This window comes from Ranitomeya variabilis, chromosome 4 (assembly GCF_051348905.1).
Source record: "Ranitomeya variabilis isolate aRanVar5 chromosome 4, aRanVar5.hap1, whole genome shotgun sequence".
Classification (NCBI taxonomy): Eukaryota; Metazoa; Chordata; class Amphibia; order Anura; family Dendrobatidae; genus Ranitomeya; species Ranitomeya variabilis.
In genome coordinates this window covers 106,062,517-106,206,695 of record NC_135235.1, presented here as the reverse complement: position 1 = coordinate 106,206,695, position 144,179 = coordinate 106,062,517, and the positions used below count along the sequence as shown (strand labels likewise).

At 44.9% G+C, this 144,179-nt stretch overlaps 1 protein-coding gene across 8 annotated transcripts; it reads right to left on the bottom strand.

Annotated features, from left to right (window-relative positions):
- Positions 1-24,823: 24,823 nt before the first annotated feature.
- Positions 24,824-118,816, bottom strand: ANXA7 (annexin A7). Of its 8 annotated transcripts, none has more exons than XM_077259044.1 (14): positions 118,665-118,804; positions 61,750-61,801; positions 60,879-61,038; positions 45,166-45,447; positions 44,418-44,458; positions 44,248-44,265; positions 42,465-42,570; positions 42,276-42,370; positions 40,010-40,123; positions 39,030-39,200; positions 34,647-34,817; positions 33,632-33,707; positions 30,343-30,455; positions 24,824-25,289 (listed from the first exon to the last, which is right to left on the bottom strand). In XM_077259044.1, the coding sequence occupies exons 2-14, from the start codon at positions 61,798-61,800 to the stop codon at positions 25,167-25,169; spliced, it is 1,521 nt and encodes a 506-aa protein (XP_077115159.1). In that variant the 5' UTR covers position 61,801; positions 118,665-118,804; the 3' UTR covers positions 24,824-25,166. The 8 variants fall into 8 exon arrangements, with proteins under 8 accessions (XP_077115159.1, XP_077115160.1, XP_077115162.1 ...); XM_077259045.1 differs by lacking the exon at positions 118,665-118,804 and adding an exon at positions 118,251-118,568; XM_077259047.1 differs by lacking the exon at positions 118,665-118,804 and adding an exon at positions 118,298-118,566.
- Between the last annotated feature and the right edge of the window lie 25,363 nt (positions 118,817-144,179).

The following is a 144,179-nucleotide window of genomic DNA, read 5'->3' as shown; positions in this document are numbered from 1 at the left end:
GTTATGGGCTACTTATATACGGTATAATATTGGGTGATTGTGTTCTAATTTATCCTGGAAATTTTTTTCAACAGCAAGTTTTATTTAGGTAATACATTTCCTCCATAATACATTGCAAAGCATGGCGTTTGTTTTGACTGGCACAGTGTTACTCTTTAGTTACAACAATTGGAACTAATGTCTGAATAAAAAGTGCCGAACACCAAATACAATCTGCCATTGCTCGGTAGCCTGCACAATATTCTTTGTGCCCCTTGAGTTGATATGATGCATACTTTCCTGCACATTTTGACTGTGGTCTCTCAGAGCAGGACAATCGTCTTAAAGACTAGATGCATTAATTTAAATGGAGTGCATCCTCCCGTTGGTGCTCCTCCACAGATTCTGAAAGTTTTCTTCTGTGCCCCTCTGTTCTAAAGTTCTGCCCCCCTGGTATGAAGTTCTGCACCTGAGGTACAAAATACAAACGTTCTCTTCAACTGGGCGAATGCCACAGAACATTTTTGTGGTAATTTTTGCTTTTTCTCTATCGCTCACTAATCAAAACACAGCCATGTCACAGAAGGATAAATCAAACTCCCATAAGGATGTCCTGTGGTATATGCATAGCTGAACATGGAGCTGAAAATTTCAGTTGCAGTCCGGCTTTGCATGTTCTCTGGAGGCGAGATTTGTCTTATGACCGTTCTCAGAACTCCAACACCCACGGCCCTTCCTACTGGTGTAGCGCTCCACATTGTCAAAGGAAGTACTTGCAACAAGAGGCTGAGCCAGGCTGCAGCTGTGACCTCTGAGGGCATTTGTTTTTTCTCCTGTATAAGCATGGTCTAACAGGCTCAGTCGGTAAGACACTGACGATTCTCAGGCACTGCAGTAGACGAGTACTGCAATGCACGAGACCAGCGATTTAGAAGTAAAAATGTATTCATGTCCTACAGTGGGGCAAAATTAAAAAGTAAAAGTTAAATGGTAAAAAACACAAAACAAACGATACATAATTGGTAGTGATGAGCGAGTGTACTCGTTGCTCAGGTTTTCCCGATCTTTTGTCCAATCTTAAAACATTTTGTGATGCAGTTTGTGGGTTAAAATGCTCATTATGGGGTTTAGTTTGCCAAATGGAATCACTTGTGGTTGTTTCTGATATTTTTGGCACCTCAGAGGCTCTGCAAATGCAACACGATATCCAAATTTGCGTTCCAAAAATTAAATAGTGCTCTTTGCTTTCCGAGTGTTTCCATGTGCCCAAATATTAGTTTTTGACCACATATGTGGTATCACTGTGTTCAGGACAAATTGTGTAACAAATTATGGGGTCCGGTTTGCCCTATTACCACTTGTGTAAATTACAGATTTTGGTTCCATAACTATATTTAGTGTAAACTAGTGATGAACGAACGTGCTGGGATAACGTGTTATCCGACTATAATATATTTGCGTCCCTGCAGCTGCATGCTTTGCGGCGGTAGACAACCGCAACACATGCAAGGATTGCCAAACAAACATGCTTGGCTCATCACTAGTGGAAACACCTTAGGGGCCCTGCAAATGAGACATGGCATCTGCAGTCTTTCTGCCAAATTTGTCTTCCAAAATTCAAATGATGCTTCTTCCCTTTTTCAAAACAGGTTTCTGACCACAAGTGAGGTATCAACATACTCTCAATCACGTGTGTAACAAATTGTGGGGTCCATTTTATTGTGAGGTCCCTCCTAAAAGTTAAAAAATTGGGGCTAAAGCAACATTTTAGGGGAAAATTTTCAATTTCTATTTTTTCCATTTCACTTTGCATTAATACCTGTGTAGCACATGAAGGGTTAACATTTCCTGACAGCAGTTTCTATGTATTTGAGGGGAGCGGTGTTTAAGCCCTTCACTCGCCAAGCCTGTTTTCACCTACATGACCAGGCCAAATTTTATCATTCTGGCAAGTGCCACTTTGTGGTACAGGAAAAAATATGTATCTTTGTACCATGTTAGCCAGTAGATTCAAAAATACTAACATTTGAGAATCCTCAGTGGTTGATACCATCTTTCCAGTAAGGCTACTTTCACACTTCCGTCTTTCAGCTCCCGTCACAATCCGTCGTTTTTTGAGAATGCAAGATCCTGCAAAAAAATTAGCAGGATCCTGCATTTTCCCATAGACTTGTACTAGCGACGGATCACGACGGATGGCCACACGTCGCATCCGTCGTGCGACGAATCCGTCATGTTTTGGCGGACCGTCGTCTGGAAAATACGTTCAATGTAACGTTTTTTTTGTCTGCGTCAGGAAAACGTGTAGTGATGGATCCTGCGTCATACGTCGTTCACTAGCATGGAAGCCTATGGACGCAGGATCGGTTGCACACTGGAATCCAGCGACGGATCCAGTTTTTCCCCTGTGAGCATGCCCGGAAGGATTTTCAAGTCTGGGAAAAATCTCTCTCTCTCTCATACGTCATTACACTGGATGCGTCGCACACTTTTTTCACTACTTTCATGACGTCCGTCGATCCGTCATTTTGCTGCACTACGACGGACACAAATAAAAAGAAGTGTGAAAGTAGCCTTAGCCATTATAAAGGTAACAAACTGCAAGCTTTCAAGACTACTCAGGTCTCCATCAAGGATAGAATAACACAAAATCTGAAGTCACAGATTTATGCACAGGAATAAAGCCCCCGTCACACTAAGCGAGGTCGCTAGCGAGATCGCTGCTGAGTCACAAGTTTTGTGACGCAACAGCGACCTCAGTAGCGATCTCGCTATGTTTGACACGTAGCAGCGACCAGGCCCCTGCTGTGAGATCGCTGGTCGTGTCGGAATGGCCTGGACCTTTTTTTGATCGTTGAGGTCCCGCTGGGTAGCACACATCGTTGTGTTTGACACCTTACCAACGACCTCGTTGACTACAACGTCACACAGGACGTCCCTCATCGAGGTCTGAATCGTCATAATAGCTGCCATGTGACATCGTTGTACAGGTCGCCGCATCGCTGCTGCGTCGTTGGGAAGATCTCACTGTTTGACATCTCACCAGCGACCACATAGCGACGCAGCAACGATCCCTGACAGGTCGTATAGTTGTCGGGATCGCTTTAGCGTCGCTAAGTGTGACGGGGCCTTTAGGCAATAGATTTGACGTGAAGAACAATCGGTAGGGGAGAAACAGTGGTAGCGGTAAATATTGGAACTGTTCATGGATAAGGAGTGTGAAAGTTTTTTATTGTCCTGTGATTAAGGTCTGGTCCATCATTGTGATGCCTCCAAATTGTTTAAGGAGCACGTTCCTTAGTTTGTGTAGAAAGACCTAAATCCATGCGACACATTCATTCCTGCACGAGTGTGTCAAGGGATGTCATAAGTTTATATTCCCAGATTCTTCTGTCTCTGAGACATGAAGTTACCTTTTTAATACAAGTAATTCCATGTTCATGATGCTGTGATCAGAGATACAAAAATGTTTGGCCACATGCAGATCTTTTTTTTTTTTTTTTTGAGCAGAAAAAGGAGGAAAATCCAGCTTCCAAAAAATTCCTAATTCCATTCGGATGAAATCACATAAAAGTAACAGACAACGCATTTCAGACAACAGCTTGTTCTTTCTCAGCTTTTTCTCAAATCCGACTGGATTTGCTTTATTCACAATAAATTTGGAATTTTTTGGAAGCTGGATTTTCCTTTTTTTGCGCCACTTGATGACTACACGATATCCATGCTTCCCCACAACACATGCCTAACAGGTGAGCTGGTTTTTCTACTGTTAGATCTATTTTTTTTCTTTTATTGTGTGGCGATGAGAATTCATCCTAGTTCTAAGCTTTTGCCATCTCCCCCATACAGACCCCCAGCTGGATATTTGGTATTTATAATCAAGTACACTACATTAGATGTGATGCAGCTGAAAGTACCTGGGATCTTGTAGTCCTGATGTGAGTTGGGATCTTTTATTTTATACATGGTCATTATAAGTGGACAGGTTTTACGTTTTTCTGGTTGCAGGGAAAGGTTCCTGTAGCTGTTGAGAAGATGATGCTTTAGATTTGGGGACTGGCTAAAACACGAGTGGGAGATATGGAAATATAGATTGTATTCAGGCAACTTTTTGCAATAAAGGTTGTAGCTTCTGTGCAGTTCCCCTTAGCGCCTCCAGATTTGAATTGTAGGTGATGACTAGAGGCACCAGGTTGCTTTCTTGTTTAGTTTTGCAATGTAGAAGGTGATTCCTTGATATTCTTGTGGCTCTTGCAATCTGGTTTTCAATTGTTCTTGGATGGTAGCCCTGGTTCAAAAAGTTTTTTCTGAGGCCACCAAGGTGTTTTTGTCTGTCCATTGGGTTGGAACATAACCTGTTGTATCTGATTGCTTGACTGTAGACAATTTGTGGTTTGGATGGAAACTGTCCCATTTAAGGTATATTGGATGGTCAATTGGCCCCTCCTCCACCAATGAAGTCAGCGCAGGTGGAGACAGAGAGCGGACAGGTGAGGTGTGGCCCGTGGACCTCTGTCTTCCAGCCCCTCGGCTGTCTCGTTCCGTGGGACAGACTAAGACAGCCAAAGGGCCGGATGTGGCTCGCGGGCCACACTTTGCCCAGGTCTGGCCTAAACTGTGGAGACTCATGCACGACCCTATTTTGGAAACTAGTCCTCTCAAGGAATGTATCTAGATGTGTGGTGAGCACCTTGAATCCCAAGGTCTTTCACAGAATTGTACAAAGTTGATCTGTGGAAAACAAAAATTCCCATCAAAATGTTTTTACCTCCAAATTTTCACATTGATAGCAGGATAAAATTTACCCCAAAACTTGTGCAATTTCTCCTGAGTATACAGATAACCTATATGTGATTGAAAACTACACTTGAGCTCAGAAGGGAAGAAGCAACATATTGGACTTCAGATTTTGCTTGCTTGGTTTGAGGGTGCCATGTTCACTGAGCCCCTGAGGTGCCAGAACAACAAACACCTCATATGTGAAGTAATTTTACAAACTACACACCCAATGAATTCATCTAGGGGTGCAGTTATCATATTGTCACCACAGGTGTGTCACACAATTTTTAATTTTTACCACCAAAATTTTGTTTCAGCCCCAGATTTTACATTTTCACATGGGAAGTGTAAAAATAGTACCAAAACTTGTCCCACAATTTCTACTGAACGTGGCAATACCAAATATGTGGCTGTACAGTACTGCTTAGCCATACAGTACTGCTTAGCCGCACAGTGAGACACGAGAGGGACGGAGCGCTATTTGCATCCAGGAGTGCAGATTTTATTGGAATAGTTTGCAGACTCCATATACAGAGCCCCTAAGTGCTTGAAGAGCAAAATCCTCCCTGAAGTGACCGCATTTTGGAAATTATACCCCTTTGGCAATTTGTCTACAGATGTAGCAATGATTTTGACTCAATGGGTGTTTTCCAGAAACAAGTAGTAGTGGATGTTACTGAGGGAAAATTGCAAACTGCCATTGTAGTACAAGTACGTTGTAGTGACCAGTACATCATGCCCAGCTTGTGCTTCTGGAGCCCAGCAACTGTAAATTGGGCGGGCTCTCTTCGCTACAGAAATGCCAAACATGGGGATGCTAAATGTGGTTTATACACATTGTGGGGCTGAGGAGGGGAGCACAGAATTTGTTGCTTTTCTTTTGGGGGACAAGGAGCCATTGCACTTTTCCAGAGCCTTTGTGCTACTAGTAACGTAGAAACGCCCTTTATTTCCATTGACGGATGACAGACCAGAGTGGGGGCTTTTTTTGTGGATTGATTTTGAACATTTTACACATTTTGAATCACCTTTATCCGACGCTCTATGGTGAGCACTTCGGGTTTCCATCTTAATCTCTCAGTGACGTGATTTCAGATGAAACCCTGAGGGACCCATTCACTATAATGAGGCAGCAGAGTTACTCTGGACTCAGTCTGTCATCTGTTCAGCGTTGTACTTCTTCAGAAGTGCACAAAACTGTGGCTGACCGCCCTTTTATGCATGCTAAACAAGACAGACTCCGCTGGATCACAGCCCAGACGGCGTCCACAGTGACCCTATCTGCCTCTTTAAAGAGAATCTTCCACCTGGGGTTTCGTCTGAATATTATTTATTTTTTTTCCCAGAGATTTACATGGAAACCCTGATGTAAGCGCTCAGTGCAGGGTAAATGTGACCGAGCCTTACTAAGATCTTTGGGAGGCAGAATGAACAAATCAACAGCAGGTGATTGTTGAAGAATTGGTTTCATTTATTTTCGACACCGTTCCTCATGCGATGTAAGTGATTTGGTGACCTTATTTCATTTGGGTTGGTGCAATTGCAGCGATACCAGACTTTTATTGGGTTTTTATGTTTGGCTGCTATCGCACACTAAAAGATATTTCTATTTATGCAAAATGAGTTTGTGCTTCACCATATTTGAGAGCTATAATGTTTCCATATTTCGGCCAGCAGAGTCATGTGAGGACTTGTTTATTGTGGGATAAGTTGATGTTTTTATTGCTACCATTTTCAAGAACATGACTTTATGTTCTGGAGCTTTTACACAAACTTTTATAGTAATTTTTACTTTATTCTGAGAGTTAAAAAAAATAAAAAAATTTGTCAGCTGATGGAACTGTATGGTTGCTTGTTTTTGCAGGACAAGATGACTAGAGATACCATTTTTATTTACATTAGTCTTTTATATATTTTTTTTTTATTCCACTTTTTGTTAAAGCATCGTTTTTTGCCTCTTTTTTTTACTGAAGAGGTCAGCTAGTTACATTTTTAGGGTACGTTTCCACGTTCAATACTTGCTGCAGATTGGATGCTACATCCAGCCGCATTGTACAATCTGCAGCAGCCAGATGTTACAGCATAGTGGAGACGGGATTCCATAAAATCCCATCCACTATGTGATCAAAGATGCAGGTGGCAGACCTGCATATACGCACATGTGGCGCGTCTTCATAGTCCGCAGCATGTCTTTATGTTGCGGAGACGCTTAGTCTCGGCAAGATAAATAGCACCATCCTATGTTTAGGAGACGGTGATTGTGCATGTGTTCAATGAACACATGCGGAATCACCACTCATACAAAAGCCAGCAGCACTTTTAACGGAGTAGGTATCTGCTGCGTCCAAAGCGCTGCCTTAACGGAATGTGGAAACATATACCTTTAGACGAGCAGATACTAAAATGTGTACTTTACTTTTTTTTTTTCATAAAAATACAATTTTTTTTTAAATCAAAATAAAATTAAGTACAAGTTTGTATGTTCTCTGTGTTTGCGTGGGTTTCCTCTGGGTACTCTGGTTTCCTCCCACATTCCAAAGACATACTGATAGGGACTTTAGATTGTTAGCCCCAACACAGACAGTGACGATAATGTGTGCAAACTGTAAAGCGCTGCGGAATATGTTAGCACTATATATAAAAGATTATTATTATTAAGTTAATCCCAGTATGAGACTCACTTTTTGCAGTCTGATCATAGTTATAAAGCATTGCTATGCTTTGTGACGGTCAGTGCTGCACTGACACAGTTCTATGCACACATCAGTTGTGCTCAAGTTTACATACCCTGGCAGAATTTTTTGCTTTCTTGGTTTTTTTTCAGAGAATATGAATGATAACACCAAAACTTTTTCTTCCCTCATGGTTAGTGGTTGGCGAAGCCATTTATTGTCAAACTACTGTGTTTTCTCTTTTTAAATCATAATGACAACCCAAAACATCCAAATGACCCTGATCAAAAGTTCACATACCCTGGTGATTTTGGCCTGATAACATGCACAGAAATTGACACGAAGGGGTTTGAATGGCTACTAAAGGTAACATCCTCTCCTGTGACCTGTTTGCTTGTAATCTGTGTATGTGTTTAAAAGCTGAGTGAATTTCTGTGATCCACACAGACTTTTGCATCTTTCATCCAGCCACTGATGTTTCTGGATTCTGGATTGTGAGTCACAGGGAAAGCAAAAGAATTGTCAAAGGATCTACAGGAAAAGGTAGTTGAACTGCATAAACAGGAAAAGGATACAAAAAGATATCCAAGGAATTGATAATGACAGTCAGCGGCGTTTAAACGGTGATTAACAAAAAGAAAATTGGGGGGCTCTGTAAAAATAAAACCACAGTCAGGTATACCAACAAAAATGCCATCCACAACTGCCAGGAAAATGGTTTGGGATACAATGAAAAACCCACAAATAACATCAGCTGAAATACAGAATTCTCTGAAAACTAGCGGTGTGGCTGTTTCAAGCTGCACAAAAAGGAGGCACATGAAGAAAAATGGGCTGCATGGTCGAGTCACCAGAAGAAAGCCATTACTGAGAAAATGCCACAAAGTATCTCGCCTACAATATGCAAAACAGCACAGAGACAAGCCTCAAAACTTCTGGAACAAGGTAATTTGGAGTGATGAGACCAAAAAAAATTGAACTTTTTGGCCACAACCATAAATGTTACATTTGGGGAGAGGTCAACAAGGCCTATGATGAAAGGAACACCATTATTACTGTAAAGCACGGAGGTGGATCGCTGATGGTTTGGAGATGTGTGAGCTACAAAGGCACAGGAAACTTGGTCAAAATTGAAGTAAGGATGAATGCAGCACATTATCAGCAAATACTGGAGGCAAATTTGTACCCATCAGCCCCGAAGCTGTGCATGGGACATACTTGGAAGTTCCAACATGAAAACGATCCAAAACACAAAGCCAAATCGACCTGTCATTGGCTACAGCAGAACAAAGTGAAGCTTCTGGAGTGGCCACCTCTGGCTCAATGATATTGAGGTCAGGAGACTCTCTGGGGAGATGTCAAGCACGCAGTTTATGCTAGACAGCCCAGGAATTTACAGGAACTGGAGGCTTTTGCCAAGAAGAGTGGGCAGCTTTACCATCTGAGAAAATAAAGAACCTCATCCACAGCTGCCACAAAACTTCAAGCTGTCATTGATGTTAGAGGGGGTAATACACGGTATTAACCCCTTCACCCCAAAGCCTGTTTTCACCTAAGTGACACGGCCAATTTTTACAATTTTGACCACTGTCATTTTATGAGGTCATAACTCTGAAACGCTTCAACGGATCCTGGTGATTCTGAGATTGTTTTCTCGTGACATATTATACTTTGATAGTGGTAAAACTTCTTCGATATGACTTGCATTTATTTGTGAAAAAAACAGAAATTTGTCGAAAATTATGAAAATTTAGCAATTTTCTAATTTTTCGTTTTTATGCCCTTAAATTAGGCTGGTTTCACACTTGCGTTTTTGTCTGCAGCGTTTTTTGCACAAAAAAACGCATGCGTTTTTTCCCCCTATATTTAACATTGAAAACGCATGCGGTTTTTTTTGTATGCGTTTGGTCGCGTTTTCAAACGCATGCGGTTTTTTTCTGCATGCGTTCATTTTCAAAAATGCTACCTGTAGTATTTTTTTGCGCGTTTTTTTTGCCGCGAAAAAACGCATGCATTTTTTCGCGCCAAAAAATGCATTGCTGTCTATGTAAACGCATGCGTTTTTAAGCATATGCGTTTGTTTGCGTTAAAAACGCATGCGTTTTTAACGCAAAAAAAACAAAACACACTGAAAAGCCACCCACCTCAAGGTGATAAAGGGATCCAAACCCTAACTCTATCCCTAACCTCACCCCTAACCGTTTAATGAACATTTTCTGACAGTCATAGTGCCACGTATTTAAGTGCCACGTATCACGTATTTCAGTGCCACGTATTTAAGTGCCACGTATCACGTATTTAAGTGCCACGTATTTAAGTGCCACGTATTTAAGTGCCACGTATCACCTATTTAAGTGCCACGTATTTAAGTGCCACGTATCACCTATTTAAGTGCCACGTATTTAAGTGCCACGTATTTAAGTGCCACATATTTCAGTTGCACGTATTTCAGTGCCATGTATTTTAGTAACGGTTAGGGTTAGGGTTTTCTTGTGTTTTTCTTTAAAAACGCATGCGTCTAAAAAACGCATGCGTTTTACCGCGTTTACATGCGTTTTTTCACACATGCGTTTTTTTAAAAAACGCATGCAGATAAAAACGCAAGTGTAAAACCAGCCTTAGAGAGTTATATCACATAATATAGTTAATAAACAACATTTCCCACATGTCTGCTTTACATCAGCACAATTTTGGAAACATAATTTTTTTTTGTTAGGGAGTTATAAGGGTTAAAAGTTGACCAGCGATTTCTCATTTTTGCAACAAAATTTGCAAAACCATTTTTTTTACGGACCACCTCACACTTGAAGTGACTTTGAGGGGTCTATATGACAGAAAATGTCCAAAAGTGACACCATTCTAAAAACTGCACCCCTCAAGGTACTCTAAACCACATTCAAAAAGTTTATTAACCCTTCAGGTGCTTCACAGGAATTTTTGGAATGTTTAAAAAAAATTGAACATTTAACTTTTTTTTCACAAAATTTTTACTTCAGATCCAATTTGTTTTATTTTACCAAGGGTAACAGGAGAAATTGGACCAAAAAAGTCGTTGTACAATTTGTCCTGAGTACGCCGATACCCCACATGTTGGGGTAAACCATTGATTGGGCACATGGCAGAGCTCGGAAGGGAAGGAGCGCCATTTGACTTTTCAATGCAAAATTGGCTGGAATTGAGATCGGAACCCATGTCGTGTTTGGAGAGCCCCTGACGTGCCTAAACAGTGGAAACCCCCACAAGTGACACCATTTTGGAAAGTAGACCCTCTAAGGAACTAATCTAGATGTGTGGTGAGCACTTATAAACTTCTGTGAAGCACTTGGAGGTTCAAATGTAGAGCCGTAAAAAAAATTAATATTAATTTTCACAAAAAAATGATCTTTTTGCCCCAAATTTTTTATTTTCCCAAGGGTAGCAGGATAAATTGGACCCCAAAAGTTGTTGTGCAATTTGTCCTGAGTACGCTGATACTTCATATATGGGGATAAACCACTGTTTGGGCGCATGGCAGAGCTCGGAAGGGAAGGAGCGCCATTTGACTTTTCAATGCAAAATTGGCTGGAATTGAGATCGGAACCCATGTCGTGTTTGGAGAGCCCCTGACGTGCCTAAACAGTGGAAACCCCCACAAGTGACACCATTTTGGAAAGAAGACCCCCTAAGGAACTTATTTAGATGTGTGGTGAGCACTTTTAACCCCCAGTTGTTTCACTAAAGTTTAGAATGTAGCGCTGTGAAAATTAAAAAAATCTTTTTTTCTTTCCACAAAATGATGTTTTAGCCCGCAATTTTTTTCCCCCACGGGTAACAGGAGAAATTGGACCACAAAAGTTATTGTCCAATTTGTCCTGAGTACGCTGATACCCCATACATTGGGGGGAACCACTGTTTGGGCGCACGGCAGAGCTCGGAAGGGAAGGAGCGCCGTTTGAAATGCAGACTTAGATGGATTGGTCTGCAGGTGTCATGTTGCATTTGCAGAGCCCCTGATGTACCTAAACAGTAGAAACCCCCCACAAGTGACCCCATATTGGAAACTAGACCCCCCACGGAACTTATCTAGATGTGTTGTGAGAACTTTGAACCAACAAGTGTTTCACTACAGTTTATCACGCAGAGCCGTGAAAATAAAAAATATTTTTTTTCCACGAAAATTATATTTTAGCCCCCATGTTTTTATTTTCCCAAGGGTAAGGCTGGTTTCACACTTGCGTTTTTATCTGCATGCGTTTTTTAAAAAAACGCATGTGTGAAAAAACGCATGTAAACGCGGTAAAACGCATGCGTTTTTTAGACGCATGCGTTTATAGAAAAACAAGAAAAAAACAAAAAACCCTAACCCTACCCCTAACCCTACCCCTAACCTGAAATATGTGGCACTGAAATACGTGGCACTGAAATACGTTTATATACGTATATAAGTGCCACGATATTTCAGTGGCCACGTATTTAAGTGCCACGTATTTAAGTGCCACGTATTTAAGTGCCACGTATTTAAGTGCCACGTATTTCACGTAAATATCGTGGCACTGAAATGACGTGGCACTGAAATACGTGGCACTGAAATACGTTCCACTGAAATACGTTTATATACGTATATACGTATATAAGTGCCACGATATTTCAGTGGCCACGTATTTAAGTGCCACGTATTTAAGTGCCACGTATTTAAGTGCCACGTATTTAAGTGCCACGTATTTAAGTGCCACGTATTTCACGTAAATATCGTGGCACTGAAATACGTGGCACTGAAATACGTGGCACTGAAATACGTTTATATACGTATATACGTATATAAGTGCCACGATATTTCAGTGGCCACGTATTTAAGTGCCACGTATTTAAGTGCCACGTATTTAAGTGCCACGTATTTAAGTGCCACGTATTTCACGTAAATATCGTGGCACTGAAATGACGTGGCACTGAAATACGTGGCACTGAAATACGTGGCACTGAAATACGTGGCACTGAAATACGTTTATATACGTATATACGTATATAAGTGCCACGATATTTCAGTGGCCACGTATTTAAGTGCCACGTATTTAAGTGCCACGTATTTCACGTAAATATCGTGGCACTGAAATGACGTGGCACTGAAATACGTGGCACTGAAATACGTGGCACTGAAATACGTGGCACTGAAATACGTGGCACTGAAATACGTTTATATACGTATATACGTATATAAGTGCCACGATATTTCAGTGGCCACGTATTTAAGTGCCACGTATTTAAGTGCCACGTATTTAAGTGCCACGTATTTAAGTGCCACGTATTTAAGTGCCACGTATTTCACGTAAATATCGTGGCACTGAAATGACGTGGCACTGAAATACGTGGCACTGAAATACGTGGCACTGAAATACGTGGCACTGAAATACGTGGCACTATGACTGTCAGAAAATGTTCATTAAACGGTTAGGGATGAGTTTAGGGGTAGGGTTAGGGTTTGGATCCCTTTATCACCTTAATGGTGGTGGGTGACTTTTCAGTGTGTGTTCTGTTTTTTTTCTATAAAAACGCATGCGTTTTTAACGCAAACGCGTTGAGATCGGACGCCATGTCGCGTTTGGAGAGCCCCTGATGTGCCTAAACAGTGAAAACTCCCCAATTCTAACTGAAACCCTAACCCCAACCCTAACCCTAGTCCTAACCCTAGCGCTACTTTCACACTAGCGTTTTTTTGCATACGTCGCAATGCGTCGTTTTGGCGAAAAAACGCATCCTGCAAAGTCATCTGCAGGATGCGTTTTTTCCCCATAGACTAACATTAGCGACGTAATGACACACGTCGCAAGCGTCGTGCGACGGTTGCGTCGTGTTGTGGCGGACCGCCGGCAGCAAAAAACGTTACATGTAACTTTTTTTGTGCCGACGGTCCACCATTTCCAACCGCGCATGCGCGGCTGGAACTCCGCCCCCACCTCCCCGCACCTCACAATGGGGCAGCGGATGCGTGGAAAAACAGCATCCGCTGCCCCCGTTGTGCGGCGCTTGCACAGCATGCGTCGGTACGTCGGGCCGACGCAGCGCGACAGCCCCGTACCAACGCTATTGTGAAAGTAACCTAACGGGAAAATGGAAATATATTTTTTTAAATTTTATTATTTTTCCCTAACTAAGGGGGTGATGAAGGGGGATTTGATTTACTTATATAGCGTTTTTTGGGCGGATTTTTATGGTTGGCAGCCATCACACACTAAAAGACGCTTTTTATTGCAAAAAATAGTTTTTGCATCACCACATTTTGAGAGCTATAATTTTTCCATATTTTGGTCCACAGAGTCATGTGAGATGTTGTTTTTTGCGGGACGAGTTGACGTTTTTATTGGTACCATTTTCGGGTACATGACATTTTTTGATCGCTTTTTATTCCGATTTTTGGGAGGCGGAATGAACAAAAACCAGCAATTCCTGAAATTCTTTTAGGGGGGGTGTTTATACCGTTCCGCGTTTGGTAAAAAGGATAAAGCAGTTTTATTCTTCGGGTCAGTACGATTACAGCGATACCTCATTTATGTAATTTTTTTCATGTTTTGGCGCTTTTACACAATAAAAACTATTTTATATAAAAAAATAATTGTTTTTGCATCGCTTTATTCTGAGAGCTATAACTTTTTTATTTTTCTGCTGATGATGCTGTATGGCGGCTTTTTTTTTGCGGGACAAGATGACGTTTTCAGCGGTACCATGGTTATTTATATCCGTCTTTTTGATCGCGTGTTATTCCACTTTTTGTTTGGCGGTATGAGAATAAAGCGTTGTTTTTTGCCTCGTTTTTTTTTTTTTTTTTTTTTTTTACGGTGTTTACTGAAGGGGTTAACTAGTGATATAGTTTTATAGGTGGGGTCGTTACGGACGCGGCGATACTAAATATGTGTACTTTTATTGTGTGGTGTTTTTTTTATTTAGATAAAGAAATGTATTTATGGGAATATATTTATTTTTTTTCTTTATTTAGGAATTTTTTTTTTTTTTTTACACATGTGGAAAATTTTTTTTTTTTACTTTGTCCCAGGGGGGGACATCACAGATCGGTGATCTGATAGTGTGCACAGCACTCTATCAGATCATCGATCTGACAGGCACATTGCAGAGGCTTGCCGGTGCCTGCTATGAGGAATTCTCAGCAGACGCCGGCAAGCAGGGTCATCTTATGACCCGGAAGGAGTCCCGCGGCCATCTTGGATCCGGGGACTCCTTCCAGGTCACCGGAGCAGCGCGATCTCATCGCGCTGCTCCGGTGGGAGAGCGCAGGGATCCCCCTCTATGCCGCTGTCACTATTGACAGCGGCATCAGAGGGGTTAAATGCCCGCGATCGGCGACAGCGCCGATCGTGGGCATTGCTGCGGGGTGTCAGCTGTCATATACAGCTGACACCCGCACCCGATCACCGCGGCGCTCAGCGTGAGACCGCGGTGATCGGGGCGCCGTACTAGTACTGCGGCTGGCACTAATGCAGTGCCGGCAGCGCCGTACTAGTACGGCGCATGTCACGAAGGGGTTAAGAAATGGGGTATGTGAACTTTTGATCAGGGTCATTTGGATGTTTTGGGTTGTCATGATTTAGAAAGAGAAAACACAGTAGCTAGACAATAAATGGCTTCATCCAACCACTAACCATGAGTGGAGAAAAAGTTTGTGTTATCATTTATATTCTCTAAAGAAAGGCCAAGAAAGCAAGAATTCTGCCGGGGTATTAAACTTTTCAGCACAAATAATACGAGTCTCAATTTTTGTTTTGAACTGAAATTAACTTTCCAGTTCACCATCCTGACAGCACCATTGGAGGACGTCCTTCTTACCCTCAGTGGGACAGGAACAAGCGGTTAAAAGGACCCTCCCCACTCTACCCACCCGTGTTTTTCCTGTCCCACTGTGGGAATCCCTCCGACGGTGCTGTGCAGATGGTGGGAATCGGGGGGCCCAGCCTTTCCCTTTCCTGCCGCAAGACATCTGCGGATGATACCTGTTGTGGGGGGTCCCTCAGCCTCCCCAGTGCAGCGCTGCTCCTGGGGTCGGGTCCGTCTCCTCCGCTCAGGGGGCTCTCGGTCCGGGCACTTTCTGCCAGGGGGGGGGGGGGGGGGGGGTGAGTGCGGCGGCCAATTCCAGCATGCGGCTGCAGCGTTCCCCAGAGTCCGCTTCCAGGTGGTCACTTCCGGGTCCAGTGGCCGCGTCACTTCCGACTGCAACACTTCTGGTCGCGGCAGCGTGGGAGCATGGCGCCGGCAGCAGCGCCGGCCTCGGGGAGGCATTACAGCACGGTAAACCGCAGCGGCAGAAAGGAGGGCAGGATCAACCAGGTAAATCCTATATAAATATCTTAAGGGGGTCTTAATGCCGCCGGTCATCCTGACAAAGGGAGCACTCGGCTATATGGTTAGAACTGTCCTCACTATGGAGGAAACAGCCAGTAGGCTATACTAAGCCATACCACAATGCTCACCCCTCCCCCTACTTCCCTATCTACAAGGTGTATCTATGTATTTCTATCTATCCTAGGCAGAGCCTCTTATCCCCGTACCCGAAAGGAAAAAAAAAAAAAAAAAAATCAGGGAAAAAGTAAATGCCCGATATGTGCTGCTAAATTTCCAGAAAATTGGCGGAAGCCACTATGCAAGTCGTGCACATCTAAAATTGTGGGTGATGAACAGACTGCATTATTAGCCAGTATGAGGACAATGATTCATCAAGAGGTTCAGGCATCCATCTCAAGCTTGAATCTTCCCCAGACAAGCCAGTCGGAACCGCAAACATCACGGAAAAGGCCAAGAGAGTCTAGTCCCTCTTCCGAAGGAGAGATTTCGGAGGATTCAGACCAGGAGGAAAGAGACGGATCATTGGGCAGAGGGAAGAGAAATCTCTTCTCGGCGGCAGATACAGATGAGCTTCTTCATGCAGTTCATAACACCCTGCAGTTACAGGACACGCCAGAGGAGACCTCGATCCAGGATGAAATGTTTGGCAGATTACATGCCCAGGTCACAAAGGTTTTTCCAGTCAACAATCACATCTGTTCCATGATACTAGAAGAATGGCAGGAAGCGGAGAAGAGACTAGTAGGTCTCAAGGACCTCTATGGTTACAATGGAGAAGCATCGCCGACCTCCGTTCATGTGACGGGGGTCGGCGATGCGCTCATATCCGGCCGCCCGGCCGGATGCGGTAGTTAAATGCCGCTGTCTGCGTTTGACAGCGGCATTTAACTAGTTAATAGCGGTGGGTGAATCGCGATTTCACCCGCCGCTATTGCGGGCACATGTCAGCTGTTCAAAACAGCTGACATGTCCCGGCTTTGATGCGGGCTCACCGCGGAGCCCTGCATCAAAGCAGGGGAGCTGACCTCGGACGTACTATCCCGTCCGAGGTCAGTAAGGGGTTAAAACTGCCTTCCTGATTGCCATCACGTCAGCTAAAAGATTGGGGGAGATGCAGGCTCTTTCCACTCAAGACTATCCTTGTCGTCAAAGATCTGAAGATATGGGTCCTAAAGGTACCGTCACACTAGGCGATATCGCCAGCAATCCGTGACGTTGCAGCGACCTGGATGGCGATATCGCTGTATTTGACACGCAGCAGCGATCTGGATCCCGCTGTGAAATTGCTGGTCGCTGCTAGAAGGTCTGCACATTATTTGGTCGCTAGGTCGCCGTGTATCGCCGTGTTTGACAGCAAAAGCGACGATACCAGCGATATTTTACACTGGTAACCAGGGTAAACATCGGGTTACTAAGCGCAGGGCCGCGCTTAGTAACCCGATGTTTACCCTGGTTACCAGCGTAAAAGTTAAAAAAACAAACAGTACATGCTCACCTGCGCGTCCCCCAGCCTCTGCTTCCTGACACTAAAGCGCCGGCCCTAAACTGAAAGTGAAAGCAACAGCGGTGACGTCACCGCTGTGCTGTTAGTGCCGGAGCTCAGTCAGCGTCAGGATGCAGAGGCTGGGGGACGCGCAGGTGAGCATGTACTGTTTGTTTTTTTAACTTTTACGCTGGTAACCAGGGTAAACATCGGGTTACTAAGCGCGGCCCTGCGCTTAGCAACCCGATGTTTACCCTGGTTACCCGGGGACCTCGGCATCGCTGGTCGCTGGAGAGCGGTCTGTGTGACAGCTCTCCAGCGACCACACAGCGACGCTGCAGCGATCGGCATTGCTGTCGCTATCGCTGCAGCGTCGCTTAGTGTGACGGTACCTTAAGACTTAACCCAGCCTTCCTCCCCAAGGTAGTGTCCTCAACAAATATAAATCAGGAGATAATCCTTCCCTCATTCTGCCAACACCCTAGAAACACAAAGGAAGGGGTCTACCATAACCTTGACGTTAGGGAGACTGTTCTAAAATACCTGGGGGCGACGGAAGGTTGGAGACGAGACACTAACTTGTTCATACAGTACGGGGGTCCAAATAGAGGTTGCAAGGCAGCAAAATCAACCATTGCTAGGTGGATCAAAACTATGATAAACCTAGCATATACAGACCAAGGGAAAGATCCCCCGGATATTCTTAGAGCCCATTCAACCCGAGCTATCTCTACATCATGGGCGGAGAAAGGGGGATCCTCAGCTGAGCAAATTTGTAGGGCAGCGACTTGGACAAGTCTTTCTACCTTTGCTAGACACTAGAAATTAATGTCGCATCAGATCAGTTAGCTTTTGGTAGAAAAGTCTTACATGCAGTAGTCCCACCCTAGTTTAACATCCTTTGGTATTTCTCCAATGGTGCTGTCAGGTGGTGAACTGGAAAACGGTAATTAGTCTTTTAACGGTAATTGTATTTCCAGGAATCCACCTGACAGCACTACTAGTTCCCTCCCACTGCAAGTTTATACTATTGACTAATGTGATGTAACATTGGTATATGACTGTTAATAAACTCTTTTTGCATCCATCCAGATGTGGTACTTAGAAAATCACTGGTGGGTGGAGTGGGGAGGGTCCTTTTAACTGCTTGTTGTTCCTGTCCCACTGAGGGTAAGAAGGACGTCCTCCAATGGTGCAGTCAGGATGGATTCCTGGAAATACAATTACCGGTAAGACTAATTACCGTTTTCTGATATTCTAATTTTGTTAGAAGTACCTGCAAGTTTTCAAATAAATCTTCAGCAAACAGCCCAGTAAGTGCTACATCACTGGAATCAGGGTCTCTGGCCTTACTTCATGCAGCTCTTAGTGACAGGGTGAGGTATATTAAAGGGAATTTGTCATCATCAGTGGTTATTATTTAAAAAAAAAAAAAAAAGTGGCACTCATCAGTCCCTTTAAAATCCAACTTTATTATTCAAGACATCACATTTTAAAACTGCCCAGGGAGATTGAGACACATGCCTGCCTGCATTTCAATGGGTTCTGGTGTGGAGGATGGAGGGGACAACCCACTTATCTGCAAACCTACCTCCCACACACAGCTGTATCCTAATTTCCCAGGGACAAATAAACAATATAGACAGTCACAATTTAAAATAAAACATGTATACATTCGTAAAAATACTGACATGTCAAACTTGTCATTAAACCCCATAGGATGACTCTCTCCTAAAAGGAGTAATTCATGATGATTACCTCCCTGTTTAGGGAGTGGTTGCTTAGTAAGTGGGTTGTCCACTCCAAGACCCAAAATGGCCATCGTCTGTCCTGTGTGTCTCACTCTCCCCTGCGGCCAGTTTTAAAGTTGAGTAATAAAGTTGGATCTTAAAAGGACCGGTGAGTGTCACCTTTTTTTTTCTTTTTTTAATCTACATGGACTTGGCTTGGTGAGCACCCAGTACCTGTTGTCGTGTGCTCTGTCGAGTTATATCGTAATATACGGAATCACACAGGTTTTTTGGTGCCGGCTTACAATCTGTTTTCACAATTATCAGGTATTCGATACAGATATTGATATTTATTGACTACAGAAAGTCTGCATGTAAAAAATGTTTCCCCAAGTTTTATAAAAATGAGTTTATGCTAATGGGAGGGTATATTTAGAGTTTTTTTGTTTGCTTTTTTGTTTTGTTTTTAAAGGACAGAGTTGGATTAGTACAATATGGTGAAAAGAAAAAAAAAAAAAAACATTCCTGCACTTTTGACAGACATTTTTTGATTGGTGAGTAGTGCAAGGAATTTTTTGATCAAGAACCTAAGTATACTCGTTAGTCACGAATGTAATTTTATGCATTTTCTTGTTCTTCAGCAAAATTTCAGTGAAGGCATCATAACCGCAAAGTAGTAAGTAGGTTCTGGTGAGGCAGTAAACCCTTTGTTCAAGGAACATGCACCCATTTTATTTTTGATTCATCCAGTTAGGGTATGTCCATACATACCGAAACTGCTACAGATTTTTAAGCCAAAATCTGCAGCAGTTTACAGTGTAGGGAAAGTGGGTGAGAACTGAATTCTCATACACAGACTGCGAGTATTTTTCCTTTCAGAATTTTATTTTTTTTTAATAGGCAAGAATATAAAGTTTGTTGATTTAAAATTGCAGCTTTATTGTGGAATCTCCTCAATTGGTACAATGAGGAAGGCAAAAGCTGTATTTAGATTTTTTATAAATGGTCTGTAAGGTTTTAACATCCATCCAAGAAATGTATGTATTTCTGCTCTAAATAAAGAGGGAATTTAATCCAGCTCACCAATGCTGCAGCAACAAATAAATTCTCTGGAGCCCAGAATGTGGCCACTGCCATGGACATCCAACAGAAATATGAAGCGGGGGTCCAGCTCAGAATATTAAAATTTCAAGCTTTACAGAAGTGCATTCAAAATCATGGTGACAGAAAAAAACAAAACCGCATAGAGCACCTACTCGTTCTGGTGCGTGCAAGTGCTGCCAGAAACAGCCTGTGCATGCAGATGATTTTCTGATGTCACCATGATTTTTAAATGCACTTCTATAAAGCTTGAAATGTTACTCTGGCTGAGCTGGACTCCATATTTCTATTCTCCGACCGTGACAGATACACAGCTGAGTTATAAGTTCAATTTCAGAAACCCTCCAGCATGTGCCTGCGATTTTCTTCCCAGAAGAAGACCCCAGCGGCTCGGGGGACTTCACACAGTGTTGCAGGGACACCGGACGTACCGGGGGACCCCATTTCTCTCTCCTCTGATGTGCGATCACATCAGAGGAGAGAGAAAGTGCAGCGCCCCAGAGTCCTGGTCGTTGCAGTACTGTGGCTCCGCCACTAAGGGGAGCTATGGTACGTCTGATGGTACTGAAGGAGTTCATCTGATCAGGTATCACAGACACCAATACATTTCACCGCCGGGCCTCCAGGGGGAGCTAAGGGTTCTATTCATTAGGCCACTCACACACTGGTAAAACTGGGGGTCAGGCAGGAAGTTAGACAGAAAGCTGACTGGGTTGGAACCAGGCAACACCTTGTGGCAGAAGGTGTTGCGGGAGAAGATTCGGTAGGGTCTCTGTCAGGGGTGGGATCCTGACAGAGGCTTGACAACTTGAGCGAACGCAACGGGACCGTGCCTGCTCAGGATAGCGGCGGTGCCCAAGAAGGGATTGGAAGCGAGATAGATTGTGCTGAGTGAGAAACGAGATCAAAGCAACAAGGAGAATACCAGTAGGGGTCGTGCTGTAAGACCGAGGCAACATCCTACTGAGGCGCACAACCGGCGGTCGGAACGCCGAGGGAGTATTACATTATTCAGCTTCAAGCAATACTCTAAACCAACGGCAGGACAGTCAGTCTAAGGCGGGCTGTCTCAACTACATCACCTATGCAGTCTTGGGGGGCAACTTGAGGAGAGGGGCGACTCTAGGGTCCCGGAAGAGCTCCGAGCCTACCCGTCATACGGGTGCCGTCCTAACCGTAACACCAGGGAGGGACGGAGGAATAGCAGAACATCATCTAATCGAGTTGTGAGGGAACTTAAGAAACGGACACAACAGTTGTGGGGACTTTCCGTAAGCACAGCAGGGAAGGACCGCAACACACAGCGCTAGGAGGTAGGCGCAGATTTCCACCTGTTAAGAGAACTCTGGAGGTGCCATTGGACCGGCCGGACTTGCGCAGCCTGGTTATCCGGACTGAGGACCCAGAGACCTTCAGTAAAGAGGTAAAGAGACTGCAACCTGGTGTCCTCGTTATTTATTGCACCACACCACTACAGCCTCGCCACCACCATCATCCATCATATCTATCACCGTATGCCCCTCCAGCAGGGTCACGGACCGGGCCTAGCCACCGTGACAACCCCAGAGCAGAGACTCAGAGGCCCGGTACCGGGTACCCCTCGGCCCTGCGGCAGTGGGAGCGCTACAAAATTAAATGGGAAATCAGACATTTGCGGTCGCCGTTATACCGTTAAGGCTGGAGTCACACTGCAGTGAGATACGGCCGAGTCTCGCAGATTAAAAACAAGCTCTGGCACCGGCACTCTGGAGCGGAGCGTGCGGCTCCATGTTTTGCTATGCGGCCACACGCTCCGCTCCGGAGTGCCGGTGCCAGAGCTTGGTTTTAACCTGCAAGACTCGGCCGTATCTCGCCGTGTGTGATCCCGGCCTAATAACGGCGATCGCAGCACTGGGGTCAGTAAAAACCAACCCAAATCATGTTCTCTGGGGTCTCAGCTACCCCTGGTAGCAGATACCCTGGAGAAATTCCGACGCTGGAGGGCGCTATATCCTTATTTCTAAGCGCCGTTAAAAAGCGTCGCTGAGTAATAAGTACCCTTAACGGCTGCCATTAAAATGGTGTATCGTTGGTCGTTAAGTGATTGTTTAATTATTATGTAGAAGGTGTCATCCACTTCCTTATGCAAGACTTAAGCGGGAAGAAGAAAAAAAATCTTGATTTTTTGAAAGGAAACAAAATTAGTCATCGCAAGGGTTGAATTGAATTTTCATAGATTGACTTGTTTCATTTTGATTTAATTAATTCAGGTGAGACTGCATTGGAACCCTAAGGTGAAGATGTCCTTATTCCTCGCATTCCTACGATTCCAATGGATATGCCATTTCAAAGTGAGATTACAATTCCCAATTCGACTGGCGTTTGTAATCACCATCAGCAAAGCTCAGGGCAAATCTTTAGAACACGCAGCGTATAATCCGTGTCTAGATTTAAAGCGCACAATTCTAAAGTCGGCAAACAAGACAGACACTCTATATCTACACAAACAAAAAATATTGTATACCCACAAGCATAGTAAAATTAAACATTTTTATTTTTTTCCCCCATTTCACCAGACTGAGCCACAGCAACGTGTGGCCGGGTACAGCTTGTTTATTAATAAAAATCTGATTAAAAAAAAAAGCCCAGATCTTAAAAATCAGGAACAGAACAGACATTTCATAACTTTCCCAAATTATTAAAATATATTCAGAACATCCTGCATTGTACTACTGTACCAATTTATTATATATTTTAGGAGTCTGTCCATTTTATACCGAGACAGACTCCACCAAAATGGACACTGAAAAATTAAAACATTATGGGCAGGGCTGTGGAGTCAGTCAATGGAGCAGTGTGACTTTTTGCGGCGATGGGGAAAAAAAAAAAAAAAAAAAAAAAGGCAAAACTAACTTTGGCGTTCTTGATTTTATTCCGTTTGTAGTGCTTACCGATTGGGTTAATAATTTTTACATTTTGATTGATCAGACTTTTCTCAACATGGCAATACCATTTTTTTTTTTTTTAATGCGGGAAAAGGGGAGTCAGTCATTTGAACATTTTTTTTTTTTCTTTAAAAATACTTTTCACTATACATGTTAGTCCTCTCAGGGGGACTTGAATCTGCGATCACCTGATCGCTTGTTCTAGATGCAGCGATACCACAGCATTGCTGCATATAGTGAAAATCAGTCTCCTTTCAAATCCGGCCACAAGCAGGGTTTCCATGGAGTTCCATAATGACAAGCATGGAAGTCTTCCACAAACACCCTGCTGTTACAGCAACCAGCGGTTACTTAACGGGTGCACCAATGGTTGCATTGAATGAGGCCACTCGAATTTGCATTAGGTGCTCGAGTGACATGTTAAGAGTCCCTGCGACCGCATCTTTTGCGGCTGTTAGCCACAAAACATGCGAGGATTTTCCAACAGCCATAAACATGAGGCCGCAGGGACTCGAACATGTCACTTGAGCACCCGTGATACTCGGTGCATACCCAGCACCCTAGGCAAACTCGAGCAACGAGCACTTGTGCTCATCATAAAGCCCCTTCCACACACCTAATTTTTTTTAAAGGCTAGACTAATGCGTACGTGTTCTATGGTGCTGTTCACATGTACTTTTTTCATTGGTATATAAATATTGGTCTGCAAATAAAGACAGACATGTCACATTCGGATCCAATTTGAGGATCAAAATAATCCAATCAAGTCAATTGGTCTGTGAAAACAAAAAAATAGACGTCATAGTGACAAATGACACTTGTGATGTAATCCGCTGCCCATTTCCACATGGCACATGTTTTGGAAGGCAGAAACATGACTATACAAATTTTTGGTCCCCCCTAGAGAGCTATGAATGGGGAATGTAGATGATAAGACTGAGCTATTGTAATGTGAATATATAAAATGGCTATTTTGAGTCCATTTTGTAATATACTGAACGCATTCAGACCATTGCAGAGCAGCATTTCTTGTCATACATTTACAGACAGACAATGCTCATTGTGACACAATCCTGAGAACTGTTTATTTATTGTCTGAAGACCTTTGAGGTTACAAACAGTTTTAAGTTTGTTGGTTATTGTAAAACAAGGTTTATTTAACCTCTGTCTGTGGTAGTTTTATCTAACCCTTGTGGGCTTTTATGTATCTATGGGTTTATGGCTCATTGTCTGATGATTCCATGGTATCTGTCTCATCCCACCTTGAAAGCTGGCCACTTGAAGGGCGGGATGAAACCAGAGTTACACATAGTGAAAATCACTATATAAGACCAGAAAAACATGACTAAGACAGAAGCATAAGCTGGTGTACCTGTACTTACATGTGTACAGTGTTGTGATACCTGCATAATTGGGGACGCCCATGCAGTGTTGTGAATTTTCCAGGGGTTCTCTGTCTTGGTGTTGCTTCTCTGATTTTCCAGACGGATGATGTTTAAAAGCTCCTTGGTGACGGATGATGTGAGTATATGTACTTAATCATTATATGTATTTAATCCTTATATGTACGTAATCATTATATGAATTTAATCCTTATACTGTATGTACTTTGTATCTTAAAATATACAAAGCTGTATGCAATCATACTATTCAATCATATTATTCCTTTAATTTTGTACTTTGAAATAAAATTGCGTTATATCGCAAGTAGTAGCCTTCTTTAAAGCCGTATCCGAACCTTAGTGTTAAAAATTTGGCAATACAGCTATTGATTATACTGAGGTGACATGATGGTTATTACCAGAAATTAGTACAAAGCAAAGGCAAGTGTAGGTAGAAAACAATAAGGGATAAACATTTATTCGTGCAATATGCAGATTTTATATGAATTATGCAGAGTATGGGAATACATGATAACATTCTAGTTTTAAGTACAGAGTGTAATATTTCTCAAAGGGACAAATACTAGAAATGCCTAAAATGTGTCCAATTTCCTGGTAATGGACAAGACTGAGAAAATCCCAGGAAAAGTGGTTTTATAAATGTTTGATGGGTAATAAGACACTATACATACACGATCACCTGCTACCCGCCTCCTGTACAGACACCTTCAGAACCATTATAAAACATATAAACCCATAATCGCCAGCACACTGCAGTGACAGGATGGACACTATTGACCAGTAATGGCAAGCAGCATCTTTCTGTAGTCTCCACTGGTATCACCTGCGATCATGGAGGCAAGGCTCTTTTGGTACATTTGTGCAAAGGCTTGTTTTATCTGCACAAGATCAATCTGAAAAGACAAAAGATTTGGAGAGTCAAGACCAGCTGCAATATCGCAATGCAAATAATTGTGACCCAAACCAGCATCAAGGATACAGTCATGGACAAAAGTATTGACACCCCTGCAATTCTGTCAGATAATACTCAGTTCCTTCCTGAAAATGATTGCAAACACATTCTTTGGTATTATCTTCATTTTATTTGTCTTTGTCTTAAATGGTAAAACACAAAAAGAATTGCCCTAAAGGCAAATTGGAGATAATTCCACAACAAACATAGAAAAGGGGGTGGACAAAAGTATTGGCACCGTTTGAAAAATCATGTGATGCTTCTCTAATTTGTGTAATTAACAGCACCTGTAACTTACCTGTGGCACCTAACAGGTGTTGGCAATAACTAAATCACACTTGCAGCCAGTTGACATGGATTAAAGTTGACTCAACCTCTGTCCTGTGTCCTTGTGTGTACCACATTGAGCATGGAGAAAAGAAAGAAGACCAAAGAACTGTCTGAGGACTTGAGAAACCAAATTGTGAGGAAGCATGAGCAATCTCAAGGCTACAAGTCCATCTCCAAAGACCTGAATGTTCCTGTGTCTACCGTGCGCAGTGTCACCAAGAAGTTTAAAGTCCATGGCACTGTGGCTAACCTCCCTAGATGTGGACGGAAAAGAAAAATTGACAAGAGATTTCAACGCAAGATTGTGCGGATGTTGGATAAAGAACCTCAACTAACATCCAAACAAGTTCAAGCTGCCCTGCAGTCCAAGGCTACAACAGTGTCAACCCGTACTATCCGTCGGCGTCTGAATGAAAAGGGACTGTATGGTAGGAGACCCAGGAAGACCCCACTTCTTACCCCGAGACATAAAAAAGCCAGGCTGGAGTTTGACAAAACTTACCTGAAAAAGCCTAAAACGTTTTGGAAGAATGTTCTCTGGTCAGATGAGACAAAAGTAGAGCTTTTTGGGCAAAGGCATCAACATAGAGTTTACAGGAGAAAAAAGAGGCATTCAAAGAAAAGAACACGGGCCCTACAGTCAAACATGGCGGAGGTTCCCTGATGTTTTGGGGTTGCTTTGCTGCCTCTGGCATTGGACTGCTTGACCGTGTGCATGGCATTATGAAGTCTGAAGACTACCAACAAATTTTGCGGCATAATGTTGGGCCCAGAGTGAGAAAGCTGGGTCTCCCTCAGAGGTCATGGGTCTTCCAGCAGGACAATGACCCAAAACACACTTCAAAAAACACTAGAAAATGGTTTGAGAGAAAGCACTGGAGACTTCTAAGGTGGCCAGCAATGAATCCAGACCTGAATCCCATAGAACACCTGTGGAGAGATCTAAATATGGCAGTTTGGAGAAAACACCCTTCAAATATCAGGGACCTGGAGCAGTTTGCCAAAGAAGAATGGTCTAAAATTCCAGCAGAGCATTGTAAGAATCTCATTGATGGTTACCGGAAGCGGTTGGTCGCAGTTATTTTGGCTAAAGGTTGTGCAACCAAGTATTAGGCTGAGGGTGCCAATACTTTTGTCTGGCCCATTTTTGGAGTTTTGTGTGAAATGATCAATGTTTTGCTTTTTGCTTCATTCTCTTTTGTGTTTTTTCATTTAAGACAAATTAAATGAAGATAATAATACCGAAGAATTTGTGTTTGCAATAATTTTCAGGAAGAAACTGAGTATTATCTGACAGAATTGCAGGGGTGTCAATACTTTTGGCCATGACTGTATGGAGGATGCAAGAAAGAAACAAACATTACACCCTGATGCAAAATGCATAATGCCACCCATAAGTATAAAGTACTGGGTCTGAGGGTGAGTGCGCGTCAGTGAAGTCCTTCCAGCAAAGGGTTAACCTATTATAGGAAAATTAAATTTTTTGTTACATTTCGAGCTACTGCTTAGTGGCCTAGGTGTACATTGTGGTTTCCTTCCTGCCCATTTGTGGGGCTGTTCAAAGCATTTAGGCTGCGTTTCCATGTTGAGCATTTGATAGGTGCCAAAAATCTGCACTATTAGGTGACTTGTGGTTTTTTGAGTGGGATTTCTATACATGTGGTTTTATCGAGTTTTTCATGCTGTCGTTTGTCTCTTTTTGGTGTGTTAGGTTTCTAATGGTTTGTCATACTTCTTGGCTTGGACTAACTTTATTGATACAGATGTGCGGTTTACATGCATTTACAATGCGCTTCCATAGCCATATGCAGATTTTTACCAATGCAATTCTGTGGGAAAAATCTGCACATAACACTCAGCGTACCCAAAAGAGACTGACATGTTGAAATACACACTGCAGGTCAGTTTACACAGGATACTGTATTTTGCAAATTATAAAAACGCACCCAAAATTCTAAGGCAGAACCTAAGAAAACTATATATTTTTTTTAAACTGTGGTGCGTCTTCTAATCTGGTTTTTACGGTAGCTTACCTGGGGGTGGGAGAGCTGGGGCATGGTTGGTGCTGCAGGAAGCTGGAGTCGGCGGAGGCAGGGGATTCTGTGGACCCCAGGCTGGTAGGAGGTGGTGTTCGGTGGTGCAGAGGCTCTGCCGAAATTTTGTGAAAGCCTGGACCCCTGCACTTTCCATGCAGTAAACTCCAGGAAAATGGCAGTCAAGATTTTGGTGCAGAGATCTCAATCTGCGCATGTGCTGCCTCCAGTGGCTTTTTTTTTTTTTTTGAGGCCCACCGCAGGGAAATGAATGGGAGGTGAGCGGACGCAGACGTTTTGCAAAAGCCGAGGGCTCTCCGCATCGCCCCCACTCCCAACAGCTTGCTAGGATTTATATTGTTCCGCTCATTTTATTCCTTTCTATGCATTATGTACGGAGCATGCGCAGCAAGTTTAATTTTCAGTTATCTTAGCATTTCTTCTGGTGATCCTTTCTCCCTCTATGGGTTGTGTACGGAATGTGCATACGCGGAGTAATGATCTTCTTAGCCATCTTGGCACTCCTCTGTAAATCTTCTTCCGTGGATCTAATTGCTTCTTTGTGAATGGAAGATGCGCCTGTGCAGTAACCACTTTCGCAGCCATCTTTGTACTCCTTGGTTAAAACCATCCTGTTTACCTCATTTCCGGCACTTAGAACGCCGGTATGTTACCTTGTGCCATTATGACATGCCGTCTACCCACAGCTGATGTAGGTTCATTCTATTTGGTATGTAACATTTGTGTGTGTAAATATATATATATATATATATATATATATATATATATATATATATATATATATATATATATATATATATAGTAGTCAGATAATCATTGCGGTACTTGCTCCTGACGAAGCCACTTCGATAGCGATACGCGTTGGGCCTCACACGCCCCCTGGACCTCTAGGTGATAGGTATTATGGTCATGTTCTCTGGGTTGTGCTATTTTACAGCATTTCCCGGCTGTGTATGGCACAGAGCTATTGAACTTGGCTTTGTGCTAATTGTATTGTGTATTTCTTATGCGCATAGCCATATAGTCCTTGGGATAGACTTTGTGTATGATTTCAATGGGCGATCTCTGCTCAAATACTTTGACACCTTCAGGGTTGGTTTGTTGATCTCATGATTTGGGCTCACTTAGTAAATCCATTATCCTGCAATTTTTCCTATTGGACACTTAATTGTCATCCAATGATTCTGGTATCAACTAGCAGCGAGAGACTTGTTTGCATATCATGTGAAGTATTGTTATTATCTTTAATCATGCTGCAAGCTGTGCCATACCAGTGTATATATGTATGATCAGTTTAGCAGTGGTATTTTTCTAAGAGGATTATTCATATTCAGAGAGCCTTCTAATAAATACCATCTTGGGCTAGCCTTATTTCTACATTTCTATATTTACGACAAGCGTATTCTCTGACTCATTGTCTCTTTAGTATACCACTGTATGATAACGTATTTATTTGTATATTGCTTCCTATCACAACTATGTCCAGGGGGGTGGTTTCCAATCTGGAACCCATGATTAGGTTCAGTTTTTAATTGATTTTAAATGTGTGGTGTTTTTGGTTGACTAAAAATTTATATATTTTTGTATAATTCATAGTGGTGGTCCCTATTATATAGCCTGACGCTTTGTGTCTGTTTTTCCGTACTCTATTAGGCTACGTTCACATTTGCGTTGTGCGCCGCAGCGTCGGCGCCACAGCGCACAACGCAAACAAAAACGCAGCAAAACGCATGCACAACGCTGCGTTTTGCGCCACATGCGTCCTTTTTTTAATTGATTTTGGACGCAGCAAAAATGCAACTTGCTGCGTCCTCTGCGCCCGGACGCAGGCGCCGCAGCGACGCAAAACGCAAGTGTGACGCATGTCCATGCGCCCCCATGTTAAATATAGGGGCGCATGACGCATGCGGCGCCGCTGCGGCGCCCGCCGCTAATGTGAACGTAGCCTTAAATGTCATGCTGTGGGTTGACCCCCCTTTTTGCGGCTCTTATGTTTTGATGGTGCCCTCCACTTTCTTTTTGTCCACTCCCAACAGCTTCCTGCAGCAGCGACGACCTTGCCTCACGTGACCCCGCTCCACGGCCATTTTATTTAAAAAACATTTGTTTCCTTATAGTCCGCAAAATACAGTAATTACGGGGCAGATTTAAAACTGCACAAGTTTAACGACTGTACATTATTCTAAATCTACTTTGTATACCAGTGGGTACAATCACAATGGCACAGTATAGCTATAGTATTACTACACAGTAACTTACTGTTATTTAAAGACTGTGGTCGCATTATTGAAAGTGAAGATTGTGCAGTTGATCTTTTAAAGACCTTACAAAATTAACCATTATTCTACATATCAATCTATGCATCTATGATAAAGGCTGATCACAGTCGAAATGTTGCCACACCATATGTGCTCTTAAAAGTCCACTTTTTCCTACCAGTTTTTGGAGTGCTGCCTGCCTTTTTTATTGCTATCATTACTACAGATAGGGAGCCTTGAATCCATGATTTATATCTATGGTGCTGTTCCAATTCTTTGCCGCCTGTCTACTAATTTATACCACCTTTGTAAAATGAAATGCATATATGTTCTTATCAAATCGTATACATACCTCACTGCGGGTTACGACGACCCTGATCAAAGTAGAGTCTTTGGTACCTGCTCCTTTCATGGCCTTATAAAGTCTCTCGGCAAAATAGGCTTGACGGTTTATGGCGCATTGCACTGTAAAGAGATACAAAGAGCACTGAGACACAGGAACGGCTGCAGCAGCAGGGTGGATTTTACACTGTCAGCTGCTCAATGTTAACAGAAAATTTTCTATTCACAGACTACAGGGAAAAACAAAAACACAAGAGGATAAAAAAGTATACACTTAGCCGGGCTGATTCGCTGTGAACTAGTGTTGTGGGTTCAAGGTTGAGACACCTGCTACGTCTGTGCAAGACTTTTTGTACAAATTGATAAATTTGCCATGGGTGAATGAAGTGTTACAATGTTTTAAGCCAAATACACAACTTTTTAGCATGTATGACAAAAGGTTAAGTGATATTAATCTTTTGGTGTCAAGTATGACCCTTATTGACTGGTTTTATAAAAGGCACGGAGGCTGGAACACGTCCATTTATTTGTAACCATTTTTAACATGAACAAAGTCACAATTTACACAATTCTAATTGTACGACTTGAAACATGGGTCTCTTTTCTAAACATTGGGAAGCAAGATTTCCCCCCCCCCCCCCCCCCAAGGTAAGGTAATCACAAAATAACTTCTTGTTCAAAACCCAGTTCTTGCTGCGTATGCATTTTTTAATTTTTTTTACTTCAATACAGATTGTGATACGGAGAAAAAGAAAATGATAATGTTGCAGTTTCAAAAATTTTAGTTTTCAGCAAGCTCATTATCAGCGGAAGGATTACAATGACCAGGCACACCTCTATTCACAGCTGATCGCCCAAGATCGACCAAGCACAACAAGTGGTCAAAGCTGACCATCGTCCCTCCACCTCATTCACAAAGCCTAAAATAATGGTTAAGTATGGGGCACTTCCCAAAAGTATCAATCCAAAACCAAACAAGGAAGCATAAGCCAATGTAAAATGCAAAAAATTTAATTCTAAAAGTAAATGAGAAAAAAAAAAGTGGAGACACCAATACAACAAAAAGACTGCCTACCAGATACATTTTAAGTTCCTAATAATCAAAATTACTCATAAAAGGAACAAAGAAAGCCTGATCAAAAATAGGATACCTTGACAGTGAAATGAAGAAAATGTATACACTGCTCAAAAAAAATAAAGGGAACACTAAAATAACAATATAACTCCAAGTAAATCAAACTTCTGTGAAATCAAACTGTCCACTTAGGAAGCAACACTGATTGCCAATAAATTCCATCTGTTGTCTATTCCATTTGCACAAGAGCATGTGAAATTGATTGTCAATCATCAAGACACACTCAATAAAGGAGTGGTTCTGCAGGTGCCGTACTGCCCTCCATGTGCTCGCCAGAGGTAGCCTGACTGCCATTAGGTACCGAGATGAGATCCTCAGACCCCTTGTGAGACCATATGCTGGTGCGGTTAGCCCTGGGTTCCTCCTAATGCAGGACAATGCCAGACCTCATGTGGCTGGAGTGTGTCAGCAGTTCCTGCAAGATGAACGCATTGAAGCTATGGACTGGCCCGCCTGTGCCCTAGACCTAAATCCGATTGAACATATCTGGGACATCATGTCTCGCACCTTCCACCAAGGTCACGTTGCACCACAGACTGTCCAGGAGTTGGCGGATGCTTTAGTCCAGGTCTGGGAGGAGATCCATCAGGAGACAATACGCCGCCTCATCAGGAGTATGCCCAGGTGTTGTAGGGAGATCATATAGGCACGTGGAGGCCACACACACTACTGAGCATCATTTCCTTGTCTTGAGGCATTTCCACTGAAGTTGGATCAGCCTGTAATTTGATTTTCCACTTTGATTTTGAGCATCATTCCAACTCCAGACCTCCGTGGGATATTAGTTGTGATTTACGTTGATAATTTTTAGGTTTTATTGTTCTCAACACATTCCACTATGTAATGAATAAAGATTTACAACTGGAATATTTCACTCAGTGATATCTAGGATGTGGGATTTTAGTTTTCCCTTTATTTTTTTGAGCAGTGTATATTAAAGGTGCACATTGCATCCAAAGAAGCAGAATATACAGTCACATCCAAAATTAGGTTACAATCTGTTCAGGTGCACATTACATCCTAAAGGTCAGAGTATGTGATCACATCCAGAAATAATTTAGCCATCAAATCAAGGTTAATCCTAATTCTGCCTGATATAAACTGCTAAGCAAAATATAATTATTTATTGTAAGTACATATGCTGTATAAAGTGTATAGTGCTTTAAACAGATGTGCCTAAACAGGCTACAAATGGCTGCAAGAGCATAAGAATGCGTGTGTATCAGAATCAACTGACAAATAGCCAACGTAACTATAGCAGCAAGAGTATAGCGCATAAGTATAGCAGCAGAGTTAAATACAATGCATTATCAGCGGTAAGGTGCATAGGCTGATAGAAGGGGTTAGATAACCTAGTAGCGCAATGCAGAGTCCCGACGCGCATTTTGCATGCTGCTTCTTCCAAAATTTGGTACGTAATTTCACCAGAGTTCGTTATTACCCCATATGTGGTCGGATACTACCCTTCAGTCACAGTAGGAGGCTCAGAAGAGAAGGAGCGCCATGTGAGAGTGCATATTTGTCCTGGAATGGTTTGCAGGTCTCATTTCACATTGGCAGAGCCTCTAAGGTGTCAGTACAGCAGATTCCCCCCCATAAGTGACCCCATTTTACAAATTACATCCGTTAAAATTATCTAGCAGTGCAGTGAACATATTAACACTACATCTGTTTCACAAAATTTTACACCATTGGGTGATTAAGCAAAAATAATCACCAACTGTAAAATGCAACCCACTCCTCTGCCACAGCCTCCCCCCCCCCCCCCACCAAAGCCAGAGCCAGGTACATCCGGACTATAGGGCACATACCCCACTTTCAAATAAAAATTATTTAAAGTACATGGGTTGCTATTAAGGTCATAAAGTTCTCCTTTTTGCAATTCTTATATACTCCTTGATCATCTTTATATAGCATGCGGTGCTCTGCTTCTCGTTTTTAATTGCATATTATCTCCTTTTTTCTATTTTAATCTGGTCTTGATTGGTGTAGGTTTTTTTTATGTATCACACTACTGCCTACAACTGATACTCCATGGTGTCTGAAGAGGTAACAATCATTCACTTCACAATTTTAATCACCCTCCATGCATCAGTCACATATCAAGAGTAATTTTTTTTTTTACTGGATTTACTATAAAAGTACCTTAGATGTTTTTACATACCGATTGCTTTTAATCCATCTTCTATGTGTCCAGAGAATTCTCTTCCTATGGCACTTACTAAGTCACGCTTTGAAATCTGTAACAGATCATGAAGTTAGCTTTATAAAAAAAAAAATAATTTGTTATATTAATGGACATAAAGTTTACCCTTGGCACAAATACCTTTTGAGTTGTAAAAAAATATTATTATTAACATCACTCTGCATTGGCTCAGACTGACATTTATAAAATGTCCTTATTGGGTATGCAAGTGTTTCAGTAGTAACAAATTTTCACTTATATTTTTTTCCTCCTTGATACTTTGTGTAATCTTTTTCACTTGTCATGTTTTGGCCCCTTTCACACAGTTTTTTGCCATCAGTTGCAATCCGTTGAATTTTGAAAAAAAACAGATCCAGCGACTGATGCCGCCAGTTTTTTTTTTGTTTTCTCATAGTCTTGTATTAGCGATGGATTGCGACTGATGGCCTCACGTTTCATCCGTCGTTTGCCGGATCCGTCGAAAATTGTTTGTCCAGCGGCCGGAGACAACGGACAGAGTAACTTTTTTTGTCTCCGTAAAAGAAAACGGACAGCGACGGATCCATCGCCGTGCATCATTTGCTAGAATGGAAGACTATGGCGCCAGATCCGTCAAATGACGGAATCCGGTGACGGATTCCATTTTTGTTTTGTTTTTTAACTGAGCATGCTCCGCTTTTTTCGAATCCAATCAGCCTGATCCGCTAGTCGGATCCATCAAAAAAAAAAAACAAAAAACGAATCTGTCGCATCAGTTTTTCACAATCTGCGACGGATCCGACGTGCCAACGGATTGTGACTGACTGCAAAAAAACTGATGTGTGAAATGGGCCTTTATCCGATAGTCCCAAGAACAAACTGCACTTAAAGTATGCCCGATTTATTTTTCACTAATAAGTTATAGAACGTAGAGTCGAAAATCCAGTCTACTGGTTGAATGATTTGCAAATACACTGATCATGTAATTAAATCTTTGACACAAACATTTACTTACTCTGGCATATGCGTCTGCCACAGCCTTCAACTGTGGGAAGCTGCGACTTGCCAGCACCAAATTAAAGGAAGACTCATCTGTTCCCATTTTTCCTTCACCAGCTTGGTAAAGACGCTGGGCATCTTGCTCAGCTTGTTGCACATTAACAGTCTGGCTTTCATCTCTATTTCCCTAAGGGAAGAGATTAGATCATTTAGAAAACAGCATCTAAAGTGTTGTTATATCAGGCAAAGAAAACAAAACCAAAAAATGAGCAAAAAACATGAAGTGACAGGTTATGTTGCCTTTTTTTTGTTTAACCACTTAGTGACAGAGCCAATTTGGTACTTAATGACCGAGCCAATTTTTTCAATTCTGACCACTGTCACTTTATGAGGTTATAGCTCTGGAACGCTTTAACGGATCCCGCTGATTCTGAGATTATTTTTTGTGACATATTGTACTTCATGTTAGTGGTAACATTTCTTCGATATTACTTGCGATTATTTATTAAAAAACGGAAATATGGCGAAAATTTTTAAAATTTTGCAATTTTCAAACTTTCTGATTTAAGGGCATAAAAATACAGATATGTCACAAAAAATAGTTAATAAATCAGCACAATTTTGGAAACAAATTTTTTTTTCGTTAGGGAGTTATAAGGGTTAAAAGTTGACCAGCAATTTCTCATTTTTACAACACCATTTTTTTTTTTTATTATTATTTTTTTTAGGGACCACATCACATTTGAAGTCATTTTGAGGGGTCTATATGATAGAAAATAAACAAGTGTGACACCATTCTAAAAACTGCACCCCTCAAGGTGCTCAAAACCACATTCAAGAAGTTTATTAACCCTTTATGTGCTTCACAGGAACTGAAACAATGTGGAAGGAAAAAATGAACATTTAACTTTTTTTCGCAAACATTTTACTTCAGAACCATTTTTTTTTTATTTTCACAAGTGTAAAAACAGAAATTTAACCATAAATTTTGTTGTGCAATTTCTCCTGAACACGCCAATACCCCATATGTGGGGGTAAACCACTGTTTGGGCGCACCGCAGAGCTTGGAAGAGAATGAGCACCGTTTGACTTTTTCAATGCAGAATTGGCTTGAATTGAGATCGGACGCCATGTCGCGTTTGGAGAGCCCCTGATGTGCCTAAACAGTGGAAACCCCCCACAAGTGACACCATTTTGGAAACTAGACCCCTTAAGGAACTTATCTAGATGTGTGGTGAGCACTTTAAATCCCCAAATGCTTCACAGAAGTTTATAATGTAGAGCCATGAAAAAAATATATTTTTTCCACAAAAATGATCTTTTCACCCCCAAATTTTTACTTTCACAAGGGTAACAGGAGAAATTGGACCCCAAAATTTATTGTGCAATTTATGCTGAGTAGGCCGATTCCCCATATGTGGGGGTAAACCACTGTTTGGGCGCATGGCATAGCTCGGAAGGGAAGGAGAGCAGTTTTGGAATGCAGACTTTGATAGAATGCTCTGCGGGTGTTTTGTTGCGTTTGCAGAGCCCCTGATGTACCTAAACAGTAGAAACCCCCACAAGTAACCCCATTTTGGAAACTAGACCCCCCAAGGAACTTATCTAGATGTGTGGTGAGAACTTTGAATGCTCAAGTGCTTCACAGAAGTTTATAATGCAGAGTTGTGAAAATAAAAAAAAAAATTTTTCCCACAAAAAAGATTTTTTTAGCCCCTAAGTTTTTATTTTCACAAGGGTAACGGGATAAATTGGACAACTTTTGGGGTCCAATTTCTCCTGAGTACGCTGATAAGCCATATGTGGGGGTAAACCACTGTTTGGGCGCACGGCAGAGCTCAGAAGGGAGGGAGCACCATTTGACTGAGCGCAAAATTGGCTGTGGCGTTTAGAGACCCCCTGATGTACCTAAACAGTGGAAACCCCCCCCAATTCTAACTCCATCCCTAACCCCAACACACCCCTAACCCTAATCCCAACCCTAACGATAATCACAACCCTAACCCCAAAACAACCCTAATCCCAACCATAAACCTAATCAGAACCCCAAGTCCAACACACCCCTAATCCTAATCTCAACCCTGACTTCAGTGCGATCACATCAGAGGACAGAGAATAACACATCGCTTTTTTTTTTTTTTTTTTTTGCGGTCGCCGGTAAACAGTTAATTACCGGCGATCGCAAAACAGAGGTCGGTAAAAACTGACCCCGATCATGTTCTTTGTGGTCTCTGCTACCCCCGGCAGCCGAGACCCCAAAGATCTTCAGGGTGCCGGCCAGCAGGTGCACTTCGCATGCGCCCGCCATTTTTTGGGCGGAACAAGATGGGGGCGCCCATCGGGAGCCACGAGGAGCACCGGGGGAGGCAGGCGAGTATACGGGGGGGGGGGGGGGGAGGGGGGCGGCAATCGGGGACCCCATTTCTCTGTCCTCTGATGTGCGATCACATCGGAGGACAGAGAAATTAAATGGGAAATCGCGTTTTTTGGGGGGTTTTTTTGCGACCGCCGGTTGGTTAAAAAACCCCGAATCATGTTCTCTGGGGTCTCGGCTACCCCCGGTAACCGAGACCTCAGAGAAAATCCGACTCTTGTGGGCGCTAGTCACTTTTTCCGCAGCGCCGTTAATTAACGGCACTGTAGTTTAAGTACCCTTAACTGCCGCCGTTAAAAGGCGTATCAGCAGTCGGTTAAGGGGTTAATAAAAAAAAATTGAACCCCTTAACCCCCAAAGCTTTTCTCGGTTTTGCGTTTTTGTTATTTGCTCCCCTTCTTCCCAGAGCCATAACTTTTTTATTTTTCCATCAATATGGCGATGTGAGGGCTTGTCTTTAGCAGGACGAGTTGCACTTTTGAAAGAAACCATTGGTTTTACCAAGTTGTGTACTAGAAAACGGGAAATAAAATTCCAAGTGGGCTGAAATTGCAAAAAAAGTGCTATCCCACACTTGTTTTACTTGGCTTTTTTACTAGGTTCACTAAATGCTAAAACTGACCTGCCATTATGATTCTCCACGTCATTATGAGTTCATAGACACCTAACATGTCTAGGTTCTTTTGTAATCTAAGTGGTGAAAAAAAAAAATCCAAACTATTAAAAAAAAAAAGTGCCATTTTCCGATACCCGTAGAGTCACCATTTTTCGTGATCTCTGGTCGGGTGAGGGCTTATTTTTTGGGTGCCGAGCTGACGTTTTTAATCATACCATTTTGGTGCAGATACGTTCTTTTGATCGCCCGTTATTGCATTTTAATGCAATGTCGCAGCAACCAAAAAAAACCCCCAGAAACCTAATTTTGGCTTTTTGACTTCTCGCTACGCCGTTTAGATATCAGATTAAAACTTTTTTTTTATTGATATAGCAATTCTGAAAGCGACAATACCAAATGTGTGTGTTTGATTTTACTTGTTTTAGTTTGAATGGGGCAAAGGGGGGATGATTTGAACTTTTATATTTTTTTATTATTTTAACAAATGTATTTATTTTTTAAAGCTTTTGGTATGCTTTAAACATGTGAACATATAAAAACAAATGTTAGGCTAAGAGACAATAGACAAGGGTGCCCAAACACACAGATTTCTTCCCAAGGCCAATGGTCCCCATGACTCCTCCTTGAACACCTCCCAAAGCAGTAGTGGGGCTACAGTAGTTCCAATCTTTATAGCTCGTGCACACTACCACTATTATTCTATGGGGCTGTGCAAATGTCACGTTTTTAATTCAGACCGAGTGATCCAAGAAAAAAAAATAAAAATAAAAAAATAGTAAACATGTCCAATTTGGATCAAACACACGGATCAAAATTGGCAATGCAAGTGTATATGGATCTGTGAAAAACATCAAACTGCAGTGATTAACGATATCCGAGTGCAGTCCGATTGTCACGGAATGGAGAATTTTTTTTCCCCCTCTCCATCTGAAATACTGAGGCCACTCCAATTAGTCTGATCTGAATAAAATTGAACCTATTTTTTTTTTTTTCCCTTCTTCAGATGGAGAGAAAACGGTCTTATGCACCTACCCTTATGCTGAACACTATACCTCCGGAACTCCCCAGCGCTTCTCTTGGGAGAGGAGAGAAGCTTTCCCTCCATTGAGATCCTAATCTTATATACCCCAGAATCCTCCTTCTGGCTGCATGCGTTGGAATACAATGTCAATCATGCCATAGGGTGAAGGAATGTCAGTGCTGATGTACTGAAACATGGCAGTGCTTTGGGGGCACTGTGCCACGTGACGTCAGAACAGTAATACATTGCAGGTGTGAGGGGAGTCTTTGGAAAGTGGAGCAGCAAAGTGACCTGGCCTGCTAATTCCAAGTCAATGCAAGAGGAAAAATAAGAAGTGAAACGGGACAACCCCTTTAAAACAAAGCATTGAGAGAGTTACTCAGCTGACCTGGCACATAGACACTAAAAGCCTCTCAAAATGACCAGAGGTATCAGATCGCACATCCTTCTCAATGTCTCGCCCAAACTCTGACTTGTAACATGCAACAATGTTCCGGATTTCACTATTCGTCCTGCTGCACAAGATCTCAATGAGAACACCTTCCTTCGTTCCTGCTCCCTAGAATAGGGGAAGAAAAAAAGAAACACATTACAAATACAACAAATAAAAACACATGGTTACTTTCACAATGCCTACAAGGGATGATCATGGAGAACCCACAAATTGCATGTAGCAACATTTTAGTGCACCACTCCAGTGTTTGTTTTTCGTTTCCGTGCTGGAGTGGTGTTATTAATCCAAGTTCCCTGATCCTAGTGTTATACTTACCAGCCGTCATCTTGAGCTCTTCCCAGTGCAGTGATCTTGTGACTGCTACACTTCACTGGACGGATGTCACAGGTAACAGTCACAGGTAACAGTCACAAGCTCTCAGTGTAAATCTACGAGAGCCTTGTGCTGGCCTCCTTCTGGCCCTCATTGACTTACACTCAGCTGTGACTTTCGGATAGCCCAGCAAACACTGGAGAGATACAGCAGGTCACAACGTGCACAAGATCACTGCAGCGGTTATAAAAGATGAAGACGGCACCACTCCAACTCTGCAATAAGGAAACACAAAAGTGGTGCAATGGTGCTTAAAAGTGTAACGGTCGTGTCTTTATTATGTGTGACATCTTAAAAGAATTGTCCATGGTCATTAAGGGGTAAATGGTCAAATTTTTAAACTGGTTAAGTATTTCGGTAAGAGTAACAGCTAAAAAACGCAGAAGACATAAGGACACCGCCAGTATCCGGCTAACTGTTATACGTGTGAAGTCAATTGAGATTCATGTACACAGTAACATTTACTCTGCCATGCGCACAGGGACGTAGGCTTTGCCTTTTTAAAAAGGCCGTTGCAATACAAGTGTAACATGTAGCATTACCTTCATGGCATGGTGCAAGCTCCAGGCATCATAATATGTTGGAGGCATAAAGAGTGCGATGATGAGTTCCTCAACATGGCCGCTCAGTTCAGACTTCAAATCTTTAATCAAATCCTACATATATAAAAAAAAATATATATATAACCCTGTGATAAATCATAGTAATAGTGATCAAAGACAAGCATATAGCCAAAGATTCTACACAAATTTAGCCTGCAAACAGCATCACCAGGTTTTGCTTATACAGAATTCGCTCATGTATGCCGCCAGCCCCGGCATCTGGGCGCATCCCACTGTGACGCCCAATGGCCACAAGGTTTTGAAAACAAATAGTTATGCTATTGTGCATTGCAGCGGCCAAAGGTTCAGACGCAAGCAATGAGTGCAATCACTAATTATGCAAAAAAAAAATGAAAAAAAAAACAAACAAACACTTTTCCCACAATGGTGAGCAAAATTAATTATATTGAAGAATGTAATAAGATATTACAAAAAGTAATAGATTGGCCATCAACCTATGGTGCTTTATGAAAAGGGTTACATAAATGAAGGCTGGGTTGGGTGGAGGGTGTAGGACCACTCTCCAAACAAGCGAGAGAAAACAAAAAAAACAAAACCACAGATCTAGCTAAATGAATGTAATCCATCACAGTTTTGTTGTTTTTTTTTTTTGTTAGCCCCTTCCCAACTTAGGATGTACGGATACATCATGGCGATATGGATCACAACATTTAGAAGGCAGGTAGATGGAGGGGGTGCCCTCTCCCCGCCTCTGCAACGTCAATATTGTTTGGTGACCTGGATCATCAGACTAGGGTAAACCTCTCAGAACATGTATAAGATCATTGTCTAAGGCTCGTGTCAATCCCACAGAGGGACCAAGAAAAAAAAAAAAAAAAATTAGATACCACAATTTTTGTATTTTTTTTTTACTGTGTATAGTGCACTTTGTGTGTGTGCGCATACACACACACACACAAAAGTACACATATTGCTAGAAATCAAACATTTCCCTGCATAATAAGATCACAGGCAGCTCTCGGTATCATGGGCCGGGGAAGAACCAACAGTGGGATTCCTGACCCGCACTTGACAGCCTCAGTTATATAAGAGGCTGTCACATTTGGGTCAGGAGACCAGTGGTCAGTCAGTGCATTACAGCCCATACACAGACCGTGATACAGGGATGTATAAATAAGGCCCAACAGAATTCAGTGTTGATTATTCGTGTATCCCCAAAATATACAATACCAACATCAGTCAGCAGGTGGCGTGCTGGACATATACCTTCATCCTATAAATATAAACGTGGACTAAAAGATCAGGTTACAACAAGGTCCTGCGATTCGTCCAGCAGTTTTCTCCTATATTCTAGCCTAAATCTGTAAGTCTATTTTAAAGGTTGCACCAATTTTGGTTTCTTGAAAATGTTGCAAATATTTTGTGACTCTTGGCATAGTTACAACAGTCCTGGAAAATTCCACTAAGTTTTAGAAAAGTGAGCAGGGTAAAGTGCATGCAATGGATTTATAATTAATACCCCAGAAGTGGTGTAAATTACGACAGAATGCTCTCCTGTCCGCGATTCAAGTAACATTTCCGGTGATGCTGCAGAGCGGTTTAAAGACACATGTACTCATAATGACGTTGACCTATCTAAGGCTAGGTGCACACAGTGCTCTCCACTGAGCGCCATGCTGGGGTTTCTGCGAGTTCCCAAAAAAACCGGGATCTGAAGGAAACGGACATGGCCCTGATGGAGTAAGAAATGAAGCCGATGGAGTCACTGGACACGATCTGCCTACGTCCTCACAGTATTCTTCACACATGCACAAAAAAGTGGTCTGCCACATTTTTGTGAAGGTCTGAGAGAGAGAAATGCTGCCAGTAAAAATACGACATTATAGGAGGTTTGGTAACCACATAATCTTACTGACCTGGAAACAACTTCACAATGAACAAAAAAAACAATGGCAGAATTGAGACTTTGTTAATTTTTCTTTCTGGGTCCTTAAAGGGTTAAAACCTTACTTAAATCTAAAAGCACAGAAACGAAATACTCTAGAGCAGGCACAGCAACCATTACCATCACTCCATTATTTGCATAGGAGTTGCTTAAGCAAATGTTTTATTACCAATCTCTCCCACCTGTATTCAAATATTGTTCAGGATGAGCAGGAACCCCTCCCAAAAAAAAAAAATCCCCACCCTGAAGTACAGCGGTGTCCGAGACCCTAGCGGAAAGCTGGTCTCACGGATTGCTTACCTTTCCATAGGCGGTCTTGAACGCCGCCTTAATCTTCTGCCTTTGATCATTAGAACGATTAGAAACAACATCAATTATGGCTTGTTCATCAGTTCCTATATGAAAGGGGAAAAAAAAAAAAAAAATCATATTGTGAGATGTTACGCAGGGAAACACAGGGCTCGGGGCTAAGGAAGATAAAATCCATACCAAATCCCTTCATTGCCTTTCTCAGCTTCTCGGCATCGGCCAGTGCATCAAAATTTGACGCGGCTCTGATAGTCCCCTGGGTGGCAGTCATTGCAGCAGCAAAAGGCTGGAAAATCATTGCCATATATTAGGAGAAGAAGTACAGTAGTGATAAATACAAGACAGATTTTTTATTTTTTTTTAAATCATGAAACACAAAATGTGATGTCTCATAACACTCTGAGATGAGGAGTGTGGAACAGCAAGACCAAACATACAGCCAGCAGACAAATGTAGATGCTGGAGATTTACGGGTCACCAGCTGTACACCCCCTAACCATAAGCCTGGGCCAGTATGCGTCTGGATTATGTGCTGTAGTAAAACCTGGCAGTTTAAAGGGAACCTGTCACCAGGTTATTGCCACCCCATCCGAGATAAGATAATGTAGGGGCTGATATGCCGATTCCAGCGAGGCGTCACTTACTGGGTAGCTTGCTCCATTTTTGATAAGCATTTTATATATACGTAACAGGACTAGCAGATCTCTGAATGCTGAGCTCTGTATAACCCCGCCCACACCACTGATTGGCAGCTTTCAGCCTATGCACTGCAGTGATGAGCGAACATGCCCAGATTACGCGTTATCCTAGTGTCTCGTGTGTGCTCGAATAATGTGTTTGAGTCCCTGTGGCTGCAGGATTCATGGACTTTAGGCGAGGAGTGCCCAACAAACAGGCAAGCAACACGTGTCTAACAGCTGCAAAAAACGTAGCCACAGGGACTCAAACATATTATTCGAGCACACACGAGATACTAGGATAACACCAGCGCATGCTCGCATAACATGCGATATATCAGGGGCACACTCACTCATCACTGTGGGGTTATACAGAAATCATGACTATGGAGGGCTACAGGGCAGCAGTTTACTAGTGAATCTCCAGTGATTTTATCAAAACTACAGCAAACAGCCTAGTAAGTGACAATGCGGGAATCAGAATCTCAGCCTCTACATTATGTTGCGCTCAATCTAGGTGGCAAAAACCTTTTGATAGTTCATTACAACCCATTTAAAAGGGAATCTATCATATTGATGACCTAGTCATGGGAGAGATCATCATCAATATGAGATCAGCAGGGATACAACAGCCCACAATCGGCTGATTGCTCAGTAAATAACTGCTCTGGCAGCAGCAGCGACAGTCTATGGGACTGCCAGAGTCCAGCGCTTGGTTGTTATCGCTCCTTCATTCAGACAGGGCTCTGCAGTAACTGGTTCTTGTGACTGGTGGGGTCCCTGCGGTTAGACCCCCCTTTGATCACACAGTTATCCCAGTTCCATTTAAGCTACACATTGAAAATGATCATTTCAGACACGTATGACAATACAGGATGTTAACTTTCCAAGAAACTCATGAAAATGCACACACAAGTGTGCGTTGAGTGGGGGATATGTGTACTGTACAAATGCTTTCTGAACACAAACATGCAGCTGTATTTTCTATACACTCCCAAAAACCAGTGCACATGACATGCAGTCACCTTGCGCCGACAGGCTCTACACCACATAGGGCATAACGGCATAGAGTCATTAGGAAGACAAAGGAGACATAAGGGAGAATTAGGGGAAGCAAGAAAATTATTGATTTCAACGGGTTTTACAAAGCTCAGCACATTTATAGCACAATAGAGTCAGGCCATTTCACTCTACAAAGCAGAAAGTAGTAAAAAAAAAAGTGTTCATATTGGTGCAGTATGCACGCTGTGATTAAGTAAAGTATGGAGTAGCAATGCATTACATACCTGATATTGAACACTAACCTACAATATGCAATGAAAGCTAGTTTATCTTCTGTTCATTACTTACAGGTTAAAAACAATAAAATTAATATTCACAAAACGCCTGTCAATCTTGCTACAGTCAGCTTGGCTTTTCAAATAATTAAATATTAAGAAAATGGAGATCTACAAACCGCAGGTTGCTGTCCAGGTGCTGGTCCTGATGGAAATCCACCTAAGACAAAAAAAAAGTTAATAGCAATATAGAGTAAAAGAAAATTAAATGTAAATCAGTTCTATATAAAGGTCACACTATAGACATACAGTGACCTAATATCTAATATTGCAGATTTGTTAGAAAAAGCCCATAAAAATCTACAGCACAGCATAGTATAGATGTAACAACCTGCGTGGTCCGTTTGAAGACAAGTTTTACCTTCCTCTTCCTTTTACCCATCATATACGTAGCTCTAGCCAAATGAGGCTATAAAATATTCACGTTCAGAGAAAGGCTGAACCTGCTTGGCTGAGACACTTCTCACATATCATGTAACATGGGCTGCCCACGCTTCACAACTGTCATTATACAGGGTCCTATTTTTTTTTTTTTTTTATTTATTGTAAGTCAGCATATACTCTACTTTTATGGTATGTCCTATACAAAATCTTAAGTGTACAAGTTGGGAAAACCCCTTTAAAAAAGTTCTAACAAATGTTTTCATCAGAAATCTGTACATCAATCCTTTTTTCTGCTCTATGGCAAACCCCCAAATGGAAAAAAAATAAAATAAAAAAATCAGGATGTAAAACAGTTATACAACTGGACTTTGATAACTGTTGCGTTACACAGCTGCATGGTCTTATTAGACTAGACCGCTGGCATCATCTCCTGTAGAATCGGAACTTGTTTTGCAATCATTGTTTATGTAAGAGTCCACCAACCTGGTCCTCCACCTCCATAGTTCTGAGCACCGGGCTGTTGGTATCCGCCATAGCCAGGGGCAGCACCTGGAGGTGCTCCATAGCCACCGGCTGCAGGTGCTCCATATCCCCCAGGTGCTGGAGCTCCGTAGCCACCGGCAGGAGCACCAAAACCAGGCCCACCATACCCAGGAGCACCCTGTGGTGCTCCATAGCCTGGGGCTCCAGGAGGTGCTCCATATCCTGGTGCTTGACCTGGTGCTCCATATCCTGGTGCTTGACCTGGAGCTCCATATCCAGGAGCTAGGGAGAAAAAAAAAAAATAGATTAATAAAAAGTTATTTGTAGTGTACATCACAGGTTAATTCACCACTGTCACGCAGTTATCGACCCGTTTAGCAGCTTTACCGGCATGCTAGTATGTAAAACTTCAGCAAAGGAGATTTTGTAAAAACTATCAAGTTATATTCTAGTGCCTACAATATGCAAATTCCTGCCCAGAGTAATCACCAGCAATGAGTATTTGGGGTGTGCTTTTTCATGTGCCAAAAAAGAGGTTTTATTTATTATTATGCTCACTGAGAGATTACGAGATATATTATATACTAGATGGTGGCCCGATTCTAACGCATCGGGTATTCTAGAATATGTATGCGTAGTGTATTGCGCAGCCCACGCTGTACATTGCGCAGCCCACGCTGTACATTGCGCAGCCCACGCTGTACATTGCGCAGCCCACGCTGTACATTGCGCAGCCCACGCTGTACATTGCGCAGCCCACGCTGTACATTGCGCAGCCCACGCTGTACATTGCGCAGCCCACGCTGTACATTGCGCAGCCCACGCTGTACATTGCGCAGCCCACGCTGTACATTGCGCAGCCCACGCTGTACATTGCGCAGCCCACGCTGTACATTGCGCAGCCCACGCTGTACATTGCGCAGCCCACGCTGTACATTGCGCAGCCCACGCTGTACATTGCGCAGCCCACGCTGTACATTGCGCAGCCCACGCTGTACATTGCGCAGCCCACGCTGTACATTGCGCAGCCCACGCTGTACATTGCGCAGCCCACGTATATAGCAATGTGGGCATGATATCCCTGTTAAAAAAAAAAAAGAATTAAAATAAAAAATAGTTATATACTCACCTTCCGTTGGCTCCTGGATCCAGGAAGCGGTTACCGACGCTCCTCGTGCGCTCCGGACTGAAGAGCGCATTGCAGTCTCGCAAGATGAAGACGTAGCGGTCTCGCGAGACCGCTACGTCATCATTTCGCGAGATTGCAATGCATGAAGCGGTTACCGGAGCGTTGCGAGGAGCGGGAAAGGCGCCGGAAGGTGAGTATATGATGATTTTTTATTTTTTTTATTATTTTTAACATTAGATTTTTTTACTATTTTTTACTATTGAAGCTGCATAGGCAGAGTCAATAGTAAAAAAGTTGGTCACACAGGGTTAATAGCAGCGTTAATGGACTGCGTTACACCGCGGCATAACACGGTCCATTAGCGCTGCCATTAACCCTGTGTGAGAGCTGACTGGAGGGGAGTATGGAGGGAGCACTGACTGCGGGGAGGAAGGAGCGGCCATGTTGCCATCGGAGTGCGCCCGTCGCTGATTGGTCGTGGGCGTGTTGCCACGACCAATCAGCGACTTGGATTTCCATGACAGACAGAGGCCGCGACCAATGAATATCCGTGACAGACAGACGGAAATGACCCTTAGACAATAGAGAGATATATCTACTATATAATTGTCTAAGGGTCACTTCCGTCTTTCTGTCCTTCTGTCTGTCACAGATATTCATTGGTCGCGGCCTCTGTCTGTCATGGAATCTAAGTCGCTGATTGGTCATGGGCGTTTTGCCACGACCAATCAGCGACGCGCACAGTCCGGAAGAAAATGGCCGCTCCTTACTCCCCGCACTCACTGCCCAGCGCCCGCATACACCCCTCCGGTCACCGCTCACACAGGGTTAATAACGGCGGTAACGGACCGCGTTATGCCACGGGTAACGCACTCAGTTACCGCTGCTATTAACCCTGTGTGACCAAGTTTTTTTTACTATTAACGCAGCCTATGCAGCGTCAATAGTAAAAACATCTAATGTCAAAAATAATTTAAAAAAAAAATTAAAAAATGATTATATACTCACCTACGCCACCTTTCCTGCTCCTCGCGATGCAAGCGGCACGTTCCGGTGGCAAGGATGGTCTGGCAGAAGGACCTGCCATGACGTCAAGGTCATGTGACCGCGACGTCATCACAAGTCCTGCGTGCCAAGGACCTGCCGTGACGTCACGGACATGTTTATTTTTTATTTTTTTAACCTGTGTCATACGTGGCTGGGCAATATACTACGTGACTGGCCAATATACTACGTCACTGTGCAATATACTACGTCACTGGCCAATAAACTATGTGGCTCTGTGCTGTATACTACGTCACTGGGCAATATACTACGTAACTGGGCAATATATTATGTGGACATACATATTCTAGAATACCCGATGCGTTAGAATCGGGCCACCATCTAATAAATATATATATATTTTATCTGTATTATATATTACCATTATTATAATAAATAGTATCCTTTACACAAGCCCCACACAATACACATTTAAAAATACCACTTACATAGACATCCAGAGTTTTTAAAAATGAAATTAAATAATGGCCCATTTGGCAAGACATTATTCACCACAGGAGGCATATGCTTTCCTTGCCTCCTCACAAAGTTCCAGCCAGTGAGAAAAATCCCACATTCCTCCTCTTCATCTAGAAAGGAGGAACCTCAGCAAGGCGCCCTACGACCCAAGCAAACCCCTACAGCAATCAATCTCATATGGACTGCACCCCCTGAAAATCAGACTGTTATTCCAGATTTCATGGGCAGTTCTGGGATCCAGTTTGTTGTTACAAGCCTCACTGAAATGGACTTTTTAAAATTCTTTTTCAGCGAGGAAATAAATCTTATGGTGGCCCAGACCAATTTATATGCCCATCAATTTTTTTACCCCAAACCCCTTGTCAGCATGCACCAGATGGACCCCTGTAAGAGCAGCAGAGATGGATTTTTGGGGAATTGTGCTACATATGGGTATAGTGAACAAATATTACTGGAGTACTAATATTCTCTACGGCCATGACAAGGACACGATTTGCAGCGATCCAATAAGGTTTGCATTATAGTGATAATAACATAGTAACATAGTTATTAAGGTTGAAGGAAGACTTTAAGTCCATCTAGTTCAACCCATAGCCTAACCTAACATGCCCTAACATGTTGATCCAGAGGAAGGCAACAAAACCCCATGTGGCAAAGCTCCACATTGGGGAAAAAATTCCTTCCCGACTCCACATACGGCAGTCAGACTAGTTCCCTGGATCAACGCCCTATCAAGGAATCTAGTATATATACCCTGTAACATTATACTTTTCCAGAAAGGTATCCAGGTAAATTTAAGTAATGAATCACTCATTACAACATCATACGGCAGAGAGTTCCATAGTCTCACTGCTCTTACAGTAAAGAACCCGCGTCTGTTATTATGCTTAAACCTTTTTTCCTCCAGACGTAGAGGATGCCCCCTTGTCCCTGTCACCGGTCTATGATTAAAAAGATCATCAGAAAGGTCTTTGTACTGTCCCCTCGCATATTTATACATTAAAATAAGATCACCCCTTAGTCTTCGTTTTTCCAAACTAAACAGCCCCAAGTGTAATAACCTATCTTGGTATTGCAGACCCCCCAGTCCTCTAATAACCTTGGTCGCTCTTCTCTGCACCCGCTCCAGTTCAGCTGTGTCTTTCTTATACACCGGAGACCAGAACTGTGCACAGTATTCTAAGTGTGGTCGAACTAGTGACTTGTATAGAGGTAACATTATGTTCTCCTCATGAGCATCTATGCCTCTTTTAATACATCCCATTATTTTATTTGCCTTTGTAGCAGCTGCCTGACACTGGCCACTGAATATGAGTTTGTCATCCACCCATACTCCCAGGTCTTTTTCATTGACGGTTTTGCCCAGAGTTTTAGAATTAAGCACATAGTTATACATCTTATTACTTCTACCCAAGTGCATGACCTTACATTTATCCCCATTAAAGCTCATTTGCCATTTATCAGCCCAAGCTTCTAGTTTACATAAATCATCCTGTAATATAAAATTGTCCTCCTCTGTATTGATTACCCTGTGCAGGGTCCTCCCCAAGACGATCCTAACTTTGAGATAGTCTATGTAAATTGAGCCAGTAGTTGAACATTTCAGCAGAACATTTGAATTAATGGAATGTGGAAGGAAAAAACAAACATTTAAAAGGAATCTGTTAGCAGGATTTTGCTCAGTAAACTACATTCCATTAATTCCTGTAAAGCACCTGAAGGGCTAATAAACTTTTTGAATGTGGTTTTGAGCACGTTGAGGGGTGCAGTTTTTAGAATGGTGTCACTTATGGGTATTTTCTGTCATATAGTCCCCTCCAAGTTACTTAAGATTTATACTTTTCTTTTTGTAAGGCTGTGTTTCCACAGTCAGGAAACGCTGCGTAGAGCCGCAACGTCAAACACACAGCGTCCAGATGTTACAGCATAATTGAGGGGATGTGAAGAAATCCCGTCTCCACTATGCGTTAAAAGACGCAGGCGGCAGACCCGCGTAAACGGACATGTGGCGAGTCTTTTCAGAACGCAGCATGTCTTTTTACAATGTGGCGATGCTCCGTCGCTGCACCGTAAATTTACCATAGACTATTAGATGCGGTAAAACCGCATCTAATGATTACGCAGTTACTACGCAAGTGACTAAACGCAGCTTACTACGTATGTCTACTAATTTACATACAGTCTTACCTGTCCTGCCGCCGGAAGTCCGCATCCACTGCAGTTCTCGTGGTAAGCTAAGGTCTCGCGATAACTTAGCTTACCGTGAGAACTGCCGTGCACGTGACCGGGGTTATCTCCGGTCACTAGTCTGGCTCGCACGGTCAGCTGATTGTGAGAACGCTGCAGTGTAAGTGATCGCAGGAGAGTTCTCTGGCGATCATCTACAGGCTCTGCTACTGTATGTCTGGATGTCAGGCATCCAGATGTAGCAGAGCTGGACTCGTCGTGGGACACTCGTTATTAAATGGACTACGTCGGATACAGGGAGTATACTGTTGGTTTATTTTTTTTTCTAGGAGAAGGAGGGTGTCGCAGGAATGAGCGTACAATAAAGATGTCAAAACACTGGTGTTTTATTTCATTAAAATACTTTATTCTGCATGTGTTTTATTAACCCTTTCATAACTATAGGATTAGTAATGGTAGGGATCTTATTGACACCTCTACAATACTAAGCCGGCTTAATGTCACGTTACAAAAGGAGACATTAACCCCTTATTACCCCATGCCACCGCTACAGGGCAGTGGGAAGAGAGGCTAAGGGGGAGGGGGGTCCCCCTATTTTTATAGCCAGTAAAGGCTAAATATACAGCTGTGGGCTGATATTCACAGCCTGGGAAGATCCATGGGTGTTAACCCCTTCCCAGGCTACAAACATCCGTCCCCCAGTTGCTGGCTTTCCCTCTCTGGCGCAGAAAATTGCACAGGAGCCCACGAAATTTTTTTTTCTCCAAGGTTATTTATTTTTTTTCTAATTAAACAGATAGTGTTTAAGGCCGGGGTCACACTTGCGAGAAACTCGTCTCAATACCTGGCACTGCCGCCACCACTCGGGAGCGGAGCATTCAGCTGCATAGAAATACATGCAGCCACACACTCCGCCCCCGAGTGCCGGGTATTGAGGTGCGAGACTCGTGCGAGTTTCTTGCAAGTGTGACTGGGGCCTAACGCAGATTTCGTTTGCGTCTTTAGTTAACCCCTTAACGACCGCTGACATGCCTTTTAACGGCAGTCATTAAGGGTACTTAAACCACAGCGCCGTTAATTAACGTTTTTACCGTCCCCGGTTTTGCGATCGCCGGTAATTAACAGTTTACCGACGACCCAAAAAAAAAAAAAAAAAAAACACGGCTTTGCATTTAATTTCTCTCTCCTCTGATGTGATCGAAGAGAGATAGGGTCCCCCGAGCCCCCCACAGTACCTTATGCACCATAAAAGATGTCCCCCTCAGCATGTGCAGATGCGCCTGCCAAAAATCTATCTTACGGCACCCAGCTGCAGAATTTGAAGCCAGATTGGAGTCGGTTTTTACCGACTCCCGGGGCGATCGCCCCCATAAAAGAATCGGGGAGAGAGAGAAAAAGAGAAAAGAAAAAAAAAAGGTTTGTTTTGCATTTTCTCCCCCCCCCCCCCCGAGCCCTCTACGGTACCTTTGTCCCCCGTAGAGGATGTCCCCCGGTCCCCAGCCCTTCTCCTCGGCAGGAAGAAAATGGCGGGCGCATGCGCCGACGCCTGGCAACTAGTGAGAATTTTATAATTGGCTGCTGGGTTTTGGCTACTGTAATAGGTCCTATCACAGTGATCAAAACCCTTAATGTTTGATAAACATGGCAGCACTTGGGCTGTACCTCTGTTCTCTCCTTGTAGTTGTTCTGCGAGAGAAGAGAGAAACTACAGTTGAAGTGCTGCCCTGTCAGTGACAAAAAATTTTTATTTTTTTTATTTTTTAGGGTTACACATATTAGGGTTAAGGTTACACATATTAGGGTTATGCATACTAGGGTTACACATATTAGGGTTAAGGTTACACATATTAGGGTTAGCAGAGGAAAAACAAAATGGCCCGCAGAACTTTCAGCGTGGAGCAAGCTTTACAGCCTGCTTTGCTTCGGCAGTGAAACAATCTGCCTCTGAAGCTGAGCAGCTTTCAGACAGTGATGACGACTCTTCCTCCACGGGATCCCCCAGCCCGGTGGTAGTGGAGTCGGTCGTCACTGCTGAAGCTTCAGAGGCAGGACCAAGTACCGCAGTTCCCCCCCCCCGCTGTGGTATAACGACACCTCATTTTCCCCTCAAATTCCCCCTTTTTCTGCAGCCCCTGGAATAAGAGTAGATGTCGCCAATTTTTTTCCAAATTTTCATTAGCCCCGAAGTCCTGCAATTAATCGTCCACCAAACAAACCTATATGCCCGACAATATATTTCCCCAAAACCCACTGCTTTTCATTCCCATTCCTGGATCCCCACAAATGTCCCTGAAATTAAAAAATTCTTAGGCTTCACCCTGAATATGGGCTTAGTAAAAAACAAACAAAAACAAAAACAAAAAAAAAAAAAAAAACACACACCACACTCCGCTCTTACTGGGCAACAAAAGCTGTCCACAGCACCCCTGTATTTGCAGCCGTCATGTCCCGAGTCCGTTACAAAGCCCTGACGAGATTCCTCCACTTCAGTGACAATTCCCAAGCCCCCCCAAGAACTGACCCCAACTACGATCGGCTAAATAATTTAATTGAGACCCCTAATTTCCCTCCTAAAAACTTCATTTCTAAATTCCTATACCCCAGAGAAATATGTGGCAGTCAACGAGTTCTTGATGAGCTACAAGGGCCGTATATCATTCCGCAAATTTATTTCCTCCAAGCGAGCCAAATACGGCATAAAATTATACAAAAGTTGCGAGAGCTCATCAGGGTACACTTCCACCTTCCTAATTTATGAAATTGTAGAGAGCCTCATATTTGAGTCAATGGCACCGGGGGAAGCCTTCGACTCTGAGGATTCCCGGAGACTTGCAGAACGCCATTTTCCTCACCCTGTCCCTGTCACTCCCACCCAAAGGTATCCTCAAAAAAGATGCGGAGTTTGCAGAAAGCATGGCAGACGGAGTGATTCCCAAATCTATTGCCCCACATGCCCATCCCAACCAGGCCTTTGTATCTCCCCCTGTTTTGAGACCTACCACACCACCTACAATTATTAGTTTGTTTTTTTTGTTTTTTTTCAATAATTTTTATTTTCTGCTTAGTGGCCCCAGTAGAACAATTTGGAACAATTAATAAATAATATTTTAATTAGTAGATCCCATTTTACACCATTTCACAATTAATTCCAGAACTTGATCCATCCCATACCAAACTACTATCCCAACAAATTCTCGCCACGTACCCACGTCTGTACGCTCTAGAGTGTGGACCCCACAAATGATCTTGAAAAGTCAGATCTGAAAATGAATTCTAGGACTTGATTACTTAAACACTTTTGACCATTTATCTAACTTTCACTGTTTTTACGATTTTCTTGCTACACAAAACTTTGGCTTCCATTTATATTACTTATATTTATGTTGATGATACGGGCATGATCATTTTATTGGAGGATTTCTAAAAATGAGGAAGTTCCATACTAATACACTACTAGATGGTGGCCCGATTCTAACGCATTGGGTATTCTAGAATATGATACTGCCCAGCCACATAGTACACTGCCCAGCCACATAGTACACTGCCCAGCCACATAGTACACTGCCCAGCCACATAGTACACTGCCCAGCCACGTAGTATGCATCATATCCCTGTTAAAAAAAAAAAGAATTAAAATAAAAAAAATAGTTATATACTCACCTTCCGGAGCCTCAGGATCGAAGCAGCCGGTTACCGATGCTCCTTGCGCGCTCCGGTCTGAAGACTGCATTGCGGTCTCGCGAGATGATGACGTAGCGGTCTCGCGAGACCGCACGCCATCATCTTGCGAGATAGCAGCATGGACCGGTTACCGGAGCGTCGCGAGCAGGGAAGGCCTGTTGTGGATCCGAGGGGCCGACGGACATTGAGTATATAACGATTATTTTTTTTTATTATTATTTTTAACATTAGATATTTTTACTATTGACGCCGCATAGGCAGCATCAATAGTAAAACATTGGTCACACAGGGTTAATATCAGCGTTAACCGACCGCGGCATAGCGCAGTCGGTTAACGCTGCCATTAACCCTGTGTGAGCGCTGACTGGAGGGGAGTACGGAGCGGGCGCTGACTGCGGGGAGGAAGGAGCGGCCATTTTCTTCCGGACTGTGCCCGTCGCTGATTGGTCGCGGCAGCCATGACAGGCAGCTGGCGAGACCCATCAGCGAATGAATAACCGTGACAGACAGACAGAAGGACAGACGGAAGTGACCCTTAGACAATTATATAGTAGATGGGCTTTACTTTATGGTTCTTGCCGAACCTCTGGTACCAGACAATACTTTCTATAGAGAACTGGTTGTTTTGTGCGTATAGCGGTTCTGACCTTGGCGGGTGGGAGCTGGCTATGGTGTACCACGTCTATTGGCACATTCGTCTCTCATATAGGGAGTGATGGAGCTAAACGGACGTTGTACAACCAGTCTCTGAGAGGGTCTGCCATTCTAGCCCTGATGGTGTTCTATCATCTTTGGAACAAACTCCGCTTTGCCACATAGTTGGCTGCATTTTCTTCCACATTTTACCCTTCATTCCAGTACAGTTTATTCTTCCTGCTACAATATACGCAAATGCGGGACAACTGTTTTCTTAGCAAGACCAATTTTATAATCAGCCAATTTGTTTTTAGGAGCATGCCTCCCTCTGTGAGTAATAATTCCTGGAAGGATTTTCTTGTTTGCTCAATGTCTCTAGAAGCTTTGAATGGGTCCTGGATCTTCAATTTCACCCTAAAGACCAAATGGTGTGCCATCTATTATAGATACAGCCGTGTCTCCAGTACTCACATTGGTGCCATATTGGACATATTTCAGAACACTTAAAAACTAGTGCAATAGATTTGAGGTTTGTTCCTCAGAACATACAAAAAAGAATCATAAAAGACAGTGAAAAAAAAATGCAAATTGTAAATTTTCAAGCTTGTGTTGCATCAACTGCATAAAAAAAAATAAAAAAAAAAAAAATGGTGGCATAAAACTACTCATTACCTCCCTAGATAAATAGATTAGAGGGTGCAATTTATAGAAAAAGAAACAAAAACAAAAAAACACATTTGTGGGGGATTTCTATTGCTCTTGAACCATACAGGCTCTGCCAGTATAAGAATCTATTTCAAATAAAGCCAAATTTGTCACATTGTGCCCCTTTCTGTCCGAGCACTGCGCTCATAATTAAGTGGGTAACGAATTGTGGGGTCCACATTTCGGTGTTATTTCTGAAAAAAGTCAGAAATTCAGGTCTAAAACAAGATTTTTGTGAAAAAAAAAATAAATGAATTTTTTTCAATATGACGACCTAATGTTATCAAATCCTGTGTCGTACATGTGGGTTCAAATTGCTCAAAATACCCCTGATTACCTGATTAAAATCTTTGAGGGGTGTAGTTTCCAAAATGGGGTCAGTTGTGGGGGGGGGGTTTTCTGCTGTTAGGCACATCTACAAACCCGAAATAGCGTCCGCTCTCACAATTAAGAGATTAAAAAGTCAAACGGTGCTTCTTCCCTTCCGAGCTCCGCAGTGCACCCAGAGGTTTACTTCCACATATGGGGCATCGACATACTCAGGAAAATTTGCACAACAACTTTTGGGGTCCAATTTCTCTTACTACCCTTGGGAAAATAAAAAATTGGGGGCAAAAAGATCTTTTTTTTTTTTTTTTTAAATATGAATTTTATTTTTTACGGCTCTACGTTATAAACTTGTGTTGAGCACTTGGGGGTTCAAAGTGTTCACCACACACCTAGATAAGTTCCTTAGGGGGTCTAGTTTCCACTGTTAAAGCACATTAGGAGCTCTCCAAATGCGACATGGTGTCCGATCTCAATTCCAGGGAATTCTGCGTTGAAGTCAAATCACACTCCTACCCTTCTGAGCTCTGCTGTGCACCTAAACAGTGTATCACCCCCACATATGGGGTATCGGCATACTCCGGACAAATAGCACAACAAATTTTGTGGTTCATTTTCTCTTTTTACACTTGAAAATAAAATAAAAAAATTGGTTCTGAAGTGAAAGGTATGTGAAAAAAGTTAAATGTTCATTTTTTCCTTGAAGCAACTGAAGGGTTAGTAAAGTTCTTGAATGTGGTTTTGCGCACCTTGAGGGATACAGTTTTTAGAATGGTGTCACTTTTGGGTATTTTCTGCCATATAGACCCCTAAAAATGGACTTCATATGTGAGGTGGTCCCTAAAAAATGGTTTTGTAAATTTTGTTGTAAAGATAAGAAATTGCTGGTCAACTTTTAACCCTTATAACTACCTAATAAAAAATAAATAAAAAATTGTTTCCAAAAACTGTGCTGATGTAAAGTAGACATGTGGGTTATTTATTGACCATTTTGTGTGACATATCTGTCTGATGTAAGGGCATAAAACTTCAAAGTTTGAAAATTGCCAAATTGTCGCCATATATTTCCGTTTTTTTAATACATAAAAGCAAGTAATATCAAAGAAATGTTACCACTATCAAAGTACAAGTCACGAAAAAACAGTGTCAGAATCAGAGGGATCCGTTGAAGCGTTCCAGAGTTATAACCTCATAAAGTGTCTGTCACTAAGGGGTTAAGGCCGGGATCACACATGCAAGAAACTCGGACGAGTCTCACATCTTAATACCCAGAACTGCCACAGTCACTCGGGAGCGGAGCGTGCGGCTGCATAGAAATACATATAGCCGCACACTCCGCTCCCGAGTGCTGGGTATTGATGCGAGACTCGAGAGTTTCTCGCATGTGTGATCCCGACTTAACTCTTTATTACCATTTATTATGTTTATTGCTAAACATCGGGCTTGGTATCATCTATCGATGATATATTTATAGATCGGTAGATAACAGATAGATAAATAAATAGATACGATAGATCTATATATCATATCTATCATATCTACCTATCTTTCTGTGTGTCTAAACATTATTCTTCAATGGAGTATGTAAATGAAGAGGTTGGACAAGAAATGACATCACCTTTCTTTTTTTTGTATATCTATCTATTTAGGTTACAAAAACACACAAATCCGCATGAAAAAAAACACACAAAAAACGCAGGTGACCTGCCAGTGACCTCAGGTGCAGATTTTACCTGTGTCAAATTCTGAGCAAATCCTGACCGTGGAAACATACCCTAAGAATTAGAAAATCGGTGGTCAACTTAACAAAACAAATTACCGTATATACTCGAGTATAAGCCGAGATTTTCAGCCCACTTTTTTGGGCTGAAATTGCCCCTCTCGGCTTATACTCGAGTCATACCGGGGGTCGGCAGGGGAGGGGGAGCTGTCTAAAAATACTCACCTAGTCCAGGCGCGGTCCCTGCTTCCCCAGCGCCGGCAGCAGCAGCTTCAGCTTCTTCCTGTACTCAGCGGTCAGATGGTCCCGCTCATTGCAGAAAATGAATATTCGTCTCCACCTCCCATAGGGGTGGAGCCGCCTATTCATTACTGTAATCAGCGGGACCATGTGACCGCTGAGTACAGGATGAAGCGCTGTGGCGTCGGGGGGGAAGCAGGATCTACACAGCGGCAGGACCAGGTGAGTATACGGGGAGGAGAGCGCAGCGCTGCGCGATAGTCACCTCTCCTCGTTCCGGGCGCCGATCTGTCTCCAGCAGTGACGCTGAGGTCAGAGGGCGCGGTGACGTGGACAGTGCGCGCCCTCTGCTGAACGTCAGTGCTGGAGACAGATCGGCGCCCGGAACGAGGAGCAGGTGACTATTGAAAGTGCGGGGGCCTGAGCGATGGAGAGGTGAGTATGTGATTTATTTTTTTTATCGCAGCAAATGGGGCAAGTGTCTGTATGGAGCATCTATGGGGCCATAACGTTCCTGCAGCACTATATGGGGCCATAACGTTCCTGCAGCACTATATGGGGCCATAACGTTCCTGCAGCACTATATGGGGCCATAACGTTCCTGCAGCACTATATGGGGCCATAACGTTCCTGCAGCACTATATGGGGCCATAACGTTCCTGCAGCACTATATGGGGCCATAACGTTCCTGCAGCACTATATGGGGCCATAACGTTCCTGCAGCACTATATGGGGCCATAACATTCCTGCAGCACTATATGGGGCCATAACATTCCTGCAGCACTATATGGGGCCATAACATTCCTGCAGCACTATATGGGGCCATAACATTCCTGCAGCACTATATAGGGGCATAATGTTTGTGCAGCACTATATGGGGCAAGTGTCTGTATGGGGCCATAATTAACGTTTGTAGGGCACTACGGCATATGGGGCAAGTGTCTGTATGGAGCATCTTATAGGGCCATAACGTTTGTGCAGCACTATAAGGGGCAAATATCTTTATAGAGCATCTTATGGGGCCATAATCAGCATTTGTGCAGCATTATATTGGGCAAATGTGTCTATGGAGCATCTTATGGGGCCTTTATTAACCTTTATGCAGGATTATATGGGGCATATTTTAATATGGAGCATCTTATGGGGACATCATAAACTTTATGGAGCATTATATGGGGCTCCTGATTCAATATGGATATTCAAAGACACTTAACCTACTGATGTCTCAACTAATTTTACTTTTATTGGTATCTATTATTACTTTTGACATTTACCGGTAGCTGCTGCATTTTGCCCCCTAGGCTTATACTCGAGTCAATAAGTTTTCCCAGTTTTTTGTGGCAAAATTAGGGGGGTCGGCTTATACTCGGGTCGGCTTATACTCGAGTATATACGGTAGGTTTTAAAAATTGTGCTGATATAAAGTAGACATGTGACAAATGTTAATTATTAACTATTTTGTGTGATATACTGTAACTCTCTGGTTATGGGCATAAAAATGAAAAGTTTGAATATTGTGAAATTTTAGCCAAATTTCCGATATTTTCACAAATAAACGCAAGTCATATCAAATGTTACCACTATCATGAAGTACAATATCACTGATGATACAATAATACCCTGGGATCCATTGAAACGTTCTAGAGTTATTGCTTCAAAGCGACAGTGGTCAGAATTAAAATAAATAAAGATTTAGCCTGGACAGGAAGGAGAAAACAGGCTTTGGGGTGAAAGTGTTAAATAAACATTTCTTTTGGTTAATTGTAAACTGATACAGATTTGTTCAATATTATTGACAGTATAGCCCTATGTTTTTTTCACATGTATGCACTTGTGATTACTATTGCTGTTATTTAACAAAAAAAATAACAGCAATATAATGTGATGCTCGTTCAAAGTCACCTGTGGCAAATAACAGGTGTGGGCAATATGAAAATCACACCTGAAACCAGATAAAGAGGGGGAGAAGCTGGCATTCTTTGCCATCAGTGTATCAAGAGTGGGAGAAGAGGGTTGCATTGACAATCCAACACCATGGGCAGCACTTTGAACGCATTTTATAAGTGGTCATAAACTTGTAAATAACTCATGAAAGAATAAAGTTACGTTAAAACCAAGCACACCATCGTTTTTCTTGTGAAATTCTCAATAAGTTTGAGGTGTCACATGACCCTCTTCCCACTGAAAAAAAATAACGTTGTCTCCATAATGGCCACCACCTATCTTGAAAAGTTTCCCCCCTCCCATATACTAATGTGCCACAAACAGGAAGCTGATATCACCAACCATTCCCATTTTATTTAGGTGTGTCCACATAAATGGCCCACCCTGTATATATTTTAATAATCTCCTACGATAGCCATTAGTAATGTGTGTATACACACCAAAAACACTTACTGATCACTGTCATCCGAGTGCAGTCTGAGGATTTCCACGCACTCATTGACTTGCATGGCTGAGTGCGATATGACTATCGTATCAAACTCTGACATGCTGCTTTTTTTTGTTCCCCTCAGAGTGAGGGTGTGGGGGAGGGGGGGGGAAATAAATAATGGACAAGTGTAAAGCCCTATAGAATAAGGCGTTTTGTTGGATCGCACTCAGAAGGAAATACAGTGATGTGAACGAGTCCTACATCAGAAGCCTGTGCAGATCCATCATGCTCCAGGCCTTGATGTCGTACCCGCATTGGCATGTGCCAGGGCACGATGCATGTGATTACAGCCCACAAGTACTCACTATTCCCTGAAGCGACCCCACAAGATTATCATTTAGCGTAATTAGTAGTGATGAGCGAGCCTGCTCAGATATTATGTTCTCAGAGCATGCTCAAGTAATATGCTCAAGTCACCGAGGCTGCATGTTTAACAAACAGGCAATCCTGCGGCTGTGGACATCCTGCATGGGTCGTGGACATCCTGCATGTGCTGCGGATGTCTAACAGCCACGAATTTTGCAGTCGCGGGACTTAAACATACCACACGAGCATGCCAGAGATACTCTGATAACATCCGAGCATGCTCTGATAACACGATATCCGAGTACACTCGATCGCTAGTAATTAGCATAAGGCAAGCACCATAAGAGACTTTATAAAAAAAAAAAAAATTAAAAAAAAAGTACAAATCTCCTTTGCAAAATTTTTTACATAGAAATGTAATAATAGGGTGGCGGTGCTCCGACACGTGAAATTAATGTTACAAGTTTTATATAATGAAAAAAAAAAATTGCATTTCAAACTTAGAACTTTGTGGAAGACAAACTTAAAATGACAAATGTGAATTCAAGGTGACATTACATTGAAAAAAAGAGGACATAGGTAAATAAATTGCTACACACCACCTGTCAGTCCGGTAAAATGCATTATAAAAGTAAATCAGCCAATTATCCTGTTATCAGGTGCAATATCCCTAATGGCTTCCCATAGGGATATAAACGTCACACAGCTAGAAGGCATTACGTAGATTTAACAGTACAATATCTCATAGGAAACAACAGTGCTCATTGCTTAATACAAACGGAACATTGACTAAGAAAAATTTGAAAGAAACATGAAACACTTGCCTCCAGGATAGGACGGCATTGCACCAGGATAGCCGCCAGGTGCAGGGAAGCCCCCTGCTGCAGGGTATCCTCCACCAGCGGCAGGTGGATAGGCACCACCAGGATACTGCCCACCAGGAAATGCCTGCTGCCCAGCAGGGGGGTATGAAGGATCATTGCCCTGCGAAGACAAATTTTCAAGCAAAAATTAAGGAAGAAAAAAAGTAAATAAAAAAAATTGCAACACACTGATTGGTGTATGCCATGTTAAAGCCAATGAGCGCAATTTTGTAATGCAGTTGTGGCAAATAAAGCACTTGTTTACATGAGTTTTAACTATATACAGTTTGTTTAGTTTTGAGTTCAAAAATGGATTCAAGAGAAGCTGGCATGTCCACTTTAGCAAATACGGTACATATATTCCTCTAAATAATTCTGGAGCATCTTTTCTTAAAGCTCTGCAGTAAATTAACAATGTAGCGTTACCACTCTCCTTGCAAACAGGAGGTGACCAAACACGCACTGTCCAACATGTGCCGACACCATGACAAAGGCAATACTCAGCTACTCAGCTGTCAGCGCGGCCATGCTTTCCATCAGGAATAATAGGGGGAACAGTAACACGATGAGCTCCAACAAAGTTATCTTTTTTTTTTTTTTCAAGATTCCATCATTTACCGATGAAACAATAATAAAAGTTGGAAGGTAAAATAGTCACTTTTCAAGCAGAGTAATAAGATCATCACTCTGCCTGGTTTGCTTAGTCCGTACACAGATACTCTTATTCGCATAATATTGAATTTCATGTCATCCAGAACTATTTTAAATATATGCAAAAAAGCTTTCCATAAGAGTATATCAGATACAGACTGCAGGCAGGCAGAATACTTACTGGGTAGCCTGGATATCCTGGGAAACCCGATGATTGGTATGGGTATGCCATTCTGCAACAGAGGAAACAAAACACATTGCACTTAAAAGTCACGTTGGGGGGGGGGGGGATTTCTCTAATTTTAGACTCGGCTATTCGTGGCTGGACAGAACTTACAGCACCTGTCCTGGATTACATTAGTCCCTCCCCACAGCCTATTATCTGAAACCCTTGACCACCCAATCACTTGCACACAAGTGGAGTTTACCTTGCCCTATGCCCGACACCAGAGCACAATTCACTCCCTTCCTCACTAAGCACAATAGTGTTATGGAAACATCCTTTGTTGCTTGGGGAAAAAAAAAAAAAAAACCTCGAACAGACCTCCACCCTGTGAATTAGTCAGACTTCAGAATAAAGGCCATACAGCCTTGACTGTGTACTACGCCACTTGTACAAATCTGCAAGAACAAACTGGACACAAAACGAGCAATACTTGTATATTGTGCTAAGAGAGCAGAACCATGAGAGCCTGGACGGCAGCGCACACAGAGGCTGAAAAGGAATTGCTTCAGTACACAAGGTTTTTCTTTTGTGTTCTATATAAGAACTAGATGGTGGCCTGATACTAATACGCATCGGGTATTCTAGAATATGTATGTAGTTTATTTATGAAGATTTAAGAATAATGCAGTGAATACACAGGATTCGGCCAGTCGGGTGCGACCAATGAGCGAAGCGTGGTTCAAATCCCACGCCAATTCGCGGCCAGACTGCGCCTGACGCTGATTGGTCGCACCCGGCCGGGAGCAACCAATCAGTGAAGCCAGGGCCGGCTCCAGATTTTTGAGGGCCCAGGGCGAAAGAGTCTCAGTGGGCCCCCCTTTAAACACATACATACATTCATGATGCACAGATACAGCAGAGAAATACAGCACAGCCCACGCAGCATACAGCACAGCCCACGCAGCATACAGCAGTGTGGGCACCATATCCCTGTTAAAAAAAAGAATTAAAATTAAAAAAATAGTTATATACTCACCTTCCGGCGGCCCCCGGATCCAGCCCAGGCCTTTAGCGATGCTCCCGCCAGGTCCGTTCCAAGTGATGCTTTGCGGCAATAACCCGTGATGATGTAGTGGTCTCACGAGACCGCTATGTCATCTGGTGTCATTACCACAAAGCATTACTGGGACCGGAGCATCGCAAGGAGCAGGAAAAGCTGCCAGGGACGCCGGAAGGTGAGAATATCAAGATATTTTTATTTATTTATTTTTTTTATTATTTTTAACATGATTTCTTTTTTACTATTGATGCTGCATAGGCAGCATCAATAGTAAAAAGTGAAGCTGTGTTTAAATCCGGCCCCAATATTGCTGATTGTTCGCGGCCGGCCAGGAGCGAACAATCAGTGACGCGGGATTTCCCTTCCAGACAAAAGTGGACCTTAGAAAATATATCTCTCTCTATACACTACATGCCCATACATGAAAATCAGAGGCAGACTGCATTGGATGGGCCCATACACCTGGTATAATATGGCTCCACGTAAAGCCACACGCACAAGGTCAGTAAATTATCTCAGTTTTCTAAGTCAAAACCAGAAGTGGGTCAATCAGAGGAAAAGTATAATAGAAACCCATCACCACGTCTGTATTTATCACCCACTCCTGGTTTTGGCTTACAGATACTGAGGTAAAAACTAGAGACATACGGTAATAATGGCCTGTATTAGCCTTTAGTTAGAAAGACAAGGGGTTTTTTTCTATGCGTCAAACTGACTCATAATTTAATGACAGTTCGCACTGAAGTACAAGACTTGCAAGTCATGTTATCACACCCTCAGGGGCACAGTAACATTAGTAAGTGACTAGTCTGTGGAAACCAACACCTTAATGACTAGTCTGAAACCAATTAGAATATTGGAAATGGATTTTTTAACCCCTTCATGACCCAGCTTAATTTTGGCCTTAATGACCTGGCCGTTTTTTGCAATTCTGACCAGTGTCCCTTTATGAGGTAATAACTCAGGAACGCTTCAACGGATACTAGCGATTCTGAGACTGTTTTTTCGTGACATATTGGGCTTCATGTTAGTGGTAAATTTAGGTCGATAATTTCTGAGTTTGTGAAAAAAGCGGAAATTGGGCGAAAATTTTGCAATTTTCACATTTTGAATTTTTATTCTGTTAAACCAGAGAGGTATGTGACACAAAATAGTTAATAAATAACATTTCCCACATGTCTACTTTGCATCAGCACAATTTTGGAAACAAATTTTTTTTTTGCTAGGAAGTTATAAGGGTTAAAATTTGACCAGTGATTTCTCATTTTTACAACAAAATTTACAAAACCATTTTTTTTTAGGGACCACCTCACATTTGAAGTCAGTTTGAGGGTTCTATATGGCTGAAAATACCAAAAAGTGACACCATTCTAAAAACTGCACCCCTCAAGGTGCTTAAAACCACATTCAAGAAGTTTATTAACCCTTCAGGTGTTTCACAGCAGCAGAAGCAACATGGAAGTAAAAAATGAACATTTAACTTTTTAGTCACAAAAATGATCTTTTAGCAACAATTTTTTTATTTTCCCAAGGGTAAAAGGAGAAACTGGACCACGAACGTTGTTGTCCAATTTGTCCTGAGTACGCTGATACCTCATATGTGGGGGTAAACCACTGTTTGGGCGCACGGCAGGGCTCGGAAGGGAAGGAGCGCCATTTGACTTTTTGAATGAAAAATTGGCTCCAATCTTTAGCGGACCCCATGTCGCGTTTGGAGAGCCCCTGTGTGCCTAAACATTGGGGCTCCCCCACAAGTGACCCCATTTTGGAAACTAGACCCCCCAAGGAACTTATCTAGAAGCATAGTGAGCACTTTAAACCCTCAGGTGCTTCACAAATTGATCCGTAAAAATGAAAAAGTACTTTTTTTCACACAAATATTCTTTTAGCCTCAATTTTTTCATTTTCACATGGGCAACAGGATAAAATGGATCCTAAAATTTGTTGGACAATTTCTCCTGAGTACACCGATACCTCACATGTGGGGGTAAACCACTGTTTGGGCACATGGTAAGGCTCGGAAGGGAAGGAGCGCCATTTGACTTTTTGAAAGAAAAATTATCTCCATCGCTAGCGGACACCATGTCACGTTTGGAGAGCCCCTGTGTGCCTAAACATTGGAGCTCCCCCACAAGTGACCCCATTTTGGAAACTAGACCCCCCAAGGAACTTATCTAGATGCATAGTGAGCACTTATAACCCCCAGGTGCTTCACAGAAGTTTATAACGCAGAGCCATGAAAATAAAAAATAATTTTTCTTTCCTCAAAAATGATTTTTAGCCTGCAATTTTTTATTTTCCCAAGAGAAATTGGACCCCAAATAATGTTGTCCAGTTTGTCCTTAGTACAATGATACCCCATATGTGGGGGTAAACCACTGTTTGGGCGCACGGCAGGGCTCGGAAGGGAAGGCACGCCATTTGGCTTTTTGAATGGAAAATTAGCTCCAATCATTAGCGGACACCATGTCGCGTTTGGAGAGCCCCTGTGTGCCTAAACATTGGAGCTCCACCACAAGTGACCCCATTTTGGAAACTAGACCTCCCAAGGAACTAATCTAGATGTGGGGTGAGCACTTTGAACCCCCAAGTGCTTCACAGAAGTTTATAACGCAGAGCCATGAAAATAAAAAAAATTTTCTTTTCTCAAAAATGATTTTTTAGCCCACAATTTTTTATTTTCCCAAGGGTAACAGGAGAAATTGGACCCCAAAAGTTGTTGTCCAGTTTCTCCTGAGTACGCTGATACCCCATATGTGGGGGTAAACCACTGTTTTGGCACACGTCGGGGTTCGGAAGGGAAGTAGTGATGTTTTGAAATGCAGACTTTGATGGAATGCTCTGCGGGCGTCACGTTGCGTTTGCAGAGCCCCCGATGTGCCTAAACAGTAGGAACTCCCCACAAGTGACCCCATTTTGGAAACTAGACCCCCAAGGGAACTTATCTAGATGTGTGGTGAGCACTTTCAACCCCCAAGTGCTTCACAGAAGTTTATAACGCAGAGCCGTGAAAATAAAAAATAATTGTTCTTTCCTCAAAAATTATGTTTTAGCAAGTAATTTTTTATTTTCGCAAGGGTAACAGGAGAAATTGGACCCCAATAGTTGTTGCCCAGTTTGTCCTGAGTACGCTGGTACCCCATATGTGGGGGTAAACCACTGTTTGTGCGCACGTCGGGGCTTGGAAGGGAGGGAGCACCATTTGACTTTTTCAACGCAAGATTGGCTGGAATCAATGGTGGCGCCATGTTGCGTTTGGAGACCCCTGATGTGCCTAAACAGTGGAAACCCCTCAATTCTAACTTCAACACTAACCCCAACACACCCCTAACCCTAATCCCAACTGTAGCCATAACCCTAATCACAACCGTAACCACAACACACCCCTAACCACAACCCTAACCCCAACACACCCGTAACCCTAGTCCCAACCCTAACCCCAACCCTAACCCTAATCCCAACCCTAACCACAACTGTAACCCCAACACACCCCTAACCCTATCCGTAACCCTAACCAAAAGCCTAATCTTAACACTATTTCCAACCCTAGCCCTAATTCCAACCCTAACTTTAAGGCTATGTGCCCACGTTGCGGATTCGTGTGAGATTTTTCCGCACAATTTTTGAAAAATCCGCAGGTAAAAGGCACTGCGTTTTACCTGCGGATTTACAGCAGATTTCCAGTGTTTTTTGTGCGGATTTCACCTGCGGATTCCTATTGAGGAACAGGTGTAAAACGCTGCAGAATCCGCACAAAATTGACATGCTGCGGAAAATACAACGCAGCGTTTCCGCACAGTATTTTCCACACCATGGGCACAGCGGATTTGGTTTTCCATAGGTGTACATGGTACTATAAACCTGATGGAAAACTGCTACGAATTCGCAGCTGCCAATCCGCTGCGGATCCGCGGCCAATCCGCTGCGGATCCGCAGCCAAATCCGCACTGTGTGCACATGCCCTACCCCACCCCTAACCCTACCCCTAGTTCTAACCCTAACCCTAGTGGAAAAAGAAAAAAAAAATATTTTCTTTTTTTTATTATTGTCCCTACCTATGGGGGTGATAAGGTGGGGGGGGGGGTCATTTACTATTTTTTTTTATTTTGATCACTGAGATATAACCTCTCAGTGATCAAAATCTACCTGGAACGAATCTGCCATTTTGGAAGATGGCGGCGCCCATGGAGAAGACGGACAGACACCGGGAGGCCCGGTAAGTATGAGGGGGGGGGGGGGGGGATCTGAGCATGGGGGGTGGATCGGAGGACGGGGGGTGGCATCGGAGCACGGGGGGAGCGGGCAGGAGGACGGGGGAGCGGACAGGACGATGGAGGGGAGCGGAGCACCGGACGGAGGACCGGGTAGGAGATCGGTGGTGGTGGGGGGGGGGGGGGTACATAAGTGTTTCCAGCCATGGCCGATGATATTGCAGCATCAGCCATGGCTGGATTGTAATATTTCACCAGTTTTTTAGGTGAAATATTACAAATCGCTCTGATTGGCAGTTTCACTTTCAACAGCCAATCAGAGCGATCGTAGCCACGGGGGGGTGAAGCCACCCCCCCTGGGCTGAAGTACCACTCCCCCTGTCCCTGCAGATCGGGTGAAATTGGAGTTAACCCTTTCACCCGATCTGCAGGGATGCGATCATTCCATGACGCCACATAGGCGTCATGGGTCGGATTGGCACCGACTTTCATGACGCCTACGTGGCGTCATGGGTTGGGAAGGGGTTAACAGTCTTATTGCCACACACTGCAAGCACTTACAGATAAAAATTACACACCTCCATTCTCTGTAGGTGGGAAAACTTACAAAATCAGCAGAGTATCAAATACTTATTTTTACCACTGTACAAAGGGCTTGTTAAGCAGGGTGCCAATACAGGAATCAACAGATGATGGCAGTTCGGGGGGCATGATATATACACACACACACCCCCCGCTATAAGCTGCACCTGAGGCCAGCTGTACCACAGTTTAATACAGGTGATTCTTCTATAAACATGAGAACTATTAAAGAAGTTGTCCACTACAATAAACATTTTTTTTTTTCATAAATCTTGCTATTATGTGCCACTGAAAACATCCACTGTGTTTATTTTAGCAATATTACCTTTTATCATGCTGTAGCAGCACATCTTCAGTGCTGGATCCAGCTCTCATGGGGTTAATCGACAACTTCCTTTCTCCTGACTTACTGTGCTCTAATACTACAAGTTCCATGATGCATTGCACTTGCCTGTAACTCTGCACCTGGCACACCCAGTCCAAAACACACCCAAACCCCTCCCTCCTCTATCTTCAAAAAGATTTGTGATGTCATTTGTCCAACCTCCTCTTTTACATTTGTCCAACCCACACTCCATTACACACAGATAGACGGATAGATGGATAGATAGATAGATATGGGATGGATAGATAGATATATCTGTATGTATCTATTTCCATAGATATGTCCATATCCATGTTTCTAAACCCCTTCACCCCTGGAGCTTTTTTCGTTTATCGCTCCCCTTCTTTCCAGAGCCATAATTTTTCCATCAATATGGCCATGTGAGGGCTTATTTTTTGCAGGACAAGTTCTACTTTTTAATGACACCATTGGTTTTACCATGTTGTGTAACAGAAAATGTGAAAAAAGTCAAAGCGATGAAATTGCAAAAAAAGTGCAAATCCCACAGTTGTTTTTTGCTTGGCTTTTTTGCTAGGTTCACTAAATGCTAAGGCTGTGTGCACACGTTGCGGATTTGATTGCAGAGCCGCAGCATTTTTGCTGCACACAATTGCATCAAATCCGCAGTGTAGTGCACAACCAATGTAAGTCTATGGGAGCCGCAGACTTGTTGTGCACATGCTGTGGAAAAGGCCGCACCGAAACAGATTTTTTTTTTTTTTTTCGGGAGCATGTCACTTCTTTTGTGCCAAACAGCAGCGTTTATGCACCCATAGACTTTCATTGAGTCGGGCACATCCGCAGCAAAACTGCAGATGTAAAAAAGATCTGCAGTTTAGATGCGGATGTGGGTCCGAGAAACGCTGCAGTTCGGGAAGAGGGAAGTGTGTGGGCGCTGACGGTGTGCGTGTATGTGTGCGCGGGCGGGGTCTGCGGGCTGTTCGGATGTGTGCGGGACTGTTCAGGTGTGTGCGGGGTCTGCGGGCTGTTCGGATGTGTGCGGGGCGTCTTTTGGGGTTGTGTGTGCAGGCATCATCCGATGGGACTACAAGTACGCAGCATCCAATCTGCAGCTAATTCGGATGTAATCCGGACAGTGGACACGCACCCTACACTATCCATACATCTATCAATAGATATATCTATCCAGATATATCTATATAATAGCAAAAAATTGGAACAGCACAACTCCTATACTTCGCTTCGGGTGCAATGCCCACAGACCACCCGTCCACCGGTCGTCTCCAGTCAATATATTCAAAAAAGCAGGCAGCACTCCATTTTCTTAAAGTATGCAGGATTTTAATGAACCCACATGTCTCTGCGACGTTTCGGCTCAACTGAAAAGGCTTGAGAAAGGCTCATTAAAATCCTGCATACTTTAAGAAACTGGAGTGCTGCCTGCTTTTTTGAATATACAGATATATCTATAGATATAGGAATAGGTAGATGTATGCATCTATAGATCTATCTATATGTAGATCTGTCTATCCATTTCATCTATCATCTACACTCACTGGCCACTTTATTAGGTACACCTGTCCAACTTCTTGTTAACACTTAATTTCTAATCAGCCAATCACATGGCGGCAACTCAGTGCATTTAGGCATGTAGACATGGTCAAGACAATCTCCTGCAGTTCAAACCGAGCATCAGTATGGGGAAGAAAGGTGATTTGAGTGCCTTTGAACGTGGCATGGTTGTTGGTGCCAGAAGGGCTGGTCTGAGTATTTCAGAAACTGCTGATCATCTGGGATTTTCACGCACAACCATCTCTAGGGTTTACAGAGAATGGTCCGAAAAAGAAAAAAAATCCAGTGAGCGGCAGTTCTGTGGGCGGAAATGCCTTGTTGATGCCAGAGGTCAGAGGAGAATGGGCAGACTGGTTCGAGCTGATAGAAAGGCAACAGTGACTCAAATCGCCACCCGTTACAACCAAGGTAGGCCTAAGAGCATCTCTGAACGCACAGTGCGTCGAACTTTGAGGCAGATGGGCTACAGCAGCAGAAGACCACACCGGGTACCACTCCTTTCAGCTAAGAACAGGAAACTGAGGCTACAATTTGTACAAGCTCATCGAAATTGGACAGTAGAAGATTGGAAAAACGTTGCTTGGTCTGATGAGTCTCGATTTCTGCTGCGACATTCGGATGGTAGGGTCAGAATTTGGCGTAAACATGAAAGCATGGATCCATCCTGCCTTGTATGGAGCATCTCTGGGATGTGCAGCCGACAAATCTGCGGCAACTGTGTGATGCCATCATGTCAATATGGACCAAAATCTCTGAGGAATGCTTCCAGCACCTTGTTGAATCTATGCCACGAAGAATTGAGGCAGTTCTGAAGGCAAAAGGGGGTCCAACCCGTTACTAGCATGGTGTACCTAATAAAGTGGCCGGTGAGTGTATATGTCTATCTATCTGTGTGTAATTGAGTGTGGGTTGGACAATAATGACATCACAAATCGTTTTTTTTTTGTTCAATACTACATCTTTATTTAGCTTTCAAAAACGCATACAAAAAAACGCACAAAAAACAAGCAAAAACCGCAACAAGAACCGCACCAAGAACTGCATCAAAACCACACAAAAAACCCGCATCAAAACCGCGCAAACAACATGAAAAAAACGTGAAAAAAATGCATCCAAAACGCAGCGGCGTTTATTGCAAGGAGATGCAGATTTTGTGCAGAAAATTCTGCACCCAAATCTGCAACGTGTGCACACAGCCTAAAACTGACCTGCCATTATGATTCTCCAGGTCATTACGAGTTCATAGATACCAAACATGTTTAGGTTATTTTTTATGTAAGTGGTGAAAAAAAATTCCAAAGTTTGCTAAAAAGAAATAAAATAATTGCACCACTTTCCGATACCCGTAGCGTCTATATGTTCTGAGATTTCGGTTCGGGTGAGGGCTAATTTTTTGCGTGCCGAGCTGACGTTTTTAATGATACCACGTTTGTGCAGATACGTTCTTTTGATCGCCCGTTATTGCATTTTAATGCAGTGTCGCGGCGACCAAAAAAACGTAATTTTGTCTTTTGATTTTTTTTTCTCGCTATGCCGTTTAGCGATCATGTACATTTTTTTTTTTGTATTGAAAATAGCTGACATGTTGCGGCTTTGAAGTGGGCTCACCGCGAAGCCCACCTCAAAGCGGGGGATACTGCCAGCTGACATACTATTCCGTGAGCTGGCAGAAAGGGATTAATGAACAATATGTTTCAGTTAAAAAAAAAAAAAAAGAAAGAAAAAAAAAATGGCGTGGGCTCCCGCGAAATTTTCTGCACCAGAGGGGGAAGGCAGACGGCCGGGGGCCAATATTTGTAGCCTGCTATGAATATCAGCCCGCAGCTGTCTGCGTAGCCTTTACTGGCTATTAAAATAGGGGGATCCCAAAAAAAAAAAAAGACGTGGGGTCCCCCTATATTTTATAGCCAGAAAGGCTACGCAGACAGCTGCGGGCTGATATTCATAGCCTAGAGAGGGGCCATGGATATTGCCCCCCGCCCCGGCTACAAATACCAGTCCGCAGCCGCCCCAGAAATGGCGCATCTGTAAGATGCGCCAATTCCGGCACTTAGCCCCTCTCTTCCCACTCCCGTGTAGCGGTGGGATATGGGGTAATAAGGGGTTAATGTCACCTTGCTATTGTAAGGTGACATTACGCCGGAATAACGGAGTGGCGTCAATAAGACACCTATCCGTTATTAATCCAATACTAATAAAGGGTTAATAAAACACACACACATTAGGAAAAAGTATTTTATTATTCTTCATTTAACCATACTTACCATACTTCAGCACCTGCAAAAAACGTAAAATAAACCATATACTACCTGTCCGCCGTAGTCCAATTAATAACGAGTGTCCCACGATGATCTCCCCTATAGAACAGTGACATCGGGTGATGTCACTGCTCTATAGGACCCTCAGTGACACACTGACAGGAGACAGTGGCTCCTTCAGTGCATCACTGAGGTTACTATAGTTCACTGGTCTCACTTTATGGCAAAAAGCTGCATGGGAACTTTCTCACACAGCAATGCCATAAAGTGAGACTAGGGACTATTTTTTCACAGGGGTGTAGGAATACATTGTGGGGAATACATTGTGGAAGGATACCTTCCTCCCCTCATTGTGTTCCTGGAGCCCCTGGAGAGCGGTCGCATCAGCTGATGCTCCTGCTCTCCACGGGAGATCGTCGAGGGACACTCGTTTTAATTGGGTTTCTGCGGATCAGGGAGTATATTGGTTGTTTATTATTTTAATATTTTTTACAGATGACACTGGCTTCGGGGAACAAAGTGACAAGTGATGGTACGTCTGTACGTCGGTACGTCTGTACTGTATGTGGCATGTTGCCACATGCTGCATGTCGTTGAATGGTGCATGTCGTCGCATGGCGCATGTTGTCACATGTCGCATGGCGCATGTCATCGCATGTCCTGTATGTGTGTTCCATGTGTGTATGTACTGTATATGTGTGTGTGTGTGTTTTTTTTTTTTGTTTGTTTTTTTACATTCAACACATTAGCCGGATGATGGGACTACTACTGTCCCATCATTGGCTAATGTGTCACTGACTGTCACTGTAGCAGGCAGAGCCTGATGGGACTTGTAGTCCCATCGGACGATGCCTGCACACAGACTACGACGCCACCACCACCGCACAGCCACACTCCACCACCTTCGGTTTCACCGCGCAGACCCCCGCCGTCGCACAGGCCACCACGGCACTGGCCGCCGCAACGGCACCGGCCGCTGACGCAAAGGCCGCCCCAACGGCACCGGCCGCCGCAACGCCAGAGTCTGGAAATTGACATGACATCGGCGGAAATTAGCGGTGGCTGCAGCCTGGGCATCAAGTGACCCGGACTCAGCCGCCGCCATAGCGCCGCTCACAGGCGAAAACGGCAACAGAAGATATTTATAAAAGTCATTAGGGGCCTCGGGGGGATACATTGGGGGGGTTAACTGAAAGTAGTGGACAACCCCTTTAAGCTATGTGCACACACTCAGGAAAGTGTGCAGAATTTTCCTGAACAAAACCGGACTTTTTCTGCAAGAAATCCGCATGCGTTTTTTTTCGTGTTTTTTCCAGAGCTTCCCAATGCAATAAATAGCGGCAAAAATCCACAAAATTAATGAACATAATTTCGCAATTTTCCAACTTTGAATTTTTATGCAATTAAATCACAGTGATATGTCATACAAAATTCTTAATAAGTAACATTTCCCACATGTCTACTTTACATCAGCACAATTTTGGAACCCAATTTTTTTTTTTTGTTAGGGAGTTATGGGTTACAAGTTGACCAGCAATTTCTCATTTTTACAACACCATTTTTTTTTTTTAGGGACCACATCTCATTTGAAGTCATTTTGAGGGGTCTATATGACAGAAAATACCCAAGTGTGACACCATTCTAAAAACTGCACCCCTCAAGGTGCTCAAAACCACATTCAAGAAGTTTATTAACCCTTCAGGTGTTTCACAGGAATTTTTGGAATGTTTAAATAAAAATGAACATTTAACTTTTTTTCACACAAAATTTATTTCAGCTCCAATTTGTTTTATTTTACCAAGGGTAACAGGAGAAAATGGACCCCAAAAGCTGTTGTACAATTTGTCCTCAGTACGCCGATACCCCATATGTGGGGGTAAACCACTGTTTGGGCGAATGGGAGAGCTCGGAAGGGAAGGAGCGCCGTTTGATTTTTCAATGCAAAATTGACAGGAATTGAGATGGGACGCCATGTTGCTTTTGGAGCGCCACTGATGTATCTAAACATTGAAATCCCCCACAAGTGACACCATTTTGGAAAGTAGACCCCCTAAGGAACTCATCTAGATGTGTTGTGAGAGCTTTGAACCCCCAAGTGTTTCACTACAGTTCATAACGCAGAGCCATGAAAATAAAACATTTTATTTTTTCCACAAAAATTATTTTTTTAGCCCCCAGTTTTGTATTTTTCCAAGGGTAACAGTTAAAATTAGACCCCAAAAATTGTTGTCCAATGTGTCCCGAGTACGCTGATACCCCATATGTTGGGGTAAACCCCTGTTTGGGCGCACGGGAGAGCTCGGAAGGGAAGGAGCACTGTTTTACTTTTTCAACGCAGAATTGGCTGGAATGGAGATCGGACGCCATGTCGCGTTTGGAGAGCCCCTGATGTGCCTAAACAGCGAAAACCCCCCAATTATAACTGAAACCCTAATCCAAACACACCCCTAACCCTAATCCCAACTGTAACCCTAACCACACCCCTAACCCTAAACCCAACCCAATACCCAACCGTAAATGTAATCCAAACTCTAACCCTAACTTTAGCCCCAACCCTAACTGTAGCCTTAACCCTAGCCCCAACCCTAACCGTTGTCCTAACCCTAACGGGAAAATGGAAATAAAAACATTTTTTTAATTTTTTAATTTTTCGCTAACTAAGGGGGTGATGAAGGGGGGTTTGATTTACTTTTATAGCAGGTTTTTTAGCAGATTTTTATGAATGGCAGCCGTCACACACTGAAAGACGCATTTTATTGCAAAAAATATTTTTTGCGTTACCACATTTTGAGTGCTATAATTTTCCCATATTTTGGTCCACAGAGTCACGTGAGGTCTTGTTTTTTGCGGGACGAGTTGACGTTTTTATTGGTAACATTTTCGGGCACGTGACATTTTTTGATCGCTTTTTATTCCGATTTTTGTGAGGCAGAATGACCAAAAACCAGCTATTCATGAACTTCTTTCGGGGGAGGCGTTTATACCATTCCGCGTTTGGTAAAATGGATAAAGCAGTTTTATTCTTTGGGTCAATACGATTACAGCGATACCTCATTTATATCATTTTTTTAATGTTTTGGCGCTTTTATACGATAAAAACTATTTTATAGAAAAAATTATTTTTGCATCGCTTTATTCTGAGGACTATAACTTTTTTTATTTTCTTCTTTGATGACGATGTATGGCATCTTGTTTTTTGCGGGACAAGATGACGTTTTCAGCGGTACCATGGTTATTTATATCCGTCTTTTTGATCGCGTGTTATTCCACTTTTTATTTGGTGGTATGATAATAAAGCGATGGTTTTTGCCTCTTTTTCCCGGTGTTCATTGAAGGGGTTAACTAGTGGGACAGTTTTATAGGTCGGGTCGCTACGGACGCAGCGATGCTAAATATGTGTACTTTTGTTTTTTTTTATTATTTAGATAAAGAAATGTATGTATAGGAACAATATTTTTTTTTTTTGTTTGCAATTTTTTGGGGAATTTTTTATTTATTTATTTTTTTACACTATAACATTGCCCCGGGGGGGGGGCATGATGTTATAGTGTAAGATCGCCGATCTGACACTTTGCTGTGCACTGTGTCAGATCAGCGATCTGAAGTGCACAGATCCTGGAGGCTTCCCGGCGAGCAGGCGCTGTGAAGCAACCTCCCTGCAGGACCCGCATGCTGCGGCCATCTTGGATCCGGGCCTGCTGCAGGGAGGAGGAGGTAAGAGACCCTCGGAGCAACGCGATCACATCGCGTTGCTCCGGGGGTCTCAGGGAAGCACGCAGGGAGCCCCCTCCCTGCGCGATGCTTCCCTATACCGCAGGAACACTGCGATCATGTTTGATCGCAGTGTGCCAGGGGTTAATGTGCCGGGGGCGGTCCGTGACCGCTCCTGGCACATAGTGCCGGATGTCAGCTGCGATAGTCAGCCGATACCCGGCCGCGCTCCCCCCGTGAACGCGGCCGATCGTACTGGACGTATTATCCCGTCGAGGTGGGGTGGGCCCGTATGACCACGGACGGGATAGTATGTCCAATGTCAGAAAGGGGTTAAGGCTATGTGCACACGTCAGGATTTCTAGCAGAAATTTTCCTGACAAAAACTGGACATTTCTGCCAGAAATCCGCATGCGTTTTTTCGCGTTTTTTGACGCGTTTTTTCCAAATGCATAGAATTGCGGGAAAATCGCAGAGAATCCGCAAAATTAATGAACATGCTGCTTTTTTTACCGCGATGCGTTTTTTTTTCGCCATGTGCACAAAACATGCAGAATGCATTCTAAATGATAGAATGCATAATGTATGCGTTTTGAATGAGTTTTTATAGCGTTTTTATCGCGAAAAAACCTGAACGTGTGCACATACCCGAAGGCTACTTTCACACTAGCGTCGGTACGGGGCCGTTGCGCTGCGTCGGCCCGACGTACCGACGCATACTGTGGAAGCGCCGCACAACGGGGGCAGCGGATGCAGTTTTTCCACGCATCCGCTGCCCCATTGTGAGCTCCGGGGAGGCGGGGGCGGAGTTCCGGCCACGCATGCGCGGTCGGAAAAAAGACGCTCACGACGCACAAAAAAAGTTACATGTAACTTTTTGTGCCGACGGTACGACGCAACAAGACGCAACCGTCGCGCAAAGGGTTGCAACTAGTGGCAATGCGTCGCTAATTTAAGTCTATGGTGAAAAAACGCATCCTGCAAGCAATTTTGCAGGATGCGTTTTTTCAAGTGCACGACGCTAGTGTGAAAGAGGCCTAAGGGTACTGTCACACTATACGATTTACCAACGATCACGACCAGCGATACGACCTGGCCGTGATCGTTGGTAAGTGGTTGTGTGGTCGCTGGGGAGCTGTCACACAGTCAGCTCTCCAGCGACCAACGATGCCGGCCCCGGGTAACCAGGGTAAACATCGGGTTACTAAGCGCAGGGGTAACCCGATGTTTACCGTGGTTACCAGCGTAAAAGTAAAAAAAAAAAAAAACAGTACATACTTACATTCCGGTGTCTGTCCCCCGGCGTTCTGCTTCTCTCCACTGTGTCTGCGCCAGCCGGAAAGCACAGCGGTGACGTCACCGCTGTGCTTTCCGGCTGGCCGGCGCTCACAGTGCAGAGAAGCAGAACGCCGGGGGACAGACACCGGAATGTAAGTATGTACTGTTTTTTTTTTTTACTTTTACGCTGGTAACCACGGTAAACATCGGGTTACCCCTGCGCTTAGTAACCCGATGTTTACCCTGGTTACAAGCGAACACATCGCTGGATCGCTGTCACACACAACGATCCAGCGATGACAGCGGGAGATCCAGCGACGAAAGAAAGTTCCAAACGATCTGCTACGACGTACGATTCTCAGCAGGGTCCCTGATCGCTGCTGCGTTTCAGACACTGCGATATCGTATGGATATCGCTGGAACGTCACGGATCGTACCGTCGTAGCGACAAAAGTGCCACTGTGTGACAGTACCCTAAGGGAGCATTACACTGCAAAATACCCATTTATCAGGTGGAATGATCTCTTGTGCTGCACAAAAAAGACAATCATTCACTGAAAAGCCCCCCCCCTGTGTAAACAGGACTCTCCCTGTCAAGAATAGTCGCTTATGTGCACTGAATGGTTAAAATAAAATCACTTCCCTCATTTGGGGGAAATAGAGAGAGAAATACTCAAGCTACTTACCAGGTAGCGGTGTTTTTCAGGAGTCCATGACAGCACTAACGAGGGGATCCGCCCTTCAGGGACAGGAAACCTACAGAGATAAAAGGGCGGCACCTCTCTCCCGCATCAGTTGGATTACAGAGCATGAGAGGACCTCCATTGATTAGTAACACAAATATCCAACACAATTCACCTTGTGACTAAAATTTTAGAATATATATATATATATATATATATATATATATATATATATATATATATTTATTTATTGTGGTGAAAGCCATACCAGTGGAAAAGAGGGAGGGAATATAGGAGTGCTGTCATGGACTCCTGAAAAACACCGCTACCTGGTAAGTAGCTTGAGTATTTATTCAGTCGTCATGACAGCACTAACGAGAGAATTACAGAGAAAGAGTATTAGGGAGGGACTACTGCTTCCAGCACCCTTCTACCAAATGTGAGATCGCTGGAGCCACCAAGATCTAATCTATAATGATTAAAGAAAGTAGATGGAGATGACCATGTGGCCGCCTTACATATGTCCTCAATCGACACCTCCGATCTCTCCGCCCAGGAAGTTGCCATGGCCCGAGTGGAATGAGCCCTTACGCCTTCCGGGACTTCTAGGCCACCTGCTGAATAAGCCAAAGAAATTGCCTCCCTAATCCGTTTTTGGATACTCTAAACCCTTTTCTGACTCCCTGTTATGATATAAACAAGGAATTATCTTTTTTCCAGGGATCTGTTAAAGATATATATTTGAGGAGGCATCTTGACATCCAACGTATGGAGTTTGAGTTCCTTTTGGTTCTTAGGATTAGGACAAAAAGTGGGGAGATTTATTTCCTGAAGCGTGTGGAATTTTTACGCTACCTTTGGAAGATAAAGGGGATCAGTTCTTAATACTACCCTATCTTCCTTAATCTGCATATATGCAGTCAATCTAGAGAGGGCCTGTAAATCACTAACTCTCCTTGCAGACGTAAGAGCAATCAAAAGAGCTGTTTTTAAGGACAAAATTTTTATAGAAGTAGATTCTAAAGGCTCAAAGGGGGGTTCCGTTAACGCTGAGAGGACCAGGTTTCAGTCCCATGGGGCTAGTCTTTTCTTAACGATGGGTCTTGATCTAGCCACTGCTTTAATAAAACGAGCAATCCAATAATTTTTAGCTAACCCACAATTATACAATGCACCTAAGGCTGACACCTGGACCCTAAGGGTGCTTGTAGCTAGCCCCATCTCTAGACCTTTTTGCAGGAACTCCAAGATTTTAGGAATATTAGCTTTCTGACCCATCACTGATCCTGAAACCGAGATGAATTTTCTCCAGATTCTAACATAAATGTTTGTCGTGGAATTTTTTCTGCTCTTTAATAGAGTGTTAATGAGCCCGTCTGAGAATCCCTTTTTCTTTAGTAATGACCCTTCAAATCCCACGCCGTCAGGTGTAAATTGGCCACTCGTGGATGGAGAATTGGACCCTGTGAAAGGAGGTCTGGGAGCTCTGGGAGAATCCACGGTTGAGAAATGGACATTTTCCTCAGCCAAGGAAACCACGGCCTCTTGGGCCAGAACGGCGCTATCAGAATTACATGAGCTTTGTCCTCCCGAATTTTCCTCAGGACAATCGGGATCAAGTTCAACGGGGGAAAGGCGTAGGCTATTTTGAAGTGCCAAGGAATTAGGAGGGCATCCACCGCCTCCGGATTGTCTCTGGGGTTTAAGGAACAAAACCGACTACATTTTTTGTTTTCTTTGTTGGCGAAAAGGTCTATCTGTGGGCACCCCTAACGATGGGTGATCTGATCGAAGATGACCTGATTGAGCACCCAATCTCCTTGCCCGAGCTTCCTGCGACTTAGAAAGTCGGCTACGACGTTGTGTTTCCCTTTTATATGCAGTGAAGTGAGCGACCGTAGATGATTTTCGGCTATCTGTAAGATACGACCCGATACCTCCATTAAAGATCTCGATCGGGTTCCCCCTTGGTGGTTAATGTAAGCTACAGTTACCTGATTGTCTGAGAATAGCCTGACGTGATGGCCCTGCAAGGATATAAGGAAATGGCTCAGAGCTCGCTCTACGGCTAATCATTCTTTAAGGTTAGATGACATATTCTGTTCGGAGTGTGACCAGACCCCCTGGACCCACAATTCGCCCATATGCGCCCCCCATCCCGTGGGACTAGCATCTGTGGTTATTACTCGCGATATGTGGTTTATCCAGGGAACCCCATTACGTAGGTTTGTAGTGTGTATAACCACCAACGTAAGGACTGAATAGTGGGATCAGACAAGGAAAAAGAACTATCCAAGCGACCCCCCAACAGACGGGTGTTGTACAAAACCTCCCACTGTAGGACTCTGGTGTGGTACTGGGCCCAAAGTACTGCCGGGATACAAGACGTGAGTGAGCCTAACAGTGACATTGCTCCCCTCAATGTTATTAACGGATTATTAATCACTCTAAGTATCTGTCGTTGGATTTTTTCCAACTTAACGACAGGTAGACGGCATTCCTGTAACCTTGAGTCCAATATGAGACCCAGGAATTCTTGAACCTCTAGCGGCTGCAACCGCGATTTTTTAAAATTAATTATCCATCCCAACCTTTGCAAGGCTGCAATTACTTTGTGTAGTTGGGACGTGCAGTGTGATTCAGAATTTCCTATTATTAATAGGTCATCCAGATATGGAACTATGAGAATATCTTGCTCATGGAGATGTGCCATAACCTCTACCATTATCTTCGTGAACACCCGAGGGGCCACTGCAACACCAAAGGGAAGTGCTCTGTACTGGAAGTGTTTGACTGATTCCCCTAAAAGGACTGCAACTCTTAAATAACGCTGGTGGTCTACGTGTATGGGGACATGGTAATATGCGTCTTTAAGATCTAAGACGACCATAAAACACCTGTCAAACAATAACTTTATTGCGGTTTTGACCGACTCCATTTTAAATGACGGGATCCACAAAAACCTATTTAGGCCCTTAAGGTTTATGATGTGCGAAAGGTATTATCCGTTTTTTTAATCAAAAAGAGGGGAGAATAGAATCCTTTACCCCTTTGTACTTCAGGAACCTCCACCAAAACGCCTTTCTGTTGGAGATCCTGGACCTCGGTCTCTAACGCCAGCTGTTCTGCGGGAGAAGAACGTATCGGTGTTATAAGAAATCTGTCCTTAGGCATGATCTGAAAGTCAAATTTTAGCCCAACTTAAACAATATTTAGGACCCACGGGCTATTGGAGATATTGCGCCACTCCGGATAGAAGGCTAGAAGCCTGCCTCCTACCCGGTCCGCCAGTCATTGTGGCTTCCTGTTGTCTCGAAAGGAATTAAACATATAGCCTCTACCTTTCTTTTTATTGGCGTCATATCTGGGTTTATCTCTATTTGATCTTGTTCGGTCAAACCACCTCCTATTAGTGCCACGCCTGTAAGTGGGTCTACCAAGGTAGGGAAAACGTTTCTTACTATCCCCCCGCTTTTTCCAATAATTCGTCTAACACTGGACCGAATAAGTGCGCCCCTTCGCACGGAATGTTGCATAATTTAGATCTGGCCTGCATGTCCCCTTGCCAACATTTCAGCCAGATTGCTCTACGGGCTGAATTAGAAAGAGCGGCCGACCTGTCTGCCAACTTGACCGAGTCCGCTGAAGCATCAGCCAGATACGCCGCAGCGCCCTGAATCAGAGAGGGAGGATAACATTTCGTCTCTTGGGGTTTTGTTTTTTAGCTGATCCTCCAGGCTATCCAACCACACCATCATAGAGCGTGCAGTGCAGGTGGCAGCAATTGATGGTCTAAGAGCCCCTGCTGAAGTTTCCCAGGCTCCCTTGAGAAACACATCTGCCCTCCTGTCCAGTGGGTCTTTTAAAGTTCCCAGATCCTCAAACGGTAGAGAGGATTTCTTGGAAGCCTTGGCTACAGCTGCATCGAGCTTCGGGGCTTTATCCCACGTCGCCGATGCGGACTCTTCGAATGGATACTTCCGTTTAAAGGATGGAGGAAGAGAACCTTTCCTTTCCGGTTTTTTCCATTCTCTGGAAATTAGGGCGCTAACTTTCTCTACCACCGGAAAGCATCTGCGGGATTTACGGTCCAGACCTTTGAACATGACATCTTGCATGGATTTTTCTGGCGGGGTCTGCTCAATTCCAATTGTGTTATTTACCGCTTTTACGAGGCGGTCTATCCGGTCAAAAGAAAAACAAGAATGTCCGTACTCAGTGTCCGAGGAGGATACCGATGTGTGAGAAGCTTCTGACTTTAGATCTCCTAAGTCACTGTCCTCACGTGAACTTGGGGATCCAGGGTCTATTATTTTAGACCCCCTACTAGGAGATTGAGATCTTGAAGAACTTCTAATCTCTTGTCTAACAATTTGTCTTAGACTAGTAGTGAAATCTGGTGTCTCCTCCGTTATTAGACGCTGGATACACGGACCACATAGTTTTTTAACGTATTTGTCTGGGAGAGGAATACCACATTCTGCACATTCCTTGTGCTTGGACTTAGAGGACCGCTTTTTTCCCTGATGTAAGAAAGGGAAATAAGGGGAGACACAATCACTAAGTGAACTTTCACGAGGATCACTTACCCCTATAGTGTCTGAGTGGTACCGAAGATTGCGGGGGGACCCTCTCCACCGAAGCAATATCCATCCGGTTTGAGGACTTTCCGGCTTTAGAAGATTGATCAGTTCTACCTCCAGGACGACCACTAGAACGTCGCTGGGTGTTTGCTGCATGGGGCTTCTCCAGGGGTTGACACTGTTGCTCAGAAGGCAACGGATCCTGCTCCTGAGACTCTATTGTAACAATGGATATGAAGCATGAGGCAGCCACCACTGAATCATTAAGAAGCCGGCCCCCTAAAGGTACCTCCCCCAGATGGGGGACAGCCGGCCAATCCTGGTGAACTGCCTGGTACAACACGGCCTGTGGGAGGCCCCTCCTCCTCCCGCCCGCCAATAGCACTTACCCTGTCAGCCAGGAAGCACCGTCGCAACTTTCAAACGAAAAAACCCCACGCAGTCTATTCAGGGGAGACCGACGGGCACCGCCATGTTTTTTCACCGGTGAGACGCACTGCGCATGCGCCGGGCGTCATCGCATGCTGCCGCACTAAGCCCCGCCCCTTCACACGCGTCACCTCCGGTGCGCCGCTTCCGGGACGCCGAACGCAGCGCCTGTGCCGCCTAGAACGCCGGTGCCAGAGGGGAAGCGCTAGCGCTGCCATACACCAGAGCCGACCGCAAGGTCACCGTTCTCTTTCATGTCGCCGATGCGATGTGCCCGCCAAAGGGACCACCACCAGAGGAGCACCTAAATTACCGACGGCGTTCGCAGTTCAGGAGGGCCTCCCACATAGTACTTACCTGTACCTGGCGATGGGACACCGCTCGAGACAGCACTCCCCCTGAAGGCTGCTCCTGCCGTGCTGCTGCCTACCCCCACAGCCCCCTGTGGTGCAGCACTTCCAGCGTCGCGATCAACACCGGGGAAGGGGCCATCCCGCCTCCAGGATCGGTGAGTCGGACCTGGGTCAAAAACTTCCTTCTTCGCCTTTCTTCTAAAGGCCTCTGTAGAGTCCCCTGTCAGGGACAGGAAACCAACTGATGCGGGAGAGAGGTGCCGCCCTTTTATCTCTGTAGGTTTCCTGTCCCTGAAGGGCGGATCCCCTCGTTAGTGCTGTCATGACGACTGAATAAAATATGTTTTTTACATGATTTATTCCAAAAACAGGATCTGTCGCCGAATTCCATCAGTTCAACTCAAGTTTCATCAGTTTTTCGCCTGATCCATCGATGTGCGTTTCGCCGGACAGAAAAAAAAAAAAAAAAAAAAAAACATTGCACGTTTTCTCCGGCCGCTGGAAAACTAATTTTCGACAGATCCGTCAAGAAACGGATGAAACGTGAGGCCATCCGTAGCAATCCGGCTCTAATACAAGTCTACGAGAAAAAACAAATCTGACAGCAATCTTTGCTTTATCCGTTTTGTGTTTTGTTTTTTTTTTTTTCAAAATTCGCCGGATTGTGCCTGACGGCAAAAACCTGATGTGTGAAAGCAGCCTTAGTCTACGTTCCCACGGTCAGTAACCGGCAGCACATGTCCGCTCCATCCAAAGCTCTGCCGGCTTATGAACGCAGAGGATTCTGCATGTGTTCATTGAACCGTGCGGAATCACCGCATCCAGTACATTGGACGGGTGAAATTTATCTTGCAGAGACTCATATCTAAGCAAGATAAATAGACATGCTGCGGTCTGGAAAGACGTGCCAAATGTCCGTCTCCGCAGGTAAGTCACAGGCGTCAGTTCACGCATAGTGGACATGGGATTTCTTTAAATCCCATCCACTATTCTGTAACATCTGGCCGCTGCGGATGTACGCAGAGTCCAACCCACAGGGTCTACAGACCATGGGAACATACCATAAGACTCAAGCAAGATGCATATTGTGCTGCCCATACACAACAGAAATACCTACTTTGGCTATGAGACCGTATAGAAAGAACTACTAGTATTTATGCATGGTGAAAATCTGTTGGGCTGTGGGAAGCCATAGCCACTCTTAGGGCTGTCCCACACGTCCAGATAATTCCGGTACCGGAAAAAATCGGTACCGGAGTTATCCGTGTCCGTGTGCCCGTGAGCTCACGTAGGCCATACGTGCGGCACACGTGTGCCGCCCGTGTGGCGAGTGGGTACCACACGGAGCGTGCAGGAGACAGCGCTAAAGTTTAGCGCTGTCCCCTGCATCGTGCTGAAGCCGCGATTCATATCTTCTGTGCAGCAGCGTTTGCTGCATAGAAGATATGAATAATAGTGTTTAAATGAAAGAGCTATGTGTCCGCCGCCCCCCCACCCCCTGTGCGCCCCCCCGCTGTTCAGAAAATACTCACCCGCATCCCTCGTTGGCTGTCGCTCCTTCCTGGTCTGGCCGCGGCTTCCACTGTATGCGGTCACGTGGGGCCGCTCATTTACAGTCATGAATAGGCGGCTCCACCTCCCATAGGGGCGGAGCCGACTATTCATGATTGTAAATGAGCGGCCCCACGTGACCGCATACAGTAGAAGCCGCGGCCAGACCAGGAAGCAGCGACAGCCAACGTGGGAGCGGGTGAGTATTTTCTGAACAGCGGGGGGGGGGGCGCACAGGGGGTGGGGGGGCGGCGGACAGGTAGATCTTTCATTTAAACACTATTATTCATATCTTCTATGCAGCAAACGCTGCTGCACAGAAGATATGAATCGCGGCTTCAGCACCATGTGGGGGGGGGGGGGCAGCGCTTACTGTAGCGCTGTCTCCTGCACGCCACAGGGACCGCACACGGAGAACGTCCGTGTGAGGTCCGTGTTTTACACGGACCCATTGACTTTAATGGGTCCGTGTAATACGTGCGCTCCCACGAACACTGACATGTCTCCGTGTTTGGCACACGGAGACACGGTCCGCAAAAAAAAAAAAAATCAATGACATCTGCACAGATGCATTGATTTTAATGGGTCTACGTGTGTCAGTGGCTCCGGTACGTGAGGAAACTGTCACCTCACGTACTGGAGACACTGACGTGTGAAACCGGCCTTAGGCTGTGTGCCCACACGATGCGGATTTAGTGCGGATCCGCAGCGGATTTTTCCGCACAGAAACACTGCAGATCCGCAAAGTGATTTACAGTACAATGTAAATCAATAGAAACAAAAAATGCTGTGCTAATAGTGCGGAAAATTCCGCATGGAAAATGCTGCGGATCAAAAGAAGTAGCATGTCACTTCTTTTGTGCGGATCTGCAGCGTTTCTGAACCCTTCCATTATAGAAATCCGCAGTGGTAAAAAATGCATGAAATCCGCATTAAAAAAACGCGTCAAATCTGCACCTGCATTTTCTGCCAGGAGATGCGGATTTTGTGCAGAAAATTCTGCACCCCAATCCGCAACATGTGCACATAGCCTTAAGCACTTTTTATAAAAGTTGGCATGGCCAGCCTGAAATTACAAAATTTAGGTACAACTAAAAGTTACACCAGAAACGTTGATGCAGGAAAACCTTCCATAAATTGCTTCCCAATGGCCATAAGACCTTGCACGGAAAGAAGGCAGCAGAGGGTTATTACCACCTCTCCCTTTCATTCATTAGGTACATGGTGATCAATTCACAGTGACTAGTGATGCAGAGGAACACCTTCCTCACAATAGAGTAGTCTTCATCAGTGAAGCAAAACAAGTTCCTCTAGACAGTGTGTGAACACCAATGTGCTGGTGTACCAGTATCCAACAGCTGTGACAGGGATCATGTACGAGGGTCGTTATGTGGATGTGCATATTAACATACTGAACCCACTGGAGAGCATAGTAATTACAGCCACAGCCGGGGTACAATGCAAAATAAGAGTAATAAAGTTGTCACAAACAATTCCATGCAAAAACGTAAAGTATCATAGTAAAATCAAAAAGTACAATCACTGTATCATCTGCATGTATGTTAGGACTAAAGTAGGGAAAACTGCCAAACACCATATGTAGCAAACATCACAAAAAAGATGCAGTCAACAAGTCCCATAAAATGTATAAATTTATTAAATATATAGTAAATTACAATAAATAACCGATAAATGGCCTGAATCCTAAGGAAGGAGCTTGTTGCTCCGAAACGCGCGTCGGGGTGGACTACTGGCCTCTCGCTGCATCCCATACCAGGTAAATCTTGGATATACTTAGGTTTCAGGCCATGTTCTGGTGTGGTGCCACTGAGCTATGATATATGGGAATGTTGATCCTGCTGTGTTATATGAACACTGGTCCTGTATTTGTTACACTATTGTTATGGCTATGCAGTGATGGGACCGTGTAGTCCTTGGGCTACTTGCACCGCCACATAGTGCTTTACCTTTGTCCTTTGTTGTCCATTTATTGGTTATTTATTGTAATTTACTATATATTTAATAAATTTATACATTTTATGGGACTTGTTGACTGCATCTGTTTTGTGATGTTTGCAAAATAAGAGAGTGTAGACTTGGCCAAACTCTTTGACCATGTCAGATTTAGGAAAACCTGACAAGGGCTTTAATTTTTGTAGAGATCTGCAGGAAGGTACTGGGACGGATCTCTCCCTCCACTCCGGGTCTTGGGAGGGACCCCTGTCCAGAATTCTCATATATCCTTTCAGTTAAAGGAGTTGTCCGGCCAGAACCAATATGTCTGCAGTGACTGTGTGCGACAGCTGATTTATGAATCTACCCAGCACATGCACGGTGCGCTGTGCGGATTTGCCGGTTTCAGACAGGGTAATTGAGAGAATGTCTGAGTTATATATACTCCCGGCCAGTGGGCATGGGCTCTCTCCATACCCTTGTATGGAGGACAGTTATTTTTTGTAAGTTGCCAAAATAAAGACCTTTAAGTTGAACTATCCTGGGTCACTGCCTCATTACCACAGCGCTAGAAAAGAGTCTGCAGATGTGTCACGTGTGTATTAAATTCAGGTTGTCCCTAACATTTTTAACCTGTGGAGGCAGAGATAGAGGAACAATAATGATAACTGAACTGCTCCATCAATACAAATGGGGCACTGATCGAGTAGCCTCTCTGTGCTGATAAATGGAGGAGTATACAGTGGGGCAAAAAAGTATTTAGTCAGTCAGCAATAGTGCAAGTTCCACCACTTAAAAAGATGAGAGGCGTCTGTAATTTACATCATAGGTAGACCTCAACTATGGGAGACAAACTGAGAAAAAAAAAATCCAGAAAATCACATTGTCTGTTTTTTTATCATTTTATTTGCATATTATGGTGGAAAATAAGTATTTGGTCAGAAACAAAATTTCATCTCAATACTTTGTAATATATCCTTTGTTGGCAATGACAGAGGTCAAACGTTTTCTGTAAGTCTTCACAAGGTTGCCACACACTTGTTGTTGGTATGTTGGCCCATTCCTCCATGCAGATCTCCTCTAGAGCAGTGATGTTTTTGGCTTTTCGCTTGGCAACACGGACTTTCAACTCCCTCCAAAGGTTTTCTATAGGGTTGAGATCTGGAGACTGGCTAGGCCACTCCAGGACCTTGAAATGCTTCTTACGAAGCCACTCCTTCGTTGCCCTGGCGGTGTGCTTTGGATCATTGTCATGTTGAAAGACCCAGCCACGTTTCATCTTCAATGCCCTTGCTGATGGAAAGAGGTTTGCACTCAAAATCTCACGATACATGGCCCCATTCATTCTTTCATGTACCCGGATCAGTCGTCCTGGCCCCTTTGCAGACAAACAGCCCCAAAGCATGATGTTTCCACCACCATGCTTTACAGTAGGTATGGTGTTTGATGGATGCAACTCAGTATTCTTTTTCCTCCAAACACGACAAGTTGTGTTTCTACCAAACAGTTCCAGTTTGGTTTCATCAGACCATAGGACATTCTCCCAAAACTCCTTTGGATCATCCAAATGCTCTCTAGCAAACTTCAGACGGGCCCGGACATGTACTGGCTTAAGCAGTGGGACACGTCTGGCACTGCAGGATCTGAGTCCATGGTGGCGTAGTGTGTTACTTATGGTAGGCCTTGTTACATTGGTCCCAGCTCTCTGCAGTTCATTCACTAGGTCCCCTCGCGTGGTTCTGGGATTTTTGCTCACCGTTCTTGTGATCATTCTGACCCCACGGGGTGGGATTTTGCGTGGAGCCCCAGATCGAGGGAGATTATCAGTGGTCTTGAATGTCTTCCATTTTCTAATTATTGCTCCCACTGTTGATTTCTTCACTCCAAGCTGGTTGGCTATTGCAGATTCAGTCTTCCCAGCCTGGTGCAGGGCTACAATTTTGTTTCTGGTGTCCTTTGACAGCTCTTTGGTCTTCACCATAGTGGAGTTTGGAGTCAGACTGTTTGAGGGTGTGCACAGGTGTCTTTTTATACTGATAACAAGTTTAAACAGGTGCCATTACTACAGGTAATGAGTGGAGGAAAGAGGAGACTCTTAAAGAAGAAGTTACAGGTCTGTGAGAGCCAGAAATCTTGATTGTTTGTTTCTGACCAAATACTTATTTGCCACCATAATATGCAAATAAAATGATCAAAAAACAGACAATGTGATTTTCTGGATTTTTTTTTCTCAGTTTGTCTCCCATAGTTGAGGTCTACCTATGATCTAAATTACAGACGCCTCGCATCTTTTTAAGTGGTGGAACTTGCACTATTGCTGAATGACTAAATACTTTTTTGCCCCACTAAGTGAAAACTGACAAAAGAAAAAACAAAAAAGGAACCCAAAAAGTGATTTTAGGTTGGGAAAACCCCGTTAGTGACTTTTACTGGGTTACTTTTTACACAAGAAAACGGAAGTCAGATACAGCATTAACACAGATCATACCTTGATATCCAACTTCAGGTTTTGGCCTTACAAATACTGATGTAAAATATCAAAGCCTGAATATGACATTCAACTCTTGAGATTTTTTTCCCCACAAGCAGCAATTTCTCAGACTCTACATGTGACATTCTACATAAAATTGAGATTTAACCTTGAAAGATTAAGAAAAATAGAATAAAAATAAAGTGAGAAAGTGTAGAGAAGGCCTAAGAAACAAGTGCAGCCGACAGCACATACACTGCGCATAATACAGTAGTCAGGAGTAGTCAACATTCAAAGGAGAGCAACACAATTACTGTAGAGTGAAGAGACGTCTGGGAATTTTACCAAAAATGATTAGATAAAATGTTATTTAGGGCGGAAGCCAAGTGGGTTCTCTGGTCATGGGGAGGCAGCGTTTTAGACAATTTCCGGGCAGAAACTTGCCACACATCAGTAAAGACGGAGTTTACAAAAACACAAACAGCATTTTTGCAAAATTTATAACTTTAACGTTACTTTTGGATCCGCATCTAAGGGTGAATTTACACATGCTGACCAGCAGCCTTTAAAACGCGGATCGGCTACATGCAAACAGATCTTTAATGATTTAATAGCAGTTTAGACAGGTCGGCAGCTCTTCCATGCAATCAGAACCATACGTAGTTACATTGATCATTCTGTGCACATACAACAATGATGTTCTAGGCAGCACGTGTCCAGTGTACACATGACAATGTGCTGCTGAGAAGAATGATTTTTAAGCAAATCTGAAAAACGCTCTATTTCATCAGGCAATTGGCAAGCCCATAACACTCCTTCCAGTGTAAATGCTCCATAAACAACTACAACAATTTCCAAATTCGACAGGGTTGTCCATATTTCAGGACTATTAATTTTCTTCACATATGTTAATATATTTAGGGACAAAAATAATTTTCACAATAGGGTTCCATTAAAAAAACAAAAATAAATAATAATGTTGCCGTTTGGCTTTTACAGGCCATTTGTTTCCCTGAAAATTCAAGATCAGCCAAGACGGCTGATCGGAGCTCAGAAAGATGAAACAATTAGAAATTCCCTGTCAGACCATCAATGTAGACTGACTGATTCTCCATTGAAGGTTTTTGCAAACTGGTCTGAAAGCAGCATAATGTAGAGACAGAGACCCTGATTCCAGTCATCCATCCATTTATGTGTCACTTATTTGGTCTCTTGCTGTAGGGTTGATAAAATCACTGTTTTATCAGCAGATTGTCACTACTAAACCTGTTGCCAGGTAGTCCTCTATATTCATGACCTCTGTATAACTCTGCCCTTACCAGCTGGTTGGCAGCTTTCTGCCTATGCAGAGTATACACAATTGAGAAAGGAAAATGGTTCAGCCTCTGGAATCAAAAGGTGGAAGACAAAGCCATGTCTTTTATGGGTGATCGTTGTTAAAATCCATACACATTGCAATGATGGAGAGTGGGAAGAGACCTCCACCCATCGTTGTAAAGTTGTCTATGGATTTTAACAAAATTCACCAATAAAAGACACCGCTTTATCTTCCACCTTTTGATCCCAGAAGATGGACCTTTTCCTTACCCCATTGAGTATCTTTAAAATCCTGTACAGGCAACCTTGTGTTTCCAAGTAATCTGGATTTATTAAGAAAGTACCAGCTCACCCTATCACTTCATGCACACATTAAGCTGCTAATCAGTGGTGTGAGTGGGGTTATACAGGGCTCAGCATTCAGAGAACTGCAGCAGATAAAATAGTCATTTATCAAAACTACAGCAAGGAGCTTAGCAAGTGACATCTCAGGAAACTCTAGCCCTAGATCATGCTGCTCTCTGGGTAACACAAAGCAGGTGGCACATTCCCTTTATCTCATTCTACAACAGAGACTCTACATAAAGCAAAACTATACAACATTTTTAATGAAACCCAATTTCAACAATGATTTTTATAGATGCATTTTCTTGCACCTAAGAAAAATGTCTGCTGCAGTTCTGCACCAATTTTGCACTAAATCTGCTTCGTGTGCACAAAGGGTTTTTTGAGGTGTCCTTTAACCCCTTCACCCCGGAGCTTTTTCCGTTTTTCCGTTTTCGTTTTTCGCTCCCCTCCTTCCCAGAGCCATAACTTTTTTATTTTTCCGTCAATTTGGCCATGTGAGGGCTTATTTTTTGCAGGACGAGTTGTACTTTTGAACGACATCATTGGTTTTAGCATGTCGTGTACTAGAAAACGGGAAAAAAATTCCAAGTGCAGTGAAATTGCAAAAAAAGTGCAATCCCACACTTGTTTTTTGCTTGCCTATTTTGCTAGGTTCACTAAATGCTAAAACTGACCTGCCATTATGATTCTCCAGGTCACTACGGGTGCATAGATACCTAACATGACTAGGTTATTTTTCACCTAAGTGGTGAAAAAAAATTCCAAACTTTGCAAAAAACAAAACAAAATTGCGCCATTTTCCGATACTCGTAGCGTCTCCATTTTTCGTGATCTGGGGTCAGGTGAGGGCTTATTTTTTGCGTGCCGAGCTGGCGTTTTTAATGATAGCATTTTGGTGTAGATACGTTCTTTTGATCGCCCGTTATTGCATTTTAATGCAATGTCGTGGCGACCAAAAAAACGTAAATCTGGCGTTTCAAATTTTTTTCTCATTACGCCATTTAGCGATCAGGTTAATGCTTTTTTTTTATTGATAGATCGGGCGATTCTGAACGCGGCGATACCAAATGTGTAGGTTGGGGTTTTTTTTTTATTGATTTATTTTGATTGGGGCGAAAGGGGGGTGATTTAAACTTTTATATTTTTTTCACATTTTTAAAAACTTTTTTTTTTTTACTTTTGCCATGCTTCTATAGCCTCCATGGGAGGCTAGAAGCAGGCACAGCCCGATCGGCTCTGCTACATAACAGCGATCATCAGATCGCTGTTATGTAGGAGAATTGCAGGTGTGCTGTGAGCGCCGACCACAGGGTGGCGCTCACAGCCACCGGCGATCAGTAACCATAGAGGTCTCAAGGACCTCTATGGTTACAATGGAGGAGCATCGCCGACCCCCGATCGTGTGACGGGGGTCGGCGATGCGCTCATATCCGGCCGCACGGCCGGATGCGGTAGTTAAATGCCGCTGTCTGCGTTTGACAGCGGCATTTAACTAGTTAATAGCGGCGGGTGATCGCGATTTCACCCGCCGCTATTGCGCGCACATGTCAGCTGTAAAAAACAGCTGACATGTCGCGACTTTGATGTGCGCTCACCGCCGGAGCGCACATCAAGGCGGGGGTCCCGACATGTGACGTACTATTCCGTCACATGTCGGGAAGGGGTTAATTTTCCCCTTAAAAAAAAGTCAGAGATTCATGACGAAACGGCTTATGATCATCACAACAAAACAAAAAACATTTTTTGACCCTGAATCGCAGGTAGATTATGTAAAAAAAAAAAAAAAAAAAAAGATACTATGTATTGGAATTCTTATTCTTAACCCCTTCACCCCCGGAGCTTTTTCCGTTTTCGTTTTTCGCTCCCCTCCTTCCCAGAGCCATAACTTTTTTATTTTTCTGTCAATTTGGCCATGTGAGGGCTTATTTTTTGCGGGACGAGTTGTACTTTTGAACGACATCATTGGTTTTACCATGTCGTGTACTAGAAAACGGGAAAAAAATTCCAAGTGCAGTGAAATTGCAAAAAAAGTGCAATCCCACACTTGTTTTTTGCTTGCCTATTTTGCTAGGTTCACTAAATGCTAAAACTGACCTGCCATTATGATTCTCCAGGTCAGTACGAGTTCATAGACACCTAACATGACTAGGTTCTTTTTTACCTAAGTGGTGAAAAAAAATTCCAAACTTTGCAAAAAAATAAATAAATAAAATTGCGCCATTTTCCGATACCCGTAGCGTCTCCATTTTTCGTGATCTGGGGTCGGGTGAGGGCTTATTTTTTGCGTGCCGAGCTGGCATTTTTAATGATAGCATTTTGGTGCAGATACGTTCTTTTGATCGCCCGTTATTGCATTTTAATGCAATGTCGTGGCGACCAAAAAAACGTAAATCTGGCGTTTCGATTTTTTTTTTCATTACGCCGTTTAGCGATCAGGTTAATGCTTTTTTTTTATTGATAGATCGGGCGATTCTGAACGCGGCGATACCAAATATGTGTAGGTTGGGTTTTTTTTTTATTGATTTATTTTGATTGGGGCGAAAGGGGGGTGATTTAAACTTTTATATTTTTTTTATTTTTTTCACATTTTTTTTTTACTTTTTTTTTTTACTTTTACCATGCTTCTATAGCCTCCATGGGAGGCTAGAAGCAGGCACAGCCCGATCGGCTCTGCTACATAACAGCGATCATCAGATCGCTGTTATGTAGCTAAAATGCAGGTGTGCTGTGAGCGCCGACCACAGGGGGGCGCTCACAGCCACCGGCGATCAGTAACCATAGAGGTCTCCAGGACCTCTATGGTTACCTTCCTGACACATCGCCGACCCCCGATCATGTGACGGGGGTCGGCGATGCGCTCATATCCGGCCGCACGGCCGGATGCGGTAGTTAAATGCCGCTGTCTGAGTTTGACAGCGGCATTTAACTAGTTAATAGCGGCGGGTGATCGCGATTTCACCCGCCGCTATTGCGCGCACATGTCAGCTGTAAAAAACAGCTGACATGTCGCGACTTTGATGTGCGCTCACCGCCGGAGCGCACATCAAAGCGGGGGTCCCGACATGTGACGTACTATCCCGTCACATGTCGGGAAGGGGTTAAACAGTGTTATTTTTAGAGTATGCATCATCTGGTCACATGAAGATCTTATTATCAAAGAGCAAAAGTGGCAGTAACAGAACTGCTGGTGCTATGAGTATACCGCTGTTCAATGTGTCTGATATATTACTGCCCTGTTCATGAAAGGGTTGTGGCCTCCAGTTTAAAAATTAACAGTCTTAAGGCTATGTGCCCACGTTGCGGATTTTTCCACACAGTTTTTGAAAAATCTGCAGGTAAAAACGCACTGCGGATTTCACCTGCGGTTTTACACCTGCAGATTCCTATTGAGGAGCAGGTGTAAAAACGCTGCAGAATCCGCACAAAGAATAGACATGCTGCGGAAAATAATCCACAGCGTTTCCGCGCTGTATTTTTCGCACCATGAGCACCACGGATTTGGTTTTCCATAGGTTTACATGGTACTGTAAACCTGATGGAAAACTGCTGTGAATCCGCAGCCAAATCTGCAACGTGTGCACATACCCTAAAGGAAACCGGACAGCTGATACAGGCTTCCCCTTGAAAAAGCAAGTACATCGGAGGGCAAAACGTGCGTCGGGGTTTGAGCTGGTGGGTCCCACCCGGTGTCTCCTGTCCTGGTGCCCTGCATTGGTAAGCGCTGCTTCTGATATTTGTTACTTTTACGCCGTGAGGTACTTCTCACTCACTGGTAGTTTGGCACATGGCATTTTGGCAGCACTTTCCTCTCTGCAATCATGCATGTTGGCCTTATGGACAGTTCACACCGGGGAATACCCATTCTTTTTAATCATCCTTGAGCACCTTATTTGATCTTGTCTTTTGTATATTGCTTGCACTTTAATCTTGTTAAATGTTATTTAATAAAGTATTTTTCTCTGATTATCTATATGCTCCTGCTGTACTCCTTTTCTATAGTCCTTATGGAGTTGGTTGTTTGCTTTGGTGGGGGGTTCTTTTGCACTACTTAGTGCTCTAAATCTCCCCCTTGTGTTTAAAATGTTGCCTGGTTCTGTTATCAGCTGATACAGGATGCCTGATCTATGAGCAACATGTATCAGACCAGACATAGGCTGCATTTCAATCAGGCATGATTGACTCCGAAATTATACACCGTTTCGGGGGAAGAAAAAAAAAAAGACAAACATACTTTGAAAAGCCCCACAGGACTGAGGCTGCTTTCACACATCAGTTTTTGGCAGTCAGACAATAAGTCGAATTTAGAAAAAAAAACGGATACGGCAACAGTTGGCGTTGGATCAGTTTTTCTCTCATAGACTTGTATTAGCACCGGATTGCGACGGATGGCCTCATGTTTCACCCGTCGAAAATTCGTTTTCCTGTGGCCGGAGAAAACGTACATAGTAACATTTATGTCCGTTGAAAAAAACAAATGAAACATAAGGTCGAATGATGGAATCCGGTGATGGATTCTGTTTTTTTTTTTTTTTTTTATTTAAAACAAATCATGCATCATTCCATTCTGGAGTCAGTCCCTCTCAAAATAGCCGGCAGATCCACAAGTTTGGATCCCGCAAAAAAAAAAAAAAAGCTTTGATGTTAATCCAGAAAAGCAGGACTAGTGTCATGCGACTACAATGCAATTTCTCACCTAGCTTCCGTATGCAATGCGATTTTATCATCATCTTTTAGATACTGCAATTCTCTATGTAACGTAAAGCTAGTTTACAAAACTAATAAAATCAATCTTATATACAGATAGAGTAGCTAGATGTCCTGTAGATATACAGCGGCTTTTTTAAGTAACACTGGTCACAGCGCCATGCGCTGTGTGCTCGCACTGCACTATCCGATTTGAATTGAGCAGCAAGTATCCGCTGTCAGGCTCTCTTTGAGGCTCATTCAGACATCAGTCCTATGTGTTTTTCATGGTTAGAACATGTACCCATTGCAGTTTTGGGGCTGTTCCACAAAAAAGGCATGTGAACGAGTGGTCTTCACTAATACACATAGATACCGTATTTTTCGGATTATAAGACGCACCCCAAATTTTGGGGTGGAAAATACCGTATATACTCGAGTATAAGCTGAAGCACCTAATTTTGCCACAGAAAACTGAGTAAGCTTATTGACTCGAGTATCAGCCGGGTATGCATTGTCCCCTCATCCCTGTCCTGCTATGTGTGGCTACCCCTGTTGTATGCATGGCTCACATCAGCCCAGCCTAACCCTCCCCCCCCCCCCCCCCCCCCAAGTCCGACTCACCCTCCTCGCTGCATCCCCAGTGTCCGGGCGCAGCAGCTCCTCCTGTGCTCATTGGTCACGTGGTACTGCTCATTAAGGTAATCGATATGCGCTCAATGCCTATGGGAGTGGAGGCGCGTGCATATTCATTACCTTAATGAGCAGTACCATGTGGCCACTTGGCACAGGAAGCGCCGCAGGGAGTGAGATGCCGGGACAGCGAGTATGAGGTCTTCTGTTAGCCGCCTCCTGCTGCTGCTCACAGGAGGCATGGTCCCTTCCTCAGGAAGCCGGCGGCAGCAGAAGTGGGGCAATGCTGCAGTCCCAGGGTATCCCAGCGGTAACATAGTAACATAATTATTAAGGTTGAAGGAAGACTTTAAGTCCATCTAGTTCAACCCGTAGCCTAACCTAACATGCCCTAACATGTTGATCCAGAGGAAGGCAAAAAAAAAAAAACCATGTGGCAAAGAGTAAGCTCCACTTTGGGGAAAAAAAATTCCTGCCTGACTCCACATACGGCAATCAGACTAGTTCCCTGGATCAACGCCCTATCAAGGAATCTAGTATATATACCCTGTAACATTATACTTTTCCAGAAAGATATCCAGTCCCCTCTTAAATTTAAGTAATGAATCACTCATTACAACATCATACGGCAGAGAGTTCCATAGTCTCACTGCTCTTACAGTAAAGAATCCGTATCTGTTATTATGCTTAAACCTTCTTTCCTCCAGACGTAGAGGATGCCCCCTTGTCCCTGTCTCAGGTCTATGATTAAAAAGATCACCAGAAAGGTCTTTGTACTGTCCCCTCATATTTATACATTAAAATAAGATCACCCCTTAGTCTTCGTTTTTCCAAACTAAACAGCCCCAAGTGTAATAACCTATCTTGGTATTGCAGACCCCCCAGTCCTCTAATAACCTTGGTCGCTCTTCTCTGCACCCGCTCCAGTTCAGCTATGTCTTTCTTATACACCGGAGACCAGAACTGTGCACAGTATTCTAAGTGTGGTCGCACTAGTGATTTATAGAGGTAAAATTATGTTCTCCTCATGTGCATCTATGCCTCTTTTAATGCATCCCATTATTTTATTTGCCTTTGTAGCAGCTGCCTGACACTGGCCACTGAATATGAGTTTGTCATCCACCCATACTCCCAGGTCTTTTTCATTGACTGTTTTGCCCAGAGTTTTAGAATTAAGCACATAGTTATACATCTTATTACTTCTATTCAAGTGCATGACCTTACATTTATCCCCATTAACCCCTTAACGACCGCCGATACGCCTTTTAATGGCGGCAGGTAAGGGTACTTTAACCACAGCGCCGTTAATTAACGGCGCTGTGGAAAAAGTGAATAGCGCCACCCAGAGTCGGATTTTCTCTGGGGTCTCGGTTACCGGGGGTAGCCGAGACCCCAGAGAACATGATTCAGGGGTTTTTTTTACCGACCCCCGGTAATTGACTGTTTACCGGAAGTCGCAAAAAAAAAAAAAAAAAGTCTTAGTTACTCACCGGTTAACGGTGTTTTTCGGAGTCCATGACAGCACTACGGAGAGAGGGGATCCGCCCTTCAGGAACAGGAAACCTACAGATACATAAGGGCGGCACCTCTCCCACGCATCAGTTGGTTTACAGAGCACAAGAGGACCACCAAGGTTAATAGCATACATAATAAACAATGATACAAATAACTAACTATTCACTACCCGTGAATTATATAAATAAAGGAAGAGGTGTACACCCAGAACTTAAGAAGACGGGAGGGTATGTACAGGTGCTGTCATGGACTCCGAAAAACACCGTTAACCGGTGAGTAACTAAGACTTTATCGGTCGTCCATGACAGCACTACGGAGAGAATTACAGAGAGTAACTAACTAGGGAGGGACTACAGCTTGCAGCACCCTTACACCAAACAAAATGTCAGAAGAGGCACCCAAGTTCAATCTATAATGGTTATAGAATGTGTGTGGAGAAGACCAAGTAGCAGCCTTACAAATTTGGTCGATCGACACCTCCAATCTTTCCGCCCACGAAGCCGCCATAGCTCTAGTGGAATGCGCTTTCAGACCTTCAGGCGCCGGCTTGCCCTTTGAGATGTATGCCAGCGAGATAGCCTCCCTGATCCATCTAGCTAAAGTAGATTTTGATGCCCTGTGACCCTTCCTACTACCCTGATAGGACACGAATAGGGCGTTATCTATCTTCCAGGGATCAGTTACTGCCAGATATTCCAGGATACATCTTTTTACATCTAAAGTGTGTAGCTTCCTTTCCTTATCGTTAGTAGGATTGGGGAGGAAGGATGGAAGAACTATTTCCTGTGTTCTGTGGAACCTGGACACTACTTTAGGAAGATATGCTGGATCAGGGGATAGTATCACTCTATCATCCCTAAGCTGCATGTAAGGGGGAACCCTGGATAATGCTTGGATGTCGCCTATCCTACGCGCCGATGTTAGGGCCACCAGGAAGGCTACTTTAAGTGATACATTTTTAATAGAGGCTGATGCAATTGGCTCAAATGGGGCCTCTGTCATGGCTGAGAGGACTAGGTTCAGGTCCCATGGCATGACCCTATTCTTCACCATTGGCCTGGACCGTTTTGTCGCTCTGATGAATCTGCTGACCCAGTGATTCTCAGCAATGTTGCAGCCAAAGAGGGCCCCTAAGGCTGATACCTGCACTTTAAGTGTATTTGGGGATAACCCCATATCTAACCCTTTCTGTAAGAATTCTAAAATCTGGTCTATTGGTATTGACTGACCAGCTATTACCCCCGAGTTTTGAAGGAACCTCTTCCAGATCCTAACATAAATCTTTGTGGTGATTATTTTTCTGCTCTTCAGTAGAGTGTTAATGAGGCCCGGAGAGAACCCCCTATCCTTTAACAGCGCCCGCTCAAAATCCACGCCGTCAGATGAAGGCCAACCGCCCGAGGATGGTAGACTGGGCCCTGGGACAGGAGATCCGGGATGTCTGGCAAGACCCATGGGTCGGATATCGACATAGCCCTCAGGCATGGAAACCACGTCCTTCTGGGCCAGAAGGGGGCAATTATTATCACTGTGGCTTTGTCCTTCCTGATTTTCCTCACCACCAGAGGAAGTAGAGACAGGGGAGGAAAGGCGTAGGCTAGCCTGAAGTTCCAGTCTATGAGGAGGGCGTCTACTGACAGAGGATTTTCTCTGGGGTTGAGAGAGCAGAATTGTGCCACTTTCCTGTTTTCTTTTGTGGCAAACAGGTCTATTTCTGGTTGACCCCATCTTTCCACGATGAGGTTGAAGATGGAGTCGTTCAGGGACCACTCCCCCTGCCTCAATGTGTTGCGGCTTAAGAAATCCGCTGTAGTGTTTTCTGCCCCTCTTATGTGAAGAGCCGTCAATGAGAGAAGATGTTGCTCTGCTAGATGGAATAGACGATCTGCTACGCACATTAGGGATTTGGAACGAGTCCCGCCTTGGTGATTTATGTATGCCACGGCGACCCGATTGTCCGAGAATACCCGCACGTGGTGGCCCTGTAGATAGACAAGGAGTGATTTAACTGCCTGTTCCACAGCCGTTAACTCCTTTAGGTTGGAAGACATTTCTATCTGATCCTGATCCCAAAGCCCCTGGATCAATGTATCCCCCATGTGAGCCCCCCATCCAGAAGGGCTAGCGTCCGAGGTGACTATACGAGTTACATTATATTCCCAGGGGACCCCTGTGGACAGGTTCTCTTGGACTAGCCACCATCCGAGGGATATAATAGCGTCTTGGGATAGGGTCATCAGGCTCTCCAGACATCCCCCCAACCTTTTTTGTTGTAACAGCACCTCGCCCTGAAGTATCCTCGTATGATACTGGGCCCATCGGACCGCTGGAATACAGGACGAGAGAGCCCAACAGAGACATGGCTCTTCTAAGGGACATGGTGGGGTTTTTAGAGGCATTCAGCACCTGAAGGTGCAGGCGATCAATTTTCTCTTGAGGCAAACGGCATTCCTGAACCTGGGAATCCAGGGTCAGGCCTAAAAATCGCTGCACCGTCATGGGCTGTAAGCGTGATTTTTTGACATTTAGCATGCACCCCAGACGCTCCAGAGCAGACATCACTTTATGTAACTGTTCCAGACAGTGATCCGCCGTTTTACCTACGATAAGGAGATCGTCCAGGTAGGGGATTATTAGAATGTTGGACTCATGCAAGTGAGCCATAACCTCCGCCATAACTTTGGTAAACACTCGAGGGGCGACCGATATACCAAAGGGGAGGGCCCTATACTGGAAGTGTCTGATTACCCCATCCAACCTTACCGCCACCCTCAGGTATCGTTGGTGACCTGCATAAATGGGGATATGGTAATAGGCGTCCTTCAAATCCAATACTACCATAAAGCAGTTTTTAAACAGCAGCTTTATTGCGGTGTTAATAGTTTCCATCTTAAATGATTGGACGGTCAGGAAATTATTAAGAGCCCTAAGGTTAATAATTGTTCTGAAGGAGCCATCAGGTTTACTTATTAGAAATAGAGGAGAGTAGAATCCTCTACCCTGTTCTCCTTCCGGAACCTCTGACAGGACATTCTTACTGAGCAGGTCGTGAACTTCTGCTTCCAGGGCCGCCTGTTCTGCTGGAGAGGACCCGAGTGGGGTAACTCTGAAGAAGTTCTGAGGGATGGAGGAGAACTCTAGCCGCAGACCCGTAGCTATTAACCCCAAAATCCAATCACTACTGGAGATTTTGGACCAGGCCGGGTAGAAGGCAGATAGTCTACCTCCCACCGGGGCGACTAGTCATTGGGGTGGTTTTTTGACCTCACGGGATGGCTCCTGACGTCCTCCACCTCCAAACATAAATCCAGTACCTTTCTTCTTTTTCTCATCCCATCTGCTCTGGTCTCTGGCTGGTCTCCTCCGAAAGAATCTTTTCCCTGTGAAGGGACGCCTGTAAGAGGTAGCTGGTAGATTGGGAAACTTTTTCTTCTCGTCTCCAGCTTTCTCCAGCAGTTCGTCTAGGACTGGACCAAACAGGTATTCCCCTTCGCATGGGATAGAGCACAGACGGGATCTGGATTGAAGGTCACCTGGCCAACATTTCAGCCATAGGGCCCTGCGTGCTGCGTTTGATAGTCCGGCCGCCCTAGCCGCCATTCTTGCCGAATCCGCAGATGCGTCCGCGAGAAAGGCAGCGGCATTCTGAATTGTTGGCAGGAATTTCAACATAGAGTCTCTGGAAACACCGCCTTCCAACTTAGACCCTAGCTGATCCAGCCAGACCATCATCGATCTGGCTGCACATGTCGCCGCTACAGCAGGTCTCAGGGCACCCGCCGACATCTCCCATGTCCCTTTAAGGAATGAGTCAGCCTTCTTATCGAGAGGGTCCTTTAGGGAAGCCATGTCGTCGAAGGGGATAGATGATTTTTTAGACGCCTTAGACACCGCTGCGTCCAATTTCGGCGCCTTATCCCATGTATTCACCATGGGGTCCTCAAAGGGATATCTGCATTTAAAGGCAGGTGGAAAAGAACCTTTCTTCTCCGGTTTTTTCCATTCCCTTTTGATGAGGTTCTGGACCTTGTCATTGAGCGGAAAAGACCTACGTTTTTTAGGGTCTAGACCGCCAAACATTAGGTCCTGTGTAGAGAGTTCTGGCCTTTCATCAGCCACCCCCATGGTGGATCTAACTGACTTAATAAGTTTGTCCATTTGGTCCAATGGGAAACAGAACCGGTTAGACTCCTCTTCCGAAGAGGACGCTGAGGAGACAGAGGCGTCTGACTCATTCTCCCTACTAGGGCCAGCGGACAACTCCGACTCTGAGGCGCTAGGCTCCCTTCTTCTTTTTGAAGACTCCCCCCGGGACAGGGATTTCAGGGAATCTTTCACCTCCTTCCTGATAATCTCCCTAAGGCTTGATGTGAAATCAGGAGACTCTTCCGCCACCTATGGGAGCGGAGAAAAAGGCTATGTAATTTATCTGGCGCTACCGCTATCAGTGTTCCCATCAATTTATTTCCTACCGTCTGCCGTACACACGACTGACAAAGTCTCTTAGGGTAGGCGTCTGGCAAAGGGCAAGCGCATAGCGCGCACTCCTTGTTTTTTGATTTACCAGCGCTTTTTTTCCCCTACGGAAATAAACATAGGAAAAGACTGCATCAGGGTACATTCACGAAGATCTCTTACCCAGGCAGTAGCGGTAGGTACCGGATTACTGGGGGGTCGGTCCAGATCCTTCTGCTTAGATCTGCGACTGGTCTGGTTACTGCGTCCGCGGGTCTTCAGCTGGGGGTTCGCATGGGACTTCTCCGAGGATCCATCCTGCTCCTGCTCCAGCAGACCGACGGCAGCTTCCGGCTCATCCATAGCTGCAGATGGGCTCACAAGCAGTGCTGCAGCATTCTGTTTGGCTATAAATAGCCCTCCCCCGGATCCGGAATCAGTGCAGGTGTGTGGCCAAATCCACCCCCCCGACTTGCAGGTGACTGCTCCACCCCCCCCTGCACCCAAACGCCCCCCCCCCCCCCCCCCCGCCGCATGCAGGACAGCGGCGTTTTTAGAAAAAAACCGGCCGGCGTTTGACTTCCGGTTTTGGCCCCGCCCCCTGCGCGTCACTTCCGGTTTCGGGTAGAACGCTCAGAAACGTGCCCGGAAGCTGGGGAACGGTGCCGCCGGACCATCCAGCCGCCCCCCCGCTACGCCACCGCCGCTTCCACGGCCGCAGCCCAGCGGTGACCGCGGCAGAGGCCGGCGTCCGACCCCCAGCTCCGGTCCCGAATCAAAAGGAGCACACAGGACGCCGCGCTGCACCGACCGGGGATCAGAGTGGGGAAGACCGAGGCCCAGGGGGGAGAGCGGACCCCGGGGGGGACATACTCACCTGCTGACCACTGGGGATGGACCTCCTCCGGACGTCGCTCCACACTGCACCGCTCACTGTCGTGGAGCCCTACCCGGACCCACCGTGGCGCTTCCAGGGACCCGCACTACCCGAGGTAGGAGACCCCCTCGCTACCTGGGTCGGACAGCCGGCCTGGGTATTGATAGGAGAAACGAAGTCGTATCTGCAGGGAATCCTGTCCTCCAGGAACAGGAAACCAACTGATGCGTGGGAGAGGTGCCGCCCTTATGTATCTGTAGGTTTCCTGTTCCTGAAGGGCGGATCCCCTCTCTCCGTAGTGCTGTCATGGACGACCGATAAAAAGTGATTTCCCATTTAATTTCTCTGTCCTCCGATGTGATCGCACATCAGAGGACAGAGAAATAGGGTCCCCGATCGCCCCCCGATACTCACCTGTCTCCCCCGATGCTCCTCGTGGGTCCCGATGGGTGCCGCCATCTTGTTCTGGCAAAAAAATGGCGGGCACATGCGCAGTGCGCCTGCCAGCCGGCACCCAGAAGATCTTTGGGGTCTCGGCTGCCGGGGGTAGCCGAGACCCCAAAGAACATGATCGGGGTCGGTTTTTACCGGCCCCTGTTTTGCGATCGCCGGTAATTAACTGTTTACCGGCGACTGCAAATTGTGATCGCCCATTCCTGGGCATGCGCATTGTGTGTCTAAGCCTCTCACCCTCTCCCACCGCCTGCCACACACACACACACACACACAGCAGCAGCTGTGAGGATTTGGCAAGGTTCCAGGCGATTGCACGGAGGAGGGATCACCTGAGGATGCACACGCTGTAGCTGGCGGTGGGAGAGGGTGAGAGGCTTAGACACGCAATGCGCATGCCCAGGAATCCCAGCCCCGTAGTATGAATAAATCATAAGACACTGCGGGGCTGGGATTCACAGGCAGGGCGTACGTACGCACAGAGGACAGATGGCCAGCGCTCACTGCGCCTGCCCAAGGCAGGAGAAAAGAGCGCAGGCGCCGCATCATTTCAAAACAGCGGTGAGGAGGCGGCGCCCGGCACCAAGAAGATGTGAGTGACGGCTGTGTGGCGTCTAAAGCAGGGGGAAAGGCCTGCCTCCTTTTCTGAAGACAAGGTATTTAGGTCAAATTATAAAACTGATTATTTCGGCAATTACAGCACCCAGAACTAAAAGAGCCACCTTGTCAGAATGCAGCATTACTGCTGCACAAGGTGGCTCTTTTAGTTAAAAACGCCTGGGGGGGGGGGGGAGTGACAGGTTCCCTTTAAGTACCATATTGGCTCTGTCACTAAGGGGTTAATGCTCATTTGCCAGTTATCAGCCCAAGCTTCTAGTTTACATAAATCCTCCTGTAATATAAAATTGTCCTCCTCTGTATTGATTACCCTGCAGAGTTTAGTGTTATCTGTAAACATTGAAATTCTGCTCTGAATGCCCCCTACAAGGTCATTAATAAATAGGTTAAAAAGAAGAGGGCCCAATACTGACCCCTGTGGTACCCCACTGCTAACCACGACCCAGTCCAAGTGCGCTCCATTAATAACCACCCTTTGTTTCCTATCCCTGAGCCAGCTCTTAACCCACTTACACATATTTTCCCCCTATCCCCATTATTCTCATTTTATGTATCAACCTTTTGTGTGGTACCGTATCAAAAGCTTTTGAAAAGTCCATATACACTACGTCCACTGGGTTCCCTTGGTCCAGTCCGGAACTTACCTCTTCATAGAAGCTGATCAGATTAGTCTGACATGAACGGTCCCTAGTAAACCCGTGCCGATACTGGGTCATGAGGTTATTCCTCTTCAGATACTCCAGTATAGCATCCCTTAGAATGCCCTCCAGGATTTTACCCACAGTAGAGGTTAAGCTTACTGGCCTATAATTACCGAGTTCAGTTTTTGTCCCCCTTTTGAATATTGGCACCACATTTGCTATACGCCAGTCCTGTGGTACAGACCCTGTTATTATGGACTCTTTAACCCCTTTACCCCCAAGGGTGATTTGCATGTTAATGACCGGGCCAATTTTTACAATTCTGACCACTGTCCCTTTATGAGGTTATAACTCTGGAACCCTTCAACGGATCTTGGCGATTCTGACATTGTTTTCTCGTGACATATTGTACTTCATGATAGTGGTAAAATTTCTTCGATATAACTTGTGTTTGTGAAAAAAAACGGAAATTTGGCGAAAATTTTGAAAATTTCACAATTTTCCAACTTTGAATTTTTATGCCCTTAAATCACAGAGATATGTCACAAAATACTTAATAGGTAACATTTCCCACATGTCTACTTTACATCAGCACAATTTAGGAACCAAAATTTATTTTTGTTAGGGTGTTATAAGGGTTAAAAGTTGACTAGCAATTTCTCATTTTTACAACAATTCTTTTTTTAGGTACAACATCTCATTTGAAGTCATTTTGAGGGGTCTATATGATAGAAAATACCCAAGTGTGACACCATTCTAAAAACTGCACCCCTCAAGGTGCTCAAGACCACATTCAAGAAGTTTATTAACCCTTCAGGTGTTTCACAGAAATTTTTGGAATGTTTGAATAAAAATTAACATTTAATTTTTTTTTTTTATTTATTTTTTTTTTTTTTTTACACAAAATTTATTTCAGCTCAAATTTGTTTTATTTTACCAAGGGTAACAGGAGAAAATGGACCCCAAAAGTTATTGTACAATTTGTCCTGAGTACGCCGATACCCCATATGTGGGGGTAAACCACTGTTTGGGCGCACCGCAGAGCTCGGAAGGGAAGGAGCGCCATTTGACTTTTCAATGCAAAATTGACTGGAATGGAGATGGGACGCCATGTCGCGTTTGGAGAGCCCCTGATGTGCCTAAACATTAAACCCCCCCACAAGTGACACCATTTTGGAAAGTAGTCCCCCTAAGGAACTTATCTAGATGTGTTTTGAGAGCTTTGATCCCTCAAGTGTTTCACTACAGGTTATAACGCAGAGCCGTGAAAATAAAAAATCTTTTTTTCCACAAAAATGATTTTTTAGCCCCCAGTTTTGTATTTTCCCAAGGGTAACAGGAGAAATTGGACCCCAAAAGTTGTTGTCCAATTTGTCCTGAGTATGCTGATACCCCATATGTGGGAGGGAACCACTGTTTGGGCGCATGGCAGAGCTCGGAAGGGAAGGAGCGCCATTTGGAATGCAGACTTAGATGGATTGGTCTGCAGGCATCACGTTGCATTTGCAGAGCCCCTGATGTACCCAAACAGTAGAAACCCCCCACAAGTGACCCCATATTGGAAACTAGACCTCCCAAGGAACTTATCTAGATGTGTTGTGAGAACTTTGAACCCCCGGGTGTTTCACTACAGTTTACAACGCAGAGCCGTGAAAATAAAAAATCTTTTTTTTCCCACAAAAATGATTTTTAGCCCCCCAAATTTATATTTTCCCAAGGGTAACAAGAGAACTTGGACCCCAAAAGTTGTTGTCCAATTTGTCCCGAGTACGCTGATGCCCCATATGTTGGGGTAAACCCGTTTGGGCGCACGGTAAAGCTCGGAAGGGAAGGAGCACCGTTTTACTTTTTCAATGCAGAATTGGCTGGAATTGAGATCGGACGCCATGTCGAGTTTGGAGAGCCCCTGATGTGCCTAAACAGTGGAAACTCCCCAATTCTAACTGAAACCCTAATCCAAACACATCCCTAACCCTAATCCCAACGGTAACCCTAACCACACCCCTAACCTTGACACACCCCTAACTCTAATCCCAACCGTAAATGTAATCAAAACCCTAACCCTAACTTTAGCCCCAACCCTAACCCTAACTTTAGCTCCAACCCTAACCCTAGCTGTAACCCTAACCCTAGCCCTAATGGGAAAATGGAAATACATTTTTTAAATTTTATTATTTTTCGCTAACTAAGGGGGTGCTGAAGGGGGGTTTGATTTACTTTTATAGCATTTTTTATAGCGGATTTTTATGATTGGCAGCCGTCACACACTAAAAGACGCTTTTTATAGCAAAAAAGTTTTTGAGACCTATAATTTTTCCATATTTTGGTCCACAGAGTCATGTGAGGTCTTGTTTTTTGCGGGACGAGTTGATGTTTTTATTGGTAACATTTTCGGACACGTGACATTTTTTGATCGCTTTTTATTCTGATTTTTGTGAGGCAGAATGACCAAAAACCAGCTATTCATGAAATTCTTTTGGGGAGGCGTTTATACCGTTCCACATTTGCTAAAATTGATAAAGCAGTTTTATTCTTCGGGGCAGTACGATTACAGCGATACCTCATTTATATCATTTGTTTATGTTTTGGCGCTTTTATACGATAAAAACTATTTTATAGAATAAATAATTATTTTGGCATCGCTTTATTCTGAGGACTATAACTTTTTTATTTTTTCTTTGATGACGCTGTATGGTGGCTCATTTTTTGCGGGACAAGATGACGTTTTCAGCGGCACCATGGTTATTTATATCCGTCTTTTTGATCGCGTGTTATTCCACTTTTTGTTTGGCGGTATGATAAAGCGTTTTTTGCCTCGTTTTTTTTTTTCCCCTACGGTGAAGGGGTTAACTAGTGATATAGTTTTATAGGTGGGGTCGTTACGGACGCGGCAATACTAAATGTGTACTTTTATTGTTTTATTTTTTTATTTAGATAAAGAAATGTATTTATGGGAAATATATATATATATATATATATATATATATATATATATATATATATATATATATATATATATATATATATATATATATATATATATATATATATTTTCTTTATTTAGGAATTTTTTTTTCTTTTTTTTTTTTTTTTTTACACATGTGGAAATTTTTTTTTTTCTTTTACTTTTTTACTTTGTCCCAGGGGGGGGGACATCACAAATCGGTGATCTGACAGTTTGCACAGCACTCTGTCAGATCACCGATCTGACTTACAGCACTGCAGGCTTACCAAGCGCCTGCTCTGAGCAGGCACTCGGTAAGCCACCTCCCTCCCTGCAGGACCCGGATGCCGCGGCCATCTTGGATCCGGGCACCTGCAGCGAGGAGGAGGTAAGAGACCCTCGCAGCAACGCGATCACATCGCGTTGCTCCAGGGGTCTCAGGGAAGCCCACAGGGAGCCCCCTCCCTGCGCGATGCTTCCCTGTACCGCCGGCACACCGCAATCATGTTTGATCGCGGTGTGCCGGGGGTTAATGTGCCGGGGTCGGTCCGTGACCACTCCTGGCACATAGTGCCGGATGTCAGCTGTGATAATCAGCTGACACCCGGCCGCGCTCCCCCCCGTGAGCGCCGCCGATCGCGCTGGACGTACTATCCAGTCGGTGGTCATACGGGCCCACCCCACCTCGACGGGATAGTACGTCCAATGTCAGAAAGGGGTTAAAGATTAAAAATAATGGTCTATCAATGATAGTACTTAGTTACTGCAGTACTAGGGGGTGTATCCCATCCGGGACCGGAGATTTGTCAATTTTAGTGATTTTTAGTCGCCGCCGTACTTCCTGCTGGGTTAAGCAGGTGACATTTAATGGGGAACTTTTATCACTAGTCATTTTGTCTGCCATGGGATTTTCTTTTGTAAATACTGATGAAAAAAAAGTCATTTAGCATATTGGCTTTTTCCTCATCCTCATCCATTTCCCCCAGACTATTTTTAAGGGGGCCAACACTATCATTTTTTAGTTTCTTACTATTTACGTAGTTAAAGAATATTTTGGGATTATTTTTACTCTCTCTGGCAATGAATCTCTCTGTCTCAATCTTTGCTGCCTTGATTAGCTTTTTACAGAATTTATTTAATTTTTGGTATTTATTTAATGCCTCCTCACTACCTACTTCCTTTAATTCTCTAAATGCTTTCTTTTTGTCACTTATTGCGCCCCTTACAGCTCTATTTAGCCATATTGGTTTCCTCCTATTTCTAGTATGTTTATTCCCATACGGTATATACTGTGCACAGGTCCTATCCAGGATGCTAATAAACGTCTCCCATTTTGTGTATTTTTATGTCTCAGGATATCGTCCCAGTTAATTGCACCAAGATCCTCTCTCATCCATTGGAAATTTTGCCCTCCTGAAGTTTAGTGTCCTTGTCACCCCTCTACTACACATCTTATTAAATGATACATGAAAACTTATTATTTTGTGATCACTATTCCCCAAGTGACCCCCAACCCTTATATTTGCTATGCGGTCTGGCCTGTTGGTTAATATTAGGTCTAGCAGTGCCCCCCTTCTTGTTGGGTCCTGAACCAGTTGTGAAAGGTAATTGTCTCTCATAGTTGTCAAAAACCGATTACCTTTGCTGGAACTGCAGGTTTCTGTTCCCCAATCTATTTCAGGGTAGTTGAAGTCCCCCATAATAATGACTTCTCCTTGAGTCGCAGCTTCATCCATTTGCTTTACGAGGATATTCTCTATTGCTTCTATTATTTTTGGAGATTTATAGCAAACCCCTATCAGTAATTTATTATTTTTTCCCCCTCCCCTTATCTCTACCCACAGGGACTCTACATTTTCATTAGATTCACCTATATTATCACGCAGGATGGGATTTAAGGATGAACTTGCATACAGACACACCCCTCCCCCTCGCTTATCTGTGTACGGTCATTTCTGAACAGACTATAACCCTGCAAGTTAACAGCCCAGTCATGGCTCTCATCCAGCCATGTTTTAGATATCCCCACCATGTCATAATTATGCTCCAACAACATTAATTCTAATTCGTCCATTTTGTTGGCGAGGCTTCTGGCATTAGTATACATGCACTTGATGTTACTCTCTGTACCTCTATTCTTTCTTAAATTATTAAAGGGAACCTGTCACCACGTTTTTGGAAGATGGGATAAAAATAGCGTTAAATAGGGGCAGAGGTGGGCGTTACATTAGTGTGTGTGTTATGCGTTTATTACCCACCTAAGTTGCCGAAATAACTTTGCAAAGTCTCCGTTTTCGCCTGTCAATCAGGCTGGTCAGGTCACATGGGCGTGGTGTCTTCACCCAGATTTGGCGTAGTTTTCCGTTGGTGGCGTAGTGGTGTGCGCATGCCCAAAGTCCGGAATCCTCTTCCAGGGGATTTAAAATAGCGCGGTGTTCGTTATTGCATTGGTGATCGGTGGGCGCGGCCATCTTCCTTTGGCCGCGCGTGCGCAGAAGCGGCGCTCTGCTGGCCGCGGCTTCAGGAAAATGGCCGCGGGATGCCGCGCGTGCGCAGATGGATATCGCGGCGGCCATTTTCCTGAAGCCGCGGCCAGCAGAGCGCCGCTTCTGCGCACGCGCGGCCAAAGGAAGATGGCCGCGCCCACCGATCACCAATGCAATAACGAACACCGCGCTATTTTAAATCCCCTGGAAGAGGATTCCGGACTTTGGGCATGCGCACACCACTACGCCACCAACGGAAAACTACGCCAAATCTGGGGGAAGACAACGCCCATGCGACCTGACCAGCCTGATTGACAGGCGAAAACGGAGACTTTGCAAAGTTATTTCGGCAACTTAGGTGGGTAATAAACGCATAACACACACACTAATGTAACGCCCACCTCTGCCCCTATTTAACGCTATTTTTATCCCATCTTCCAAAAACGTGGTGACAGGTTCCCTTTAACTGTTCTAACCCCACCCCCCATGCCACCGCCACCCCCAACTTCCTTATTTGTGCCCAGGTCTCTATCTGCACTATCTTCCCCTCCTATAAAATGAATACCCTTCCCCCCAATCCCTAGTTTAAACACTCCAACCTTCTAGCCATTTTCTCCCCCAGCACAGCTGCACCTTCCCCATTGAGGTGCAGCCTGTCCCTAGCGTAGAGCCTGTAGCCAACTGAGAAGTCGGACCAGTTCTGCAGGAACCCAAACCCCTCCTTCCTACACCAATTATTGAGCCACTTATTAACCTCCCTAATCTCCCGTTGCCTCTCTGGCGTGGCACGTGGTACAGGCAGTATTTCAGAAAATACCACGTTGGAGGTCCTTGCTTTCAGCTTGCAGCCTAATTCTCTGAAATCATCTTTAAGGACCTTCCACCTACCTCTAACTTTGTCATTTGTGCCAATGTGCACCTTGACCGCTGGGTCCTCACCAGCCCCTCCCAGTAATCTGTCCACCCGATCAGCGATGTGTCAGACTCGAGCACCAGGTAGGCAGCACACCGTTCGACGATCCCTGTCTTTGTGACAGATTGCCCTATCTGTTCCCCTAATAATTGAGTCCCCCACTACCAGCACCTGTCTGGCCTGCCCTGCTCTCCTATTTCCCTCCTTACTGGAGCAGTCACTCCTCTGGCTTTCAGAGGACATGCCTGGCTGCAGCAGTGCTACCCCTGTACTGGCACCCCCCCCTCATCTGCCAACTTAGCAAACTTATCAGATCAGGACTAGCCTCCCTGGCACTCTTCCCTCTACCAAGCCTTCTAACTGTCACCCAGCTTGCTACTCCACTATCCTGCAGCTCCATCCTACCATCCCCCCCCATCTATCCCATTGAGCGTCTGTCAGTGAGCAGAAGACTCCTTTCCATATTGTCTATGGATCTCAGTGTTGCCAGCTAATAAATAATTTTATTTATATAGCGCCAACATATTCCGCAGCGCTTTACAACTTATAGAGGGGACTTATACAGACAACAGACATTACAGCATAACAGAAATCACAGTTCAAAACAGATACCAGGAGGAATGAGGGCCCTGCTGCTCGCAAGCTTACACTAAGCGCAGGGCCGCGCTTAGTAACCCGATGTTTACCCTGGTTACCAGTGGAAATGTAAAAAAAAAACCAAACACTTACATACTCACCTTCTGATGTCTGTCGCGTCCCCGGCGTCCGCTTCCCTGCACTGTGTAAGCGCCGGCCCTAAAGCAGAGCGGTGACGTCACCGCTGTGCTCTGCTTTGCGGCCGGCGCTGACAGTGCAGGGAAGCGGACGCCGGGGGACGCGACAGACATCAGAAGGTGAGTATGTAAGTATTTGGGGTTTTTTTACATTTACAATGGTAACCAGGGTAAATATCGGGTTACTAAGCGCGGCCCTGCGCTTAGTAACCCGATGTTTACCCTGGTTACCAGTGGACATCGCTGGATCGGTGTCACACACACACACCGATCCAGCGATGTCAGCGGGTGATCCAGCGACGAAATAAGGTGCTGGCCTTCTAGCTCCGACCAACGATGTCACAGCAGGATCCTGATCGCTGCTGCGTGTCAAACACAACGATATCGCTATCCAGGACGCTGCAACGTCACGGATCGCTATCGTTATGAAGTTGTTCAGTGTGAAGGTACCTTTAGGGTAAGTTCACACAGGGAGTTTTTTATGCTAATTTTCAGCTGCTTTTTACAATACCAAAGCCTATGAAAGGAGTGAGAGTGTGTGCCTGTCTGTTTTCAGGAGGGGAGGGGCCCCTGCAAGGAGCAGTGTGTTGTATAATCCATCCAAGCATCTGCAACAGTCTGCCAGCTCCTGTGTATGCAATACAAGAGTGAGAAACTGTGAAACAAGAGTGCACCTGTCCAGTGCAGTGCAAGGAGCAACAACCTGCAGTTCATGATGGGCCCCATAAGATGCTCCATATAATGCTGCATAAAAGGTTAATAAGGGCCCCATAAGATGCTCCATAGACACATTTGCCCCGTATAATGCTCCACAAATGCTGATTATCTACTATATAATTGTCTAAGGGGTACTTCTGTCTTTCTGTCACGGATATTCATTGGTCGCGGCCTCTGTCTGTCATGGAATCCAAGTCGCTGATTTGGTCGTAGCTGTTTTGCCACAACCAATCAGCGACAGGCACAGTCCGGCGGAAAAATGGCCGCTCCTTCCTCCCCGCAGTCAGTGCCTGCTCCGTACTCCCCTCCAGCCTGCCCTCACACAGGGTTAATCGCAGCGGTAACGGACCGCGTTATGCCGCGGTGTAATGCACTCAGTTACCACAGCTATTAACCCTGTGTGACCAACTTTTTACTATTCATGCTACCTATGCAGCATGTATAGTAAAACGATCTAATGTAACAAATAATAAAATTAAAAAAAAAAATCGTTATATACTCACCGTCCGTTGGCCCCCGGATCGACAACAGGCCTTTCCTGCTCGCGACGCTCCGGTAACCGGTCCATGCTGCGATCTCGCAAGATGATGACACGAGACCGTTACGTCATCATCTCGCGAGACCGCAATGCACTCTTCAGACCGGAGCGCACGAGCAGGGCTCCAGAAGGTGAGTATATAACTTCTTTTTTTTTTTACATTTTAACAGGGATATGATGCGGGCAAGGCAGGGCAACGCACTGCGTGGGCAGGGCAACGCACTGCGCATACATATTCTAGAATACCCGATGCGTTAGAATCGGGCCACCATCTAGTGGCCCCATAAGATGCTCCATAGAGATATTTGCTCCATATGCTGTTGTGGTAATAAAAAGAAAAAAAAAAGAAAAATATATACTCACCTCTCAGGCCCCCGGCACTTGCTATATTCACCGCTCCGCGTTCCACCGACGGCCGCAGCTGTGTCTTCCCCATCCTCTGCACAGACGTTAAGGCAGAGGGCGGCGCGCACACTAATCGCGTCACTGCGCCCTCTGACCTGAGCGTTAATGCAGAGGACGGGGAAGACGCATCGGCGGCCGTCGGTGGAACAGGTGAATAACACGCATTGCATTATACTCACCTGCTCCTGGCGCGGTGCAGTCCCTGGTTCTCCGGCAGCTTCTTCCTGTATTGAGCGGTCACATGGTACCGCTCATTACAGTAATGAATATGTGGCTCCACCCCTATGGGAGTCGATATTCATTACTGTAATGACTAATGAGCCAGGAGCAGACGAGTATTATTAGACAGCTGCTGCTCCCCCTGGGTATGACACGAGTATAAGCCGAGGGGGGCAATTTCAGCCTAAAAAAAATGGGCTGAAATTCTCGGCTTATACTCGAGTATATACAGTAATCTATATTTACTTTTTTTCTCCAGAGCACCAACTTTATAAATGCTGTGTGCACCCCATAATTTATTGAGTTCTATTACAATAGATAGGAGATAAGATGGATGCCGACCATATCACCATGGGGTGCCGTATTATAACACGGATAGCGTCCTGCTTCTACTGTGAAAACAAGATGTCAGCCTCCAGTGCCTTTTTTAAACTCCTATAGCACACGAAATATGTTTCAAATGCATTCAAAACTTGGTTATAACAGCATGTTATGCTACATTACATTGATTTATTAATGATCTACATGCCGAAGTCCCCGGGTAACCAGGGTAAACATCGGGTAACTAAGCGCAGGGCCGCGCTTAGTAACCCGATGTTTACCGTGGTTACCAGCGTAAAAGTAAAAAAAAAAAAAAAAACGTACATGCTCACCATCTAATGTCCGTCCGGTCCCTTGCCGTCCGCTTCCTGCTCTGACAGATCCGGCCGTACAGTGAGAGCAGAGTGCAGCGGTGACGTCACCGCTGTGATCTGCTCTCACTGTACGGCCGGCAGACAGTCAGAGCGGGAAGCGGACGGCAAGGGACCGGACGGACATCAGATGGTGAGCATGTACGGTTTGTTTGTTTTTTACTTTTACGCTGGTAACCACGGTAAACATCGGGTTACTAAGCGCGGCCCTGCGCTTAGTTACCCGATGTTTACCCTGGTTACCAGCGAACGCATCGCTGGATCGCTGTCACACACAACGATCCAGCGATGTCAGCGGGTGATCAAGTGACGAAAGAAAGTTCCAAACGATCTGCTACGACGTACGATTCTCAGCAGGATCCCTGATCGCTGCTGCGTGTCAGACACTGCGATATCGTAACGATATCGCTAGAACGTCACAAATCGTACCGTCGTAGTGATCAAAACTGCACTGTGTGACGGTACCCTAAGATACAGGTAATGGACTGACAGGTGATGTTTGAACAGCAGCTTACTATTGATCCCTATTCCTTTAGCAAACACCACGAGACCCAGGATGTTGCTCCACTTTACGACACTGATCTTTCACAACAACAGGTATTCACAGCACTCAGAATATCCAAGAACAACTACCACTAAAGTGACAGATGTTCGGCGTTAGTGAGAAAGCACATACATGCATGAGTAAGCCATGGGAGACAGTTCTGCATAACTGGAAATGTTGGTAGATGAGCCTAGCCCTTGGGCTATGCTCACACAGTAGGATTATAGGTCGCACCTACAATAGATACGTGTGATTATAAAGGATTTGTACCATGGCAATTAGAGAAGACTGCATAGGATGTCAAGAACCAACTAAATTCTGAACCCAGCGCTTTCGGCCACACAAAACACCAACAGGGACACCTTAATTATGTGACTGCAAAATCTAGATAGAGATATTCATTTTTTTTTTTTTCTTAGATTTTAGCATAAGAGAGAAATGTAAGATAGACTCCTTACACGATTATGGTATATTATATACGACAACCACACATCTAAATTATGTTACAGCTGGTCAGCTCTGCAGACAGCATTAAACTTCAACCTCAGAGAAGTGTGACATGAACGCTTGTCACAACCATTCCTCCACATATATCAGATGTCAAGTCCCTATCTGCAGCTTCAGTGAACATGGCCTGAGGCAGAGTTCAGTACGATGAAGAACAGAAGACATCAGTTGTCTCGTGCCTTCCATTCATAGCCACAAGATCTAGATGTGACTGAGCGTGCTGCTTCACCAGTGCTGCTCCCAGTGTAAAGTGCAGCAGCCTAGGGGGACGATGGAGGGACGATATGCTGGACGGGCCTTCCTAGGAATGTACCAACATCTCATCTAATGACTACTGACTATACTAAAAGTGCAGCTGATCAGCAGCAGCTGATTGGCTGCAGTGGTCATCACACAACAAGTGTCATGTCACCGCAGGGGGCAAAGAGTCAACGTTGGAGGAGTGGTGCCGATTTAGGTGAAAAGAACCATATGTGTTTGTTTTATTATGGTCACTTTAGCTTTTGAGAAGGGGTTGTCCAGTAGTTACCAACTTCCCACAGGGTAGACCCCAACCCCTGCCTAGATCAGTTATTAATTCTGGATGAGATTTGCAAGCAGTACATTGTCTTCTCTGGCAGTCTCAGAATAAGTGGAGTGGCGGTCAAGCATTCTCCATACAAACAGGCAGGACGACAGAGCCCCATACTGGTAATCTCTGTGGTCTTTTTGGTTGAACCTCAATCAATTTAGAGGTTATCATATCCTGTGAATAGGGGTATTCCAGTAAAGAACAGCTACGAAAACTTGGAGGGGAAAAAAAGGAAGGGGGGGGGGGGGGGAACGACACAGGAGCCCCATTTGCCATTGAATTAGGAGGGTTCAGAAGGCAACACACATACACAGGATTAACACTAGCTAGTGGTGAATTTCAGAGTGACCATCCACTGATTATGGGGGTGTCCTGACCTCCCTCTGACACAAGATGTTTGGGAAGGGTGGGAGAGTCAGGCTGTTGAATTTACACCCTGATCCCATTGGGTAACATCAGCTTTCTCTCATCTCTATATAGAACATGGGCAGGATTGGCTGACAATATGTGTATATAACCTAAATAGCAAAGCCACTAGAGACTCAAGATCTACAAAAATTCAATTTTCAACAGCAGAAAAAAAAAAAAAACAAGGCAGCAACACTTACTTGCCCAGATCTTGGAACAAATGCACTGTGTATATGAATGTTTGCAGTAACTAGCCTTCAGTCAATACACAAGAATGTGTCCATTTGTCATTTAAAGAGAACCCATCAGCACGATTTTATAATGTACAGTAAAGACATGGGTGTAATGTCGCTGTAAGGGTATGTGTCCACATTCAGGAAACGCTGCGCTTTTGACGCAGCGCTGAGCCGCAGCGTCAAAAACGCAGCGTCCAGATGTTACAGCATAGTGGAGGGGATTTAATGAAATCCCGTCTCCACTGTGCAGTAAAAAACGCATGCAGCATGTTGCTACAATGAGCAAAACACGCAGGAACACCGCAGGTGACCTGCCAGGGACCTCAGGTGCATTTTTGGTCAGGATTTTACCTGCATAAAATCCTGACCAAAGCCTGAAGCAAACCTGAACGTGGACACATACCCTAATACTGATTAATAAAAAAAAAACCTCTTTGTTGCTCCTCTTTAATCAGCATTTGAAGTTTTCTGCTAATTAGATCACGGTGCACACGGGGTCTTCTCCTCCCAGTCCGTTTCTCTGACCCCTCTGCTGCCTCCTGTTTGGAGTCGCAGCAGTGACCGGTCATTCACAGACCAGATGCAGGCGGAGGGGCCGGGGAAAGAAGACCCCGTGTACAGTCCGGACCCTGTGCACCGAGATATAATTAACAGAAAAGTTCAAATGCCGATTAAAGACGAGCAAAGGGGATATCTTCACCAACGACATGGCTCTAATATCATGTTGCGTGTTCTCTTTATAAGGTGTATGATCATTTTAAAGGGAATGTCCAGGACTCCCATATTGATTACCTATCCTTACGGTTAGTTATCAATATAAGATGAGGAGGGTCAGACACCCAACACCCCCCACAGACCAGCTAATCTCATCTGACCCGATAGAAGCAATGGGTGAAGCAGAACACAGCAGCTCAGAGCATTGTGTAGTGGATGCTGACGATTCTTGCAATTTATATCCAATTTGCTTGAAAGTGACTGTAATACTCAGCATTATCCAACATACAGTGCAGGAGCTGTGGACATCTATCACTCATATCCAACCGCTGCAGATAACAGCAGATTCGGTGGGGGGAGTCAGACACCCATTACCATCTGACATACTGCAGATCAGGACTCGCCCATCAATGACCTGATGACCCCTTTAAATACTCACCAAGATGTCTCACATGCCATGAATTGCACATGACAAGTTGAACTAGGGAGGAATTCACCCCTGCTATACATCCAGCTGACAGATTTACAGGGCAGTGATGGGAGCAGAAATGGGTTATGACAGGATAGTCCCCAGTCTGTTCTGATCTCAGGTACAGAGTGACAGCTGTATGGTTAGAAGATCAGTGTGTGAACTTGCAGGGGCCCACAGGCGCCCAGCACCACCACACACAGCCGGGCCCACAGGCGCCCAGCACCACCACACACAGCCGGGCCCACAGGCGCCCAGCACCACCACACACAGCCGGGCCCACAGGCGCCCAGCACCACCACACACAGCCGGGCCCACAGGCGCCCAGCACCACCACACACAGCCGGGCCCACAGGCGCCCAGCACACACACAGCCGGGCCCACAGGCGCCCAGCACCACCACACACAGCCGGGCCCACAGGCGCCCAGCACCACCACACACAGCCGGGCCCACAGGCGCCCAGCACCACACACACAGCCGGGCCCACAGGCGCCCAGCACCACACACAGCCGGGCCCACAGGCGCCCAGCACACAGTCGTTCGTTCCCTCCCCATGGCAGGTTAGCAGGAGAGGTTTCTCCCCAATATTAGATCCCTTGTACGGCCCCAATATCCTCCTGTAGACCAGCACCCGGCTCCCCTCAGCTGATCCTACAGGTTACATACAGAGGATATATAGACGCTCCCTCATCACTGCAGCCATAAGCAGATGTAGCAGAGCTGGGCTCGTCCCTGCGGTGCAGGATGGAGACACCTCACACAAGCAGTCAGCACACAGGTGTAACCTTTGGCCATATACCTCAGCTCTGCTAGACACACAGGGTGTAGTGTGGGCTCCCTGCTCACCAGAACATGTTCTGCAAGTTTCTCCCTCCCAGGGAATAACCTTCAGGGTGTGGTAACAAGTGGAAACACTGACGTACGAGCCATCCCGGCAGCGCTGCCATGTTACACACCCCTGCCGCCCCAGAGTCATGGCAGAAGGTAGCAGAGCGGAGGTTGTCACCTGACAGGACTGCACATAATGAATAAACAGCACAGGCTCCATCCGCCAAGTCAGAGTCAGCTCTGCTATATGCGCAGGTCTGCCGAGCGCGGCACGTACACGCCTCACTACACGATAATTACGCCACAAACTTCCCAGGAACTTGCGCCCCCTCCCAGCACTGAGCTATGTGCCCCCCGAGGAGACACAGCTCCTGAGCCGCCTCACCTTGTCACCGGTGCCGCACCGCTGCAAACAGAAGGAGGAGGAGGCTGACAAGACCCGAGGCTGCCAACACCGAGACGTCAACACCAATTCCCAGGGGTGGGAGGTAACTATGCTAAACGTACCCCTACCCGGAAGACGAGGTGGTTCTGCCCATCACGTGACGTCCCCTCCACATAAATGTGTGCAGGGCGGGAACCAGGGAGGGTTTCGGCTTCTGAATGGCCGGCGTCTACCATGGCAACCACTGGGGGGCGGAGCGACTGACAGGGAATGTGTACTAGATAGTGGCCAGATTCTAACGCATCGGGTATTCTAGCATATGTATGTATGTATGTATGTATGTATAAAGCAGCCACATAGTGTATAGCACAGGCCACGTACTATATAGGAGCCATGTAGTATATAGCAGACACATAGTATATAACACAGCCCACATAATATATAACACAGCCCATGCAGTATATAACACAGCCTACGTAGTATATAACACTGCTCACATAGTATATAACAGCCCACGTTTATAGCAGCCACGCAGTATTTAACACAGCCCACGTAATATATAACACAGCCCACGCAGTATATAACACTGCCCACAAAGTATATAACACAGCCTACGTAGTATATAGCAGCCACGCAGTATATAACACAGCCCATGTAATATATAGCACAGCCCACGCAATATATAACACAAGCCACATAGTATATAACAGCCCACGCAGTATATAACACTGGCCACATAGTATATAACACAGCCCACGCAGTATATAACACTGGCCACGCAGTATATAACACAGCCCACGCAGTATATAACACAGCCCACGCAGTATATAACACTGGCCACGCAGTATATAACACAGCCCACGTAGTATATAACACTGGCCACGTAGTATATAGCAGCCACGCAGTATATAACACAGCCCACGTAGTATATAACACTGGCCACGTAGTATATACCAGCCACGCAGTATATCACACAGCCCACGTAGTATATAGCAGTGTGGGCAACATATCCCTGTTAAAAAAAATAATTAAAATAAAAAATAGTTATATACTCACCCTCCGGCGTTCAGCGAAGCTGTCCCGATGCGCGCGATGCGGCCGCCAGCTTCCGTTCCCAGAGATGCATTGCAAAATTACCCAACTGACTTAGCGGTCTCGCGAGACCGCTAAGTCTTCTGGGTAATTTCGCAATGCATCTCTGGGAACAAGCTGGCGGCAGCCGTGCGCGCATCGGCGGACGACGGAAGGTGAGAATAGCAGGTTTTTTGTTTTTTTATTATTTTTACATTAGATTTTTTTTACTATTGATGCTGCATAGGCAACATCAATAGTAAAAAGTTGGTCACACAGGGTTAATAGCAGCGTTAACGCGGTCCGTTAACACTGCCATTAACCCTGTGTCAGCGCTGACTGTAGGGGAGTATGGAGCGGGCGCCGGGCACTAACTGGACGGAAGTAGGGAGGGACTAATTCTCAGCCGGACAGTGCCCGTCGCTGATTGTTCGCGGCTTGGCGGGCGCGACCAATCAGCGACGCGAGATTTCCGTTACAGACAGGCAGACAGATGGAAGTACCCCTTAGACAATTATATAGCAGATTCACACGGCTGAATGTGTCAGACTCGGTAGTTATAATGTACATACACGTCTATACAGTGGCCTATAATGTGACATAACGTACATAAACGACTATACGGCGGCCTATAGTGTGACATAACGTACATACACATATTGTATATAGGTTGACCAACAGCACTCACTATTATTAGGACACGCTCGTTCCAATTCCAGGGAACCCACCAGGAAAAACGTACATCAAAGGATAAAAGAACAGCGCTCCAACCGGGTGTTGTTATCCAGAAGAAAGAATCTTTATTCCAGCCATGATAAAACTGCAACGTTTCGGCCGTACATCCGGCCTTTTTCAAGCATGCTTTTATACTTTGATAACGTACATACACGACTATACGGCGGCCTATAATGTGACATAACGTACATACACGACTATACGGCTGCCTAGAGTGTAACATAACGTACATACAGGTCTACAAGGTGGCGCAGACTGTCACATAATGTACAGTGGGTACGGATTATATTAGTATTCAGACCCCTCCTTTACATTTTTCACTCTTAATATAACAGTATTCACCGCGCTGAGTAAAAAAGACTATATAATGTGATGTAAATATCAAAAAGTAAGGTATACTCACTTTTTTAGCGGAGATAGTTGGAAAATATTCATAGAGCCATAAGAGGATGAAATATCCAATGGTAGAAGCAGTATATATTTCTAGTATTATCATTTTTCACTCTTTGTTTCGTTGCAACCATTTGGTAAATTCAAAAAAGTTCATTTTTCCTCATTATTGTGTAGCGCCCCACTGCCGCAGGGCCGAGGGGTACCCGGTACCGGGCCTCTGAGTCTCTGCTCTGGGGTTGTCACGGTGGCTAGACCCGGTCCGTGACCCTGCTGAGGGGCGTACAGTGATAGATGTAGATAGTGGTGGTGGTGCGGTGCAGTAAATAACGAGGACACCAGGTTGCAGTCTCTTTACCTCTTTACTGAAGGTCTCTGGGTCCTCAGTCCGGAATACGGTTCACCAGGCTGCGCAAGTCCGGCCGGTCCGATGGCACCTCCAGAGTTCTCCTTGCAGGTGGAAATCTGTGCCTTCCTGCTAGCGCTATGTGTTTTGGTCCTCCCCTGCTGTGCTTACGGGATAGTCCCCACAACTGTTGTGTCTGTTTCTCGTGTTCCCTCACAACAACTCGATTAGATGATGTTCTGCTAATCCTCCGTCCCTCCCGGTGTTATGGTTGGGACGCACCCGTATGACGGGTAGGCTCGGAGCTCTTCCGGGACCCTAGAGTCGCCCCTCTCCACAGGTTGCCCCCCAAGTCTGCATAGGTGATTTAGGTGAGACAGCCCGCCTGTGACTGACTGTCCTGCCGTTGGTTTGAAGTATTGCTTGGAGCCAGATATATGAATACTTCCTCGGCGTTCCGGCCGCCGGTTGTGCGCCTCAGTAGGATGTTGCCTCGGTCTTACAACACGACTCCTACTGGTATTCTCCTTCTTGCTTTGATCTCATTTCTCACTCAGCACAATATATCTCGCTTCTGATCCTTTCTTAGGGCACCGCCGCTATGCTGAGCAGGCACGGTCCCGTAACCTTCTTTCTTGTAGCCAGGCCTCTGTCAGGGTCCCAAACCTGACAGGGACCCTACCGAATCTTCCCCACAACACCCCCTGCCACAAGGTGTTGCCTGGTTCCAACCCAGTCAGCTTTCTGAACTAACTTCCTGCCTGACCCCCAGTTTACCCACACGGTGAGGAGTGGCCTAATAAATAGCACCCTTAGCTCCCCCTGGAGGCCCGACTGTGAAATGTATTGGTGTATGTGATACCTGGTCAGATGAACTCCTTCAGTGCCATCAGACGTACTATAGCCCCCCTTAGCGGCGGAGCCACAGTACTGCAACGACCAGGACTCTGGGGCGCTGCACTCCCCCCCGGTTAAATCCAGTACTCCGGGACTGGGAAGAAAACAACAATACATGTCAACAAAAAGACATACAATTTTTGTGAGTGCAATAACAATAAGCATACTTGAACAGAGCTTCCCTTTATGGGAGGTGAGAACACTTGAACGTTACAAACATGGTTAAATACCTTTAATTAACTTTACTATAAATAACTTTTCTTACCCAACCGGGTATTCTACTTAGTGCAAATTTTTGAACAATAATTTAACATTGCCTTTAAGGATGTACACTCTAAATCCACTAAAGACCTTCTCATAACACATTATAAGGCTTAAGCAACTGTGCTACATTCTCCTACTTTATTTCTGCAGGACCGCCTGTCCTAACGGCTCCAGACCTACTGCCTCTCCTTTCTATGCAGGACCGCCCTGTTCAGTCTGGGCCTACTGCCCTTCCACCACTATACACAGTATAGAACATATCATTTTTCCTTCAGTTTAGGATCAACAGGCCATCTCTATATGGCTCCTAGGAGGACTCACCAACTAACCCCGTCCGGGTTCACTTTCTGTCCTCATTCTTCCATCAACATTATCAAACACTTTTCACAATTAACTAGTTGGTTACATTTAACGTTTACATATCAACATTATTACTTTCTTTCTTCTAAGACATTATTGCCCTCTAGCGGTCTCAAGGCAGTACCATTCCTAAGTGCAACGTGTGAACATCCCCTTTAAGAGGAGACCAAGTCTTTATGAGGTAGCGCAGCTTCTCAAGCTGCAAGTCCGTATGCAGCCAGGACTCCAGTACAAATTCCAAGAATCGTATCCTCGCAAAGAGTCCTTCCCTTATGCAAAACCAGTAAGGAGCACCCCCAAGAAGGTGCAAACTATGTACAAGGAGTTCGTATCATGCATTGTTCATGATTCAGCAGTTCTTTTCAACAATGAGGAAACAGGAAACAAAAGCAAAAGCAGAGGAAGGGATCCCGGGTAAACAAAGGGATCCCTTTAAGAGTTAACCCTAGTCGGGTTTAAAGCAGCAAAAAGCAGGGAAACAAACAGTTAACTATGTACAGTTTCAGGTTTCCGAGGTTTAGTGGGACGGCTTCCAGGGCTGCACCTGGCACTTAACCCTTCTTGGCCTGGGAAGAGTGAGGTCCAGGGTTACACCCAGTGCTGGACAAACGCCGTTAATCCGTCTTGCATGTACTGTTAAATCGGGCGCAGCGATGGAGGTCTGGGCAGCTTGAGTAGGGGCATTTGCTGCAGCAGAGGTAGCGGCTGCTGCAAGATCAGTCACTGGGATGGAGTCAGCAGTTGCGGCACTAGCAGTCACTGGAGTGGTGTCGGTCGTCAGGGCAGGGTCGTCCTTCATACCTGCTTCAGATGCGGTCCCTCCGGTGCCGATCTGCTCCGTCTCCGCTGGGGTCTGGAACGCTGGTTGCGGGGCCTTGTGCTACGACGTTGTCATCTCTGCTCGCAGCATCTCGCTTTCCGGCAGGGCCTTGCTTTCCAGCTTCGGAGCGCTGGGACTTCTTTCCTGCTCCGGACCAGATGAGGCTGCCGACAGATGTCTGGTGAGGCTCCTGATGATGGCCTTCTTCCACCCGGCCTCAGTGCTCAGCTGCGTCCGCCGGGGTCGGTCGCTGAGCTCGTCCACTCCGGCCTGCAGGAATTCAGCATCAGCGGTGGAGGCCTGGTTGCGGTGCCCCTCCGGGTGGCTGGGGGAGTCCTCTGCTCCGACCCCACGCTCCGGCTCCGGGCGGCTCGCCATGGCGTCCTCCATGTCGCTCACTTCTTCTTCCTGGTCCTTTTCCCGCTCTCTCCTTCGTGGGCGGTTTCGTTTTCTTTGTCTCTGCCCACCATTGAGGATCAGGAGGCGGATCTCGGCTGCTGACGGACACGTCCTCAAGGGGCCGAAATATTTAGACTGGGCGGCCATTGTCTTTCGCGCTCCTCAGCTTGTTCACGCCCACTTCCACGCCCTTCTTCTTCTCCTGCGCTCTCCTTAGCGCTGTAATGGCGGCGGTTTTGGCGGGAACTTTTGGCGGCAAGTGGCAATCCACAGTCCTTGCAATAAAGTACGGTCCAAACACAGTAAATCACAGTTCCAAGGCACACATGACCTGATTCTTCAGGCTTAAGTAGATCCTGTTCGTGACGCCAAGTTGTAGCGCCCCCACTGCCGCAGGGCCGAGGGGTACCCGGTACCGGGCCTCTGAGTCTCTGCTCTGGGGTTGTCACGGTGGCTAGACCCAGTCCGTGACCCTGCTGAGGGGCGTACAGTGATAGATGTAGATAGTGGTGGTGGTGCGGTGCAGTAAATAACGAGGACACCAGGTTGCAGTCTCTTTACCTCTTTACTGAAGGTCTCTGGGTCCTCAGTCCGGAATACGGTTCACCAGGCTGCGCAAGTCCGGCCGGTCCGATGGCACCTCCAGAGTTCTCCTTGCAGGTGGAAATCTGTGCCTTCCTGCTAGCGCTATGTGTTGTGGTCCTCCCCTGCTGTGCTTACGGGATAGTCCCCACAACTGTTGTGTCTGTTTCTCGTGTTCCCTCACAACAACTCGATTAGATGATGTTCTGCTAATCCTCCGTCCCTCCCGGTGTTATGGTTGGGACGCACCCGTATGACGGGTAGGCTCGGAGCTCTTCCGGGACCCTAGAGTCGCCCCTCTCCACAGGTTGCCCCCCAAGACTGCATAGGTGATTTAGGTGAGACAGCCCGCCTGTGACTGACTGTCCTGCCGTTGGTTTGAAGTATTGCTTGGAGCTAGATATATGAATACTTCCTCGGCTGTTATGGTTCTCAATGGCAAGAGAACATAGCCCAGCAAACATAAGAACTAGCTCTTGGAAGGATGGAAACTAAACTGACCATGAACTAAACCTGCCGCACAACTAACAGTAGCCGGGTAGCGTAGCCTGCGTTTTATCCCTAGACGCCCAGCGCCGGCCGGAGGACTAACTAATCCTGGCAGAGGAAAATATAGTCCTGGCTCACCTCTAGAGAAATTTCCCCGAAAGGCAGACAGAGGCCTCCACAAATATTGGCGGTGATTTTAGATGAAATGACAAACGTAGTATGAAAATAGGTTTAGCGAAATTGAGGTCCGCTTACTAGATAGCAGGAAGACAGAAAGGGCACTTTCATGGTCAGCTGAAAACCCTATCAAAACACCATCCTGAAATTACTTTAAGACTCTAGTATTAACTCATAACATCAGAGTGGCAATTTCAGATCACAAGAGCTTTCCAGACACAGAAACGAAACTACAGCTGTGAACTGGAACAAAATGCAAAAACAAACAAGGACTAAAGTCCAACTTAGCTGGGAGTTGTCTAGCAGCAGGAACATGCACAGAAAGGCTTCTGATTACAATGATGACCGGCATGGAAGTGACAGAGGAGCAAGGCTAAATAGCGACTCCCAGATCCTGATGGAAACAGGTGAACAGAGAGGATGATGCACACCAGTTCAATTCCACCAGTGGCCACCGGGGGAGCCCAAAATCCAATTTCACAACAGTACCCCCCCCTCAAGGAGGGGGCACCGAACCCTCACCAGAACCACCAGGGCGATCAGGATGAGCCCTATGAAAGGCACGGACCAGATCGGAGGCATGAACATCAGAGGCAGTCACCCAAGAATTATCCTCCTGACCGTATCCCTTCCATTTGACCAGATACTGGAGTTTCCGTCTGGAAACACGGGAGTCCAAGATTTTTTCCACAACGTACTCCAACTCGCCCTCAACCAACACCGGAGCAGGAGGCTCAACGGAAGGCACAACCGGTACCTCATACCTGCGCAACAATGACCGATGAAAAACATTATGAATAGAAAAAGATGCAGGGAGGTCCAAACGGAAGGACACAGGGTTAAGAATCTCCAATATCTTGTACGGGCCGATGAACCGAGGCTTAAACTTAGGAGAAGAAACCCTCATAGGGACAAAACGAGAAGACAACCACACCAAGTCCCCGACACAAAGCCGAGGACCAACCCGACGCCGGCGGTTGGCAAAAAGCTGAGTCTTCTCCTGGGACAACTTCAAATTGTCCACTACCTGCCCCCAAATCTGATGCAACCTCTCCACCACAGCATCCACTCCAGGACAATCCGAAGATTCCACCTGACCAGAAGAAAATCGAGGATGAAACCCCGAATTACAGAAAAAGGGAGACACCAAGGTGGCAGAGCTGGCCCGATTATTGAGGGCAAACTCCGCTAAAGGCAAAAAAGCAACCCAATCATCCTGATCTGCAGACACAAAACACCTCAAATATGTCTCCAAGGTCTGATTCGTCCGCTCGGTCTGGCCATTAGTCTGAGGATGGAAAGCAGACGAGAAAGACAAATCTATGCCCATCCTAGCACAGAATGCTCGCCAAAATCTAGACACGAATTGGGTACCTCTGTCAGAAACGATATTCTCCGGAATACCATGCAAACGGACCACATTTTGAAAAAACAGAGGAACCAACTCGGAAGAAGAAGGCAACTTAGGCAGGGGAACCAAATGGACCATCTTAGAGAAACGATCACACACCACCCAGATGACAGAAATCTTCTGAGAAACAGGAAGATCCGAAATAAAATCCATCGAGATGTGCGTCCAGGGCCTCTTCGGGATAGGCAAGGGCAACAACAATCCACTAGCCCGAGAACAACAAGGCTTGGCCCGAGCACAAACGTCACAAGACTGCATGAAGCCTCGCACATCTCGAGACAGGGAAGGCCACCAGAAGGACCTTGCCACCAAATCCCTGGTACCAAAGATTCCAGGATGACCTGCCAACGCAGAAGAATGAACCTCAGAAATGACTTTACTGGTCCAATCATCAGGAACAAACAGCCTACCAGGTGGGCAACGATCAGGTCTATCCGCCTGAAACTCCTGCAAGGCCCGCCGCAGGTCTGGAGAAACGGCAGACAATATCACTCCATCCTTAAGGATACCTGTAGGTTCAGAATTACCAGGGGAGTCAGGCTCAAAACTCCTAGAAAGGGCATCCGCCTTAACATTCTTAGAACCCGGCAGGTAGGACACCACAAAATTAAACCGAGAGAAAAACAACGACCAGCGCGCCTGTCTAGGATTCAGGCGTCTGGCGGACTCAAGATAAATTAGATTTTTGTGGTCAGTCAATACCACCACCTGATGTCTAGCCCCCTCAAGCCAATGACGCCACTCCTCAAAAGCCCACTTCATGGCCAAAAGCTCCCGATTCCCAACATCATAATTCCGCTCGGCGGGCGAAAATTTACGCGAGAAAAAAGCACAAGGTCTCATCACGGAGCAATCGGAACTTCTCTGCGACAAAACCGCCCCAGCTCCGATTTCACAAGCGTCGACCTCAACCTGAAAAGGAAGAGCAACATCAGGCTGACGCAACACAGGGGCGGAAGAAAAGCGGCGCTTAAGCTCCCGAAAGGCCTCCACAGCAGCAGGGGACCAATCAGCAAAATCAGCACCCTTCCTAGTCAAATCAGTCAATGGTTTAACAACATCAGAAAAACCAGCAATAAATCGACGATAAAAGTTAGCAAAGCCCAAAAATTTCTGAAGACTCTTAAGAGAAGAGGGTTGCGTCCAATCACAAATAGCCTGAACCTTGACAGGATCCATCTCGATGGAAGAGGGGGAAAAAATATATCCCAAAAAGGAAATCTTTTGAACCCCAAAAACGCACTTAGAACCCTTCACACACAAGGAATTAGACCGCAAAACCTGAAAAACCCTCCTGACCTGCTGGACATGAGAGTCCCAGTCATCCGAAAAAATCAAAATATCATCCAGATACACAATCATAAATTTATCCAAATAATCACGGAAAATGTCATGCATAAAGGACTGAAAGACTGAAGGGGCATTAGAAAGACCAAAAGGCATCACCAAATACTCAAAGTGGCCCTCGGGCGTATTAAATGCGGTTTTCCACTCATCCCCCTGCTTAATTCGCACCAAATTATACGCCCCACGGAGATCTATCTTAGAGAACCACTTGGCCCCCTTTATGCGAGCAAACAAATCAGTCAGCAGTGGCAACGGATATTGATATTTAACCGTGATTTTATTCAAAAGCCGATAATCAATGCACGGCCTCAAAGAGCCATCTTTCTTAGCCACAAAGAAAAAACCGGCTCCTAAGGGAGATGACGAAGGACGAATATGTCCCTTTTCCAAGGACTCCTTTATATATTCTCGCATAGCAGCATGTTCAGGCACAGACAGATTAAATAAACGACCCTTAGGGTATTTACTACCCGGAATCAAATCTATGGCACAATCGCACTCCCGGTGCGGAGGTAATGAACCAAGCTTAGGTTCTTCAAAAACGTCACGATATTCAGTCAAGAATTCAGGAATCTCAGAGGGAATAGATGATGAAATGGAAACCACAGGTACGTCCCCATGCATCCCCTTACATCCCCAGCTTAACACAGACATAGCTTTCCAGTCAAGGACTGGGTTATGAGATTGCAGCCATGGCAATCCAAGCACCAACACATCATGTAGGTTATACAGCACAAGAAAGCGAATAATCTCCTGGTGATCCGGATTAATCCGCATAGTTACTTGTGTCCAGTATTGTGGTTTATTGCTAGCCAATGGGGTGGAGTCAATCCCCTTCAGGGGTATAGGAGTTTCAAGAGGCTCCAAATCATACCCACAGCGTTTGGCAAAGGACCAATCCATAAGACTCAAAGCGGCGCCAGAGTCGACATAGGCATCCGCGGTAATAGATGATAAAGAACAAATCAGGGTCACAGATAGAATAAACTTAGACTGTAAAGTGCCAATTGAAACAGACTTATCAAGCTTCTTAGTACGCTTAGAGCATGCTGATATAACATGAGTTGAATCACCGCAATAGAAGCACAACCCATTTTTTCGTCTAAAATTCTGCCGTTCACTTCTGGACAGAATTCTATCACATTGCATATTCTCTGGCATCTTCTCAGTAGACACCGCCAAATGGTGCACAGGTTTGCGCTCCCGCAGAAGCCTATCGATCTGGATAGCCATTGTCATAGACTCATTCAGACCCGCAGGCACAGGGAACCCCACCATAACATCCTTAATGGCATCAGAGAGACCCTCTCTGAAATTCGCCGCCAGGGCGCACTCATTCCACTGAGTAAGCACAGCCCATTTACGGAATTTCTGGCAGTATATTTCAGCTTCGTCTTGCCCCTGAGATAGGGACATCAAGGCCTTTTCCGCCTGAAGTTCTAACTGAGGTTCCTCATAAAGCAACCCCAAGGCCAGAAAAAACGCATCCACATTGAGCAACGCAGGATCCCCTGGAGCCAATGCAAAAGCCCAATCCTGAGGGTCGCCCCGGAGCAAGGAAATCACAATCCTGACCTGCTGAGCAGGATCTCCAGCAGAGCGAGATTTCAGGGACAAAAACAACTTGCAATTATTTTTGAAATTTTGAAAGCAAGATCTATTCCCCGAGAAAAATTCAGGCAAAGGAATTCTAGGTTCAGATATAGGAACATGAACAACAAAATCTTGTAAATTTTGAACTTTCGTGGTGAGATTATTCAAACCTGCAGCTAAACTCTGAATATCCATTTTAAACAGGTGAACACAGAGCCATTCCAGGATTAGAAGGAGAGAGAGAGAGAAAGGCTGCAATATAGGCAGACTTGCAAGAGATTCAATTACAAGCACACTCAGAACTGAAAAAAAATAAAAAATAAAAAATCTTCAGCAGACTTCTCTTTTCTCTCCTTTCTCTGTCAATTAATTTAACCCTTTTTTTCCGGCCGGTCAAACTGTTATGGTTCTCAATGGCAAGAGAACATAGCCCAGCAAACATAAGAACTAGCTCTTGGAAGGATGGAAACTAAACTGACCATGAACTAAACCTGCCGCACAACTAACAGTAGCCGGGTAGCGTAGCCTGCGTTTTATCCCTCGACGCCCAGCGCCGGCCGGAGGACTAACTAATCCTGGCAGAGGAAAATATAGTCCTGGCTCACCTCTAGAGAAATTTCCCCGAAAGGCAGACAGAGGCCCCCACAAATATTGGCGGTGATTTTAGATGAAATGACAAACGTAGTATGAAAATAGGTTTAGCAAAATTGAGGTCCGCTTACTAGATAGCAGGAAGACAGAAAGGGCACTTTCATGGTCAGCTGAAAACCCTATCAAAACACCATCCTGAAATTACTTTAAGACTCTAGTATTAACTCATAACATCAGAGTGGCAATTTCAGATCACAAGAGCTTTCCAGACACAGAAACGAAACTACAGCTGTGAACTGAAACAAAATGCAAAAACAAACAAGGACTAAAGTCCAACTTAGCTGGGAGTTGTCTAGCAGCAGGAACATGCACAGAAAGGCTTCTGATTACAATGATGACCGGCATGGAAGTGACAGAGGAGCAAGGCTAAATAGCGACTCCCACATCCTGATGGAAACAGGTGAACAGAGAGGATGATGCACACCAGTTCAATTCCACCAGTGGCCACCGGGGGAGCCCAAAATCCAATTTCACAACACTCGGCGTTCCGGCCGCCAGTTGTGCGCCTCAGTAGGATGTTGCCTCGGTCTTACAGCACGACTCCTACTGGTATTCTTCTTCTTGCTTTGATCTCGTTTCTCACTCAGCACAATATATCTCGCTTCTGATCCTTTCTTAGGGCACCGCCGCTATGCTGAGCAGGCACGGTCCTGTGACGTTCTTTCTTGTAGCCAGGCCTCTGTCAGGGTCCCAAACCTGACAGGGACCCTACCGAATCTTCCCCACAACACCCCCTGCCACAAGGTGTTGCCTGGTTCCAACCCAGTCAGCTTTCTGAACTAACTTCCTGCCTGACCCCCAGTTTACCCACACGGTGAGGAGTGGCCTAATAAATAGCACCCTTAGCTCCCCCTGGAGGCCCGACTGTGAAATGTATTGGTGTATGTGATACCTGGTCAGATGAACTCCTTCAGTGCCATCAGACGTACTATAGCCCCCCTTAGCGGCGGAGCCACAGTACTGCAACGACCAGGACTCTGGGGCGCTGCACTCCCCCCCGGTTAAATCCAGTACTCCGGGACTGGGAAGAAAACAACAATACATGTCAACAAAAAGACATACAATTTTTGTGAGTGCAATAACAATAAGCATACTTGAACAGAGCTTCCCTTTATGGGAGGTGAGAACACTTGAACGTTACAAACATGGTTAAATACCTTTAATTAACTTTACTATAAATAACTTTTCTTACCCAACCGGGTATTCTACTTAGTGCAAATTTTTGAACAATAATTTAACATTGCCTTTAAGGATGTACACTCTAAATCCACTAAAGACCTTCTCATAACACATTATAAGGCTTAAGCAACTGTGCTACATTCTCCTACTTTATTTCTGCAGGACCGCCTGTCCTAACGGCTCCAGACCTACTGCCTCTCCTTTCTATGCAGGACCGCCCTGTTCAGTCCGGGCCTACTGCCCTTCCACCACTATACACAGTATAGAACATATCATTTTTCCTTCAGTTTAGGATCAACAGGCCATCTCTATATGGCTCCTAGGAGGACTCACCAACTAACCCCGTCCGGGTTCACTTTCTGTCCTCATTCTTCCATCAACATTATCAAACACTTTTCACAATTAACTAGTTGGTTACATTTAACGTTTACATATCAACATTATTACTTTCTTTCTTCTAAGACATTATTGCCCTCTAGCGGTCTCAAGGCAGTACCATTCCTAAGTGCAACGTGTGAACATCCCCTTTAAGAGGAGACCAAGTCTTTATGAGGTAGCGCAGCTTCTCAAGCTGCAAGTCCGTATGCAGCCAGGACTCCAGTACAAATTCCAAGAATCGTATCCTCGCAAAGAGTCCTTCCCTTATGCAAAACCAGTAAGGAGCACCCCCAAGAAGGTGCAAACTATGTACAAGGAGTTCGTATCATGCATTGTTCATGATTCAGCAGTTCTTTTCAACAATGAGGAAACAGGAAACAAAAGCAAAAGCAGAGGAAGGGATCCCGGGTAAACAAAGGGATCCCTTTAAGAGTTAACCCTAGTCGGGTTTAAAGCAGCAAAAAGCAGGGAAACAAACAGTTAACTATGTACAGTTTCAGGTTTCCGAGGTTTAGTGGGACGGCTTCCAGGGCTGCACCTGGCACTTAACCCTTCTTGGCCTGGGAAGAGTGAGGTCCAGGGTTACACCCAGTGCTGGACAAACGCCGTTAATCCGTCTTGCATGTACTGTTAAATCGGGCGCAGCGATGGAGGTCTGGGCAGCTTGAGTAGGGGCATTTGCTGCAGCAGAGGTAGCGGCTGCTGCAAGATCAGTCACTGGGATGGAGTCAGCAGTTGCGGCACTAGCAGTCACTGGAGTGGTGTCGGTCGTCAGGGCAGGGTCGTCCTTCATACCTGCTTCAGATGCGGTCCCTCCGGTGCCGATCTGCTCCGTCTCCGCTGGGGTCTGGAACGCTGGTTGCGGGGCCTTGTGCTGCGACGTTGTCATCTCTGCTCGCAGCATCTCGCTTTCCGGCAGGGCCTTGCTTTCCAGCTTCGGAGCGCTGGGACTTCTTTCCTGCTCCGGACCAGATGAGGCTGCCGACAGATGTCTGGTGAGGCTCCTGATGATGGCCTTCTTCCACCCGGCCTCAGTGCTCAGCTGCGTCCGCCGGGGTCGGTCGCTGAGCTCGTCCACTCCGGCCTGCAGGAATTCAGCATCAGCGGTGGAGGCCTGGTTGCGGTGCCCCTCCGGGTGGCTGGGGGAGTCCTCTGCTCCGACCCCACGCTCCGGCTCCGGGCGGCTCGCCATGGCGTCCTCCATGTCGCTCACTTCTTCTTCCTGGTCCTTTTCCCGCTCTCTCCTTCGTGGGCGGTTTCGTTTTCTTTGTCTCTGCCCACCATTGAGGATCAGGAGGCGGATCTCGGCTGCTGACGGACACGTCCTCAAGGGGCCGAAATATTTAGACTGGGCGGCCATTGTCTTTCGCGCTCCTCAGCTTGTTCACGCCCACTTCCACGCCCTTCTTCTTCTCCTGCGCTCTCCTTAGCGCTGTAATGGTGGCGGTTTTGGCGGGAACTTTTGGCGGCAAGTGGCAATCCACAGTCCTTGCAATAAAGTACGGTCCAAACACAGTAAATCACAGTTCCAAGGCACACATGACCTGATTCTTCAGGCTTAAGTAGATCCTGTTCGTGACGCCAAGTTGTAGCGCCCCCACTGCCGCAGGGCCGAGGGATACCCGGTACCGGGCCTCTGAGTCTCTGCTCTGGGGTTGTCACGGTGGCTAGACCCAGTCCGTGACCCTGCTGAGGGGCGTACAGTGATAGATGTAGATAGTGGTGGTGGTGCGGTGCAGTAAATAACGAGGACACCAGGTTGCAGTCTCTTTACCTCTTTACTGAAGGTCTCTGGGTCCTCAGTCCGGAATACGGTTCACCAGGCTGCGCAAGTCCGGCCGGTCCGATGGCACCTCCAGAGTTCTCCTTGCAGGTGGAAATCTGTGCCTTCCTGCTAGCGCTATGTGTTGTGGTCCTCCCCTGCTGTGCTTACGGGATAGTCCCCACAACTGTTGTGTCTGTTTCTCGTGTTCCCTCACAACAACTCGATTAGATGATGTTCTGCTAATCCTCCGTCCCTCCCGGTGTTATGGTTGGGACGCACCCGTATGACGGGTAGGCTCGGAGCTCTTCCGGGACCCTAGAGTCGCCCCTCTCCACAGGTTGCCCCCCAAGTCTGCATAGGTGATTTAGGTGAGACAGCCCGCCTGTGACTGACTGTCCTGCCGTTGGTTTGAAGTATTGCTTGGAGCTAGATATATGAATACTTCCTCGGCGTTCCGGCCGCCGGTTGTGCGCCTCAGTAGGATGTTGCCTCGGTCTTACAGCACGACTCCTACTGGTATTCTTCTTCTTGCTTTGATCTCGTTTCTCACTCAGCACAATATATCTCGCTTCTGATCCTTTCTTAGGGCACCGCCGCTATGCTGAGCAGGCACGGTCCCGTGGCGTTCTTTCTTGTAGCCAGGCCTCTGTCAGGGTCCCAAACCTGACAGGGACCCTACCGAATCTTCCCCACAACACCCCCTGCCACAAGGTGTTGCCTGGTTCCAACCCAGTCAGCTTTCTGAACTAACTTCCTGCCTGACCCCCAGTTTACCCACACGGTGAGGAGTGGCCTAATAAATAGCACCCTTAGCTCCCCCTGGAGGCCCGACTGTGAAATGTATTGGTGTATTTGATACCTGGTCAGATGAACTCCTTCAGTGCCATCAGACGTACCATAGACCCCCTTATCGGCGGAGCCACAGTACTGCAACGACCAGGACTCTGGGGCGCTGCAATTGTACACTCTGCCCCCATCTTGACTGAAAAAAAACAGAAATGTAGTAATTTTTGCAAATTTATAGAAAAAAAAAAATAAAAACTGAAATATCACATGGTCATAAGTATTCAGTCCCTTTGCTCAGTATTGAGTAGATGCCCCCCTTTTGAGCTAGTACAGTCTTCTTGGGAATGATACAACAAGTTTTTCACACCTGGATTTGGGGAACCTCTGCCATTCTTCCTTGCAGATCCTCTCCAGTTCCGTCAGGTTGGATGTTGAACATTGGTGGACAGCCGTTTTCAGGTCTCTCCAGAGATGCTCAATTGGGTTTAGGTCAGGGCTCTGGCTGGGCCAGTCAAGAATGATCACAGAGTTGTTCTGAAGCCACTCCTTTGTTATTTTAGCTGTGTGCTTAGGGTCATTGTCTTGTTGGAAGGTGAAAATCATCCAAGTCTGAGGTCCAGAGCACTCTGGAAGAGGTTTTCATCCAGGATATCTCTGTACTTGGCCACATTCATGTTTCCTTCAATGACTACCAGTAGTCCCGTCGCTGCAGCTGAAATACACCCCATAGCATGATGCTGCCACCATGTTTCACAGTTGGGATTGTATTGGGCAGGTGATGAGCAGTGACTGGTTTTCTCCACACATACCGCTTAGAATTATCACCAAAATGGTCTATCTTCATCTCATCAGACCAGAGAATCTTATTTCTCATAGTCTGGGAGTCCTTCGTGTGTTTTTTAAGTAATCTCTATGCAGGCTTTCATATGTCTTGCACTGAGGAGAGGTTTCCGTCGGGCGATTCTGCCATAAAGGCCCGACTGGTAGTGGGCTGCAGTGATAGTTGACTTTGTGGAACTTTCTCCTATCTCCCTCCTGCATCTCTGGAGCTCAACCACAGTGATCTTGGGGTTCTTTACCTCTCTCACCAAGGCTCTTCTCCCACAATTGCTCAGTTTGGCTGGACAGCCAGGTCTAGAAAGACTTTTGGTGGTCCCAAACTTCTTCCATTTAAGGATTATGGAGGCAACTGTGTTCTTAGGAACCTTAAGTACTGCAGAAATTCTGTTTTAACCTTGGCCAGATCTGTGCCTTGCCACAATTCTGTCTCTGAGCTCCTTGGCCAGTTCCTTTGACCTCATGATTATCATTTGGTCTGACATGCACTGTGAGCTGCCTGTGAGGTCTTATATCGACAAGTGTGTGCCTTTCCAAATCAAGTCCTATCAGTTTAATTAAACACAGCTGGACTCCAATGAAGGAGTAGAACCATCTCAAGGAGGATCACAAGGAAGTGGACAGCATGTGACTTAAATATGAGTGTCGGAGCAAAAGGCCTGAACACTTATCACTAGGGTTGAGCGAAACGGATCGGACAAATTAAAAAAATCGCCGACTTTCGGCAAAGTCGGGTTTCATGAAACCCGACCCGATCCTAGTGTGGGATCGGCCATGAGGTCGGCGATCTGCGCGCAAAAGTCACGTTTCGTATGACGCTTTCAGCGCCATTTTTCAGCCAATGAAGGAGGACGCAGAGTGTGGGCAGCGTGATGACATAGGTCTCGGTCCCCACCATCTTAAAGAAGGGCATGACAGTGATTGGCTTGCTTTCTGTGGCGTCACAGGGGCTATAAAGGGGCGTGCACACCGACCGCCATCTTACTTCTGACGATCTTAGCATAGGGAGAGAGTGCTGCAGCTTCATCAGAAGAAGGGATATAGTTAGGGAGGGAAGATTAACCCCCAAACTGCTTTTGCTGTAGCGATTTCCACTGTCCAACACCACCTTTTTTTTGCAGGGACAGTGGAGGCTATATTTTTGTGTATCAGCTCTGTAGCTTATTAGGCTGCCTTATAAGGCTCCCTGATAGCTGCATTGCTGTTTGCACCGCTGCTGTGCAAACCAACTACTTTTTTAAAAGCAAAAATCCTGTTGCTCCTTTCTGCACAGTTATCTTGTTTATTTGTCCACACTTTTGTGTGCAGCAGTCCTTTTTATTGCTGCCATACTTGTCCTGAGATCATTGTAGGGAGATTGAAATTGTACTACAGTCCTTGTATTTTTTCATATATCTTCCAGCCACTTTCTGCCACTTACATTGTGTTGTTTTATACACTGGGCCTGAGTTTTGGTTCAGTCTCCAAAACAAAAAGTGAGATTCAAAATTCTCACAGTGGATATACTTCAGTCCTGTTAGTTTGTTGTATATCAGCCAGCCACTTTCTGCCACTTACATTGTGTTGTTTTATGCACAGGGCCTGAGTTTTGGTTCAGTCTCCCAAAAAAAAGGGAGATTTAAATTCTCAACAAGTTTATATTCACCTCTACCTTGTTTTACAGTACCATATAACGGTTGTTATTTTGGTTACATTTTCCAAAAAATTAGGAAGTCTGGTGGAAGAGCCCGTGGGCGGTGGTTGTCAGCTGGTACTGATGGTGGTGGTGGTGCATCTGGTGGGAGTGGCAAAAGCACAATAGCACCTAAGGCTGGAGGTGTTGAGCCAGCGTCATCGTCTGGCTACCCAAAATGCTGATGATCTAACCTTCATTAAAATGAACCAATCATGGATTTCAAATTATTTTGCCCCACCTTCCCCTGCTGACACGTAGCTTGCCTGAAAAATGTCTTGCTTTTGGCCTCCTCTTACTGACTTCTCCAATTCCTCCATTTGCAACTGATGAATGTCCACCATAGGCCATTTTTATACCTCCCTAAATGGGCTGACTCCCCCCACAGGGCCATGGTCACCACCTGGCGCAAGCACCCGTGCGAGTGCTGTTTGCCTGGACAGGTGGGTGTGCCCACTTTTGGGCGACGGCACTGGCACAGGGTCCCTCATAGTACAATGAAGTGTCTCTGACGGTGGTGGTGCACAACCAACGTCAGACACACCGTCGTAATATGAGGGGCCCTGTGCCAGTACCGCCGCCCATGAGAGAGTGTTCCCCCCCAGCTCGAACAGTGCTCTACCACCTGCAATACTTACCTCTCCCTGCTCCACCACTGTGTAGTCTGTGCTGTTAAATCCTTCAATGGCACTGCCAATACAAATTTGTTGAAATAATAGATGATAGTTAAAATATACAGGGGCCCTGGCCTCCATTTAGACCAGTTAATACTTTGCGCCTACTACCACTGTCTGCTAGGAAGGAGGAAACACAGATATAGGCCCAAATAATAAAGTAGGCTAAATGCAGTTCAAATGTGGTAACAGGACTAATCAGGCGGCATTGTTTTGTTCTGTGGAGGAAACCTGTAATGGGTGGCACACACAGTTAGTAGGCCCAAATAATAAAGTGGGCTAAATGCAGTTCAAATGTGGTAACAGGACTAAACAGGCGGCATTGCTTTGTTCAGTGGAGGAAAACTGTAATGAGTGGCACACACAGTTAGTAGGCCCAAATAATAAAGTAGGCTAAATGCAGTTCAAATGTGGTAACAGGACTAAACAGGCGGCATTACTTTGTTCCGTGGAGGAAAACTGTAATGAATGGCACACACAGTTAGTAGGCCCAAATAATAAAGTGGGCTAAATGCAGGTCAAATGTGGTAACAGGACTAAACAGGCGGCATTGCTTTGTTCAGTGGAGGAAAACTGTAATGAATGGCACACACAGTTAGTAGGCCCAAATAATAAAGAAGGCTAAATGCAGTTCAAATGTGGTAACAGGACTAAACAGGCGGCATTGCTTTGTTCAGTGGAGGAAAACTGTAATGAGTGGCACACACAGTTAGTAGGCCCAAATAATAAAGTGGGCAAAATGTCTGCCAAAAAATTGTTCAAAGCAAAACCAAGAAAAAACTTGTATCTTATCAGATTATGGATAAAACCAAATCTTTATTTCTCACTTTAAAACATTAGACAAACAATCAACATGCAAACAACTAGGCTGAAGCTGCCCCTCACACTGTTAATCCTAGATTTCCCTGCCTTGCAGCGGAGGTTAGCACCCTAAACATATATACGAGATAGGCGCCCCCGCTCACCGGTGGCTGTCCCTATGACTCCTGTATGTCACCTATAAATAATGTGATGCATTTAACCCACCATTCTGACATGACAGGAAAAGATGAAAAATGTTTGCCAATCGATATCTTAGTACATTAGCGGCAACCATAGGAAAGTGTGAAAAGGGTGAATAACAAAATAACATAAAGTGCAATAAGTGCTTGATACACACTAGGTACCTCTCTATAACTGCTCCCTGCTGATATGCCTCCTGCCTGTCTGTGGGGGTTGGCACCTTCCAGGAACGTGTTGTGCCACCTCCGCAGCGGATATGGCGCCCCCACTCCACGTCGGCTTACCCTAAAAGCAAGCCCTACAGAATACACTAATCCCTTAAAAGGGTATCACATCAAATGGCCCCAAATATTATGGCCAAACAACTCAAAATTCAGGCAGGCTACATGGGTACAGTACTGATGCACAACTGTGATCCCATTCTGTGATATGCATATATATCAGTTATAACAACGGGGTACTTATCATTTCTGATGTATTCATAGACGAACACCTCAACGCGTTTCACCAATGTGGTCCATCAGGAGGCTTAGATAGACAGATGCTGTATGCTGACCACCCACGTCCCTATTATATTGTAATAATTATAGGGGATAACTCAGGAGACTCTTTGCATGGAACAAGACAACTACAGGACACAGTTTTATAAGTGGTAAAGTCTATATTATCACACGGTGATTCAAACAGGTGCAGAGAGAAACTCAAGTCCACAACACTTGGTGCAAATAATAAACGCAGTGTAACAATTATAGGGGATAATTTAGGAGACTCTTTGCGTGGAACAAGACAACAGGACACAGTTTTATAAGTGGTAAAGTTTATATTATCACACGGTGATTCAAACAGGTGCAGAGAGAATCTCAAGTCCACAACACTTGGTGCAAATAATAAACGCAGCTTAGCAGTCAATAGGAAACTTCAGAGGTAGATGCAAACAAACAGAAAGTCTATGAAGCACGGTTATTCTTGAGGAAACTTGACACGAATAGATCCTTGACTTAGTCCAGACACAAATAGATATGCTATAAGGCAGTTCAAATCATATCTTAGCTCAACCAGGGAGGCCTGGTTAATAGTCTCAGGTTTTGCAGAGCAGCAAACAGCTTACATGTCCAACAAATGCAGATGGAAGTAACACGAGCAGCAGATGAAGGAGGATTACTGAACACTGGTGTATGCAGCAGGAACTCAGAGCAGAGTGGCAGGATCTCCAGCACAGGTTCACAGGAGCAGGTGCAGGTGCAAGGCCAGGGAGTAATCAGGAGCTGGATGCAAAGCAGAATAATCTAGCACAGACTGAAGGCTGGGGTGGAGTTTTATAGCAGAAAGACAAGTGCACATGAGACCAAAGACGCCATGTTGGAAAAGGGCAGTAATGCACAAAAGGTAAAAAATGTTCAGAGTCCTGACATTACTCCCTCCTTAGAAGCGGCCTCAGGACGATCCTGGACCTGGTTTCTCAGGGAATCTCTGATGAAAACGAGAAATCTTCTGTTGGGCATTGATGTTTTCCACAGGTTCCCAAGAGTCTTCCTCAGGGGGATATCCCTGCCATCTTATCAGATATTGGAGCCGATTCCTGCGAATCCTGGAATCCATAAATTCCTCCACCACAAATTGTTCTTGCCCATCAATCAACACAGGCTGCGGAGGTGGCACAACACGTCCCTGGAAGGTATTAGGAGATACAGGCTTTAGTAAAGATACATGAAAAACTGGGTATACCTTCATTGTCCTAGGTAACTTCAGCCGGCAGGCCACAGAGCTCACAATACCGTTGATCTTGAAAGGGCCAATGAATTTCTGTCCAAGTTTTTGTGAAGGAACGTTTAACTTCAGATTCTTAGTTGCTAACCCCACAGAATCTCCTACCTTGAACATGGGTGCAGGTTTACGGAATCTATCAGCCGATCTCTTATAACGTTCTTGAGCCGTGGTCAGGGATTCCTTCAGAACCTCCAGATTTTGTCTCATCGCAGTCAGCCTTTCCTCCACTGCTGGAACCGGAGAATTAATTGGAGACCTAGGTAAAATAAACGGATGATAACCCAGATTGGCAAAGAAAGGTGTAAATTTAGTGGAGGCGCTCTGAGAATTATTATATGAAAATTCGGCTAACGGCAACAACTCCAACCAATCATCCTGGAGATGGCTGACATAGCATCTTAGATATTGTTCCAGCGTCTGGTTGGTACGCTCAGTCTGACCATTTGTCTGGGGATGGTAAGCAGAAGAGAGACAGACATTAATATTGAGTGCAGAGCAAAACCCCTTCCAGAATCTTGAAGTGAACTGTACTCCACATGTGCACCCCATGCAACCGAAAGACATTCTGTATAACCAAGTTCACTGTATCTTTAGCTGAGGGGAGGCCGGTGCAAGGAACAAAATGAGCAGCTTTAGTCAGGCGATAAACTACCACCATGATTGTATTCATGCCCCCCGATGTAGGCAGCTCCACAATAAAGTCCATTGATATAGACCCCCAAGGGCGGGATGGAACAGGTAATGGTTGTAGAAGACCTATAGGTGCCACATGAGGAGTCTTGTAATGGGCACATACCTCGCAAGAGAGAACATAGTCCTTGGTATCCTTCAGGCAAGTTGGCCACCAGAAGAATCGGCTCAGGAACTCTTGTGTCTTCTGTACCCCCCCCTGTGACCAGCCAACTTGGAGTCATGTACCAACTTGAGGATCTGCAGACGGACGACCTCCAGGACGTAGATACATCGATCTCTGAACCACATGCCACCCTTAAAGACAAGATTAATATCCACAGGTGGGTTGGCCAGAAACACATCACCTTCATGGGCCTCCCTGCACTCCTTCCACAAGTCCTGATCGTGGATAACTCCGATGAAATTGGCATCAGATAGAATGGTCTTGGACGGGGCTCCAGGTACGGAATCCGCAGCATGGATTCGGGATAAAGCATCAGCCTTCCCATTACGAGAACCTGGACTGTTATGATCTGGTGACCTTGGAGCCGCATGAGAGACTTTCTCAGGAGTAGGTGGTATCTGTACTGACCGCAAACCCTAAACTAACACCGCAACTAGAAGTAGCCATGGGATGTACCTAACACGTCCTAGACATCTCGACACAGCCGGAGGACTAAATACCCCTATAGATGGAAATGGAAATCCTATCTTGCCTCAGAGCAGAACCCCAAAGGATAGGCAGCCCCCCACAAATATTGACTGTGAGTATAAGAGGATAGACACACGCAGGCAGAAAAACAGGATTTAGCAAAAGAGGCACTTCTAGCTAAATAGAAAAGGATAGGACAGAATTCTAAGCGGTCAGTATTAAAATCCTAAAAATATCCACAGCAGATAATACAAATATTCCACATCTAACTAAAGATATAGAAAGTATATCTGCATCTCCTGAGAATCCAGCATGACTGAAAAATCCAAACAAAGTCTAAGCTGGACAAAAACACAATAATTATAAGTCATTATGAACCCCCTGACAACCCCATCTAGTCACAGACATAGACTTCCAATCCAACACAGGATTATGTATCTGCAACCATGGAAAACCCAGCACAATAGCATCATGCAAATTATGCAACACCAGAAAACAACAATCTTCCTGATGGGCTGGCGCCATGCACATGGTCACCTGTGTCCAAAGCTGGGGTTTATTTTTAGCCAAAGGTGTAGCATCAATGCCCCTTAAAGGAATAGGGTTCTGCAAAGACTGCAAGGGGAAACCACAACGCCTGGCAAATTCAAAGTCCATTAAGTTCAAAGCGGCGCCTGAATCCACAAACGCCATGACATAAAATGACGACAATGAGCAGATCAAGGTCACAGATAACAGAAATTTAGGTTGTACAGTTCCGATGGTAACTGAACTAGCGATTCTCTTTGTATGCTTTGGGCAGACTGAAATGACATGAGAAGCATCGCCATAATAAAAACACAACCTATTCTGACGTCTGAATCCTTGTTCTTCCGTTCTAGACAGAATCCTATCACACTGCATAGGCTGAGGCATCTGCTCTGAGGACAACGCCACAGCGCGCACAGTTCTGCGCTCCCGCAAGCGCCGATCGATCTGAATGGCCAGAGACATAGAATCACTCAGATCAACAGGCGTGGGAAACCCCACCATAACATCTTTAACAGATTCAGAAAGACCCTTTCTGAAAATTGCCGCCAAAGCATCCTCATTCCATTTAGTCAGTACAGACCATTTTCTAAATTTCTGACAATACAATTCTGCCGCTTCTTGACCCTGAGACAGGGCCAACAAGGTCTTCTCCGCTTGATCCACAGAATTTGGTTCATCATATAATAATCCTAGAGCCTGAAAAAAGGCATCTACATTAAGCAAGGCCGGATTCCCAGATTCCAGGGAAAATGCCCAATCCTGAGGGTCGCCACGCAGCAGGGAGATGCCAATTTTAGTCTGCTGAATGGGATCACCAGAGGAACGAGGCTTCAGAGCAAAAAACAGTTTACAGTTGTTTTTAAAACTCAAAAATTTGGACCTGTCCCCAAAAAACAAATCAGGAGTAGGAATCCTAGGCTCTAAAAGCGGAGTCTGAGCAATATAATCAGAAATACCCTGTACCCTAGCAGCAAGCTGGTCTACACGAGAAACTAATCCCTGAACATCCATGCTAGCACAAGACTCCTCAGTCACCCAGAGGAAAAGAGGGAAGAAAAGACAAAGCAGGCTACAGAAAAAAAAGGCTCTTTCTTCCCTTCTTCTGAGATGCATTTAACTCATTGTTGGCCAGTTGTACTGTTATGATCTGGTGACCTTGGAGCCGCATGAGAGACTTTCTCAGGAGTAGGTGATATCTGTACTGACCGCAAACCCTAAACTAACACCGCAACTAGAAGTAGCCGTGGGATGTACCTAACACGTCCTAGACATCTCGACACAGCCGGAGGACTAAATACCCCTATAGATGGAAATGGGAATCCTATCTTGCCTCAGAGCAGAACCCCAAAGGATAGGCAGCCCCCCACAAATATTGACTGTGAGTATAAGAGGATAGACACACGCAGGCAGGCAGAAAAACAGGATGTAGCAAAAGAGGCACTTCTAGCTAAATAGAAGAGGATAGGACAGAATTCTAAGCGGTCAGTATTAAAATCCTAAAAATATCACCAGCAGATTATACAAATATTCCACATCTAACTAAAGACATAGAAAGTATATCTGCATCTCCTGAGAATCCAGCATGACTGAAAAATCCAAACAAAGTCTAAGCTGGACAAAAACACAATAAATTGCACTGAATTGCAAAGCACACTGCATGTGTGCACAGAGACAAAAAACCAGACACTTATCTTAGATGAATTGGCAGCAGGGCATGAGGAGCCAGAGAGAGATGCAATCCCTCCAAGTACAATGGACAACTGGCATGGACTCATGGATCCTGCACACCTAAATACCTAATAGAGCTGCAATCAGCAGAAACACCTGCCCGGATTACAACCCCAAGACAACTGCACTACCACCAACAACCACCGGAGGGAGCCCAAGAGCAGAATTCACAACACTGGACGGTACGAGATAACAAAGTTAAATTGATTTAAAAATAAGTTCCAACGAGCCTGACGAGGAGAAAGACATCTAGCGGATCTAAGGAACTCTAGATTGCGATGGTCAGTTAGCACTATGATCTGTTGTACAGCTCCTTGCAGATGATGCCTCCATTCTTTGA

Excerpts from the sequence above, each read along its gene's own strand:
- ANXA7 (XM_077259044.1), bottom strand. The coding sequence starts at position 61,800 with ATGGCATACCCATACCAATCATCGGGTTTCCCAGGATATCCAGGCTAC. Across the intron at positions 42,371-42,464 it reads AAAGGCAATGAAGGGATTTG|GAACTGATGAACAAGCCATA; the intron begins GTATGGATTTTA and ends CCTTTCATATAG. Across the intron at positions 34,818-39,029 it reads TTTTAGTGTCTATGTGCCAG|GGAAATAGAGATGAAAGCCA; the intron begins GTCAGCTGAGTA and ends CTCTTCCCTTAG.